This window comes from Caretta caretta, chromosome 1, assembly GCF_965140235.1.
Source record: "Caretta caretta isolate rCarCar2 chromosome 1, rCarCar1.hap1, whole genome shotgun sequence".
Classification (NCBI taxonomy): domain Eukaryota; kingdom Metazoa; phylum Chordata; order Testudines; family Cheloniidae; genus Caretta; species Caretta caretta.
In genome coordinates this window covers 121,297,031-121,441,209 of record NC_134206.1, presented here as the reverse complement: position 1 = coordinate 121,441,209, position 144,179 = coordinate 121,297,031, and the positions used below count along the sequence as shown (strand labels likewise).

At 40.9% G+C, this 144,179-nt stretch overlaps 1 protein-coding gene across 6 annotated transcripts; it reads left to right on the top strand.

The window, feature by feature from the left end:
- The first annotated feature begins 48,752 nt into the window (after window positions 1-48,752).
- UBE3A (ubiquitin protein ligase E3A) lies at window positions 48,753-143,536 on the top strand. Of its 6 annotated transcripts, none has more exons than XM_048858747.2 (14): window positions 48,753-49,091; window positions 72,142-72,209; window positions 81,374-81,520; window positions 82,230-82,283; window positions 86,901-86,945; window positions 112,499-112,809; window positions 120,859-122,114; window positions 129,940-130,084; window positions 135,625-135,830; window positions 137,870-138,034; window positions 139,100-139,255; window positions 139,350-139,423; window positions 141,392-141,535; window positions 141,865-143,536. In XM_048858747.2, the coding sequence occupies exons 4-14, from the start codon at window positions 82,264-82,266 to the stop codon at window positions 141,983-141,985; spliced, it is 2,643 nt and encodes an 880-aa protein (XP_048714704.1). In that variant the 5' UTR covers window positions 48,753-49,091; window positions 72,142-72,209; window positions 81,374-81,520; window positions 82,230-82,263; the 3' UTR covers window positions 141,986-143,536. The 6 variants fall into 6 exon arrangements, with proteins under 6 accessions (XP_048714704.1, XP_048714686.1, XP_048714714.1 ...); XM_048858729.2 differs by having other exon boundaries at window positions 82,169-82,283; XM_048858757.2 differs by lacking the exon at window positions 81,374-81,520.
- The last annotated feature ends 643 nt before the right edge of the window (window positions 143,537-144,179 follow it).

Below are 144,179 nucleotides of genomic sequence, written 5' to 3'. Positions count from 1 at the left end.
GATTGAATAGCAAGAGTTGGCAGTACTGTAGTTGACTCAGAAACGGAAGACTCTGATTTGGCCACAAGGCAAAGTTTCCCTACCAGAAGGGACATGGAAGCAAAAATTAACCTGCTGCCAAAGGGTAACCATTTCCAGGGAGAAAATCAAGGAGGCACCAATGGGGAAACTGAGTCAGCACTGCCTGAAAAGTAAGTGTCTGCTATTGTGAAATCTAGTGTATATGGCTTGCTTTTCAATATTATATAGAGTATGTTTCTCCTCTTCTTCTGCTCCAATCATTTGTTATCCACTTCTAAGCATGAGCTCTTGGTGAGAATATTATTGGGAGGCTACTCAAATTATATTTTTCTGATATGAAATACCTGTAATACTTTGTGTGAGGAGGCTGAATTATCTGTAAAATTCCATTACGTGTGGGTTTTTCAATATGTTTTGTTAGTGTTCCACTCTCTATTCATCGCACTAAAATGATGAATTCACATGTATGCTGTGATCACAACAGGTACTCTCCACTCTAGATTTCAAAGTTACTGTACTGCTAATGAGCACTCAAGTGGCTGGAGGGTTGAAGTAATGGTGCAGCACTACTGTTAAATGCATGAACACTCAACTCTGACTGAATCTTGAGACAGGTAACAACACAGCCATTCCTATACTAGCATTACATACTAGTAGCTTGACATGAGTCTTATGGTGACGCTTCCATTGTTCTGAGGGGTTTGAGTCTCTCAAATCTGTATAGTAAATAATGCCAAACTAATGTGAAAAGTACTGACTGAGAAATCTGCTCTCTAGCATATCCTGTGTAGATGTAAGCACCACAGGTACTGTTACTGTATCTGTACATGTCTAGTCTAGTACAAGTATTGCAGCACTTCCTCCAGGGCAGTAGCTCAAACTTTTTTACTGGTGACCCCTTTCACATAGCAAGCCTCTGAGTGCAGCCCCCCCTCTTATTAAATTTAAAACACTTTTTATATATTTAACACCATTATAAATGCTGGAAGCAAAGCTGGATTTGGGATGGAGGCTGACAGCTCGTGACCCCCCCCCCCAATATAATAACCTCATGACCCCCTGAGGAGTCCTGACCCCGAGGTTTGAGAATGCCTGCTCTAGGGTGTAATCTTCACAAATACTATATTCTATGATACATGGATTCTGGTGTGCAATCTCTCTCCTACAAGGAAAGTCACATTGTGCTAAACAGTTTCTGGCTCTACAAGGGATAAGATCGTAATAGAAACCTTGTTAAATGTTCGTGTTCTATGTTACAGGTGTTAGTGGATGGTGACAGCATCACATTATTAAACAGTTCTAAGCATCGTTCAAGGTTTAGTTTTGAGATATCAGTTTGCTAAATTTCATGGTAAACCACAGTAGGAAATTCATGCCAGAGTTTGGAGAGGTATTTGTCCCACTGTACGTGAGAAATGGAGCTAAAACAAGTTATAAAGCTCTTTAAAATTTGAATCATTATGTAAAACAACTTAAACCAAAACCTTTTTGGTTATCGCTCTTCTATTTTGCTGGACAACCCTTTGTAGTGGGGAGAAAAAAGATAGTGGTGTATGTCAGTTCCAAAATGTGAAGTCACTTTTCCTGTTTTTTTTTACTTACACACACACACACACACACACACACACACACACACACACACACACACACACGAAAAGAGATGGGATAGTAAAGGTGAGAGAAATACAGCTTCTGTTGGCGTTCTCAGGATTCCACGTGGCAGGTCAATCACAAATGGATGGTCTGGATTGGCAGGTCTGCAACAACAGCTGTTGTTCTGGGGTCCAAGTCATCTCCTGGTCTGGGATGTCATCTGGCTAATCTGGTCCATCTCCTTCATCAGTCTCTCTTAGGCTGGATAGAGCTGGTAAAGGAGAGGGCTGTCATATCATTGGGCTGATGCCATATGGTACAGTTGACCTCGGGATCAAATGAAAAGCCAAGAGACCAGACAGGAGAAAAATAGTGGGGTAGAAAGGAACACACAAGGGAAGGGGAGATAGAGCAGACTCTCATGTCTCTGGCTGGAGCCTCTGCTGTTGTGGTGGTGGTGGTGGCCTGGTATTCCCATGCTGATGTGTTGAGGTTTGGACTTCATGATGATGCAATGATTTTCAGGATCCACAGACAAAGTCCCTGCTTCCCTCTCCTCCATGAATCCCTCAATCAGTCCACATGTTCCTGCCCCTCAAATTCTCTTTTTAAGGGCCCCCAATTAGTCAATAGTCCACCTTTTTAGTATTGGGTTCACCAGTTAGACCTAACTCTAACATGCCAAGTTTGGTCTACTAACTTCCAGTCCCACACTCTTCTCATTTACCAGGTCTGGCCTCAGCACAGTCTGAGTTATAGGGGTAAAGACTTTTTGTTTAAACTAACTCCAGTGTGTTTCTCAATTTTACTGATCTTTATAAACAATTTAATGTAACAGGGTGAGTTGGACTCACCTTTTCCCATCAACATTTGTTAATACGGGTGATTGAACATTTTATATTCTTCCATGCAAAGAATAGCAGAAGTAGAAAATTAGCTAGTAAATTACAGACATAGCACACTGGGAATGTCTAACCTGCAGTTAGACACCTGCAGCTGACCCGTGACAGGTGATTCAGGCTCATGGAGCTTGGGCTAACAGGCTGTTTAATTGTGGTGTAGATGTTCAGGTTCATGCTGCAGCCTGAGCTCTGGCACCCTACTCCCTTGCAGGGTCCTAGAGTGAGGCTTCAGCTTGAGCCTGAATGTCTGCACTGCAATTAAACAGCCCCATGAGCCCAGGTCAGCTGATATGCGCCAGCCATAGGTGTTAAGTTTTCAGGCCTCTAAGGGTATGTCTACACTGAAATTAATTAGCTCTTAGCTTGCCTTTCTCCTCACAGCACTATTGCAAAAAGGGGAGTTGTTTTGGCTGGCTAAGCGAGACTCCTCTTAGACAGAAGGCAAAAGATAGAGAAGGAAAATGACACTTCTACAGGTCTATTAGCAAAAACCTAAAGTTTACATCCCAGAGACTATTCAAGATTTAGCCAAACCTGATGGGAGGTAGTGCTGTCATCTGGTTCCCTTCCTCTCTGGCCAGGGATGAATATGTCTTTCAGCTACATGGCTGGGAACCTCATCCTATTAAAACTAGCTAATCAAAATACACTCCTTTTGGAGATTTCAACTATAAACTCTTCTCCCATTTCCCAGTGCCAAATCTGAGTGCATTACAACTTGTGCACAGGGTCATAGCACCACTCAGGTCTGTCCTGGCCATACTTCTGTCGTGACAAGGGAGTAATCAGGACAAAACTGATTGAAGGTGAGGGGTCCCCTAACTTCCATAGTGCACAGGATCCTAACATTCTCTAATCCAGCCCTGCTTCTCTTAGCTTAAAAAAAAATTCTTCAATTCTATATTTTGGAACAATAGCACCTATTCACAGAAAAACAGCAACAGCAAAAGCAAGATACAATTTAAAATCTCTTCCAAAGAAGTAAGAACGAAGACCAACATGATTTGTTAACTAGCTATACATATGACTAAAATACACAAAGTATTCAATATCCAGCAGCACTACTGGTGATGAGTGACCAGTCATACAAACAAACAGGACACATTTAAGCAAGAAGATTGAATCTGAGAGACAAATTATACTGTCTTTATTTCAGCTGAAAGAGAACCCTAAGTAGAGAGAATACTGCCCCTCTTTCTTCTGTTTGTGACTATTTTTTTTCGAGGAGGAGAAGTCTTTGAACGAACAACCAGTCAATAGTAGTGACAGGATGTTTTGTATTTCTAGTGTATGAGAATACAGCTCTTGGTTAACTTCAAAGTTAATGAGTGAATTTGATTTATATTTGTGCAGTATAATTAAGTGCAGATAAGGGAAATTAATTAGCTCTTAGCTGGGAGGTTTTTTGATTATCATATGTTTTGGTAAATTTTCCCCAAAGAAAGCCAATGTGTATAAAAGAGGTAATATAGTTCCCTTTCATATCATAAATATTTGAATATAAGGAATTGCCTGTGTGTGGTATGATAACCTTGCCTTCCCCTCCACAAGGTAACTTTATTTAGCACATCCAAAATCATAGGCACACCTTCCTTTTTTTTTTTTTTTTTTAAACCAGTGCACTGCTTTCACTATCGGAGGAGTTAGCATGTTAGCTGGGGAAATAATAATACCATTGTTCCTTGTATGGGCAATTCATTGCAACCTTTATGGATTTTTATCACTTTTGCATATCTTAAATATTCAACAATACTCACCTTAAAAATATTACACTGACTTTGGATTTCTAATGGCTCTTCAGAACATTTTAAAACTTCATGGTCTCAGGAGGAAATTTCCTCCTTTTTTTAAAAAAAAAAAAAAAGACTGGTTCTGCAATATTCAGGGCTTCTCTTCTCTAGAACAAGAGATATATTAACCCTGGGTTCCTCCTTGGGTTCACCTCAAGTAGATAACGTGATAAGATACAACTTGTCCTTTCTGCACTAAGGTTTAAAACTTATCACACATGTTTAACTACTATGTTTATAAAATTTTATTCTTTTCAGTAAAAGCATCACAATGCAAAACAAAAACCAAAGTTGAACAAAATAAACTTAATTACCATCTGTAACATACAGCATACCATAACATTTAACAACCTTAACATTAAACTGTAAAATATATTGTGATTGTATGAGTACAATACCAGGTTTTCCAATATATCATAGAATATCAGGGTTGGAAGGGACCTCAGGAGGTCATCTAGTCCAACCCCCTACTCAAAGAAGGACCAATCCCCAACTAAATCATCCCAGCCAGGGCTTTGATAAGCCTGACCTTAAAAACTTCTAAGAAAGGAGATTCCACCACCTCCCTAGGTAACGCATTCCAGTGTTTCACCACCCTCCTAGTGAAAAACTTTTTCCTAATATCCAACCTAAATCTCCCCCACTGCAACTTGAGACCATTACTCCTTGTTCTGTCATCCGCTACCACTGAGAACAGTCTAGATCAATCCTCTTCAGCTACCTGAAAGGGGGTTCCAAAAGCAGCTATCAAATCCCCCCTCATTCTTCTCTTCCACAGACTAAACAATCCCAGTTCCCTCAGCCTCTCCTCATAAGTCATGTGTTCCAGTCCCCTAATCATTTTTGTTGCCCTTCGCTGGACTCTTTCCAATTTTTCCACATCCTTCTTGTCATGTGGGGCCCAAAACTGGACACAGTACTCCAGATGAGGCCTCACCAATGTCAAATAGAGGGGAACGATCACATCCCTCAATCTGCTGTCAATGCCCCTACTACACTTGCCAGCGTTCAGGGATGTAGCATTTGCTGTACCTGGCTGATCAGTTTCTTGGCTGCATTCTGACACCAGATGTTAAGTGAAGGAATACTGGCCAGGACCGGTAACAGTGCCAATATTACTGGCTTCAATATGCCTGTGATAATTCTCATGGTATGCTTACGCTGTGTGTCTATTAGTCTAGTGTGGCAGAGTTTTTAACCAAACTGGGACACAATATTTTCCAACTGAATAGCAGACAGTAGCTGGTTTCTGTTCTTGATCTCTTGCGCTACTTCCATAGGACTGGAGGGGACCTTGAGAGGTCATCTAATCCAGTCCCCTGCACTCATGGCAGGACAAAGCATTATCCAGACCATTCCTGACAAGTGTTTGTCTAACCTGCTCTTCAAAATCTCCAATGATGGAGATTCCACAACTTCCCCAGGCAATTTATTCCAGTGCTTAAGAAGTTTTTCCTAATGTCCAACCTAACCTTCCCTTGCTGCAATTTAAATTTAGTGAGATACTCTAGATCATACACTCACAAAAATACTATCCCGAGAAACACTGGTGTTGGATCATATGCCAGCCATTAACCATTCAAAAAGATGTTAAACTCAAGCTGGCTCTGAGCATGATGTAAGTGGAAGCATGTTGATACAGTTTGTGATGTACTTGGTTTCAGTCTCCATTCCTTGCCATATCACTGCTCACGTTCTCTTCATTTCTTTGGAGGTCACTGTCTGTGGCAGGGTCCGTCGGACAAAGTTCACTGAAATTGCCTGCATCCTCCGCTTACATCCAGTCATGTACTCAGTCCACCACTTAGCTCCTCACCAATCTTCCGCAACCTTGCCCCTATACTGGCCTTTCAGGCCAAGCAAATATCATCCATGTACATGAACCATCTGGAGATTGTGTTTGGTAGGTCATGTTGTGGTGATTGGGTCTACAAATTTACCCTAAATGTGAGCTCAACTTACTTTATAAACTTTCTCATTTTTTTTTAAAAAAAGTGTCACCATAACTCTAACCAATAAATGCTGTTGGCAGAGGAAGTGGGGAGTGCAAAAGGGAGACAGACTGAATTTAGTCCAAACAAAAAGGCCTACTGACATAATGCAAGGATTGTGTTAAGATCATGCCTGGTGAAAAAGAGGAAGTGGAAATTAGTGAACCAAAATTGGTATGTTGGAAATTAGACCTCGCTGCTGAACAAAATTGAGGGAATGGGCTAATCCTGAGAATTGGCCTGAGCAGACTATGCCGGAGGGAGGGAGGGAGCCAGATGACATTGCCAAGTCTGGTTAAATCCCAAATTACCACCTGGGTGTGAGATGTTTCTCACACGCCCCTCCAAGTGTCTCCTTTTTCTTCCCCACCTTATTTGTTTTCTTTGCTCTACCTCCTCTTTTGTTATCTGTCTAATAATAATCTGGTGTAGCCAGCCAAGACTGCATATTTTGCAACATTGCTGTGAAGGCAGTTAAATGCAATACATTAAACAGCTCGCTGCTGGTACAAGTTTGCAAGTCTTGGAGTAGTTAATAAGACCAAGTTCTGTGCTTGTTTTTCCAGCAGAAAGGTTGTAACTGAGAGTCAACACCAGAGACAGAGGCTTCATTTTTTTTACCTTGTTCTTGTCTTTCCCTATATGTGTGTCTCAATTCCATATGTAGGAAATGGAATCAGACTTTAACAGCAACAGCAGGTCCAACCCTTCTCAGCTAACTTATCTTTTCTTGAAAAGCAATGGTTATAACCATCTTTAACACCATCTAAAAGACTGTCAGGCAGGGGGGGTTAGTTCTTCCTGAAAACTCTTCAGCTAAAGGGAAAGAGAACAAGGAATGTTGTTAAAGTGCTAACTAAACCTGTCATTTTAACTGTTTTTTCTTTTCTTTGTTTTTAATAAAATGTTTAAAGGATTTTTAATGGGGTTTGCCATGGTACTAAGCAAGCTGAGATCTCTGTATACCAAATCACAAACATAATTCAAAGCTGTTGAATGTTCAACAGTCCATTCTTCTGGGATCTCTAGGTGCTGATATTATGGTGAAGAGCCACCTGAAAACATCAAGTCAGTTGCCATGACAACCTGTCTAGGAAGAACTCTTGACATCTTGTCCAGCATAAGATTGTGTCAAATGGTGTCATAAACTGTTGTAAGGTCAAAAAAAAAAAGACCGCTCTAGTTTTCTTTTTCTCTTTTATAAAATCAAATCAGTCAATGCTTTACAACTACGGGGAGGACAACGCAGGTGGGGGAGTACAAAAGCAGGGCAGTGGGGGGGAAGGGTGGAGAAAGAAGGGAAGGAGGTCTGGACTGGCCATTGGGTGTTCCCTAGTCAAATGTTTCTAAAATTAGAGCGGTGAAAAGTGACCCTAAGTCAGAGGTCAAAATACCATTATTTCATTCTGTACGCTGATTTACTTTTCCACCTCTACAAAATCACTTGCTTCGTGATCATGGCTGCTCTTGGGAACCATGAACACCGTGCTGACAAGGGACCAAAAATTTGCAGGTAAATATCCTGATGCATAATCTTATCCTAGTGTATCAGGCCCTCAGAAGAAAAAGCACTTGGTGTACCATGAACAGTACTGATAAAATTCAGTTGCATTGCTTTATTTTATATAATCCAGTCCCTCAAAGCCCAAAAATAGTGCACATAGATTGCCCTTGGGAACAAATGATCCAGCACAAACTTAATAAATTGTGGCACAACTACCTCTAGAGGTTGGATAGTTCCAGTCCAGAATAATCTACTTTAGACAGTGGCCAGCCTTGCAATAGGCTCATAAATAAACCTTCACTTAGAATAAGACAACAAATAGAAAATGCTGTTATCCAAGTCTTATTTGGATGGGACTAAATGTTTCATACGTATCTGAAGCTTTGTATTAGGGGATGGCTATTTGGTTTTATCTCTGGTTGACTTGATGATGAATGAGAAGAGGGCAATGTAGAAAATGCTAGTGCCAGCTAGGTTAATGCCATGTGTTGGTGAAAATATAGAACAAAAAATGACTTGCAAATGAGCATAATTACAAATTGGGGTCACAATGGGAGAAAACTGATAGCTATTCTGCTGATGTCTTATACTATCCAGTTAAGATGGTTGAAATAATGTCATTATTGGGTTTTGACTTTTTTCTAAAATACAAAAAAATCCCCAACTCCACTGGCCATAGGCAACACAAGCTATGCCCCACCCCTCTGAGTGTCTCCCTGGAGCGTCCAGCCCCTGTTCCTCTAGACACTCGCAGTATTCACAGATTCGTTGCTTCCAAGAAAAGAGCGCACCTCCTCTTACCCATTCCACCTCATAAAGTGATTTAACTTTAAAATTAGTCATTAAATATTCAAAACTACTGGAAAGATCTGGTGTGAATGAAACAGCAGTTAAAATTGGCATGAACAAAGATTGGATGAACATGGATATTATACCTAAAATTCTTAAATATTACCAGCATGTATGAGATTAATTCAGTCTCTTGACCTTATGTAAGCCTGGATCAGACATTTGAACTCAGAGTTACAGTCTGTGGCTTCTATCTCCAACTTAGTCTCAGAGGTTCCTAGAATATATGTGGCGTGTTTTTTTCACCTTTTGAATTGTTTGTTTTGAAGAGGCAGTTAATAGACTTCAAAAATCAGCCTTAAAAAGAATTATTGTAGGTATTTTCCAGTTTAACTCTGAGGATTACAATAAGGAAATGAACACTAATCTTGTAGAATGTGAATGAACCCTGGAGCTTTGGTTCATTGGGTCAGGATTGCTTATGCCATACTCTGAACTCCTCTTTCCCCATCTATCAAAGTATGATAACTTAAAATCCTCAGTAAAACTGACAAACTATGTAACAATATTAATATAGTTTTTCAAAACAGAACTTGCAAACACTTCTCCCAAACTTAATTACTACTCTTTAACTGGTGAAAGATAAAAACACACACACAATGTATGGACTAAGGCACACAAAGAGTACTTTTGTTGGAAAGCAATAGTGCAAATTATGGTCTGTTGTGCCAGCTGGGCACAGTGCATGGAAGGGGCAGTGCAGAGGCACACCCACCCCATTAAATGTTTTGGGGAGGAACTTGAGGTATAGTTGCCCAACACATAGGAGAGCTGATCTGTTGCTACACTCATTTATTGACATGCTCATGTGCATGGGATGGGTCCTGTTCCCTAAACTGATGCTAGGGTGGAGTTGGGGGAACAGGGCAATAACCTCACATATCGTCTTTGCCCGCTATTTAGGGTGCTGTTCACTCCTGTGGGTGTAAGGAAGGAGCTGACCCTTCATCTTCCTGAGTGCAGTCACTGCAACTGTTTTTAGCCCTTGCAGAGGGTGAGATGGAGGTCTCCAAAATGGGAACATGTAAAGACAAGGTTGAGTCTGCCACTAATGCAGACAGAAAACTCTGCAATAACATGATTCCAGACTGTCAGTGTAAGGTGGAGTACAGTGGGTATGAAACCTGCTTCATAGAATTCTCTTAACAAATTTCAGACTTTCTTCTGTGGATTCCATAGAAGAGAAAAGTTCCACTTTAAAAAAAAAATAAACTTCATGCTTGCATAGTTAATGCTTTTCCAGAGCACTACCAGTCTTCCACCCATGTGAGAAAATACCACCATGGCCTCTGTATGAAGATTCTTCTGAGTTTTCCTGAACTCTAGAACTTTCTCCCAAAAGCATCCACAGCTAAATCAGCAGAATTGCATCCACCAGCAGAATTTTTGAGTTGCAAAAAATGTTTGGATCGGGATCAAATTTCAGGTGCCCTTTAGAGAATTTCTTCTCCATTCATCCCCAAACGATACTTTTGAGTCTACTTAGCGCATGACTCAGCCTCCTCAGCTACACATGAGGCCAATGGTTTAATGATTCAACAAGCATAACCATCCTATCTCCATGAGGTCCCTGAATCCAACTTACAGCTCTACCAGGGTGTGTATATATTAGACTGTTTGCCTGTATTTGACCCCCTTTGTCATTATAATGTAAAACATACAACAATCATCTTGACTGGAGCTGCTTCTGTGAAATTCTAGAAAGAATGTATAGTGACTGTTCATCTGGGTGGTTTTACCATGTACGGGCCTAAAAGTTGTGGGTGCTCAGCACTACTCAGGCTGTTTCCAAAATAATTATTGCAGTACAGTCTATCTCTATTCAAAGGGGTATACATTGTATCTGAAGGAAGAAACTGGTGTGATCTGGAAAGGAAAAGGAAATAACATAAAGGTAAAGAGAGTGTTTAAAAAATAAAAAGAATGACCTTGGGGCTTAATAGAAAGCAGGGAAGCTTTGAAGAAGGTTTTTTCAGAGGTGGCATATGGTCATAAATTGCTAGGAAGTGCTACAGTGTTGATCTCGATTAAAGTCTTGCAGACTGTTGCTATATCAACGCAACGTAGAAGGTGATGGAGTGGCAGCTTGAGCCATGAGTGGGAAGGAAAGGTATTGTTTTTTTTATTATTCAAAGTGGATGTAGTGCTTGTCAAAAGTGCCACAATGACAAACCCGGAGACTCAGGTTCTTTCTTTATCTCTGGAACAGCGTGCCCTAAGCAGTGGCAGTAAACTTGTAATTCAACCTGTCCCACACATTGTGGGGAAACCCCTTCTAGGGCTGAGATGGTACTTAGGTCTCTATGTCCATTCAGTTCTTAATTATTGTTAACAAGAATGTCTGAATAGTCCTGGCAGGATTCAATGTTGCTAAATGTTGATTTCAGCTGAGACACACTGAAATCGATGGCCGGGGGGGGGGGGGGGGGGAGGAAGCAGTTGGTAACAGTGAGTGTAAGTGTAGCCCACACCTTTGCACCTGCAGGGATCTGGTGTTACTGGCCCTGTAGCAGCACCAAGAGCTCCCTGCAGCTCTGCTGTCATGGCCCTGCTCCCTCACCCCTATGGCAGAGGGTTTCAGAGGGCTCCCTGTACTGCTGCAGGTCCAGTGACAACCAATCCCTGCAGGAATGAGATGTGGGGAAGGCTGAAGTCCTGGCACAGAGGAGCAGAAACTCCCCCAGCCCCGACTGTGAGGAGGAGGACAAGCTGTGGCTACCACAAGACCATCCCACTGCCAAGTGGTTCTGGCCTCAGGCAAGAACCATTCAACAGCAAGGTGGCCTCCCTTGCAACCTGGGGCACGTCCTTATTTTTCCAGTCCTGACTGGGAGTCTCTGCTCTGCTGAGCCTAGACCACAGCAGCCAGCCTGCCCTCTCACTCTCAGTTCTTTGCGTGCCCCTCACTGACTGAAGTGAGGTCCTTTTTAAACCAGGTGCCCTGATTAGCGTGCCTGTCTTAATTGATTCCAGCAAGTTCCTGATTGTTCTGGAACCTCTCCTGTTATCTTTCCCAGGGAAAAGGGACCTGCTTAATCTGGGGCTAATATATCTGCCTTCTATCACTCTCCTGTAGCCATCTGGCCTGACCCTGTCACTATACATCTATATATATATACACACACAAACAGGCCTACAGTGTGAGGCATATAATACCCAAATAACCAGACAGGAAGACAGGTGTTTGCTAACTCCTAACAGACAGGAACATTTCTGAGGTATGTCACCTCCTGCCATAACTCCAAGATCTTACTACCTAATTTCCAGTATAAAAATATAACTCCTTAAATATTATGATAAATACATTTTGTAACATCTGTGATGACCTGTGGGCTATTGGCTCTCAGTAGAGACTTCACATGCTACCCTTCGGTGAACTATTATGCATATATCCAAGCTAGGGAATTCCTGTACACATCCCTAAGTACTTCCTGTGCTCTCTGCCAGTTGGCACCAAGAGGTCCCTGGATCAGCTTGAGTAATTATAGGCCTGTCAGCATGACCTCAATCCCAGGCGTAATAAAGGAATGTCTGGTACACGATGTGATTAAAGAAGAGTAATACAATTAATGGAAATCTGCATGGGTTTATGGGGAATAGATATTGTCAAACTACTTAGATCTGGAGGGGTGGGAGGTCTTGGGATTACATGTTTGGTTGAAAAAGGGAAATAGTATTGGTTATAGCACACATATTCTTCTGTAAGATGTTTGACTTGGTACCATATGACATTTTGATGAAGAAACTAAAATGAACAAATTCAACATGGCACACAATAAATGCATTAAAAACTGGCTAAGTGATAGGTCTCAAAATGTAATTGTAAACAGGTAATCATGACTGAGTGATTGTTTATTGACTTTAGCAAAGCTTTTGACACGGTCTCCCACAGTATTCTTGTCAGCAAGTTAAGGAAGTATGGGCTGGATGAATGCACTACAAGGTGGGTAGAAAGCTGGCTAGATTGTCGGGCTCAACGGGTAGTGATCAATGGCTCCATATCTAGTTGGCAGCCGGTATCAAGTGGAGTACCCCAAGGGTCGGTCCTGGGGCCGGTTTTGTTCAATATCTTCATAAATGATCTGGAGGATGGTGTGGATTGCACTCTCAGCAAATTTGCGGATGATACTAAACTGGGAGGAGTGGTAGATACGCTGGAGGGGAGGGATAGGATACATAAAGACCTAGACAAATTGGAGGATTGGGCCAAAAGAAATCTGATGAGGTTCAATAAGGATAAGTGCAGGGTCCTGCACTTAGGACGGAAGAACCCAATGCACAGCTACAGACTAGGGACCGAATGGCTAGGCAGCAGTTCTGCGGAAAAGGACCTAGGGGTGACAGTGGACGAGAAGCTGGATATGAGTCAGCAGTGTGCCCTTGTTGCCAAGAAGGCCAATGGCATTTTGGGATGTATAAGTAGGGGCATAGCGAGCAGATCGAGGGACGTGATCGTTCCCCTCTATTCGACATTGGTGAGGCCTCATCTGGAGTACTGTGTCCAGTTTTGGGCCCCACACTTCAAGAAGGATGTGGATAAATTGGAGAGAGTCCAGCGAAGGGCAACAAAAATGATTAGGGGTCTGGAACACATGAGTTATGAGGAGAGGCTGAGGGAGCTGGGATTGTTTAGCCTGCAGAAGAGAAGAATGAGGGGGGATTTGATAGCTGCTTTCAACTACCTGAAAGGGGGTTCCAAAGGGGATGGCTCTAGACTGTTCTCAATGGTAGCAGATGACAGAACGAGGAGTAATGGTCTCAAGTTGCAGTGGGGGAGGTTTAGATTGGATATTAGGAAAAACTTTTTCACTAAGAGGGTGGTGAAACACTGGAATGCGTTACCTAGGGAGGTGGTAGAATCTCCTTCCTTAGAGGTTTTTAAGGTCAGGCTTGACAAAGCCCTGGCTGGGATGATTTAACTGGGAATTGGTCCTGCTTTGAGCAGGGGGTTGGACTAGATGACCTTCTGGGGTCCCTTCCAACCCTGATATTCTATGATTCTATGATTCTATGAGTGGGTGTATTTCCAGTGGGATCCACAGGGATTGGGTTTTGGCCCTACACTCATTAATAGTTTTCAGTGACCTGGAAGAAAACAAAATCATTACTGACAATTTTCAGATGACACAAAGATTTGGGGAGGTCACTGAGGGAGAGCAATTTGGAACTCTTAATAAACTGGGTGCAAGTAAACTATCCATTACAATAGAGCCAAATGTAAATGTATACATCTAGGAACAAAACAGGCACCCTATATTTACAGAATGGGGGACTCGATCCTGGGAAGCAGTGGCTCTGAAAGAGACTTGGAGGTCGTGGTGGATAATCAGCTGAAAATGAGCTCCAAGCATAGGCACCCCGTGGGTGCTCCAGGGCTGGACCCACTGGGATAATCAGTTGTGGCAGCTGCAAATCAGCTCTCGCGCATGCGGAGCCCCACAAACCTTCAGCAGGCGACTGAATTAGCGGTTTCTAACCAACCAACTGTTGTGCGCCGCCGCCTATCAGCTGTTTTGGCAGGGAGCCAGCAGAGGAGCAGCATGTGGCTGCAGTTGGTAACCCAGCTCCCACGGCAGCTAAAAGTGGTCTGTTTCCAGGGCAGAGCAGGCTTTTACTCCTCCCTGAGCAAGAAGTTGATCTGGCTGTCCTGGAGGAGCTGGATCAGCTGCTCCTCTCTCCCCCTGGGCTGTGGGAGATGTAACTTCCCCATTGTGTGGGCTGCTGCTCCCAGGCTGGGAGCAGGAGCGCTGTCTGGATTGCTCTGTCCTCCCCGCCCGTTCACACACAGAGGGAGTCTTTAATGAGTTTCTCAATGCCCCCTCAGGCTGCGCGGCTGAGAACCCGTGGGAGTTAGAAATCCCCCAGCAGCAGTGATAGCAGCTCCTGGGCCAGAGGGGCACTCAAAGCACTTCATGTGGAATAGTTCCCACCCAGCTGATAGGATGAGACCCAGGAGAGTGCAGTTTCTGGCTAGCCTTGGTCGAGAGAAGGGACCTGGTGAGTGCTGACCTCAAGTCTCGTGCCACAAAGCTGATCGGTTTTATTTTCAATGTCACAGTCAGTGCTTCCCTGAGACATTTCAATTGCTCTTGATGGAAATCAGAGGAAGTATTATTGTACATACCTCTGCTTCTCAATCTTTTGTCTTGAAATGGTCAATGGATCTTGAGGACTTTTTTTTTTTTTTTATTAACAAATCTCCCGGAGTGCTCTTAATTCTACCTGGTTTGAGTAGCAGCCGTGTTAGTCTGTACTCACAAAAAGAAAAGGAGGACTTGTGGCACCTTAGAGACTAACCAATTTATTTGAGCATAAGCTTTCGTGAGCTACAGCTCACTTCATCGGATGCCACAAGTACTCCTTTTAATTCTACCTGGTTGTTACAGCCTTAGAACTGGTCTCTTTAGTAACTTCCTTAATATTTGAGTATGCCCTTGAAAATGACATTGTTTAGAGGACAAATTTTCTTTAAATTGTGTCATATTGTATTTTCATTAAGCCACAGTTAATCGTCCAGTTCAGTCACTGTAGATACATACTCAGGATTTCTTATTACATTGTAAAACTGAACTGTTTCCAGAGCTAAAACAGGCTTTTAGATCAGTCATTTGTAAATGCAAGTTCAATTTTTAAATTTGTTTTTATGTTTTGAATCTTTATACCTTTAATATCTTGAACTGGAGTGTGTTTTCATTTGTGCTGGAGACATATCAAATGCATTGTATAAATAGATTACAATGTTTTTAAGACTTTATTTCTAATTGCTGAGTAACTTAATAGGAAAAGAAAGCACACTGCCACTGGAAAAAGATGATAACATTTGTATCTACTGGAAATACACCCTCAGCCATCTTAGAGCTGATAGGAAACAAACAAAAGGAAGTATTTCTTCCCACAATACATAGTCAACCCATGGAACTCATTGCCAGGGGATGCTTTGAATTACAAAACCTTGATACCTCCATTGCCCGCATCATCACATAGGCATGAATAGATTTAGCCTAGGAGGCAGGGAAACATTCACCCCATTTGGAAGGGGGGACCTAGGGCACCGAAAGATGACGTGACTTTCCTAAGACTAAGTAGAGAGTCTGTGGCAGAGCAGAGAATCAAACTCAAAACACCTGAGCCCCAGTCCTGTGCTTTAACCAGTAGGCAACCTTTCCTACCCTGAGGAGGGGAACCACCTGTGTCACTTTGAGTGAGTGGGTGGAATCAGGTGCTAGACCGAGCCACCAGGAGGGGGGAGCAGAGAGAGGTAGAGTGGGGACAGGGCCTCGGGCAGTGTGGGGGTGGAGCCTCAGGAAGGGGCAGGGCCAGGTGGGGCACCCACTGGCAAAACCAAAAGTCAGCACCTAGGTTCCAAGTGCAGTAGTGTGGCCAAAAGAGCTAATGGGATCCTTAGATGCATAAACATGGGAGTCTCGAGTAGGAGTAGGGAGGTTACATTTGGCACTGGTGTCACCAGAACTAGAATATTATGTCCAGTTCTGGTGTCCACAATTCAAGGAGGATGTTGAAAAATTGTTGCGTGTATAGAGAAGAGCCATGAAAATTTAAAATTAAACTATTGGAAAACATGCTTTATAACAGGGGTGGCCAAACTTACTGACCCTCCAAGCCGTATATGATAATCTTCAGAAGATAAAGAGCCAGGGTGCATCTCCATGATCAGCTGTGCTGGTGAGCTCTTCACACTGATCAAACAGTAAATGAACATTCAAAAGTTCCTGGGGCTTTAACAGGGGAGTGGCTGTTTCCTGTGTACCTGGCTGACATGCAGTAGAGTTGAAAGTGCTCTCCAGAGCTATCACAGTGGAGCACTGTGGGACACCTTCTGGAGGCCAATTCATTCGAATTCCACAACGCATTGTCTACACTATCCCCATGTCGACCCATGGATGTCGAACCAAGCGCTACGCCTCTCGCGGAGGTGGAGTACAGAAGTCGACTTTACAGGCCACTTAGGTTGGCGGAAGGGACTTGGTAGTGTGTAGACGCAGACATTATTAGATTGACTTAACGTGGCTTATGTCGACCTAAGTTTGTAGTGCTGACCAGGCCTTAGATTCTCATATTTTCCTTGGTTGAAAAATGCACAAACCTCCTGCACGTCACAGGAATTTTATGTCCCCTCTCCCTCCCCGCACCAAAAAAGTGCTTGACTTTACTGAACTTGAATTTTTAAAAAATGAATAACTTTTGGTAAAAAAAAAAAAACATTTAATCCAGCTCTAGTATAGAGTCTGTGACTAGTCCTCTGAAGGACCACTGTGGTATTTCTACAGGGTTTTTTTAAGGAATACACTTTAGGAACAAGTCCAGTGGGCTAATTGAGTTAATCCTATCACTGCTATACTGTAAGATTACTGTGTATTGTCTATAGAACGTTCTGACTAGAGGCCAGGTTTCACTAAGGGCAAGTCTACACCACAAAAGTCGACCTAAGCTACAGTGATGTATAGCCACCACAGTAATGGAATCAGTTTTACACATCCACACGTGGATCAGCTCATGTCACTTACATTCCTGACACACATTATTTCTTTTGACTACTTATATAGTACAATTTTCAATGTATTTGGGAACAAATGCTGACATTTTACCATTAACTGCGCTAACTCCAACAAAGTAATCATTAATTTAATGCATTTGCTAATTACTTTTCAAAAGGTTAAAGGTCTTCTATTCTCTTCCTTCTTGAAGAAGAGCACATTCTCAGAGTTCTTTTGTTATCATAGAAGCCTATTAATATCCTTTATGTACCTGGAATGGAATTGCTATTCAAACTACAGTAGAACCTCAGAGTTAGGAATGGAGGTTGTTCATAACTCTGAAATGTTCGTGATGCTGAACAAAACATTATGGTTGTTCTTTCAAAAGTTTACAACTGAACTTTACCGTGCAGAAGAAAAATGCTGCTTGTAACCATCTTAATTTAGATGAAACAAGCTCAGAAATAGTTTCCTTACCTTGTAAAATGTTTTTTTTTTAAACTTCCCTTTATTTTTGTTTAGTAGTTTACGTTTAACACAGTACTGTACTGTTTTTTTGTGCGGGGTGGTTTTTTTTGTTTTTGGGGGTTTTTTGGTCTCTGCTGCTGCCAGGTGGCCTACTTTCAGTTCCAAATGAAGCGTGTGGTTAACCGGTCAGTTCATAACTCTGGTGTTTGGTGTTTGTAACTCTGAGGTTCTACTGTATTTCCATACTTCTCCATATACTGTTTGCAGTACATGCATGTACTACTTTTCTCTGTCCTGAATTTATGATGCACTATACTGTCAGCCATGAATGATGCAGTTATTCTTGTATTAACTTTGCTTAGAACTTTGCCAAAAGTTGAGGGTGTTACAGGTTTTTAAGCAATCGATTTTTCCTCTTTTGTGACCTCTTTTAAAGGACTGGATGAAATGCCAGTTACCTTGATCAGTCTAGTTATACACTCTACATGTCTGTCTGTTTTTTGGGTAGCAAATAGAAATGATCTTTGATTCAAACACTCATCTTCAGGTAGTTTTCCATTCTCTTGGAGATCTGGTCCCTTGTTCATTATCTGTTACAATTACTTTTGCAGATAACCAGATCATTCCCCCTTGATCCATGCACAAAGTGGACCCTCTGTATATGAGTAGTCCCTCTTCCATAAAGAAGGGCAGCTCAGCTGCTTCTGAGCATGGTTTTCCCCCCTCCCATTCTCAATGTGGTACAGTACCTGTGTTGAGGGAAGAAGTGGAGACAGGGTAGGATGGAAGAAGAATGGACAGGCTCAGGAATGGGAAGGGAGGAATGTACATCACTGCCCTTTGGGCACTTTGAAATTATTCAGAAAAGATAATGCAACTGAGGGCCACCTATTCATCCCTCGTGTGAATTTTTCCATGAAAAGCGCTGGTCTGGGCCAAGGACAATTGTGAAGAAGTTCATTAGTTCTTTGTAGAAGTAAGCAATATAGGTATTGGACAATGACCAGCCTGTAAAATAGTTGGGTAGGCCTCAAGTAGATACAGAAATATTGCACTGTCCAGTGGCATGCTGATGAGAGTAGTGTTAAGTGACCTGTGAGCTCACTCGTGGGTGTTGCAATATCCGGCTCAATGTATATGTGGGGCTTCTAAGGGACAGAAATGAGAAGACTCGGGCTGAAGTGCTGTACGTATTCTGATGATACTTGGCTCTGTGTGACCATTTCACTGTTTTCCTAAAGTTTGCCTGATACTGGAGCTTGGATTAAAAACTCAGTCTAGATAAGACTGAAGTGGTTCTGGTAGATAGAGGAGACGGTGGAAAAACTTGAGGAGATAGTGGAAGGGATATCTGCTCCTTCTGTTGAGAGAATATGCCATCTTTTGTGACTTGGATTTGCACTTTAGGGGTCTTGCCAAAAGAATATTTGCTATTTGGTTCTCCAGAAGTAGCAAAAATGGCTAAGACTGCTCTTTTTCATCTGTATCTGCCAGAGACTCTGCATATCTTCCTACTGGCTGTGGCAGCATTTTACCCTGTGCATAATAGAATTTTCGACTTAGTAGACAGCATAATTCATTTATTAAGAGTTGAGTGAGTATGTCACATCTCTAGAAAATGAACCAAGCTGGCCACCCATCAGCCTGGCTCTCTTTAAGCAGAAAAGAAGAGAAGGTGAAGCCATGACTTTGAAAACCAGAAGGAAAATATGAAGGAGAGATTGTAATGCACCAATTTGAAGAAAATGCTCATTGGTGATAGTAAAAGGAAGAAAGTTATTTTTTTAAATGAGAGTCTGTAGAAAATATTGAAATTAATCCCTGCATCTCAAATAAATAGAAAGATCCCATTTCAAACAGGAAACTGAAAAACAGAGCTGTTTTCTATACATCTCATTATCTGAATAATATCACATTAGACTTGGGGGGGTTATCCTGGATCTATTGAAGTTCATAGCAAACTCTTATTCATTTCAGTGGGATCATAAAATGACTTTATTTACAAAATCAAAAGCCAGACCAGTTTTATAACTTTATTTCACAAACCTAAAAAAAAAAAAGTCTTAGAAGAGACAAAAATAGGCTGCTTTTTTTTAAGTGTGTGTGCTTTCACTACTACCACTTCTGACTCAGTAGTGACACATGCATGTTCCTCCTAGTGAAGGCGTTTCGCCCGCAGTAACTTAGTGTTCTGAATGGGTATATTACAATGACACGTTATTGGTGTCACTGCTTTACTCTGAGCAAAAGGAGATCTTTACATTGCCATTATTGTAAAGGGGCCTTGTATAAATGAGGATCAGGCCCATAGTCTATTTATGGGAGTATGTCCGAGCCTTTGTATCATGCATCCATGAAAACTGCAAATACATATCAGTAATGCATAGAGAAACTGACCCACAAAAATCCTTTGAAGTCAAAGGGTGTCACTCAACTCAGACCAGACACAACAATTGGTTGTGCAAAGGAACAAGCTTTCTTACATGATCGTTGCCTACTCAGACTTCTCTGCTGAACCTGGCAAGGTATAAAGCAGATTCAAAACCAAAAATTAAATGAGACAAGTCAGATATCTTTAGTTCAAGAGCTTTCTGTTGTTTACCTGGCTCCCTGCCTACTCTTTGAGCTTGACTGTGCCCTTTAGATCTGCCATGAAAAGCTTGATGTGAAAGTTCAAACTCTTATCTCTCTCTACTGGTAGGAAACTCAAATCCCAGGATCCAAGAGAACTGTTGAAACAAAATAAAATGGAGGGAGAGAAAAACTGCTGAGTGTCAATGAGTGGACAAATAGGGTCAGGACTGGGCTGGACTAGTCTATATTAGTGAGAGGGAGAGCAGAAAAGGAAAGGCTGAAAGGAAATGCTAGGAATTTACATTCAGCCACAGTGCTGTTTTCAGAAGCATAAAAGAGCTAGACAGTCACCTAAGGAAATTAGAAGAATCCTCTTTATGCGGAAAGTAATTAGTATGGAACCCATTAGAACAGGCAACAGGTTGCAACCACCGTGGGAAACCCCCAAACTGAGGTAAACTGGCAAAGTCAGTGGAACTCTGCTGATTTACTTTATCTGCGAATGTGGCCCTCGGAGCATTCTGGTATGCGCTGATGACTACTTGTTGCTCTAGTCATAACATTCTCAGTGCTATCTTGTGCTTCTCCATCTCTTTGTTGTATCCACCTGTGTGTCTCTTCACGTGTGCACTGTTAGTTCTTTGGGGCAGGGACTGTCTTTTCGTTATGTGTGCACAGCACCTACCATAACGGGAGCTTGATCCCTGATTGTGGTGGGGGAGAGGGTTGAGGTACTACATACAAATAATAATCAGAGGAGATTCCAGCAAAAGTCACTCTCCTGTCTAACCTTAATTGACACACAGTTAGCTTAGGCAATAACAGTGCTTTCAGTGCAAGGCCAAAACTTTGTATAGATAAGCACCTTTTTTACAAGGTCCAGTCAGCTTTTAGAGAGAATTATACTGCACAGTTCACTTCTAGAGCCAGGATTTCATCTGCAGTTTCTCTGGCTATAACCTGCAAATATGTCTCAAACTTTCCCTTGCCATTTGCCACCGTTTGCAGGGCTGTGTATGTAAAGTATGCATGAAAGTTGCTAAGGCGTGAGCCCAGAAAAATACAAAGAACTTTCTTGTGGTGTGTTTAGTGTTACTATGCTATTTAAAAACAGAATAAACTATCATAATATTGTAACACATTTGTCGCCACTTGTATATATCCTAGTTGCCACTATACTTCACATCATGACCACTTGGAGCATCTTGATGCTAGCAGGGATAGAATTCAGAGCCTCCTTTTCAAAAAGCAAAGACCCTCTACTACTTGATCAGGTAGAGAATTGTCTTTAACACTTGGCAGTATAGGATCTATGGCACAGAGCTGTTCTGGTATGCAGTACGGGACAGTGGCGCATGCACACGCAGTGGCCAGTTCATTACAATTTTCTTAAAATAACCGGACTTTGTTTTCCACTTAAACAAAATTACCAACATTTGAAAATCAAAAGCATGAAAAATCAAACATCAGCAAGGCCTCTACCATCCTCCACTTCTGCGCACATAAAATTGCATGATCATATATTTGTTCACACACTTGACAAATTCTAATACCTGACATTCCCAGAATTTCTTCTGGGGGTTTCTGGACACCACACATCGGCATGACTCTCATCACCTTGAGAGAGGGTGCAGAATGGTTCCTTCGCTGTGCCATCCAAGAAGGTGGAGATTGGGTCATGACCCTGGACCCAGCACCAAGCCCCAGGAACCTCATCTCCCACTTCTTAGGGCACCACATGGAGCAGGAGCCCCTGCCTCCTGAAGACAGATGGGTTAGGGTCCTCCTGTCCAGAATCTGTCTCCCCTCCCCTCTGAGATAACAACCTTCTCCTGCTGCTAGCTCATGTAGTTAGTCCTGGTTTAAACACATTTTTGTACCCATATAAACAATTTCAGTTAAAGTGAGGTAAGTTTTTTAAATGTATTTATACCATTTAGTAATAAGCACAACCTTTGATGTGGATGCACTTATACTAGTATACTAGTAGAAAGGTGCCTTCCCATACAGAAATAAGCTGCACTGGTATAAATAAGCACATTCATACCTCTGCCCTGAGCCCACACTAGAGAAGTTGTGCCACTTTAACTATACCAGCATAGTCAAAGCAGCACAACTTTTGTGTGCAGAGAATGCATTTAGTCTTGTACTTCAGGTAGTAGCAGTCTGTGTTGCAGTGCCAGAGATTCAGATTTCAAATTTTGATGGTTATTCATGATGGGGAGGTTGTTACAATTGCACATAGTGGAATTTTAATTTAAACTTCTCTCCTTTTTAAAAAAAAAAAAAAAAAAAACTTAGGAAATGACATACAAAAACCCTCTAAGATCTTTGACCGGGGACCAGCTTTTTGTTATGTGTTTGTGCAGCACGTAGCACAATGGGCTCTTAGTCCATGACTGGAGCTCCATTTGTGTTATTTCAGTATGAATAAAAATGATATGTTAAAGTTATTTTGTTTGCAAAGTCAAGCACTTTAAGTCAGGAAATACAAGACTTATGGTTCCCATGAAACCTTAATTTTACCCCTTGAATAACTGCATTATGATACAGGTTTTAATCCACAAATCCCTGTATCTTTCAGTGCGTTGATTGGATGCACAAGGGGGTCAAATTAAAGTTGCACAGGCAACCGTAAATCTGGTCTTTCCTAATTTATGAGCCCTTGACTTGATGTGCTTGATGGAGCTTTGTAGGGTTTTCACTGGCCCCTTGGTTAAACTTCTGCAACCAAACTGAAGATATGGTTGCAATGAATTCTCTGCTGATGATGGAGTGTATCCACTCTTGTTAGCTATATCAGGCCAGACATTGTTTCTGCCTCTGAAACTTCAGAAGAGCAATTTTATTTTTTGCCTCTGGAATAAACCAGATTGCACCAGGTGTCAGGTATTTTCAATACATTTTTCCAGTGGAGGATCCTTTTGTTTATAGTCTTTCACTTCCTTCCCACATTTCAAATTACACAAATTGGACAAAGAAAAGGAGTACTTGTGGCACCTTAGAGACTAACCAATTTATTTGAGCATAAGCTTTCGTGAGCTACAGCTCACTTCATCGGATGCATACTGTGGAAACTGCAGAAGACATTATATACACAGAGACCATGAAACAATACCTCCTCCCATCCCACTCTCCTGCTGGTAATAGCTTATCTAAAGTGATCACTCTCCTTACAATGTGTATGATAATCAAGTTGGGCCATTTCCAGCACAAATCCAGGTTTTCTCACCCTCCGCCCCCCCCCCCCCCCCCCACAAACTCACTCTCCTGCTGGTAATAGCTTATCTAAAGTGACCACTCTCTTTACAATGTGTATGATAATCAAGTTGGGCCATTTCCAGCACAAATCCAGGTTTTCTCACCCTCCGCCCCCTCACACACAAACTCACTCTCCTGCTGGTAATAGCCCATCCAAAGTGACCACTCTCTTTACAATGTGTATGATAATCAGGATGGGCCATTTCCAGCACAAATCCAGGTTTTCTCACCCCCCACCCCCTCCTCCAAAAACCACACACACAAACTCACTCTCCTGCTGGTAATAGCTTATCCAAAGTGACCACTCTCCGGCCTAATAACATCAGCCACACTATCAGAGGCTCGTTCACCTGCACATCCACCAATGTGATATATGCCATCACGTGCCAGCAATGCCCCTCTGCCATGTACATTGGTCAAACTGGACAGTCTCTACATAAAAGAATAAATGGACACAAATCAGATGTCAAGAATTATAACATTCATAAACCAGTCGGAGAACACTTCAATCTCTCTGGTCACGCAATTACAGACATGAAGGTCGCTATCTTACAACAAAAAAACTTCAAATCCAGACTCCAGCGAGAAACTACTGAATTGGAATTCATTTGCAAATTGGATACTATTAATTCAGGCTTAAATAGAGACTGGGAGTGGCTAAGTCATTATGCAAGGTAGCCTATTTCCCCTTGTTTTTTCCTACCCCTCCCCCCAGACGTTCTGGTTAAACTTGGATTTATGCTGGAAATGGGCCACCTTGATAATCATACACATTGTAGGGAGAGTGGTCACTTTGGATGAGCTATTACCAGCAGGAGAGTGAGTTTGTGTGTGTGGTTTTTGGAGGTGGGGGGTGAGGAAACCTGGCTTTGTGCTGGAAATGGCCCACCTTGATTATCATACACATTGTAAAGAGAGTGGTCACTTTGGATGAGCTATTACCAGCAGGAGAGTGAGTTTGTGGGAGAGGGGGGGCGCGGAGGGTGAGAAAACCTGGATTTGTGCTGGGAATGCCCCAATTTGATTATCATACACATTGTAAGGAGAGTGATCACTTTAGATAAGCTATTACCAGCAGGAGAGTGGGATGGGAGGAGGTATTGTTTCATGGTCTCTGTGTATATAATGTCTTCTGTAGTTTCCACAGTATGCATCCGATGAAGTGAGCTGTAGCTCACGAAAGCTCATGCTCAAATAAATTGGCTAGTCTCTAAGGTGCCACAAGTCCTCCTTTTCTTTTTGCGAATACAGACTAACATGGCTGTTACTCTGAAACAAATTGGACAAGTTGTTGTACTATCAGTATACTATGTATAGTTTTCAGAAACAAGGTGTAACCTTGCCAGTAATAAGTGCAGATTAATGTGTTTCTTTACCACATTGATGGCTCCTTCCTTGGTTATAAGACAGTGTCTTGTTTATTTTATTAGTTTTTAACAGGCAAACAAATGAAAAGTTTCCCCATCCCTTCACTCCACCCCACACAGTCCTGAAATAAGGGTTTAAACACCAGCTAAGGTAAAAGGATCTTGTGAGCGCACCTTGTTGAAATACTGGCAGTACATCAATGCTGTCCTCTGATATAATACTCTTATATTCACACGATGACTTTCATCCAGCTGCATCCTAAAATACTTCTGTTAATTGATTTTTAAGAACTATAGGCCATATCCTCCTCCTTCCCATTTACACAAGTGCAAGCAGAATCAGGCTGGTTTACATGGAAGGAAGGCAGTAGTGTCGAAATGTCATCAATTCCCCACTCTCCTTCCACCAAATCAGTATGTGCCTCTCCATGCACACACCACCGGGTTGGAGCTCTGGCTTTGGGATGAGGGGGAGTGGCCAGCTGGCAGGCTGATTAAGTCAGTTGTCAGCGCACTATGCAATATCATTCCCCCAGACATTCCAAAGAACTTAAATTGGAAATTCCAGCTGGAACTTAATACTGAATTTTCCTGTATTAAGTCCTCCTCTTTTGGAGGAAAGGGGTAAATGCAGGCTGGAAGCCAGTGATAGTATGGTTATTTAAAAACCTGGCTATCACATGATAGGTTGCCCTAGACAGCAGTTGACGGGGACTGATCCTTTTTCTACATAGATGCCCTAAGATCCATGGAATTTTTACCACAAAACCTGAGACAACTGCATATTTATGTAGACCTCCTCCCCATCTGTGGGGTTGATGTCTTGAGAACTCTATGCAGTTCACCCCCACAGAGTTTCTCAAGTAACTTCTCCCACTCCTTCATCCCCCCCACCCACTGCAAGATTTCCCACAGAAAGGGACAATTTAATCATATTGTTCATGACTGAATTACAGGCAACTAAGCTACATTAACTGGGGCCTAATATGTGAAAACCAGGCCGTTGGCACTCTCCCAAATGTTTGCTAATTCTCTTCCTGAGAATTCTACTCACCTCAGTTGACCTACTCTTGCAATGTACCGTATGTGCTTTTGGTCTTGAGCCATATACCTAGGAACCATTTCTCATGCCACAGAAGATATTAGTTAACTAGATATTTTCATACCCTGAATAACATGCTAGTAAAGCTAAATTGAGGGGCCTAATGGTGCAAACCTTATTCGTGGGAGTAGCCCCACTGACTTCAGTGGACCTCCTGGTGTGAGTGAGTGCTTTCCAAAGTGAGTAAAGGTTGCACAATCAGACCATGAACTTAATACTTTTTAAAACAGCGTAGAGCAATTGCAACTCTGGGTTGCTGGGATGGGCACCAGAAATAAAAGGAAGGAGCTTGTCTTTCCTGTGTTTTCAATTACCCCGCTCTGGGCCCCAGGCAATATGAGGGAGGAATATGCCTGATTCAAATGCAGAGGGGAAAAGAGCAAGACTCGGTGGAAGGACCCAAGGGGGTGGGTTGACTAGATTGGGACAAGGAGCCTGGGAGGGGATGTGGTGGACACGTGACCGGGATTGGAAGCTGGGGGATAGAGAGATAACTGGGAGTTGGGAGGAAGGGGGAGACAAGGGACTGGGAACCAATGAGATGGGGGGAAGAATGTGGAGAGGGGAAGAGAGACAGATCAGATGAGGAGCAGGGGCTGAAATTAGGATTTGCTGGGAAGAAGAGTGGGGACAAAGAGCTGGGGATGGAGGGAACGGGAATGGTTGGGAAAGGAAAGTCTGACTGGGAGCAGGGAAGATAAGGCAGAAGGGATCAACAATTGCAAGGAACGAGCAGAGAAGTCTGTGCACACTAGAGAACACTATCTCCTCTGAAATCTCTGCTCCATCCTTCTGCCAGAATCTACTTTTTCATTTCACAAGACTTCCCCTTTTCAAGCCTTTTGGTTTATTTTATCTGTAATCAAAACACTCAACCACTCTCTAATCACAACAGGGGTTGCTGTATTTTGAAAAAGCACTGTGTTTGGGTGCTTAATAGTACTTGGCTTTGTGCCTTGTGTTTAATAACATACCCAGGCAAGCTTCCCCACTTCGTTAAAAGATTTAAAGATTAATGTTAAAGGGCATTCTACACAGACATCATAGAACCTTAAATTAAATTATAAGGCTGGAAAAAAGCCACTTGGGTCATCCAGTCTGAACCCCTTTAAAGTCCAGGAAAATGTACATTAGAAAGGTGTGAAGGAAATACTTCTCCTAATAATCATTGCCAGCTCAGGCTTCTCCACTGACGCTCTCAGGACAAATTTGAATTTTTACATATAATCTATATCATTGCCAGGAATAATTGATCTAAGATCATGTTTTCAAAAATGCTCAGTATTGGCCAAATTATTTTCCCACTGACACCAAATGGGAGTTTTGTTAGACCAACACCTTTGGAACTCCTATCCCAATCTCTTTTTGACTATCTGCAGTACTCCCAACTCAGCCATTGCTCTTAGTAGTCTGTTCCACTGCCCATTTGCTCTGATTATGTGAAAACCTTTTCCTAATTCTTCAATTAAATTATCCTTCCTTAACTTCATACTATTGTATCTACTCCATTACTCTTCTGAGAATCTGAATAAAGCCCTTCTTTGGTCACTTCTGTCACATTTGAGTAAGTATAGAACAATCAACTGTTATACCAATAAAATAAAAACCAGCAGGATCTTATTAAAGGGGGAAAGGCAAAATGCCACATTTATTTTGAATACAGAAAGAAAGCAGTTAGTTATAGCTATAACATTCCATTCAATTTCATATTTATTCACACATTCATTTATACACACACTCACACACAGGTTCTGCAAGGTTGTTATCATAGTTACCAGCCTTAGAGTTGCTCATGCCAAGCCACTGGCCAGGTGGCCTGGACATGAGGAGGGAGCAGGGCCTTGTCAGATGCTCATCTGATGCTCCTGGAAGTTGGTTTGCAGAATCAGACCCCAAAGTTCTCACTTTCTAGAGTCCATTTTAATAGGAATTTCTTCCTATGCCAATCTATGGGAATTACTTCATCATGCTGTTGCTGAGTCAATCAGCAGATGTCACATTCCTGACGGCACCGTGCTGCCAGATGTTCTTTGGTTCTCCCATCCTTGAGGCTGTTGGGTGGATTCCAGTCTGCCCTCCAGGGGTCCTCTGGTTATTTCCACTTGACGCCTTCTTCAGCTGATGGACACTGGATTCTTAGGCTGGCACCTCCCTGATCATTCAGTTATTATCCACACCAAGCATCCATCCACATACATCCTTTATCTCTATTTTAATCACAATTGTTAACAAAGCGAGATGAATACAACAAAAGGGCGGGGAGTCTCTGGGTGCTGTTTCCATTGTTACACTATGTTAAACTATGGGGAATCAAACTCATTTGTGATTTTAATACAGAACTTCTTTAATATGATCCAACACAACCACTATGATGTGTCATGAAAGGATGAGCAATCAAAGTTTTTCTCAAAGGAACAAGAGCCTCTGCTTGACAAATAAAGGGGAAAAATCAAGTGGAGTATCATAAATAATATTCACTAAATGGACTCCTTTTATCCAAATCAAGTGTAGATGGGGTGAAGAGCCCATCTTACATCTTATGGTGGATTCGACTCAAAGGTGTATAATCGGCTGTAAGTGTACTTTACTGAATCCTTTACTGGTCATCTCTGTAAACACTGAAGAACTCACAGGAGGAAGTAAAACAGGACATCCTCGCAGGATGTGCACTGACTACAGATGTCATGTGCTTTGTCTCCAGGAGACATACAGAGGGCCAAATAACACTAGGTCATGGATTCCTGGGATGAGATTAGCCATAGTGTTATCTTCATGAAACCAGAGCTCACTGTCAACACAACATCTATGACAGAGTAAAACGACATTGAAGTCTGGACCATTGATATGGACAACATCTCCATAACATCCATTTATAAGCCCCCGGGGAGAGGTTTGCCTTTATGAGCCCAGGAAACCTAGACCATGGCAAAGCACACATGATCACTGGTGACTTTAATAGCCACTGTGTCACATGGCGTTATAGCAAAAACTATGGGAATGGCGACTTGGTCGAGATGTGGGCTGAGGCATATCACCTAAGCCTGATCTATGGCTCAAAATTACCCAGGTCCTTTAACAGCTCCAGATGGAGGGGAAGCTATAATCCAGACCTCACCTTTGTTGACAGCAACATAGAAATTATGTGCAAAAGAGAAGACGAAAGGCAACAGAATGGGAAAGAATTAATCGAAGGAATAGACATGACCCACACTAATCAGAAAGCCTGGTTGACCCTTCACAAGCTGAATAATGATCCAAAAAAAGTAGAGCAACACCACAATATCATAGCTAAATCAGGTGGCACACTGGTTTCTGCTCAACAGGAAAGCTCTGAACAAGCAGCCTACAATACTAATTAGATGACAAACTCATCTGGAAGAAAATAATTTCAGTGCGCTGTTAGAGGGCTTATTCCTTCACTCTCCCACTTCCTGGTCCTTCTCGCATGAACAGAGAGCAACAATGCCCAAAGTCCGAAGGTGCAAACAATTCAATGTTTATTGGGGTGAATTTCCAGCAAGCTTAAATCCAAGTTCCTTTTTCCTTATTTTCGAATCCCAACTTACTTCCTGTTTGCCCCTAATTTATATAGTAATATTCTTAGCTATACCTTAACCAATTATTCTATTGAAATTTACCTAACCAATCCTAACATATTGTAACATGATTATCTAACCAATTATATCCCACCACCTTAATTAGTTTACACCCAGCAAAATTAATTATACAGCAGACAGAAACAATCACAGAACCAGAAAGAGACCATGAAAATAAAGAATAGCAAAGTGGGAACTATAATGACAAAACAATACAGAAGTGAGGATTTCACAACTACATCTATAAAGACATAAGGGTTTCCCAGCTGTGTCTATTGATAAGTGAGTTCTTACCAAACAGAAAACTATCAAACTAAATTTCCTTTTACATCTTCTAAGCTCTTCCCTTTCTCTGGAGGTGATAGATCGGATCACCTTTCTAACAGCCCCAGATTGACTAGTTTGTAATGTGAGGATGCGACCGGTCGCTTCCCAGCTTATGGCTGCCTCTGCTGCTTAGCCAAAGGCATTGGCCTAAGAACAGGGCCTCAGACTGTCACAGTGAGAGAAGGCCCTTACACAGCTTCTTTCTTGTATACCTCTATTACTAGCTAAATAATAAACATATATCTAAATTCTTAAAGTATAGGCCTTTACAGGCAGGCCTGCATATCTGTATCCTAACATGCACCATATACAATAGATGAATTAATTAATGCCAGAATAAGTCACTTAAAGAATAGCAAAGCAGCTGGACTCGACAACATACTCATGGAGCAGATTAAGAACTTTGGTCCTGCAACCAAATTATGGGCATTATGCCTTTTAAACAATTGGTCATCAACCCTTAGATTACCTAAATTATGGCAGTGACCCCTTATAATTGCTCTATTGAAGGCAGGGAAAGATGCCTCTGACCCAAAGAACGTCAGGTCAATATCACTTCTATGCCACCTTTATAAACTCTATGAATGTCTTATTCTCAGTCACCTCTCGCCTCATATCAAACAGCATCTAGTACCAGAACGAGCCAGATTTAGACCAAGAAAGTCCTGTATGGCCAAATACTAAATATCATCCAGCATGTAGAAGACGGATTAAGAGAGGGATGTGTGACAGGTTGGACCCCCCTTTTGGGGTGCCACCTGATATATTGGGGTCCCACTGAGCCTGCTAGTTCCACCAGCCTGGGCTCCCTCACCCTGTCCTTCTGCGTGCACGCACGCACACACACAGGTAGGGACACACCCAGCTGTAGAATCACACAGAGTCTGCAATCAGCTCTATGTGCAAAGATTCAGCTCAGGGAATTGTCCAGCACTCTGTTGCACACACCCTCTGAAGTGTAAACCCAAAATTTTATATTGTCTTGTACTGTATAGAGATCTACACAGCATAGAAATGAAAATTGTTCCCTTCCTCAATATGGAGGAAGACATGCACAGCTTTTAGTCTCTCTCCCCCACCTCCCCCCCACCCAGTTATGAATTGCACAAACTGGTTATAGAATAAACAAAAAGTGAGTTTATTAACTACAAAAGGTAGATTGTAAGTGATTATAAGAGATAGCAAACAGAATAAAGCAGATCACTGAGCAAATAAAACAAAACACATAAACTAAGCTTATTACATAAAAGAAATTTGCTACAAATAGTAATTTCTCACCCTAAATGTTGTTCTATGCAGGTTGCAGAGTTTCTTTAAGGTAAACTGCACTGCTTGCAGCTTAAATCTCCAGGTAAACCCTTCACAGGCTGACCTTTCTCACCTGGGCTCAGCCCCTTCCTCCCTCTCCCCCATCTTAGTTCCTTTGTTTCTTCAGGTGTTTTCAGCAGTCTTCCTTCTTGGGTGGGGAGGCAGTGGAAAAGAGCCAAGATTAACTCACCCCACGCCTTAAATAGGATTTACATATGGCGGGAATCCTTTGTTTCCTAGTATGACCCCCACCCCCTTCCAGTAGAAAAATAGTAGAAGTCCAAAATGATGTCCAGTAGCAGGTGACATGATCACCTGACCCTACAGTATTAAAGCAGCATCCCAAGAAACTTCTCAGGAAGGTAGGAGATTAACATCTTCAAAGTCCTATTGTCCTTCCTAATGGCCCATCCAGGCTGTTTGCATACTGTCTGGTGGGCATTCCCCAGGTGAAAACACAGTTGTAATTATTACATAGTCAATATTTCTAACTTCAGATACAGAAATGACACATGCATACAAATTGGATAATCACATTCAGTAAATCATAACCTTTCCAATGATATCTTGCATGACCCATCTTGCATAATACATACCTTAGTTATGCCATATTCATATCATAAGCATATCTCTATGAAGAATATGGGGTGTAGGATCACACGATGATAACTGCGGCATACGATACAATACAGTCAGCCATCAAAACTTGTTTGGCAAAGTCTATGATATGATGCATGACTGCCACCTAGTGCAGCTCATCCAATCACTTTGGAGACCAGACGTTTTTACATAAAACTGTGCAAGAAACAGAGCCGCTGGAGACAACAATGAAATAGCCTCCCACAGGGCAGTGTGCTGGCACCAACCCTCTTCAACATATATACCAATGACCAGCCCATACAGAGCAATATGAGGAGCTTCATAGACACCAATGATCTAAGCATCACGTCACAGGAGGACTTTGCCACTATCGAGAACAGATTGTGAGCAACCTCTCAACTTATTACAATAAGAACCAGCTTCACACCAACCCAACCAAGACACAGGTGACTGCTTTTCACCTATGCCATCGAGACGCCAAGCAGAAACTACATCACCTAGGATGGAAACCCACTGGCTAATCACCCAAATGCTGTCTACCTGGGGGTGACATTGGTCTGAACACTTTCCTTCAAAGCACATGTAGAGGAGACAAAAGGAAAAGTTTGTGCTTGCAACAACATCTTCCGAAAGTTGGTCACCTCCAAGTGGGGAATCAATCCAGCTACTCTGCAAACCACTGCTATTGCTGTGTGCTACTCCATAGCAGAGTATGCACGTCCAGTGTGGGAATGATCTGTCCATGCCAAGAAACTAGATCCAGTTCTAAATAACAGCTGTCATGTAATAATAGGATGTCTAAAGCCAAGACCAAAGGATAGCCTGTAATTACTGGCTGGCATTGAACTACCTGATATCAAGAGGAAGGTAGCAAGCCAGAGGGAAAAATCACAGCAGATGGAAGATCCAAGGCATCCATTATAGTCACACAGGAGTAAGCAAACGCCTTAAATCACTAAAGAGTTTTATCAGCATTGTTGTGGCTTTGGATACGAAAGCTGGCAAGGCACTACTGAGGCTTTGGAATGAAAGACTACGCGCAGTTGGATGCGCTGAAATAGATCTGGAACCCCAGGAGGATCTTTCCAGAGGGGTCAATACAAACTGGTCAACATGGCGATGTCTGAACCGCCTGCACACGCAAACTGGCAGATCAAAGACTATCATGATCAAATGGGGCTACTCTAATAACATGAATACATGCGAGTGCAGTGAAGTGAAGTGCAGACCATGGAGCACCTTCTCATTTGCCGAGACCTGTACAAAGAGGACCTTGCTGCAGTGACGGAAAGAGTCCTCGCTTGTGCACAGTTCTGCAAAAAAATCTAGTTTGTGACAAGGACATGAGAAGAAGAACTGAATCTTTGGTTGTTTCTGGGTGCTGAGACAGCAGTGGTAGCCAAGATTGTTTTTATCATCTATATTTGTTGAGGGGATTCAGGGCTTTTCTTTGAGATGTAGCCTTTGCCATAGTTATCCATAGGTAACTGCAGTGTGTTTATCTTGGAGGCAAAGACCACAGCTATTGCAGAATACAGATACTCACTTACTTGGGAAGTCTCTCACAGGGACCAGAGTATAATGATGCTCCATAGACTTCGCTAGCTTCTAATTCATTTTCCAGGTGCAAATCAAAAAGGTGGTTTTGATCTGTCAAGCCCTTTAAGATTTGGATCCGATGTATCTTAGAGGACATCACGTTCTTCATGTTTTAACCTCACAGCTCATCATCTGAGACATTCTAGCTAATGGCTTTCAAGTTTATATGTATGAAGTCTCAGTGGAGGGCCTTCAACTCAAACTCACTCCCTTGGTCTGATAAAGCCCAAATTTATTCAATGCTAGGATATGTTACATGGCTTATCTACTTAGCTAGACTTTTTCCATGAATCTGCATGGGGAAATTAGGTTTTCTGGGTGTTGTTTTGTTTGTTTGTTTTTGTGGGACAGTTTTGTTCATGCTTTTATTAGTTAATATTGGTTTGACTGCTATTCAATGTTGATATTTGTGTTGTTCATTGTAAATGCATCTGGTAGTTGTTTGGTGCATCATATAAATGGACAAATAAACAAGTAAATATTGACATTAACCCCACTGACCTAATGCCCACGTGGAAGTCCAAATTTCAACTGAATTTGAGATTGCTCCCATTCAGTAGGGAAAAAATGTAACTTTATTAGACATTATGATGAAACACTGCCTAGATACAAACTCTCCTTCATTATATTATACCAATGCAAGAAACCAAAGGAATCCTTATTTAGCATGAGTTCATTTAATAGCAGATGTGTAATCAAAAACTTCTATTCCCCAGATACAAACTGAACAAATTTGAATAATATTGGGATTGGTTACAGAAATATCATATTGTTGCCCCATCTTCTGACAAGAGTGTCAACATCTGGAAAGCAGTAGCAGGTTTTCAGGGCATTGGAGGTTGGTTTCCCAGTGGATGACAAATCAGTAATGTGGAATCTGGATATACACTATGTTTTAACTTGTTTTATGAACACAGATACACCAGTCCTGAAATGAGATGGTCAAATAGCATGCAGGGCAATCCATTCTTCCAGGAATGTCAGCCCAACCCCAATGCCTAGTCCCCAGTGAGCACCTTTTCTTGAAGAATTGACTTAATCAGAGACTAAAGCAGAGGGTAATTTCTCCTGCTGCTTGAACAGCTCCTTCTTTCTTGATACTGCATAACTCAACAGCTACATGCCATGTCTTCCCAAGTGTCAAAATTTGCTCATACCCTTAGTTTTCCAGTTTCTTTCACTTACTATATGTCTGCATTTCAAGTGGGGGTGTGATTCCCAGCTTGAGGAGACATACTAGCCACCGAGTACATACCCATCCAACACCCTAGACAGATATTCAGGATGGCTAACGCATCCTGCCGCTTACACCACCATGGCTGCATTCTATTTTTAGCATGCTAGCTCAATGAGAGCTAGCATAAGTATGTTTCCTTGAGCTGGGAATCACAGCTCGAAGCGTAGACATACCCTATGCGAAACAGAAATACCTGTTGATGCCTGCATAACAATATGTAGATCACCTGAGGTGCTTACCGAGGTTAGAGCCTAGATTAGACCAGAAATCCTTCCTTATTAACCCTAACCCAAAACTAAACAACGCTATGTGAATGACTAGTGAATTATTCTACTGGCCCACTAGACTATAGTACAATAATAACCTGTTGGGTTACCTAGACCACAACATGTTTTTAAGTAAATATTAGCAGCTATTGTTTATTAAATGCTCATTACTAGGGTAAAAATGGCCTCTGTTGTGTACACAGGCCCGCCAACAGCAATTCCGGGCCCCAGGGCCATCCCTGGCGGGGTGCAGGGCCCGGGGTGGAAGTGACAAATCCATCACTTCCGGGACTGACCATGCTGGCCAATCGCACCAGCCCATGGGGCCCCCCAAACACGGGGCCTGGAGCAGTCACGCACACCTAGGAGCCCTGTGGCCCCCACCTGGGCAATTTAAAAGAACCCAGGACTTGACAGCAGTTGCCAAGGGCCCCTGGGCCCTTTTAAACCGCCCGGGCCCCTGGGCAATCCCCCCACTCCCCGCATCGGCAGGCCTGCGTGTACATGCACTCTTCTAGAGCACTTAGTCTAATATAAATTTTCAAACCTATCCTTTTAAATGTTATGGTTCAGCCTGTTCGTTTGTTTTTCATATATAGAAGTGAATGCAAAATTTAAAAATAAAAAGCAAGGTAAAAACAAAAACATTCTTTGTAACTTACTGAGTGAAGAAAATAAAAATTTTAAAATGAGACAATACATAGGTCAAATCCAGCTCTCCATACCCCGTAGCACTACTTGCCTAAGAAGGAAAATTTGGCTCAGGATGTTGCTGCATATAACAGACTAAAGTTCTTATGATCTACATAAATAGTCTATAGTTAAACTGGTATGTTATATAGCACTTGCCATGGTAACGACACTTTTTCATTGAACAGCACAATAATGGTAATGTAGAACATATATGAAATGTCACAGGGCATCACTTACTGAGATGGTCTGTTCGCTTTTCCCTTGGTGTAAATAACACATGACTTCTGTGAAAAGGAAACAAAGGTTGTTTGCTTTGTGGTTTTTTTTAAATGACCAATGTTAATGATCTTTTGTTTCTTTTATGAAAATTCTAGATGAAGAATTGTTCCATTATCCCTTCCTAGCCACATAAACGTGAGTATTGTCAAAGTGGGACTGAGGTCAGATCAACAAGTGGGGTAAATCAGCATACCACAGATATGGCCCTAAGTGTTTAAAATAATATTAAAATTAGTTTTAAATGACCTTCATTGCACTGAGACATTCAGTTCAGTATTTCACAAATTGACCACAAATTCTGCCAATGAGTGTTCTTTCTGAAGAATAATTTAGACATGGTAGATACAGTATTCTGGATAAATATTTCCTATCTAGTAAGTAATTAACCCATATGGCTCACTTATAAATACTGAATCTATAAAAGTATTGTTGCCAACATTAAAAAGTAAATAGTATTACATATTACCCTAACACCTTGATTCCAGTTTTCACAAGTGATTACAAGCGCTTGTTATGTCAAGCAAATTTTAATTGAGAACTCTATATAATTGTAATAATGGTTTTGGGAAATTGGGAGCCTTGGCGAAGAAGTCAAACCAAAGCATTTTAATTCCATGGTAAAGATTTGTTTGTGTATACATCTCCTTTGGGTCCTGTAAGGAAAAAGCTAACTTTTTGTTTTCAGGAGAGTTATTTTTTCCAATTTCATGTTGAAGCGTATAACATTATCAGTGTAAACTGAATTAATCAGAATAATAACTGAAAATCAGGGAACATTTCATTTAGCAAAATAATAACATATTGAATACGGAAACACTAATTTAGATATTTTTGTTAATGAATGAACTGTACAAAAGTAAATATTGACCTGAAACAATGTATTGTCTCATTCCTCACCTATGACAAAAGAGAATCTTCAGCATCATCCAGTTGTTTTGTTTTTAATTTCAAGTGAGACAAGGTAGTTTATACTATGGAGTAGAAAACATCATTCTAAAATAGACCTGCATATTGTCAAATGGATTGATTCATAAAAATACATTTTTCTTGACCTTGACCCCAACAAGAAGCTCAATCAATGTTTACTTTTCACCTCCCTTCTTGTCATTACAAGCAGCAGCTTTTGGGTTCAGAATCATTCATATGTAGATTTACCAGTGCTTTGGCTGACCTTTTTCATTTTTGCAAGCATTTAATTGTCCTCTGCAAATAACAAAAATGCTAACTAAAAATTAAATCCACCACTAAGCTTCCATACAAAAACTGAAATTAAATGGCTGATCTCTGGCAATATAATATAGCTCAGTAAGATGTTCTTCCAATGCTGGTAACATATACATTGATTTTCAACATCTGTTTTAAAATAGTGAAGCTTCCAAATGAGGTGCTTGTTAAATCCCCAGCCACTTGTGCAGAAGCACTAGTCTATTATCTGGTGCCTCTCTTAACAGAAGTAAGGTCAACTCAACCTTTCAGGATTATGATACAATCCCAAGAGCATAGAATCACTTCTGGTCTGAGTCATATCAGTGCAAACATGGCAACAAAGTGCTTCATATTTCTGTCTGTAATTGCTAGGCTCTAGGGGGACTGAACATTTACTGGTCAAAATTGACTGTAAGTCACAATTAAGTTTTACCATATTTATTTGGGCCTGATTCTTATTTACACTAAGATCACTTTACAGTTTTCATTTTACATCTACTTAAAGGCCCCTTTACACTTCTAGAGCAGTGTAAAGTGGCTTTAGTGTTAATGAGGTTCAGTCTCATTTATTTCTAAGTACTGCAATGTAGGTTAGTAAAGAAGTTAGCCTGTAGGTTTACTGGTACTCTGGTCTTTAGCTTCCAACAATATATAAACAAAGCTAAATCAGTATAGATTTCACATTGATTTATAAAAACAGGCAAGAAAGTTTGGGATCTCTGAGGAAACAGAGATTGATTCTATGCATCTTTTGTAATTACAGCAACTGCGCATGAGTTCATTTCAGAACTGGACACCAAGTTGAACCGAGGTACATTTCCTGACTTTAGGAAAATGTGTGCTATAACACACTAGGCAATGGAAGGACAGTGAAAAAGGGTGTTAGAACTGTCTGCAGCGCTGGCATTCTGTGCTAATACATATCCTCACTGTACACTGCATGGGAGAGAAGGCTGAATAACAGTGAAGAATTTACAATTCAATTGCAAAGATGTCCAAAGAAAAATGTCTGGGTAGTCAGCCATGAGACTTAAACCTTGTCTACAGGGGAAGGATTTTGAAGATGCCATCACTAAAGGGGAAATATAGAAACATCTGTGCTCTGCTCTCTCAGGCAGTCTTGCTGAGATGAGGTTACTCTTGACAGGTCCAGGCCTGCTGCCAGAGAGAGGTGGGTGTGAACTACTTTCTCTGCCCTTCCTCCCAAATGTGCTGGTGTTATTATTTGTATTACAGTAAACCCTAGAGGCCATAACCAAGATCAGGGCCCCAGTGCGCTGGCACTGTACAGAAGCATAGTAAGGAATAGTCTCTTCTCAAGAACTCACTTCAACAAGACAGACAAAGGAAATACTGTTGTCTCCATTTTACAAATGAGGAACTGAAGCACCGAGAGGTGAAGCGACTTACTCTGGATCAAACAAAATCGGGAGTAAACCTGGGAATTGAACCCAAATCTCCCGAATTCCAATGCAGTGCCTTAACCAAAAGACCACTTGTGTCCCTTGGGCGGGGGTGGGGGATGGGGAATAGTTGTTTCTTAGGCTACGTCTGCACTACAGCCAGGATCGACGCTCTGAGAGCGATCCACCGGCTGTCGATTTAGCGGGTCTAGTGAAGACCCGCCAAATGGACAGCAGATCGCTCTCCAGTCGACCTCTGTACTCTACCCTTGACAAGAAGAGTAAAGTAAGTCGATGGGAGAGTTTCTCCCATCGACCCTCCGCGGTATAGACCCCACGGTAACTCGACCTAAGGTACGTCGACTCCAGCTACATTATTCACATAGCTGGAGTTGCGTAGCGTAGGTCGACTTACTGTGGTAGTGTAGACAAAGCCTTAGACTCGAGACACCTGCAAGAAATGCATACAGGAGACATTCCCTTCAATGAGACTTCAATTCTCCAAGATGGAACTGTAACGATGTTGGTTCTGGTGGGACCCAACTGAGAGTGCCAATTCAGGACAAATTGCTTTAAGCAGGCAGTTACAGCCCAAGGCTGGGGTTTCTATGCACACCAAGGCAAACCAAACCAGCCTGACAGAGAGGACTTTGGTTTTACCCCACTGGCTAACCACAAGTCACACAAGCAATTCCCTTAGACACTCCAGTTTCCCAGTATCACCACCAGTCCCACTCGTCATGGGGACAAATGGTTATGAAAACCAATACCCCAGGAAAAGAAAAATGGTTCTCTCGATCCCAAAGGACCATGCCCCAGACCCAGGTCAATATACAAATCAGATATTACCCACAAATCATGCTGTTGCCAATCCTTTAGAATCTAAAATCTAAAGGTTTATTCATAAAAGGAAAAAGATATAAATGAGAGCTAGAATTGGTTAAATGGAATCAATTACACACAGTAATGGCAAAGTTCTTGGTTCAGGCTTGCAGCAGTGACAGAATAAACTGCAGGTTCAAATCAAGTCTCTGGAATACATCCACAGCTGGGATGGGTCATTCAGTCTTTCGTTCAAAGCTTCAGTGTAGCAAAGTCCCTCCAGAGGTAAGAAGCAGGATTGAAGACCAGATGGAGGAGCTGCAGCAGCTTTTTATATTCTCTTGCCATGTGGTCTCTCTTTCTTTGTCCCAAAGACAAGCATTCCATCACATGGCCTGGAAAAACCTCAGAGTTCTGTCCATAGGCATGTCCCTGCATACCTTGCTGAGTCACAAAGCATGTCTGCCTTCTCTCAATGGGTCAGTTGTATAGCTGATGGTCCGTAAGAGGCCATCAAGCAGGCTAGGCAGAGCTGACACCAACTTGTCTGGGGTGTCACCCAGAAGCATAGCATAAGTTTGAAATACAGACAGTATAGAGCCAATATTCATAACTTTAACTACCAAAAGGATACACACGTATAGACAGCATAATCACAACCAGCAAACCATAAACTTGTCTTAGACACCTTATTTGACCCCCTTTATACAAGATTTGCTGCCACTGCAGGACCTTGGTTGCAACAATGATCTATACAGTCCCAGATTATATCAATAACGTCATAGGAACAAAGATACAAGTAGCTCAGCTACTGGGGTAAGGGTTGTGACACTTTCTCCTGACATCACTGTTTGCTGCTGTTTTATAAGTTTTCCCCTTTGCAGCAAGAACTTAAGCTAATTGGAGGCTTATGTGACTGAAGCAAACATGCAACTCAGTCATAGAGTCAGTACATTTTCTAGCAGATGCAAATATCTGCCTTGTGTGTTCCTAGGCTGTATCCCAGGGTTTGTACAACAAAAACTGTAGCAAGTTGGTGGAGCTTAATCTTTCTATTTGGTATACTACCATACCATCTTAAAGGTAAAATCCAAAATTGGTTCCCATATAAGAGCTTCATATGAGCAGCACAATCAAAGGGGTATCTGATCTGATTAAATGTGGGAGTCAGAGCAAAGCTACAGAAGCTACACTGGAAAAACAAAGTTAATTACAGTGGAAAATTGATAGGACATTAACTGTTTCAAATGGAATTAACCTGGTATTGGAAAAATCTGAACCTTGGGGCAAAATATAAATGCTTCATTGCATGTGAAATCATATATGGACCTTCTGCAAACAATGGGAACATGGGCTTCATCTCAGACTCTAACTAGCTTTGAAAAGTTAGCTGCACATTTCCTTATGTTATGGCTCCTTGCTTGGCCCACACTTGCTCCCTCTCAGATGGAAGACGAAGGGTGCAGTCCCCCTACTCTAAAGACTACTTTAGCATATACCCAAAGTGGAATAGCTTCAACAGAAGACATTGAAAAAGCCCCACAACAGGATATCCTTTAACTTAGTGGTTAGTGCATGCTTGTGAGAGGTGGGAGACCCCTGTTCAAATCCTTTCTATCCAGCAAGCAGAGGGGGAAATTGAACCTGGAGCTCCTACATTCCACATAACTGTGCTAATCAGTGAGCTAAAAGTTATAAAGTAGGCAGTACACTTCCTCCAGCTGATTTGTGTGGAGTGAAACAGGTGCCTAACTCCTCACAAGAAATGTTTTAGGTGTCTAAGCTACCTCACTCCAGGAGAGAGTTTCCTGGCTATAGATCACTAGCAGAGTTAGGTACCTACCTATAGCCTGGATTTAGGCATGTAATTCCATGAGAAGGGCAGGCCTAAAACACAGCCTTTTGTCAATATCTCCCACTGGCTTGCTTAGGTGGGTCCATGCCTAGTGTGCTGGCTTTTGGAGATCACATTCTAAGGGTATGTCTACACTATGAAATTAGGTCAAATTTATAGAAGTCGTTTTTTTAGAAATCGTTTTTATATATTCGAGTGTGTGTGTCCCCACAGAAAATGCTCTAAGTGCATTAACTCGGCGGAGTGCTTCCACAGTACCGAGGCAAGCGTCGACTTCTGGAGTGTTGCACTGTGGGTAGCTTTCCCGCAGTCTCTGCTGCCCATTGGAATTCTGGGTTGAGATCCCAATGCCTGATGGGGCTAAAACATTGTCGCAGGTGGTTCTGGGTACATATCGTCAGGCCCCCCGTTCTCTCCCTCCCTCCGTGAAAGCAGCAGCAGACAATCGTTTCGCACCTTTTTTCTTGAGTTACCTGTGCAGACGCCATACCACGGCAAGCATGGAGCCCACTCAGGTAACCGTCACCGTATGTCTCCTGGGTGCTGGCAGACGTGGTACTGCATTGCTACACAGCAGTATCAACCCATTGCCTTGTGGCAGCAGATGGTACAGTAGGACTGGTAGCCGTCATCGTCATGTCCGAGGTGTTCCTGGTCGCCTCTGTGAGGTCGATCAGGAGCGCCTGGGCAGACATGGGCGCAGGGACTAAATTTGGAGTGACTTGACCAGGTCATTCTCTTTAGTCCTGCAGTCAGTCCTATTGAACCATCTTATGGTGAGCAGGCAGGCGATACGGATTGCTAGCAGTCCTCCTGTACCATCTTCTGCCGAGCAGCCATGAGATGTGGATGGCTTGCAGTCCTTCTGCACTGTCTGCTGCCAGCCAAAGATGTAAAAGATAGATGGAGTGGATCAAAACAAGAAATAGACCAGATTTGTTTTGTACTCATTTGCAAACCCCCCCCCCCCCCATCTAGGGGAGTCATTCCTCTAGGTCACACTGCAGTCACTCACGGAGAAGGTGCAGCGAGGTAAATCTAGCCATGTATCAATCAGAGGCCAGACCAACCTGCTTGTTCCAATAAGAACAATTACTTAGGCGCACCATTTCTTATTGGAACCCTCCGTGAAGTCCTGCCTGAAATACTCATTGATGTAAAGCCACCCCCTTTGTTGATTTTAATTCCCTGTAAGCCAACCCTGTAAGCCATGTCGTCAGTCGCCCCTCCCTCCGTCAGAGCAACGGCAGACAATCCTTCCGCACCTTTTTTCTGTGCGGACGCCATACCAACGCAAGCATGGAGGCCGCTCAGCTCACTTTGGTGATTAGGAGCACATTAAACACCACACGCATTATCCAGCAGTATATGCAGCACCAGAATCTGGCAGAGCGATACTGGGCGAAGAGACAACATCAGCGCGGTCACGTGAGCTATCAGGAAATGGACACAGATTTCTCTGAAAGCATGGGCCCTGCCAATGCATGCATCATGGTGCTAATGGAGCAGGTTCATGCTGTGGAACGCCGATTCTGGGCTCGGGAAACAAGCACAGACTGGTGGGACCGCATAGTGTTGCAGGTCTGGGACGATTCCCAGTGGCTGCGAAACTTTCGCATGCGTAAGGGCACTTTCATGGAACTTTGTGACTTGCTTTCCCCTGCTCTGAAGCACATGAATACCAAGATGAGAGCAGCCCTCATAGTTGAGAAGCGAGTGGCGATAGCCCTGTGGAAGCTTGCAAAGCCAGACAGCTACCGGTCAGTTGGGAATCAATTTGGAGTGGTTTCAGAGTAACAGCCGTATTAGTCTGTATTCGCAAAAAGAAAAGGAGTACTTGTGGCACCTTAGAGACTAACCAATTTATTTGAGCATAAGCTTTCGTGAGCTACAGCTCACTTCATCAGATGCATACTGTGGAAAGCGTAGAAGATCCTTCTATACACACAAAGCATGAAAAAATACCTCCCCCCACCCCACTCTCCTGCTGGTAATAGCTTATCTAAAGTGATCACTCTCCTGAGAATGATATGTGCATAGTGGACGGCTTTGCTGCAATGGGATTCCCTAACTGTGGTGGGGCCATAGACGGAACCCATATCCCTATCTTGGCACCGGAGCACCAAGCCGGCGACTACATAAACCACAAGGGGTACTTTTCAATAGTGCTCCAAGCTCTGGTGGATCACAAGGGACGTTTCATCAACATTAACGTGGGATGGCCAGGAAAGGTACATGACACTCGCATCTTCAGGAACTCTGGTCTGTTTCAAAAGCTGCAGGAAGGGACTTTATTCCCAGACCAGAAAATAACTGTTGTGGATGTTGAAATGCCTATCGTTATCCTTGGGGACCCAGCCTACCCCTTAATGCCATGGCTCATGAAGCCGTACACAGGCAGCCTGGACAGTAGTCAGGAGCTGTTCAACTACAGGTTGAGCAAGTGCAGAATGGTGGTAGAATGTGCATTTGGACGTTTAAAGGCGCGCTGGCGCAGTTTACTGACTCACTTAGACCTCAGCGAAACCAATATTCCCACGGTTATTACTGCTTGCTGTGCGCTCCACAATATCTGTGAGAGTAAGGGGGAGACATTTATGGCGGGGTGGGAGGTTGAGGCAAATTGCCTGGCTGCTGGTTACGCGCAGCCAGACACCAGGGCAGTTAGAAGAGCACAGGAGGCCGTGGTACACATCAGAGAAGCTTTGAAAACCAGTTTCATGACTAACCAGGCTACGGTGTGAAAGTTCTGTTTGTTTCTCCTTGATGAAACCCCCCGCCCCTTGGTTCACTCTACTTCCCTGTAAGCTAACCACCCTCCCCTCCTCCCTTCGATCACCGCTTGCAGAGGCAATAAAGTCATTGTTGCTTCACATTCATGCATTCTTTATTCATTCATCACACAAATAGGGGGATGACTACCAAGGTAGCCCAGGAGGGGTGGTGGAGGAGGGAAGGAAAATGCCACACAGCACTTTAAAAGTTTACAACTTTAAAATGTATTGAATGCCAGCCTTCTTTTTTTGGGGCAATCCTCTGTGGTGGAGTGGCTGGTTGGCCGGAGGCCCCCCCACCGCATTCTTGGGCGTCTGGGTGTGGAGGCTATGGAACTTGGGGAGGAGGGCGGTTGGTTACACAGGGGCTGTAGCAGTGGTCTGTGCTCCTGCTGCCTTTCCTGCAGCTCAACCATATGCTGGAGCATATTAGTTTTATCCTCCAGCAGCCTCAGCATTGAGTCCTGCCTCCTCTCATCATGCTGCCACCACCTTTCAGCTTCAGCCTTCTCTTCAGCCCGCCACTTACTCTCTTCAGCCTGCCACCTCTCCTCCCGGTCATTTTGTGCTTTCCTGCACTCTGACATTATTTGCCTCCATGCATTCGTCTGTGCTCTGTCAGTGTGGGAGGACAGTATGAGCTCAGAGAACATTTCATCACGAGTGCGTTTTTTTTTCTTTCTAATCTTCACTAGCCTCTGGGAAGGAGAAGATCCTGTGATCATTGAAACACATGCAGCTGGTGGAGAAAAAAAAAAGGGACAGCGGTATTTAAAAAGACACATTTTATAAAACAGTGGCTACACTCTTTCAGGGTAAACCTTGCTGTTAACATTACATACATAGCACATGTGCTTTTGTTACAAGGTCACATTTTGCCTCCCCCCACCGCATGGCTACCCCCTCAACCCTCCTCCCTCCCCGTGGCTAACAGTGGGGAACATTTCTGTTCAGCGACAGGCAAACAGCCCAGCAGGAACAGGCACCTCTGAGTGTCCCCTGAAGAAAAGCACCCTATTTCAACCAGGAGACCATGAATGATATCTCACTCTCCTGAGGATAACACAGAAAGATAAAGAACGGATGTTGTTTGAACGCCAGCAAACATACACTGCAATGCTTTGTTCTACAATGATTCCCGAGTATGTGTTACTGGCCTGGAGTGGTAAAGTGTCCTACCATGGAGGATGCAATAAGGCTGCCCTCCCCAGAAACCTTTTGCAAAGGCTTTGGGAGTACAGCCAGGAGAGCCGCGAATGCCAGGGCAAATTAATCCTTTCACATGCTTGCTTTTAAACCATGTATAGTATTTTAAAAGGTACACTCACCGGAGGTCCCTTCTCCGCCTGCCAGGTCCAGGACGCAGCCTTGGGTGGGTTCGGGGGGTACTGGCTCCAGGTCCAGGGTGAGAAACAGTTCCTGGCTGTCGGGAAAACCGGTTTCTCCGCTTGCTTCCTGTGAGCTATCTACAACCTAATCATCATCATCATCTTCTTCGTCCCCAAAACCTGCTTCCATGTTGCCTCCATCTCCATTGAAGGAGTCAAACAACACGGCTGGGGTAGTGGTGGCTGAATCCCCTAAAATGGCATGCAGCTCATCATAGAAGCAGCATGTTAGGGGCTCTGACCCGGAGCGGCCGTTCGCCTCTCTGGTTTTCTGGTAGGCTTGCCTCAGCTCCTTAAGTTTCACGCTGCACTGCTTCAGGTCCCTGTTATGGCCTCTGTCCTTCACGCCCTGGGAGGTTTTGGCATTTCGAAAACGGAGTTCTGATAGCACGGATTCCTCTCCCCATACAGCGATCAGATCCCGTACCTCCCGTTCAGTCCATGCTGGAGCTCTTTTGCAATTCTGGGACTCCATCATGGTCACCTCTGCTGATGAGCTCTGCATGGTCACCTGCAGCTTGCCACGCTGGCCAAACAGGAAATGAGATTCAAAAGTTCGCGGTTCTTTTCCTGTCTACCTGGCCAGTGCATCTGAGTTGAGAGTGCTGTCCAGAGCGGTCACAATGGAGCACTCTGGGATAGCTCCCAGAGGCCAATACCGTCGAATTGTGTCCACAGTACCCCAAATTTGACCCAGCAAGGCCGATTTAAGCGCTAATCCACTTGTCGGGGTGGAGTAAGGAAATCGATTTTAAGAGCCCTTTAAGTCGAAAAAAAGGGCTTCATCGTGTGGACGGGTGCCGGTTTACATCGATTTAATGCTGCTAAATTCGACCTAAAGTCCTAGTGTAGACCACGGCTTAGATACCTGGTTCCCCGTGCGTTGTATAAAAGTCTAGGCACTTAACTCAGGTTTTGTGGCATTGCAGTGTTTCTAAGGGCCTAAAAGTTAGGAGTTGTGACACTCAGCATTGCAATGCTCAAGTCCCTTTGTGGATCTGGGCCTAAGACCCCAGGATTGCTTTCACTAAAGTCAGTGGCAAAACTCATAGCTCTATAGCTATGAACAAATACATTCAAACAGCCAGGAGCCAAAAAATGGAATGTTTATCCCTAAACTTAATACATTCAGATTACATCTAGTATAAGGTGATCACCGTTGTTATATGGAAATAAGGGAAAACCACACAAAAAATAAGAGACAATGCTTTATTTTGAGGGACATTTTAGGGACACAGCATTTTCCTTAGCATATCATGTATTTTTCTCTCAAGTATACCTTTCTACTGCCCTCAAGTAAATATGCAATGCAATTATCAGAAGCTTCAATTTAATGTTTAAAATAGTAGTTATAAGTTTTAACACATAAGAACGGCCATGCTAGCTCAGACTAATGGTCCATCTTAGCCCAGTATCCTGTCTTCCAGCAGTGGCCAGTGCCAGATGCTTCAGAGCAAAGAACAGAACAGGGCCATTATCAAATGATCCATCTGCAGACATGCCAAACCCGTGAAAAAAATGCAGAAATTGGACTTGGTTTTGGCTTAATTGTCTTGTGAGTTGCTTGTTGGCTAGTTTTTAGCTTCTTGCTTGTTTGGTTTGTAACTTGTTGCTTCTTTTTTTTTTGATCGGCTCCAGGTAAGCAGAGGTAAGAGGGGGGAAGAGTCAGGGGTGCATAGCAGGCCCACCACAGTCCCAGACTGCATGCCGGGGGGATCGAGTCACAGCGAGTGTTGGGGTTCTTAGGGATTGGCTTGTTTTGGCCTTGTTTAGAAATGGGATTAGCTTGATTTCTGGCTTATTGTGAAAGTCAGGGTGCTTATTTACCACCTGAAAGTTGGCAACTGTGTCCATCTCCTGTTGTCCAGTCCCAGCTTCTGGCAATCAGAGGCTTAGGTTATGTCTAGACAGCAAAGAAAAACTTGGGTTTGTCTGGAGGACCCCCTCAGAGTCCCAGAGCCCAGGCTCCAATCTGAGCCTGGAAGTCTAACATAGCAATGTAGGCCTGGTGTGGGTTTTTCTTTGCTGTGTTGACATACCATGAGGGACATCCAGACCATCTTGATTAATAGTCATTTATGGACCTATCCTCCATTAACTTATCTAATTTTTTTAACCCAGTTATACTTTTGGCCTTAACATCCCCTGGCAATGAGTTCCACAGGTTGACTGTGCTTTGTGTGAAGTACTTCCTTATGTTTATTTTAAACTTGCTGCCTATTAATTTCATTGGGTGACCCTTGGTTCTTGTGTTATGTGAAGGAGTAAATTACACTTCCCTATTCACTTTTTCCAAACTATTTGTGACTTTATAGACCTCTATCATATCCCCCCTTAGGCATCTGCTTTCCAAATTGAATGGTCCTAGTATTTTTAATCTATTATGACGTGGAAGTTGTTCCATTCCCCTAATCATTTATGTTGCCCTTTTTTGTACTTTTTCCAATTCCAATATATCTTTTTTGAGATGGAGCGACCAGAACTGCATGCAGTATCCAATGTGTGGGCGTACTGGGATTTATATAGTGGCATCGTATTTTCTGGCTTATCCATCCCTTTCCTAATGGCTCCTAACACCGTTAGCTTTTTAGACTGCTGCTGCACAGTGAGCAGATGTTTTCAGAGAAATAGATACACTTCAATATATCTTAAAATAAGGGACAAGAGATCACCTTAAGGATAAAATCAGTGAAAAAAGGTTTGGTTACTTAAAATGAGGTATGGGCCACCCTAATGTGGTACAACGAGGTTTAGAAGATATAAGAGATGTGGCCCACTGCTTCCCCCATCCATGGTAGCTTGTGTCAGTCAATCTGCACTGGGTTCAGGCTCCCTGGGCGCCTGCTATTTCCCTAGCTTGTCCACAATCCCCCCCTGGCTTTCCTACATTGAGGCCCACCCCCCACCACAGAACTTGAAATGCAGGGGACACAGAGGCCCTTCTGCGTGAGCTTTTCCACTCATTTCCCACAGCTGCAGACAATATTTGGCATTTCTGCTGTTGGCAGGTAATTAAGGTTCAGGGCTGGGCAGCCCTAATCCTGGCCTCCCCTAGCTTGGGAGGGCTGGACCGTGCAACCCTGTTACTGCCCCTTCGTGCAGCGTGTGCGTGTGACCTCCCCCCCGCCCCGGAGCGCTGACACAAGCCCATGGCTTTTACACCCCTCTCCGGACTGCGTGCGGGGGGAGGACGGGGGCGGGGCCTGGCTCGAGACCGAACCCTTGGGCTTGGCTGACTCCCCCGCCTTTCCCCGTCCTCTGCTGCCCAACTCCCCCCATGGTGACGGTGACTCCAGGGGCCGGGAGGGAACTGTCCGGCCCCAACATGGCCGCCAGCGCGCGCGGCCGCCTAACCGCTGCGTGCCGACGGCATCCGCGCCGGGACCCTCGGCTGCCTCCGCGCCCCGCCCATTGGGAAAGGTGGGACCTCTATGGTTCCGGGCGGAAAGTAGCGCGCCCTGCTCTCGAGCGCGGTGCATGCCGGGATACCCTGCTATGCCCGCGAGTCCTCCGAGGCTGCGCCGCGCCGATATTCGTGTTTCTCCCAAGATGGTGGCGCTGGGTTCGGGGTGAGAGAGGCGCAAAGCGGGCCCTGCCCACCTCCCCGACCGACCGCCGCCCTCGCCTGCACCCGCCGCCCTCCGGACCCCGCCGAGGCCGCAGCCCCGTCCCCTCGCCGCAGACCGGCCCGGCACAGGCAGCGGCGCCGCCTCCCCCGCCCCGAGAGCAGCGCGGGCCCCGCATGAGCCCGGGCGGCGGCGGCAGCAGCAGCAGCAGCGAGAGCGTCAGGGCCGCGCCGGGGAGCAGGCCGCAGCGCGCAGGTCCGTACGCGGGGGTTAGGGGGCGGCTCAGCCCGGCCCGGAGACAGGCGCCGACGGGCCCAGGCGCGGCCCGCCCGCCCGCCGGCGTGTCCCGACTGGGACGGTTTCGGTTTCGCCGCTGAGGTTTGCGGGCGGGGGCCTCCGGTGCCGGGGCGGGGATGGAGAGCGCGGGGCGGCTGCCCAGGTGCCCGGAGATGGGGGTCAGTGGTGATCTCCGAGGCAGCGGGCAGGTGCTGGTGGGGCCTCCGCTCTTTGCGGGGAGGTGCCCACGGGGCAAGGTACATGGTGTGAGCGGCCTCCTGTCTCTGGTGCACGCGGTGTGGGAGGTCTCGTTAACATGGGGCTACGGCTTTGAGAGAAGGGGGTGGAGAGGAAGCCTGACCAGTGCTTTGGGCATTCGCTGGGGAGACGTCAAGTCCCTGCTCTGTCACCAGCTTCCTGTGTGACCTTGGACACGTCACTTAGCCTCTCTAGGTAGGTCTACACGGCGTTTTAGAACCCACAGGAGCCAGCTTCCGAGTCCAGGGCAATGGGCTTGGGCTAGCAGGGCTCACTCCGGTGCTTTAAAAATAGTTGTGTAGACAGGGCTTTGAAGTTGTGGTGTGGGCCGGAGCTGGGGTTTTGAAACCCTGTCCTCCACCCTGAGCCACAACTTCAAAGCACTGTCTACACAGTTACTTTCAGAGCACTACCAGGAGCTGCGCTAACCTGAGTCTGTGAACCCGGGCCAAAAGGCTTGCTGCTGAGGGTTCCAAAAGACTTTATAGACTGTGCCTTAGTTCTTTAAAGTGCGGGTAATAGTACTTCCTTATCTCATACTGTGTTGAGAGTTACAAATATTAAAGATTAGGAGGTGTTCACATGCTACTGTGATGGGGGCCATATAAATGTGGTAGTCTATTCAAGGGGGCAAGCTGACTTGCTTGTGTAATATGTCATCCTGGTTGAAGAGTTGGACTTCCTGAGCTGTAAACAAGTTGCTCTTCAGTTCACTTTATTTAGTTAATGTTGATTGCAGGATTTTACTGCTTCTTGTGCCAGTATTTAGCATCAAAAAACAAATATATTGGCTGGAATGTGCTCCTTGGACTCTTTCTGATCATGTCTCAAGTTATATCATAAGTAGTATGTTCTGAAGTTGTACCAGTGGCTGAGGGAAATGCTGGAGCTGTGGAAATGTTTTTATTAAATTGATTAGTTGTAAGCATATGGAAACTATAAACACTATCTTGTTAGGGTTGTTACTGTTAAGGAAAGCTTTCCTTCACTTTCTGTGTAATATCCACACTGCCGCTGGGTTCTAAGCATCTTTGGGCGGGAAATGTGTTCTAGGCACCATTCTTGTGATCTGAGACTTGCAAGAAGGCCCTGTGTGTATGGACTTCTGTGGGACTCTTTACAGATGCAAGGGCCTGCAAGGATCAGTTTTCCAGATTCGAAGTCTTATTTGATGCAGGACATCAAACCTACTGTATCTGTGGCAAAAAGTCAGTTTTAGGGCAGAGACCTTGCTTTTTATTTTATTTTAATGAAAAGTGGCTAGCACATTTTGTGTGCTACCAGAACAAATAATTTAATACATCATGTATTAAAAGAGCACTGAAAAAGCAAAAAAGCTGGGAAACAGGTTTAAAGATACAGATTCTATCACTTTATAATACTATGAAAGTTAGTGTTTGTTAGTGTGTGTGAACTGTAACCATATTCATCTTGTAAATTAAATCTCTAAAATGTGTATTAAAATTAATTTGAATAACTTTCTCACATAACATCCATCATATTGACTTATCTGTATATTCAGATTTTGATTATTCCTAGTTTTGGTCACTTTTAGCTGCACATCTCAGTCAGAACAACTGTAATTTTGTGTCAACTGTTACAACATAAACCAGTCTTAGAACAAGTAGTTATCACAGTATTAGGTAATATATGGCACGATTTATCACACTGGAAGTTAAAAGAAGATCCTTGTTCTCTCTACTCTTGTGTTTTCCATCACTACAATATGAGTACTCCCAAGAATTTCAAAATAAATAAGAATGGCTGTACTGGGTCACACCAATGGTCATCTAGCCCAGTAGCCTGTCTTCTGCCAGCATCCAATGCCAGGTGCTACAGAGGGAGTCAACAGAATAGATAATCAAGTGGTCCATTCTGTGTTGCGTGTTCCCGGCTTCTGGCAAACAGAGGCTTGGGACACTTCAGAGCATGGTTTTGCATCCCTGCCCATTCTGGGCAATAGCCACTGATGGATCTACCCTCCGTGAACTTATCTAGTTCTTTCTTGAATCCTCTTTTAGTCTTAGGGCATGGCTACACTTGCAGATGTGGAGTGCTTTGAGTTAAACCAGCCTTCACGGAGCGCAGTAGGGAAATTGCTGCAGTCCATCCACACTGACAACTTCAAGCGCACTGGCGTGTGGCCACATTTGCGGCCCTTGCAGCGGCATTGGGAGCAGTGCATTATGGGCCGCTGTCCCAGTATGCAAGTGGCTGCAATGTGCTTTTCAAATGGGGAGGGTGGGGTGGAGTGTTAGAGGGAGTGTGATATGTGTATGTTTGGGGGGAGAGTGGATTTTTGGGAGGCTGAGAGCATGTCAGCATGCTGTCTTGTAAGTTCAGACAGCAGCAGAACCCCCCCTCCCCCCGGCCTCTCTCTCTAACAGCATTCCACACTAATGGCTTGCTTTGTCTCGGAGCAGATAAGCAGCCGGCTGTCAGAAACAGAGCTTTCAAAGGGCATTTCCGCATTCCTACAGCCGATTCCCAACAATGACAAGAGTGGCCACTTGACTTAAGGGGATTATGGGACGTTTCCAGAGGCTGATCAGAGCGCAGTAAAGCAACACCTCGTTCACACTGGCACCGCGGTGCTCCAGCGAGGGCGCAGCAAGCGTTATTCCACTCGCCGAGGTGGAGTACCAGCAGCGCTGTAGCCACAGAGTCAGAGCGCTCTATGTGCCTTGCCAGCGTGGACAGGTAGTGAACTAGTACTCCCGGGGCTCCTTTATTGCGCTGTAACTCACAAGTGTAGCCAAGCCCTTAGCCTTCACAACAACCTCTGGCAAAGAGTTCCACAGGTTGACCGTGCGTTATGTGAAGAAATACTTCCTTTTGTTTGTTTTAAACCTGTGCCTATTAATTTCATTTGGTGACCCCTAGTTCTTGTGTTATGAGAAGGAGTAAATAACACTTCCTTATTTACTTTCACCGCACCGGTCGTGTTTTTATAGACCTCTGTCGTATCCCCCCCTTAGTCGTCTCTTTTCCAAGCTGAAAACTCCCAGTCTTATTTATCTCTCCTCATATGGAAGCTGTTCCATACCACTAATTATTTTGTTGCCCTTTTCTGTACGTTTTCCAATTCCAATATATCTTTTTTGAGATGGGGTGACCAGATCTGCCCGCAGTATTCAAGAATACCATGCATTTATATTGAGGCAATATGATATTTTCTGTCTTATCTATCTGTCCCTTTCCCAGTGATTCCCAACATTGTTTGCTTTTTTGACTTTTACCAATATTTAAGTAAAAACATGAATCTTCATTCCTAGGCTTTAAGAGAAATAATTTGATTCACTTAGAATTTATTTTTGGTTTTGATTTTAGTGTGAGTGGGTTTTGTGCTCCTCCGTCTTTGAAAAAAGAAGTTATAGAGGGAAAGTTAGGTTGAAGAAATTTGTTTTGTATTTAGCTCTGAAAATGGTGAGGTTCATGGTCATTACCACCTTTTGTGGGAGTGAGTTCCATAGGATAAATCCAGCTCCTGTGAAAATTCCAGCTTCGTACCTCTCTTTCTTTTAAAAATTTACACAAGTTTATGTTTAAAACTCATTCTGCTTATTGCTGCTGTTGCTAAGAGGCAAGTGTCAGTGATGTTCCTTGTGATTGGCAGTTTTTGTGGATTTTAGTTAACTAATGGAAGAAAAACATTGGTAGGTAGTATTAAATTGGCCTTTTAAAAATATTTAAGGTTTGTCAAATACAAATTGACACAAATTGTCACATGACCTAACTTGTCCTGTTATAATGACTATTTTCAGAAGGCTAAAGAGCTGTCTGTTTTATATTATGTTGGGCTGAAACTTATTACAGAACTTGTTAGCTAAGATAGATGTTTCTTAAGTTAATTAAAACTACATTTTTAGCATGCAAAGTTTAAAAAAAATAGTAGTAGCACTTTGGTTGATTTCAGAAGCTATTTAGTAGAACTCTGACTTTAAAAAAAACAAAAACAAACAAAAAAAAACAATGCTCACTTTTTAAAAAGTTAGAAAGCATGATCATAATGCTATTGCAAGACCTTAATAGATTTATCAACACTGGGTTATCGTCTAAATTTTCCCACCATAACAACTCCCTGCTAGTGTTACTAGTGTAGACAAGCTGTTGGAGTTTCAACCACCATGTCAACTAAACCAATACAGTCCCATTGCATTTTCAGTTCATAGAACCCTGAAAAGTTGTGCATCTTGCATATGGCTCAATTTTTCCAGCTTCATTTTTTTGTTATAATAAAGGAGAGGTATTGATCATTTCTCTGCATCAGCAAAGTTTTCTTGCCTGTTATGTCCCACAGTGATACATTTCATGATGAATCACAACAGGCTTTGTGGGATGTGTAAAGAATTTAATAGCTTAATTTATACTTATTAATAACATGAATGCCCCATTTAACCAATATTCTGGATAGTTGAGATACTTGATATGCAGTTCTGTACAGTTTAAAGTCATTGCTTTTATTTTAACAATTTAAGTGTTGATGTACAGTGCATCATGACACTGTAGGTGGGATATTTTAGTGCTGTTTGCTTGTTTAGCATCTTCAATAATCCTTTGGACATGACACCTTCAATGCATTTTTATCAACCTCTGTTCTGTATTAAACTTCTACACTGCTGAAATGTAATGTTTTGAATGCATAAAAGTCAAGAAGTCTAGTTGATGAGGAACCACATCTCTTCTGCATTGCAAATATATTTTCTCATCTGTTTACTTATTTGTAAAATAGATGTAATATTTATCTAACTTATTAGGGTATTCTGAGATGTGATTAATTTATGTACATTATTTTGACATCCTGCTATTAAAGACAGTGTAAAGTATATAAATGTAAACTGTTTATGTAAAAGCATACACAAACTATAGCTTCACTTTTCTTCTCTCCCTCCCATCTGTCAAAAACATTATCAATGAAAATTGAGGAAGCTGAGTACTAATGGGATTGGGTCTGTAATAAATAAATGAGGTTCATAATGAGTTAACGTAAATTCTCATGAAGGAATAAGTCTTTCATCACCAGCTGGTAGGAGTAGGTCCATGTGTAGTTCCCTCCTAGTAGATGATTCATGTAAGTAGACAGGCAACATATTTCCGCATAGGGCCCATGGAAAACACGTACTTGTGCTTCTTTGGTGTGTGGTAGTCCTTGGTCATGCTTTCTGCTTTTGGCCTACATGTAATGAAACTGACTGCCTATGCACTAAGGGCCTGATTTTCAGAGGTGCTGGGCACCTGCATTTCCCATTTATGTTAATTGGACTTGCTGATGCTCAACAATTCTGAAAATCTTATCCTGAGTCTCTTGATTTTCTTTCCACCACCTCTCTACAGGCCCTCTGGGTTCAAAGGTGAATGGAAAGGGGTTCCATTGATCCTCTTTTTCTCTCCCTGCCTTTCATGGAGCAGGGATTTGGGATCTTCCATACACATACTTGGAACAGGAGAGTGCAGGAGAAGGTATGATGATATTCAAACTGGTTACTTTCACATAAATGGATTCTTTATAACAAAGGAGGCAGTGAAACATTTTTGTAGGGGGCTGAGTGTGGGAAAGTTTAGGTGTTTGATTTTCCTCATAGCTATGAAACTGGTCCACGCTTTTCTCCAGGGATACTTGTGCACGTAGTAGCTAGATCTCCTGAGGTGGATTTGGAGAGAACTGCCAATGCTTTACTGTATGTCTACACTGCAGTAAAACACCCATGGCTGGCCTCTGTCAGCTAATCCGCACTCACAGGTCTCAGGTTGCAAGGCTGTAAAATTGCACTATAGCCATTCAAGATCGAGCTGGAAGCTGGGTTCTGAGATTCCAGCCCAGTCCCAAACATTTACACTGCAATTTAATAGCACCGCAGCCTGGGCAGCTGCTGGGGCTTGCAGGGCTATGGGCCAGCTGCGAGTGTTTCATTGTAGCATAGAAATACCCTTAATGTTTTATGTCTCTTCTTGTGCAACAAGGGTTACCTCCTTGTGCTGTCATGGATGAGATGTTTCCCAGATCCTACCTCCTGATTCTGCAACAAGAAAGGAGAGGGAAGCATTAAACAAGGGCCACTCACTCTAACCTTAACAGGAATTCTCTTAAAATAAAATAAATAAATAAATCAGTGAAATTCTGGAGAAACAGGAATCTTGCATTCACAAAAGCTTGAGCAGGGAGTCAAAGGTAGTAAACAGGTGTCTGGTGTTGTGTAGGTAAGGGACTAAATGAAGTAGAAATAACTTTTTTGGAAGATGACAGTACTAGACATGGGAAGGATAGATTTGAAATAGAGGAAGCTTTCAGGTTCCTGAGACACTCAGTGGCATGGAAGCGGCATTGAAGGAAGCAAATGTGAGAAATGAACCCTGGTTGAGAATTAGTACATAAGAATTGCCATACTGGGTCAGACCAAAGGTCCATCTAGCCCAGTATCCTGTCTTTCAACAGTGACCAATGCTAGGTGCCCAAGAGGGAATGAACAGAACATGTAATCATCAAGTGATCCATCCCCTGTTGCCTACTCCCAGCTTCTGGCAAACAGGCTAGGGGTACCATTCATGCCCATCTTGGCTAATAGCCATTAATGGATCTGTCCTCCATGAATTTATCTAGTTATTTTTTTTTTGAATTATAGTCTTGGCCTTTACAACAGCCTTTGGCAAGGAGTTCCACAGGTTGACTGTGCGTTGTGTGAAAAAATACTTCCTTTTGTTTGTTTTAAACCTGCTGCCTATTAATTTCATTTGATGACCCCTAGTTCTTGTGTTATGAGGAGTGGAACACTTCCTTATTTTCTCCACACCGATCATAATTTTATTGACCTCTATCGTATCCCTCCTTTGTTGTCTCTCTTCCAAGCTGAAAATCTTATTAATCTCTCCTCATATGGCAGTTGTTCCATACCTCTAATCATTCTTGTTGCTCTTTTCTGTACCTTTTCCAATTCCAATATATCTTTCTTGAGATGGGGCAGCCACATTTGCAAGCAGTATTCAAAATGTGGGTGTACCATGGATTTATATAGAGGCAATATAATGTTTTCTGTCTTATTATCTATCCTTTTCTTAATGATTCCCAACATTCTGTTCACGTTTTTTGACTGCCGCTGCACATTGAGTGGATGTTTTCAGAGAACTATCCACAATGTCTGCAAGATCTCTTTCTTGAGTGGTAACAGCTAAAATAGACTCCATTTTATATGCATAGTTGGGATTATGTTTTCCATATGCATTACTTTGTATTTATGAACATTGAATTTCATCTGCCACTTTGTTGCCCAGTTGCCCAGTTTTGAGAGATCCTTTTGTAGCTCTTTGCAGTCTGCCTGGGACTTAACTATCTTGAGTAGTTTTGTATCATCTGCAAATTTTGCCACCTCACTGTTTACCCCTTCTTCCAGATCATTTATGAATTTGTTGAATAGGACTGGGCCCAGTACAGACCCCTAGAGGACACCACTGTTTACCTCTCTCCATTCTGAAAACTGACCATTGATTCCTACCCTTTGTTTCCTATCTTTAAGTAATGATCAAGACAGAAAGAACTTGGTCAGGGAGAGAGCAGTACTTAGATATGCTCATGTACCAAATTTACCGTCCTTTTTAGTCAATTTCACAGTCACAGGATTTAAAAAATCATAAATTTCATTATTTCAGCTATTTAAATCTGAAATTTCAAAGTGTTGTAATTGTAGAGTCCTGACCCAAGAAGGAGTTGTGTGTGCGGGGGTTGTGGTGGGTGGGGTTGTGGTACTGTAACTCTTACTTCTGTGGTGCTGCTGGTGATGGTGCTGCCTTCAGAGCAGGACAGCTGGAGAGTGGTGGCTGCTGGCAGGGAGCCCAGTTCTGAAGACAGCTGCAGCACAGAAGGGAGGATGGCAATATCATACCATGCCACCCTGACTTCTGCCCTGCTGCCTGCAGAGGTGGGCCATTGGCCAGCAGCCACCACTCTCCAGCCACCCAGCTCTGAATGCAGCAGCGCAAAAGTAAGGGTAGCATGGTATGATATTGCCACCCTTACTTCTGTGCTGCTGCTGTGGGGCACTGCCTTCCGAGCTGGGCATCTGGTCAACAGCCGCCGCTCTCCGACTGCCCAGTTCTGAAGGCAGCACAGAAGTAAGGGTGGCAATATCATACCATGCCACCCTTGCAACAGGCTTTCGGGTCAGGTACCCAAGTTGAGAGGTGCTGGTCTGCCCTGTGAAATTGGTATAGTATAGAGTAAAAGCACACAAAAGACCAGATTTCATGGGGGAGACCAGATTTCATGGTCATGAATTTGGTAGGGCCCTACTCATGTGTGAATTAATAGATCTGTAGATGCGAGAGTGTTAACTCATATTGGCAGGTGGGGAGAGGGTGACTTTCATGTGAAGAGGAGGAAGAACTATGTGGGGGATGGATTGTGGAGCAGGGAATAAAGGATAAAATGGCTTATTGATTAAACAATATAAATGAAATAGCGTAAGACAATAGATTCATTAGAATGAAGAACATTTTTTCCCGGGGTAGACTTAAAGGAAGTAGTGATCTGCTTCTCTTTGAGGCTCCCCTAAGACTTTCTCCCAAACTATCTATAAAAAGCATTTCATATCAACTGGAGGAAAAGGCCAGTTGATTCAATATAAATATCTTCTTTTTAACCATCAACCTTTTTTTTTTTTAATAAGTTGAGCCTGCTTCCCCTTATCAGTTTTACAAACCCCATGGTTTGTACCTCCTTCCACCTTTCCCACCCTCTTTGCAGAATAGTGGAGAATTTCAGAGGAAGAACTGCAAATGCTCAGCTGTGGAGCTATATTGGTGATGTCTTTAAATCCTCACTTCAGTGGCAGAGGCAAGAGGGGTGAGCCAACCGCTTCTTTGAAGCATCCTGCTCTTTTTTTACTTGGGCACGGGGTGGAGTCAGAGGGGGGCAGAAAATGTGTTCTAAGAGAAACTTCTGATACTCATCTGAACAGATAACTTGGATTTTCCTTGGTGGGTGAAAGAGGCTTTATAGTCTTGATACGTGCATTCGCTGTCGTTATAACTACATGGATTGTAAGGCCTGGTCTGCAGTTAAAATTTAGGTTGGTATAGCCACAGTGCTCTGGGATGTAAAAAATCCACATTCCAAGTGCCATAGCTGTGCCAACTTAACCCCCAATGTAGATGCAGCTAGGTTGATAGGTTCTGTCAACTTAGCTACTGTCACTCAGGGAGATGGCGTTCCTATCATAATGGAAGAAACTCTTCCATTGTGATAGGCTGCATCTACACTACAAGGTTATGCCAGCATAGCTACAGTGCTGCAGCTATGTCCCAACAGACACTGTAGCGTAGACGTGGCTTTAGACTTTTCAGCCAAACATATTGCAGCTTTCATCCAAGTCATTTTAAAAGTATTGCTACACGTTTACATACATTGTTAGCTCACTATTCTTACACTTTTTTTTCAAAATCCCACAAACCGACGCAGTCCTTCTTGCTGTCCACCATCTCTGAGAGAAGCATGGAGCCAGCACAGCTCTGCACTATTGTCATGAGTGTTACAAGCACAGGGCGCACAATCCTGGAGCATTTGCAGAGCCACAAGAAGAACCAAATTAATGGGGAACGGCCTTCCTTGGAGGATGGATGGCTGTGGGGCATAACAAGAACCAATTCTGGGTTGTTGGTGGCGTTCACAGAGCAGCTCTAGACAGTGGCGCACTGCTTCCGGGCCTGAGAAACAAACTCTGGTGGGATGGCATCAAATACAAGTTTGGGATGATGAGCAGTGGCTGCAGAACTTTTGGACACACAAGGCCACATTTCTTGATCTGTGCTGAGCTCATCCCAACCCACTAGCACAGAGACACCAAAATGAGAGCTACACGAACAGTGGAGAAGTGAGTGGTGATGGCACTGTGGAAACTTGCAACACCAGTTTGCTACTGGTCAGTCGGGAATCAGTTTGGAGTCGGGAAATGGACCGCAGGGGCAGTTTTGATGCAAGTTTTTCAGGGCCATTAATCGCCTCCAGCTATGCAAGACTGTGACTCTGGGTAATGCACAGGACCTAGTCGATGGATTTGCAGCAGCAGTGTTCCTGAACTGCAGTGGAGCGATAGACTGCGCACACATCCCTATTTTGCCACCAGGCCACCTCTCCACTGAGTACGTCAACAAAAAGGGCTATTTTTCCGTGGTTATGCAATCATTCATGGATCACTGGGGATTCCTCACCAGCATCAATGTGGGCTTGTTAGAGAAGAAACATGACCCATACATCTTTAAGAATATAGGACTGTTCAGAAACTACAAGCAGGGACTTTCTTTCCTGACCAGCAGATTACTGGCATTTCAACATTCCCACCCAGTGGTAGAGATCCTGGGGGGCCCAGCCTTCCCCTAGGTCACAAAGTCCAACTCCAGCCACCTTGACAGCACCAAGGAACCATTCAGCTACCAGCTCAGCAGATGCAGAATGACAGTTGAGTGTGCTTTTGGTCGTCTGAAGGGTCACTGACGTTGTTTACTCACAAGATTGGACCTCCAGTGAGAAAAATATCCCAACGATTAGAGCTGCCTTCTGTGTCCTGCATAATATATGTGAAACAAAGGGGGAAAGATTTTTCCACCGAGGTGGAGGTGGAGTGGCTGTCTGCTGAATTTTAACATCCAGGTAACAAGGGCTACTAGAAGAGCTCAACATGGACCTATACAGCTCAGGGAGGCTTTGAAAGATAGTGAGCCAGAGTAGTGTGTGGTGTTGTGGTATGCTCCACCTGGCCCTGCTCTTTTTGTAGCCTGGTAAGGATCGTGTGGTGACTGCTGTACATGTAGGAATATAAAGTTCCGTGCAACTATTTTGTTTTGCATGATCCTGCAAGTTGTGTGTCACTGTTGTTATGAACTGCCTTTCTGCCAGAGCAATTCAGTCGATTCAAGAGAAACTGGGTGGATTTTAACCATTTATTGAAAACTACAATAGAAGTAGGTAGACAGTCTCACTTCCTGCTGGGTGGTCCAGCGAGGCATACCGGCTGCAGGCAAATGCATCTTTTTTTTTTTTCCTGTTTAGAGTCTCATCACTACTCCACCACACAGAGAAGCTCTTAACACCCTCCTATATATCCTGAGTTATGCATGTGCCTTGTAATGGTTACGTGCAGGGTGGATTTGATTTAAATCATGATTTAAATCACTAGTCAGGAAGACTCTATTTAATCATGGATTTCTACATAAAAGTGCATTCTTGTTGGTTGGTATAACCTTCATACATATTCTTCACAACTCGGAGTTAGATGTAAATTTCATTTTTAGAAGGTACACAGTATACATTTTTAAAGTGATTTATTTTGAAAACTTTTCAGATTAGCTTTACAGCTATATTAGCAAATGAATGATTGGTTATTTCATTTACCAAAGGTAATGGAAGCAGATATTTATGAAGTCATTGGGAGGTGAACTATCTCCAGTTCAACAGGTTAATCATTAATATTTGGAGGATTTTCTTTCCATGCTGTATTAGGAGGAGAATATCACCAGTCAGACATTTAAATTGTTTTGTTTAACTAAAACAATAACATTATGTATTCTGGATTTTTTTTCTTCAACAGCAAACATATAATATTTTAACAAAATAAGCATATGAATTTTTGAATTTAGTTAAACATTCAAGTTTTTTAAAATCAGGTTTGTTTTTGTTGTTTGTTTTTTTAACTAAAATAGTTCTGCAGCTAACTCAGTCATCTTCACTTTCATTTTCCTGTTCGTTCATAATCTGGAAAAGAAAAACAAGCTTTCCTGCTTTTTCAGGTCCCAAACGATTTCTCAATTTGGAATGAATTAGTCCAAAGGGAGAAGATATTCTTTCTAGACCAGCAGAAGAAGATACTGCTGTTAAAAGTGAGATTAGCACTTCAACAGTCTCTGAATCCAAGTGCTTAAGTGACTTCCACCAGTTCACTGGTGTGACTTTCTTTAAAACACCATCAGCAAACATATATTTCTTGAATGGTTCACCCTTAGCTCAGCATGTGTTCAACATTTCTCTTAAGCCCAATGTCGAGAACTTTGGCAGTGACAGTGCCATCTCTTTTTTTCACGATTTTGTTCACAAACTGTCGTCAGATTAGGCCAGTTCTTGATACAGTGCTCAAAACAGTCCACTGCTGAGTTCCATTGCATGTCTTGTGGGAGAGTTAGTTTGGTTCCTCCCACTTTTTTCAGAGCAGTTGCTGCAAAGTGGTTGTTACGGAAGTATTTTGCCATTTCAACAACATTAGCGTTTATTTCTGGAACACTGAACTCTTTGGCTAGGAGGTGCATCAAATGAGCACTGCAACCGTATGTTATTAGGTTGGGACTCTCTTCTAAATAATTTCTACTCATCTTGGATACATTTGCAGCATTGTTTGTGACCAAGCTGCGTACTAAACATTTGAATTTTTTTTAAAAGTTTGTTATAGCTTTTACTGCTACTACTTGTAAGTATTCTGCTGTGTGCGCGTTTCCTGATGTATCAGTTGTTTCTGTAAGGAAGACATTCCCTTCTTCTATTGTCACACAAGCACATACAACGGGATCATTGTGAACATTGCTCTGCCCATCAGGACTCAGGTTAACAATTTTACCCTCTAGACCTTTTGCACACTGCTCAAATTCTCTTTCATACACTTTATCCTGCAATTTGCCTGTGACATCTGCTCTTTTGGGTGGATTCTATCCTGGTCTTAATGACTGAACCATGTTAATGAAGTGTGGGTTCTCAATCATACGGAAAGGGGAGTTTGTTGCATAAACAAACAGGGAAATTTTTTCATCAATTACCTTTTTGTAATCTGCTGGTTCTTATCACAAACTTATCTATTGTGCTTTCTGAATGATGGAGGGTTTTTTTTTCTTTTTGCGACAGGTAGTATACTGTGGCTATGTGACATACATGTTGTGACTGAAACACTATAATTGGCAGATAACTATGAAACTTCAATCCATTTTGTGAAAGTATCCACTTACCAAGAGGTATTTATTTCTCTTGGTAAGGGCCCAGTATAATCGACTTGCACCTTAATGTATGGACCATATAGCCTCTGGGTTTAAGGGAATCTTGCTTCTTCCCTGAGCTGCGTTGACAGAATCACACTGCAAGCAATTTCTGACATATTGGTCAATATCAAAACCACCAAGCTGTTTGCAATAGACATTCAGTTGAATGAGCAATGCTCTGGTGCCCCTCTTGATCACATGCAAGATACATGATGTCATTTTGTAAGTGTTTAGGCATTACTCACATCCGCTGGCTTTGTGGCTTTGCTATGAGTAGACCACCCCCTTCAGGTAGTATTCGAAGAGGAATTCCTCCCTCATCTTTTTTTAAAGAGAGATTTCATAGAGAGATTTTGTTCTGCATTTCAGCAAGACTGTATTTTCTGACTCTGGTGTTTGAGTTCTTGCTACAACACTTTGTTGTGGAGATTGCCAGCAGGGTACATTTAATGCTCCCTGTTTAGCTTCAAAATCAGCCTGATAGGACCCCCAGCAGAATGGAACATGCTTTTGATGAGCTTTTACTTTACCAATTAAAGTTTCATCTCTTCTGCTTTTTAAAAGGGTAACTGTATACAGATATAAATCAGTGAGTGGTACAGGTTTACCATCTGAACTACACATAGCATTTTCCTCCCATTCTGAAAGCCAGTCAACTAGAGCCATGCACACCCATTGAGAATCAGAACACAAGTACAGATCTTCTTCTAAGGAAACATTTTCCAAAACTCGCTTCACCCAATTCAGCTTACTGAGCCAAATGTATATTACATTTGCTTGCAATCACTGTCTAATTGACAGGATCTATAAGTGCAAAACCAGTGTAGGCTCTTCCATCAATGTGGTATGATCAACCATCTGTAAACCACACCTGAATACATTTTAGTTCAAAAAGCTTTCTCATCCCATTTGGAGCCTCAGAAAGATATTTCTTTCGAGTGCTCAGTTGAAGAAGTGGGCACTCATGAGGGTTCCCACCTACCAATAAACCTAAAGCAGTTTTAGATGGTCCAGGCAGGGTCTTTACCTGCAAATCTGAATCCATTAAAGCTAAAGTCCAGTGCGCCAGCCAAGAATTTGATACGTGTCCATCTTTAATTTGCCCAGAGAAAAGATATTTTAGAAGGGTGTGAAGAGTCCTAAGGACTGTGTGTTTAACTCTGTAAGAGATTCAAAATATTGAATGGCCCAATACACTGCTCAACTTGTTTTTTGCTTGCAGAAAATTTTTCTTCCACTCAGCTAGGAAGCAGGGAAGCATAGGTGATAAGTTTATCCTTGCCTAACTGAAGCTGCATTAACACAGCAGAAAGAGCTGTAGTTGAAGCTCCTACTTCAAAATAAAAGGTTTTTGTAGGTTAGGATGTGCTGGTGCAGCTATCTGGGCACTTTTTGATGTTAAGCCATGGACTGCTTGATGGTGTTTTAGACTTCCATTCCCAAATTTCTCCCTTCTTGAGAAGTCTATACAGCAGTTTAGCAATTTCAGCAAATGCTGGAATAAATTCCCTATTGAATTTTGCAAATGTCAGAAAGGATCTCAGCTCATGTTCAGAGTACTGGGAGGTCTAAGATACCTTGGACTTATTCCTGAAGGGGCTGTCTGCTATCAGGGCCAATTTCAGTTCCCAGGAAGGATACTTTATTCCTGCCTATCTGAACCTTAATTTTAACCCTGTCTCAGTCAGCAGTTTAAACAACCAAGTTAGGCCTTCTCTGTGTGCTTCCTCAGTTTCTGAGGCAACTAATATATTATCATCATGTACCAATACCTAATCAGTTTCTAAAAGAGGAGCCAGAAACTTGGTTATGGCTGCATGAAATAATGTGAGCGTTATTAAATCCATGAAGAAGTAGGGTTTGTGTAAACTGTTGACCTTTGTGCATGAAAGCAAACTTATATTGGCTTTCTGGGGCCACAAGGACAGACCAGAAGCCATTAGTTAAATCAAAAACAGAAAACTACTTCTTTCCGTCAGTTACTCGTTCTAATAGGTCTTGATAGGATGCTACCTGATAGGGCAACTTCAGGAATCCGTTGATTCAGTGCTTGATAAGCAATGGTTAACCTCTAGGAACCATCCAGTTTATGGACTAGCCAAAGAGGAGAATTATTTTTGTTAGTTGTGTGAACTAGTATCCTTTGGTCCACTAAGGACTTAATAATTTGAGTAACTGCCTTGTCTGCCTCCTGAGGGTATTTATGCTATTTTTCGGTGGAGGATCACTTCCCACAATTTGCACTTCTCCACTGAGCTTTCCACAGTCTTGTTTATGCGTAGCCCACAATTTATGGAATTGTCTTATTAATTGGTCCCATGGGAGGGTTCTACTTGAGGCACTGGGATGGCTTCATTGATGGTTCTCATGTAGTAAGTGCCTTCCATTCCTTCCCTTGAATCAGGATTAGTTTCTATTCCTTTTCTAATCCATGAAATGTGTGTCTTATAATCATGGGTGTCACTCCCAAGAATCCCAATATCATCTTCCAAATTTTGTTTGCCAAATTTTGTGTCGGTTTGCGCCCCAGATATTATTATTATTGGAATTTTACCTTTAAAAGGTATAAAGAGGGTTGACCAGTGTAGCTATCCAATTCATATCTCCTTGATTTTAAGGACCCAATGTGCACTTGGTTCTACAGGTAAGATACTGTTTGACACCCTGGTATCCACTAACATTTTGTATTGCCTATCATGATTTTAACATTGGGGCGCCCACAGGAATCCCAGGATAAGGAAACCCCCATGAGTTGCTGGAGCATGTTGTCCTATTGTGGACAGGGAGCACTAGGCTTCAGTCCTGGGACACCACCCAAGGTTCTATCTAAACAGGTACGGATTTAGAAAAAGTCTTTCCAGGTGCTATGTACTCATTTTTACAAAGTGTCATCATTAACTTCCAATATGGAATTCTTTCCTTGACATCTTCATACATACATACATACATATATAAAAAATTTATTTATTTTTAACGGTCCCTTAACTCGAAATAAGAAGGCCTCTTTTGATCTTTTCCTTTATCCCTGTTTATCTCTGAGGCCCTTTTCCTCTCCTTCCTTTCTCCCTTGAATGGTCACAACAGATCTTGTTTTTCCTTTTGTATTTAAATCCTGCCTAGCCGAGCTATCCTGCCATGCTCCATATGCATGCTTGGCAGCATTGAGGATTTTGCCTGGGGTATTGTTTGCATTGACCACCAAGGCAATCCTATTCCTAAAATCAGGATGGAATCCTACTATTAACATTTGTAGACCAGATTATCACAGTTGGCATCTGGGAAGATTAAATCATAACCTCCCCAAAATCCTGAACTTCAAAATCCTGAGGGCTCTTATTCTCCCTTTGTTTTGTATTCTACAAATTAGTTCCCCCTAAGAGTGTGGCACTAGATTATTTTTAGCTTCTCTTAATTGTGGTTTCTCATCTAGATGCTTACCTATAATCTCAGTGGGAATATCTGATTTGAGATTGGGTGTCAGTGAAACCGCAACCACTAAACAAAAATCTTGATTTGTCCATTCATTTATTTTAGCTTCTCTTTCCCAGTTTGGAAGCCAGCTCTTGTTACAGGTCCCATGGATGGAACAATGGCTCAAATTTGTTCAGGAAAAAGTGAAGTAGTCTCATTTACCACTTCTTCGCTGTCACCATTTTGATCGCCCCCCTCAGTGGGTCTCCACCTGACATGATGGCTTCTAGTGACAGGGACCATTGGATTAGGGAAATGGTTCTCAACCTATTTACCATTGTGGGCCGCATCCAGTACTACCTGTATGGCCCCAAGGATGTCACATGGGCCATAGCTGTGTGCTGATTGGCTAGGCTGAGAACCACTGAATTAGGCGAAGAGTCTTGTGGCATCTTTTAGACTAAAAGACGTATTGGAGCATGAGCTTTCCGACAAAGTGGGTATTCACCCATGAAAGCTCATGCTCCAATACGTCTGTTAGTCTATAAGGTGCCACAAGACTCTTAGTCTGGATCTGTAAAAGTGGCAAACACGGCTACCCCTCTGAAGCTTGACTGAATTAGGGTGACAATCTCTCTGATCTGGAACATCATGCCATAAATCACATTCATAATCATAATATGAGGGATATAAATCTCCCTCATTGTCATTCCTCTGAGGAGGAGGAGGAGGAGGACTCTGTTGCATGGGAACCTATAATGGAAGCCATCTTACCCCTACTTGCAACTGCATTTGTAATTTAGCAAAGGTTTGATTGCAGTGACCATGGGAGGCTGCCTGTTTCCATCCCTGGTTCTCCTGCAGTAAAACTCAAAGGACAGATGAAATGTTTTTAATTCTTTCTCTAATTCCCCTACTTTTTGCCCAAGTTGTTGGCATTTCTTGGACAGTGTCACATTTTCATTAATGATAGTTCCCATTGTCACTGAGGAGCTCAAAATGGAGGCTTGAGCAGCCTGCAGATTGCTCTAATGCTGAAGAGCATGCTGATGTCCCACCCATTGGACTTGTAAATCCTTCAAGGCTTTCTGGACCTGACTCAGCCTTTCATGGAATTCGGTGCTCACCTTCCAGCATCTTTGAATGAGGGTGTTTTTCCTAATGACACTTTTAGGCTTAGGTGCCTAAAATAAATTTGTTAATCTCTAAGGTGCCACAAGTACTCCTTTTCTTTTTGCGGATACAGACTAACACGGCTGCTACTCTGAAAAATATCTCTTGTATATTCCAGGCAGGAGTGCGTCTGTAGCATGTAGCCAGCATGATCAACAGGCCAATTGCACTCAGCTATGGACAGCTACTAGATATGCTCGCCCAGGCAGGCAGTGTAGACGTACACAGCTCGGTCAGTGTGAGCTGCCTTGCATCGACCTAACTTTGTAGAGTAGACCAGGCCTGAGTACACTTCACAGACCTGAAGAAGAGCTCCGTGTAAGCTCAAAGGCTTGTCTTTCTCTCCAACAGAAGTTGCTCCAATAAAAGATATTATTTCACACACCTAGTCTCTCTGTTTTCTTCTCAGTTATTTGGACCAGTTCCAAACAGCAATTTTTTTGGCAATGTCCATTATGATAGCCTGTACGACATCATTTTGTTTCTTATTATAGTAAAGATGTGTGTCATAGGAGTGCTGGTAAAAAACTAATCTTTGGGTTTTTGTTCCAGTCACATGACATGGGTCAGGGTTACGTAAGTCTAGACCCCTGTCACTTGCCAGGGGTTTGTGTCCGCTGAATTCAGGGCTTAGCTTACCTCACTACCACCCCTCCCCGTCTCCCCCCTTACTTGGACATTTTTAAAATAGAATGGAACAGGTAACCAAACCTAAAAGTGCCAGTTAGTAAAACACAGATAGAGTGTCTTAGGCTGGCGGTCATGTGGATGTCATGAACCACTTTGGTGGTTTATTCTGCTTCTTATTGGACAATAACTATGAACTCTGAAGCTCAGATGTTTCCTGATCATGTAGCTACACCTCTACCGCAATATAACGTGACCCGATACAGCACGGGTTCACATACTACATGGTAAAGTAGGCCTCTTCTCCCCCCTCCCCCACCCCAGGTCTGGGAGGCAGGAGCTATGGGGGGGCACTTTTGGGGGCCCTGCAGGCCCAGAGTGGCCTGGGTGATTAGTGGGGGGCCGGGAGCAGCCCACTCTGCTTCCCTCACCCTGGCTCCAGCTGTGTCGCTCGGGGGAGGGGCCTTGAAGGAAGGGATCCCCCCCTGTCCCCCACCGGCAGTGGCCGGAAGCAGAGCAGCCTGGCCCCAGCCTGCTCCACTCTGCCAACTCCCAGCCACGGCACTCCGCTTCCCGCCCCCGGTGAGTGTGGGGGGCGTCCTTTCCCCAACCTCCCCCAACTCACCGGTGGTGGGAAGCGGAGCGCCGGGACTGGGAGCTGGTGGAGTGGAGCGGGCTGGGGCCACGTTGCTCCGCCTCCCGCCACTGCCGGTGAGTGCTTGTCAGGGCAGGGCATTGAGGGGACAGGGAGCAGGGGGGTTGGGTAGGGGGTGGGGTCCTGGCAGTGATTAGGGATGGGGGGTCTCTGAAGGGGGCGGTCAGGGGACAAGGAGCAGGGGGGGCCAAAGCAAGTTCGATATAACACAGTTTCACATATAATGCTGTAAGATTTTTTGGCTCCCGCGGACCGCATTATATCGGGGGTAGAGGTGTACTTCTCAAAGATCTTCTACAGTGGCCTGTTCAGCTGCTGAGACAGATTCCATCTGCTGTTGGTGGTGGTGAATGTTGGAAGACAATGGGTCAGGGACAGCGAGTCAGGACACCTGGGTTCTGTTCCAGGCTCTGCCACAGTCTGTGTGACCTTAGGCAAATTGTCTTTGTCCCCACTTCTCCTGCTTTGTCTTTTCTTTTTAGATTGTAAATTCCGAGGGGCAGGAACTTTCTGTTTTGTACAATGCCTAACATGGTAGGGTCTCAGTCATAACTGGGCTATCTAGGAGTTACCCTCTTGTTACCCTCTTACTTTTAATTATGATCATAAATGTTCAGTGACTGGGTGAATTTACGGTACTTCTCTTAGTACATTGTTAGAATTCTGGATGCTCTCAGACAGAGAGGTATTCTCTTCCTTCGTTTCATCATGTGTGTTAACTTGATATGCATGGTATGGCTTTGCAGATTGCTGTTTATCTTTTCAGGTTGCCAGCCATTTTGTTAGATACCTGATATTCCTGTGTTGGTCACAGTATTGTTTAAATTCTTTAATGACTGATTTAGTAGCTTGTAATCCTCTTCGTGCTACTGCTGAAATGTCTCTGGACCTGCCACTTTTAGTGTGTGGAGAACTTTGCTTGTTTCGGATTCTCTGCAGTATCCCCTGCTTCCAGGAAAATTGTAAACATTGCAATCGCCTCCATTTATTCCTTTCCAGATTGAGCAATTCATGTGCTTTCATATGATGCATTTTTTTAAATTCATATTCTAACATAAAAAAATAATGTGGCACACTGTTTCTTGTAATTTTAATTTCCTAGTCCCAGTTGCATGCCATGGGTATCAGAGTAGTTGTCGGAAGTGTTCAGTAAAGTAGTAGCTTTGTTTCATGTGCCACACAAGCTACATGGTTGAATAAAGTTTTAAGACAAATTTTCATGTGGTTTGCATAGCTTAGAGGTCACAGTTCCACTTGTGAGTAACTAATCTTTTACTGGAATAGATGTGATGGCACCCAAGAATACAGAGTATATATATTACCAGAGAGAAATCATCTTTATTAAGTGAATCTGTGTGCTAACAATATTAAAGATTATGAAATAATTGCAGGTACTTATTGTTGCTTTTGCCGGGAACAGATCAGGAATGCTCTTCATAACTTCTCAGAACTTCTGTTAAGTTAGTAAGTAATCTAGCTAGAAATGCATTAGATTTCCTTTTGTTAAATGGCTGGTAAAATAGGTTGTGCTGAATGGAATGTATATTCCTGTTTTTGTGTCTTTTTGTAATTTAAGGTTTTGCCTAGAGGGATTCTCTATGTTTTGAATCTGATTACCCTGTAAGGTATTTACCATCCTGATTTTACAGAGCTGATTCTTTTTCTTTAATTAAAATTCTTCTTTGAAGATCCTGATTGCTTTTTCATTGTTCTTAAGATCCAAGGTTTGGGTCTGTGTTCACCTATGCAAATTGGTGAGGATTTTTGTCAAGCCTTCCCCAGGAAAGGGGGTGTAAGGCTTGGGGGGATATTTTGTGGGGAAGACATCTCCAAGTGGGCTCTTTCCCTGGTCTTTGTTTAACACGCTTGGTGGTGGCAGCATAGGGTTCAAGGACAAGGCAAATTTTGTACCTTGAAGTTTTAACCTAAGCTGGTAAGAATAAGCTTTAGGGGGTCTTTCATGCAGATCCCCACGTCTGTACCCTAGAGTTCAGAATGGGGAAGGGAAAAAATGGAAAAAAATCTGGTCTTGAAAAATTTGGCATGCAGTGTGAGACTAAGGATATGTCTACACTAGTACTTTTGGCAATATAATCTCTGTTGCTCAGGCGTGTGGGGGGGAAAAACCCTCTGACAGAAGCGCTGATGTGGACAACGCTATGTTAACAGGAGACTCTCTCCTGCCAACGTAGCTACCACCACTTCTTGAGGGTGGTTTAATTATGTTGATGGGAGAGGTCTCCCGTCTGTATAGAGTGGTTTACACAAGCGATCTTACAACTGCATCGTGCAGCTGTGCCACTGTAAGTTGGTTAGTGTAAACATAGCCTAAATAAACGCGGTTTACTTAGTGACAATTTACCAAGGAATGTGATGGATTTTCCATCCCTTGGCATCTTTAAATCAAGATTGGATGTTTTTCTGAATGATTTGCTCTAGCTGCACCAGAAGTTGTGGACTTGAGGCAGGAATTGCATGATGACATTCTGTGCCCTGTGTTGAAGGTTGGACTAGATGATCCTAATGGTTCCTTTCAAAGATGGTATTCTGTACTAAATTAATGATCTGACCATTTTTATCTATTGAACCACAGTAACACAGCTTTAAAAGACTCAGCATTAACTCTGAGTACCATATATACTCAATCATAAGCCTGTTCATTTATAAGCCTACCCCCACAAGATGGATAAGTACAAATTAAAAATTTTTATGACCCATTCATAAGACGACCCTATAATTCAGGAGTCAGCAAATTTTGGCTCCCGGGCCATAAGGATGAGCCGTTGGCGAGCCGAGATGGTTTGTTTACCTCGAGCATCCGCAGGCACAAAGTGTCCTGGCATGCTAGCTGCTTACCCTGAAGGGCCAGGACAGCAACTGGTGGGGACATATTTTGCGGGGGAGAAGCTGGGGATCAGGGGAGTAACCCCTGTGACCACCCCCCACATGACCCCACACTCTCCCCATCCCTTCCCACCTTATCTGGGGAGGGCCGGGCGACGCAGCAGCAGCCTACTCCGGCGGGCCGGGCCAGGCAGCGCAGCTGCTTCGGAGGCTCGGGAGAGAGCAGCGTGGCCAGAAGCGAAGCGACTCTGGCCCCGCCTCTTCCCTTCTGTCTTTGCTGCCTCTCCTTGCTCCCTCTGTTGGGGGGAGGGGCTGTGTCCCACCTCTCCCTCTCTATACCCGTTCATAAGCCGACCCCCTTCTCTGATGCTTCCCTTTTTTATTAAAAAAATTTGGCTTTTGAACAAGTATATACGATACGTTTTTTTTTGTCACCTATTCCCTCAAAAGTAAATTTCTAAATGAGTAGTTTAATTGCCACAAAAATAAAATAGAATAAAATAAGGTAGTATGCTAAGGCAGATTTTGTTGTCAGTTTTATGCTTGATTCTACTGATAGTTACAACTCCATAAAAAGGAATTCATTATAACATTCAAAGATTAAATGTTCAGCAAAAACACCAAAAAATGTGATTTTTTTTCTTCTTTTCTGCTGCTTTATGATGTGTAATGGCAGCCTTAAATTTTTTTTTGCAGTTATACATCTCAATCTCTCCAAAGGCTTTCCCAAGATCCTACATCAAAGAGAGGGAAATGGATATTTATATTAGATTATGTGGGTCTCTTGGGAAAGTCTTTTTACATCCTCAAGGAGAACAGAAAAAGGCATTTTTTTGTTTTGATTTTTCACAGTTTTTCTTAATGCTGCATATGTGTTTGTAAACATTGTATCTGTTTGTGAATTACACTCTGTTTGTTTTTGTGCACATAACATGTTTTTTGTTTGAGAACGTTCATCCAGTAAATGACACTAGTTTTTCGAGGCTGCTTTGTTTTGTTCCACGTTGGTTGAACTTGTTCGTCAGTGCAAAAACTGAAATGTGATGTTTTGTATTATAGGTCCAGAAACAGTGGAAATCCATTTCATAATTTGCAAGGACAAACTTCTGAAGCTGTGGAAAAATATGGTATGTCTGCTGTATTTTCATGTGTTGTACGTGCAACTTGTTGCCAACTGTCTCTTTAACAAAACTTGCCTATAAAAATGAGAATTATAACAAAAACTCCATTCAGGGGAAGTACTGAGACATATTCTTTTATTTTCAAACATTTAAGTTGTAATATCTCTTCCCTTATGATACCCAGTTCTGACAGTTGGCAGTCACTTGGCATTCAGGGATTCAGTAAATGAAGCACAAAATGATGTAGCCTTGATGAGCCCCCTCTAAAGTTGTTTCACAAACCTAACGTACTACTGTTACTATATATTTGTGCTTATGTGGATTGAATCAGAATTGAGACAACTTTTAATTTTGATCTAACTGCTGAACACATTTGCAGAATTTCTAGAAGTTTGAAACTTCAGTTGCTAATTTAAAAGTACAAAATAAGAGGTAGGACAGCATTCAGTGCAAAAGCTGATGTTAACATAGCTTTCAGTTTAGAAATTGAAATATCAGAAAATGCAGAAAGTAAGGTTCTAATAGTAATGTTAAAGTGGTTGTAGTGCACACTGTGTCTCTCTTGTTGATGCTTTTAACAGTGTGACCTAGAACTGAAAATATTCCACATGTGCAGTGTAGCAAAATTAATGTTTTAATTTTTAAACTTTTAAAATATCTTGCAACCTTTAAACTTTATGGGGTAAAAATATGGGTAAGAGAAGAAAAACCATAGTGTTCAAAACAGTTGCATAACTAGCTAGGTTTTCAAGTGTACTTTTGTGTAGATACAAAAAAATATAGCTGCAGAATTCTAAAATTTCCGAGTGTAGTGACCAGTAATTGACTGAAAACCTTTTAGACCTGCACATGCCCAAAGTGATGTTTTTAATCATTGTTACATTTTTTTCTAGTTTACTGAGTGACTGTCCATTAATAAAGACTAACGTTATGGAATTGGAATACTTAAGTTTTAAACTTCAGCCACTTTTGAATAGTATACAGAATGTTTTTTGAAACAGTTTAAATGTGGGAAGAGGTGGTGTTCCTAATTAAAGAACTGCTGAACGCATCGGGGGGGAGTTGCATAGGTTTTTGGGGTTTTTTTTGTTTTTTAAAAAGCAACCCCTCCAAAAAAGTTTGTTGTGCTAAAGTATTGGCCCAGAAGGAAAGAGGTTTTTAAAGAGTTACGAACAACGTAAAACTGTTGGGGGGGTGAGCTTTATAATGAAAATTGAGTTACAACCTTAGCTATAGATTTTGCTTTTGTGACGGATGTAACTCTTTGCAAGAGCTGTGATGTTTCCTTTTCATAATACAGTTGTTCTTGGGAGACTTTAGAAACTGGTCCTCTGCTCTGTCAAGCAGGTAGCAGCTAGTGACTGCTCAGTCATTTTTGTGCCCACAGCACCTCTGAGACCACCCACCTGCTTCTTGTTCTCCAAAAAATTGCTCCTCAATTGCAAAAAGTTTTGTGGATGGTAACAGCTCCTGTTGAAATCTAGGCCACTACTTTTATGCTGACTTTTCTCCTACTGGCCACTCTGCTCTGAATGATGTAACTATTTGTCATGGTTGGTTTTTTTTAACATAGTCCCTGAATGTGTACTAGACAGATTAGGCACTTTATAAAATAAGGGCACACTCCTTACCCCATTTTAGAACTTGCAATCTAATTTTAGGTGTGGGGAACACCAAGAAGGATGATGATTACAGGAACATAATCAAATGGTTATTCCGTTTTAGTATCTGCACATCTTAGTAGTTCCAGTAAGTGACGACGGGGAGGGTGTGAGAGAGAGAGCAAGCACAATCACATCCTGTAGGTAATATGGGGGAAGTTTTTGGTTTTTTTTGTTAAGAGCTGTCAGGGGATGGTGAGGATTGGTGAACAGACACTGGGAAGGTAATCTGCATAAGAAGCAACAAGAAAGAAGATAGGAGTGTGAGAAGGAAACTAATGAGGGGATCACAGGTGGAGAAGAGGCTTGATGGAACAAAAGGTCAAACGTGAAGGCTGAAGTGGAACTGTGTACTATCTTTGTTGCAAGGACAGGAACTTTAAATTTGATACATAGGGCAAGAGGGAGCCATTAGAAGAATTTAAAAGGGGGTGATGTGGTCTAACAGCTGATATGGAAGGTAGTTTCAGCAGCAGCTGTGGGTATCAAAGACTGGAAGGAATTTACAGTGATGGAGGTGATTGAGTTGTAAACAAGTTATTTTGCCATTGCAAAAGACGAAAAGGAATGGATTCTTTTTTATGATGGGGAGAAAGATGGAGCAAGATTTGGTTATGACCCAAGTGAGAGATGGAGTTCAAATGACTTCCAGATTTTATCACTTTATGATGGAGACTCATGTTGACAGTAATGAACAGAGGTAGAGGACAGTGTATAGGAGGAAAAATAAATGGCTTTTGTTCATGCTGAACCTAAGGTAAGAGCAACCTATCCAAAAGAAAACCTAGGAAAGAGTCTGAAATGCAAGGCTGGACATACCTCATGTAGAGAAATAAATGAGTCCTAAGGCTAGAGATAGCAGATGCAGGCAAAAGAGCATAAGAATGGCCACCCGGGGTCAGACCAGTGGTTCATCTAGCCCAGTGTCCTGTCTTTTGACAGAGGCCAGAGCCAGATTCTTCAGAGGGAATGAACAGAACATGGCAGTTATCTGTCCCTTATTGACCAAGCCTAGCTTCTGGCAGTCAGAGCTTTAGGGGGACACAGAGCATGTGATTGCATCCCTGATCATCTTGGCTAATAGCCGCTGATGGACCTATCCTCCATGAGCTTATCTAATTCTTTCTTGAACCCAGTTATAATTTTGACCTTCACAACATCTCCTGGCAATGAGTTCCACAGGTGGACTGTATATTAGCTACCTTCCAATCATCTGGTATAGAGGCTGATTTAAGCAATAGAAAACGTACCATAGTTAGTAGTTCTGCAGTTTCATATTTGAGTTCTTGCAGAACTCTTCGTTGAAACCATATGGTCCTGGTGACTTCTTATTGTTTAATTTATAAGTTTGTTCCAAAACCTCCTCTACTGACACCTAAATCTGAGACAGTTCCTCAGATTTGTCACCTAAAAAAGGTAGCTCAGGTGTAGGAATCTCCCTCATGTCCAGTGGAGTGAAGACTGATGCAAAGAATTTATTTAGCTTTTCTGAAATGGCCTTGTTTTCCTTGAATGCTCCTTTAGCACCTCGATGGTCCAGTGGCCCCACTAATTAGCAGGTTTCCTGCTTCTAATGTACTTAATTTTTTTATTGACTTATTTATTGCTGTTCTTTTTTTAGTCTTTTGCTAGTTGCTCTTCAAATTCTTTTTTGGCCTGCCTAATTATATTTTTACACTTGACATGCCAGATTTTCTGCTCCTTTCTATTTTCCTCACTAGCATTTGACTTCCAATTTTTAAAGGATGCCTTTTTACCTCTTACAGCTTCTTTTACTTTATCATTGTTGTTTGCCATAGTGGCACTTTTTTGATCCTCTTGCTATGTTTTTTTAATTTGGGTTATACGTTTAGTTTGAGCCTCTATTATGGTGTTTTTAAATAGTTTCCATGCATTTTGCAGGCATGTCGCTCTTGCGACTGTAACTTTTAATTTCCATTTAACTAGCTTCCTCATTTTTGTGTGGTTCCTCTTTCTGAAGTTAAATACCACTGGAGTGAGCTTCTTTAGCATTTTCCCTCCCACAAGGATGTTAAATTTAATTACGTTATGGTCACTATTAATGAGCAGTTCAACTATATTGACCTCATCCTGTCCATCACTGAATTTTGTAGAAGTGCCATCTCTCTAGCTTTACTCCGTCCTTTGGTGGTTTCTCTTTCTCCACACTCCTCTTTGCTGGAACACATTCACAGGGCTCTATGATTGCTTCTCTCTTGTTCCTCTACGCTATCCCTTTTGCTTTTAGGATCCCTTGTCAAAGGACCATGGCTATCTCATGGAAAACGAGTTTAAAAAGCCAGCTCCTGAGCAACCAGAGGGAGCTACCGAACAGGAGAAGCAAACAGGAGTTTTGTGGTGGTGTGTGAGAGCCAGATACGCCTTACTCTAAACTTCGGCAAATAACACCCCTCCTCTCCCCCAGAAAAGAACAAACAAACTAAAACCTCTACAAGAGTAAAAATAATGCATGCTGAAGTCCAGTGGCAGAACAGGGCTATCAAGTTTATTGCACTGAATGCACCACATACGATTAGCTTCTTTGTAGGCATATGGCATGTGTGTGCAGTTGTTGCAAGCAACTCATGGCCCTCAGAGACTAATATGGGCTCTTGAGATTGCAATGGCTGAACTGGAGGAGTGAAGGGAGACAGAAATACACAGATGAAACTTTCAGGGACACAGTAGCGCGGTGTCTCCGCCGGTCCCTCAGCCTCTGTGTTGTCGAGGAGGATGAAAGACTCAAAGGAGAATATCAAGCTGGAGGGGAGAAAAACAATCCCATAGTTGGGACCCTCCTTCCAGGTGGTATCCTCTCGCACTGAGGAGACCACTTCTTGGAAAGGGAACCCCAGTCACAAGGAAGAGCCAGGTAATAGTATTGAGGGATTTGATCAGTGGAAATATAGATAGAACCACATAGTGAATTCCCTGCTGGGTGCAAAGGTTGCAGATCTCTCAAAACATGTAGATAGACTTATGTGCAGTGCTGGGGAAGAGCCAGTGGTCGTGGTAAACGTAGGTACCCATGACGTAAGGAAAGGTAGGATAGAGGTCCTTGAGGCCAAATTTAGGCTGCTAGGTAAGAGATTAAAGTCCGGAACCTCCCTGGTAGCATTTTCTGAAATGCTTCCAGTTCCATGTGCAGGGACAGTTAGACAGGCAGAACAACAGGGTCTCAATGCGTGGATGAGATGGTCGTGTTAGGGGGAGGGATTTAGGTTTATTGGGAATGTTTTGAGAGGAGGAGGAGGAGCCTATACAGGAAGGATGGGCTCCACCTAAACCAAAACAGAACCAGACTGCTGGCATGTAAAATTAAAAAGGTCATAAGGGTATTTTTAAACTAAGGGCATGGGGAAAGCAGACAGGTACGGAGGGACACATGGTTCAGATAGAGACATCCCTTAGGAGAGGATTTATTAAAGGGGATACTCTATATCCTAATGAAGAGGAGAGGATAGAAGTTGATAAAGTACAGATAGGAACTGAAGAGAAACGGTCAAACAAGAGTCCCATTTAATCACATCACATGAAGGCAGACAACTAAATATTGAAAAATTTTATATGTGCTTGTATACAAATGCAAGAAGTCTAAATACTACGATGGGTGAACTTGAGCACCTGCTATTAAATGAGGATATTGATATAACTGACCTCACGAAAGTTGGTGGAACAATTATAACCAATGGGATAGGATAATACCAGAGTACAAAACACACAGGAATGAGAGTAAGTCCTACTGGAGTGGGAGTGGAACTATATGTGAAAAAAGGATAGTCAAATTTAGTAAAAAATCTTAAATGAATCAAACTACCACAGAATCTCTATGAATAGAAATTCCATACTTGAATAATAGGAGTATACCAGTAGTACTGTGCTACTGATCACCTGACCAGGATGGTTTTGATTGATTGTGAAATGCTCAGAGAGATTAAAGAAGCTATAAAAACAGAAAATCCAATAATAATGGGGGATTTTGACTATTTCCATACTGATTGGGTACATGTCACCTCAGGATGGGATGCAGAGAGAAAATTTTTAGACACTATTAATGACTGATTCTTGCAGCAGCTAGTTCCTGGAACCCACAAAGGTAGAGGCAATTTCTGAGTCTTAAATGGGACTCTGTATCTGATCCATGAGGTGAATATAGCTGAATCGTTCAGTAATAGCAACTATAATGTAATTAAATTTAACAACCTTGTAGGGGAAAAAATATCAAAGAAACCCACAACAGTAGTAGTTAACTTTCAAAAGGGGTATTACATAAAAATGAGGAAGCTTGTTAAATGGAAATTCAAAGGAATAGTCACAAGAGTGACATGCCTACAAGCTGCATGGAAACTATTTAAAAACATCGTAATAGAGGTTCAAACTAAATGCACTCCCCCTCCCACCCCCCCAAAAAAAAAGACAGTAAGAGGACCCAAAAATACTAACGTGGCTAAACTGCAGAGTAAAAGAGGCAGTTACATCCAAAAAGGCATCCTTTAAAAACTGGAAGTCAAATCCTAGTGAGGAAAATAGAATGGAGCATAAACTCTGAGAGGTCAAGTGTAAAAGTACTTTTAAGACCAATTATGCTACAGTTTATCTAGTTAATTTCTTTCTCACTTGGGCCAGGCACTGTTCCAAGCAGCTTTACAAAAATCAGGTGGCTGTCTTCACTGCTCTCCAGAAGATTTTTTTGACAGTTCTCTGTTTAGGCAATTGGTTCATCTTGTCCATATTTTGACCCTGGCAGCAAACATACATAATTTCTTTCTCATGGGCCTCTACCATGTTTGGAGGCAATAGTAAAAATACTCCAGAAAGGAAAGTTTTTTCTAACAGATAGAATGGTCAAACTGTCATTTCTAATTAGGGTTTTAAAGAAGCAAATTTCACCAACAAGAAAGTCTCACAACCTGTAGTTTGTCAGCCCTTATTCCTTAGGCCCAGTCCTGACTGAGACCACTTTACATCATCTTCTAGTAGGTAATGCTGTATGGAGAATCTGGAAGCAAAACTCGGTCCCTTTTCTGGGGAAAGCCTTGGTGGCTGAACAAGCAATGCACAAAAGCAAGCACCATTCTCCAGGAGCTAGACACTAACGCGCTGCAGACATAAGCCTGACAGAATCCTCAGGGCACACATAGAGACCCTCTCAGAATAAACTCTTTAACTATAGAAGGTGAAGAGTCTGCACAGAAAAGTATTGGGGCTCATAGCTGTTCAGCTAGCACTATGATGAGTAGCTCAAGTATGTCCCTATAAACACATACTATTCAGAATTGAACCCATGTCAATGGTGACCTATATGTAGTACTATGGCAAAGCCATAGTCTTGTCAGGAATCTGTTCTCTTCAGATGAGCAGAATGAAATCTGCTGTGTAACACACACTTCCATCTGCTGGGCACCAAAATACTTGGCCAAAATAGTTGAAGGGAGGGGCCTCTAAATCCATAAATCTTCATCAGGGTAACTGAGGAGAGGAGCTCACAGTGTGCATTTATCATCCCCAAGAATGTTTTTTTGGCATCCTGTCCACCTCACCACTTTAAAAGGAAGGAAAAAAGCCCAATTATTGTGAAAATGGTGAGTGTTGTTAGACCATCTGAATATTGCAGGGAAAAAACCTCCCCTTTCCTTTACTTTCCTTTGACCCCAGTCAGATAGCTTTTTCAATTAAGTAAGAAGTCCATTCCTGTTCCAGATGCCTCAAATTTGTAGCATGGCTCATGTCACACAGTTTATCCAAAATAACGATATTGGGTGTAGCCAAATTAGGTTCCATTCTTCTCTATCTATAGGCACTCCAATTAGGCTTAAGAGAAGGGGCTAGAATTCAGTTATTCATGGATTTATTTTTCATTTCTAAATGCATCCTTACAAACCTGCTTCACTGCACCCATGCAAAACTGAATAAAAACATGCAATTCCTGCTGCTTTCCCAAGAAGGAAAAAGGAAATTACATTGCTTCCAATTAGGGCTCCTTTTCTTCTCTAAAACAAATTGAGAAGATAGAAAATGGCACAAGACCGGTCTAAAGGTCATCATGCCCTAAAGGAATACTGTAAACTTTTCATCCTGTTTTGCATCACCATCGCTTGCTTGGATCACAGATATTTCATTCTGTGGACCACTAATGATCCATGGACAATAGTTTTAGAACCACTACCTTAAGGATTTATGTCTCTGCCATTGATGATCTTAGGGAAATGTGGCAGTCTATTTTGAGCTTTTGAACCTAGTGCCAGCTTCCTGGAAATGGTTATTTGCATTTAGATCCCCCTGTTTTCTACCATTAGGTCCCCAGTTACCTTGAGCCTTAATTTGATTTTGATAAGGTTACTTTTTAACATTCCTTCCTCACTCAGATGCTTTCAGAGGTGTTGCAGCCAGTAATCTAGATTGTTTTAGATTTCTCCTCTTTGTGGCCATTAGGTTTGCCAGAAGAAGAGGGATAATAACCCTTTCTGCAGTTCCAGAATAGATTTTTTTTTTTCATATTTCCAGTCACCTTTCCTATTTCCCTTTCATTCAACCCTCAATGTACAAAGGAAATGTCATTTCACTATTTTGATATTGGTATTAGTAATATTTGCACTTTGCCCTTCTCATCTGTTGATCTCAAACTGCATTACAAAGGTAGTAAGTATCATTACTGCGTTTTACAGGTGGAGAATTTGAAGCCCAATAGTGAAATGACTTGTCCTAGTGAGTCAGTGGCAGAGCTGGGAAACTTCAAAAAGTTTGAATCCTTGAAGGATCATAATGAGCTGTGGTATACTTCAGCGAAGAGAATTAGTGACTGTTGCTAATACTTGTCAACATCAGATCCCTTCTGCAAGGGTTCTTGTGACCTGTTCAGCTGAAAGTAGGGGGCTTTGCTGGGTGACATGTATCAAGCCTTCAATGCACTCCCTGTTTATTCACCAAATAATTGTGTGGTTTGGCCATTAGCAGATGTGGTAGTCAGCTGCAGAATGCTGAAGCCTTTTTTTTACCTCAGTAGGCCATGTACCTTTGTTCATATGTGTGTGTGAAGATAATGCTAGTTAGAGCCTTAAGGTCTGTATCGGTCAGGGAGAGAGCTCACTGAAGGAAACTTCCTAGCTATTGCACAGTCCTGGACTTGTGTCCACTGACTGTTAACTGATCACTATTTTTAGAAGAAACTAAAATCAATTTTTTTTTCACTCACTAAGTGTATAAGTAGCATATACACATGTTTAAACAAAAGGCAGTGCTTGTCTTGAATTAATCCTTCTGCACTAAGAGATCAACTTAGATAAATTTCTGCTTTTTAATTGCTTTTTGTGAGCTGACTCCATCACAGGATATAGGATCCACATTTTTTTCTATACTATACTCCCATCCAGTCCTGCTAGGAGTGTGGGAGTGGGATGGAGGAGGAGAGAATGGGGTGATTTTAAGTGTTGAGGATTGTCTTTTTAACCATTAATTTTAGTTTAGGACAGATAATAGAAATAGGTAAGAGACTAACTGGTTCCTTTTCAGACATGGAAGTAATCAGCTGGGGTGGTCCAAGGGCGCTTTGGGCACGAGTATTGCTGAGTTATCATTGGCTGCCACCTGCCTGACAGAGTAGAGGACCAACCCTACAATTTATGCCACTGGAGACACATCACAGGAAAAAATTGACAGGTAAAATAATTGTTTTTTAAATGTAAGGAGAAGACTAAACAATCTGTACTATAAATGGGGCTGACACTCTAACGAGATGTCCAAACACTGTAAAGTTTATTGCTCCTGTCAAATATCCGACCAGTTTCATGCACGGACTTCGATCATTCTGCTTATTTTTAGATGAAACACATAGCAAAAAATAAGCTATCTGGAAGTTCCTGGAAACCCAACAATCTTTCTAGAAACAAATTAAAATTGAGTTATATTAAGGAAACATAGTATCAAATATAGTATTATACTGAGAACTGAACTGTAATTCATGTTTATGTAATGTTTCCAAATCTTTGAATGTTCCTTATATTGAAATGAAGTATGTTCCATTGGTCAGTGAGGTTTGTGTGTGTGTTTTTACTGAACTAACAAACTTCAGGGTTAGTATTAAAGTTCATTTATATGGACCAGTACCATCTGTTATAGTGAATTAAAGTAGAAATCATAGCTGGTCTTGAATGGCCCTATAATTCTTTTTGGCAGCATAGCATTAAGTTTATCAGCTAAAACTATTTTTTAGCATCTGTAATTATTTTATCTTTGTGTTATGTTTATTCAGTGTACTGGCTGGAAATGTTAACTTTTAAGGAATTTTAACTGTTTTTATTTATTTAGAGTTGTTAAGCCTAGGCTTAGTCCAACTTAATGACTGGTGTGACAACCTGTTTTTAATCAGTGACTCAAAACTGTGATCACCCCGATGTCACCGAATGGCCACAACTTGTAAAAGGTAAACATAAAAAGATTTAATGGTATTTTTGTGAATTAACTAAATATTATCATTAGTGTAATACTTAATTTAAAGAATAGTTGATTCATATGACTTGAAGGTAATTGTATAAATGGAATACAAGTAGCCTTTGAAAGGACAGTGTGATGGTTAGTCGAGACCTAACATTTGACCTATACTTTTTCTTGTGTTAATATGAAAGTCCATGTAATTCTCCCCTATGCTGCCTGAAATGTCAGCATCCTAGGACTCATGTTCACCCTTCAACAGCAAACCACTGTATGCCAAAGATCTAAGAAAAGCATTGGTAAGAAGCAGATCACAATTTCAAGCCTCCAACTACTGTTATAACAGTATAAAAAATAATGAAAAATATCTTGCCAGCCTCTTATTAAAATATGCATTTAAGTAGTGAGTATTTGCTAAAAACATTAGTCCAGGAAACTTGATGATACTGAAATTCAGTAGACTTGCATACCTTTACTTTTCTCTCCTAGGGAGTTACAGTGGAGGTAAAAGGAGTGGCTTGCAGAATGGAGAAGTTGCTCCCAGTGTTGTTGGAAGTGAGCCATCATTTGAATTTGCTAGCTCATGCTGCAGTATTCAGATTAGTTGGTGTCTTGTGATCACTGTTTCTGCAATCTAATACAAGACTGAAAGTTGTAAGAGCATTTGGGGTCTTGTTAAAACTGTTATTGTAAAGTAACTTAACTCTTCTGTTCAGATTTTTAAACAAATGGTGTTGAAAGAAAACATTTCAGCATGTTTAAGTATAATGTAATTGTCTTCAGTATTTTACATTTTTAGAAAAGTAGTACTATATTTTGTTAATTTTTTGATATTAATAAATAGCTGCTCATCAAATTCGTGAACTTCCAGTCCTGTAATGATTGATTTCCCACACTGTTTTAATTAGTGTTATAAGCTTCGCTTGAAGTTTTTTAAACTTGACATGATTCTTACATCTTTTATTTTTTAAAAACATGTCCTGTCCTTTTTAATCTCTGATGTTTAATGAGAAAAATAATAATTAACTAAATCATATTGTAAACAGTACCGCTGGAAACCTAGGAAAAAATACTTATAGGGATTTTGCACTTTGTATCTACCGAAACGATTCTGTGAGCTCCTGTGCTTATTCTGAAGTTGCTTGATTTTTCCATAACCATAAAGGTCTCTATTACTTTAAAAATAAATAAACTGGTCAGCCTGTAGGACAGCTTGGGGTTGGGTGCCTACTCTCTAGTGATGTCACCTTTTGGAAGACCAGATGGGATGAATATAGATTATAGGGATATACTGGATATACTCTACAGCAAATTGGTGCCAAAGACTGGTACCTGTTTCCTTTTATTTTATTTTTGTTGCTGTTGTTTTCCTGGTGTCTCTGCTTTCTTCTGTTTCCCTTCTCACTTTGAATGTGTTGCTGCATTATGTTGTTGGAAACTGCTGCTGCTGATCTTCAATTCCCCTAATACCAGCAACTATTTTTTGCCTTCCCATTAGTTTATGAAAATGTAGAAGTGAATGGAACTGGCTCACTATAGTGTAGTGTGTGTAATTTCAATTTAAGTCAGCTAGCACATGGATATTGACAGTTTAATATTGCAGCTTTTAAGGTGACATCCAGAAAAGATCTTGAGACTCTTTTCTAGACAGCTGCTGGAGGTTCGATGTTACAAAGGAAACTTGCTTGTTCATTGGGAGTAGGAGACTAGAAAGTTGTATTTGTCTCATTGCTGGGCAGAAGTCATTTTGCTAGTCTTCTTTTTAAATGAATAGAGGGAAATTGACCCCCATAGCAAGCAAAATTGAACAGTAGCAGACTTAAAATGTTAAAAATCAGCTGGTGATAACAAATGACTTAAAGGGAGAAGATATTGAGGTAGAAGAAAGTAAACGTGCACATTGTCCATTCTTTCCAATGGTTCTGAATATTAAAATTCCAGCTTCAGCATAATTATAAATTTAGTTATATGGTTACCTGGTCAGAGTACATTTAGGACTGTGTATTAATATCAGTTTTTTAAAAAAGAAAAAAGCTCTGAAATTAAAGAGTTTCAGAATATTTCAGTATTTTTGCACCATCTATCACTGTATAGCACCCAAGTAATACAGTAAGTTTTTTAAAAATACAAAATACTTAAGTTACTTTTAAACGTCTGCAATACAATTTGGGCAGGGACCATGTTTTCATTGTGAGTTCAGTGTCTAGCAGAGTGGGGCTTCCTAGGCACTACTGTGATACAAATAATAAGTAATAGGTTGATGGAAATAAGTGAAGTACAGAAATCCACCAAGATATACGGTAAAGTATAAATGAAATCTAATAAGAAAATAAGACTGCCAGGGAGTAAGGGCCTGCAGCTGAGAACAGTCCTTATACCGGAAACGGTCTCCAGGAGCAAGACAGCAAGATAGTACCTTCGTTGAAATGATGGAGCATGAGTGAAGAAACTACCTCTCAGTTAGGCAGGCTACCAGAAATTCTCTGCTTCAAAGAGTCCACTTTCAGTTACATGTGGAATGACTATAGGTAGCCATATAATATAGCTATTAAAAGTATAGAGGTGTTATTCTGGTAAAGACTTAGAAATAACTAAGGCTCAAGCAACTATATTAAGATCCACTTCAGAGTGGAAAGGTCATACCGAGCATCTTAAGGTATGGCTACATTGCTATAAAAACCTGCAGCACTTAGTCTCAGAGCTGAGGTCAGCTGACTCAGGCTCACGAGGATCAGGCTGTGGGGCTATAAAATTGTATTAATGTAAAACATCCAACTTTTCTATTGGAAAAGATCAAACAATCTCTGCCCATTCCTCTTGATGCTGCAGTTCTCCCAGTCAGGTTCGCTTGTGTCTTGTTTGGACTGAGTTTTAGTCAGTGGCTTTCATGCAGGTTCTGATTTCAGTCAGATGCTAGGAGATGGACACTCCACAGATCTGGGTTTGACAAAAAGGAGGCAAAGTTAGTTATCATCTACACTGAATTAAGCTGCAATCCATTATGCCTTGTAATCCTTTCCACTGGCTTTTCCTTCATATTGAATATGAGGGGTAATGAGAATGATCCCTATGCTCTGTGTAAGAAAGTTTAGGGGTGGAAGAGCAAGCTTTATCCCCAGAGGAGACATTAAAGCATAGTTAATAGTATCAAAAGTTGCTAACAGAATAAAAATCAGTATGGAAACATTTGGTTTATCTTTAGCTATATGTGTACAATGCAAGTACATTAAACGCAGAATTAAAGCTATATAAAACAGTATTATAAAATTATTAAAATCAGTTGTAAATACATAAAAAAAAAAATTAGAGCAACTGGATGGGCTGACAGTTTTTTTTCCTTAAGTTTTCTGTAATGTGGCACATCACTGTGGTACATAAGGGCTGATACTTGTATTTGCAGTAGAGTGATTTGGCAGTACATATTTATTTCTTATATTTCATTTGCTTTATCATTTTTTATAGTTTTAGGTGAGCTTGCACACTATTCAAATATAAACTATTTTTGTAACTAAAAATTCACTTGTGTGTTTCATGTTAAAACTTTTCTTCAAAAAAAAAAAATCTCAGTTACTCAGGAACATTGTAATGAGAATTAGCTAAGCATTTAGGACTAAATCATATGGCTGCTAGGCTATATAATGCAATCACAGAGTCATCTTCTCATCTGGAAAAGGCTGATTCTCACCCTCCCAGGAGCAGCTGTGAGAGTTGATAATTCTCATAGCTGACACAATGATTTTGGTACTGGAGAATGATTTTAGCTGAGGCAGTTTCTCCCTTACTCCCACTGGGGTGGAAGTGACCTGAATGGGCTGGGCTGGCTTCACTATAACTAAGAAGAGGGTGATGACATGTGGGGGGCATGCTGGGAATGTTCACCTTCCGAAACATCAATCTATTTAAGCTGGGAAGGAAGAGCAGAAAAATACATGTAACCCACCCCTCTCCCCCCCCCACACACACACCGCCCCAGTCTCTCACCACCAACAGCTCTGCGGGATTACAGCAAGCCTAGGGCTGCAGTTCATGGACACAGCATTGTGAGGGAGAGGTGACTAGAATCTATTCTCAGCTACTTCAGGTGTTGGGTGCTTCACACTTTGTTTCTGTTGAACTTTTCTGTCTCTCTCGCTACACAAGGCTCAACCATGTGCAAGATCAGTCCATTTGGCACAGAGCTGTTTTTGTGGTGATAAAGGAACTTCAGTGCAACTTACTAATACAGAACTTGCTGTGACGATTTGGCCCATAGTTGACTGTGAAACCTGGAAGGGAAAATGACCAACAAAAATCTCTTATACTTTCCTATCCTATGAGCTTTGAAAACATTGCCTTTCTCACTAGAGAATCGTTCCTGTCTTAATCTTATTCTCAGCCTTTGTCATTACATATTTACATAAGCCATGTTTTCCCCCAGAGTTTAACTAAACTAATAAAAATGAATAAGCAAGTCATATTTCATTTGCTTGTTTATACTGTTTAACAGTAATATAAACATTATAGACGTAGCACTATAGATAACATTTCCTTTTCTGATTTTCCTCTCCAGCATGTTTTAGTCTCTTAGAATAAAGAATGATGCTTAACATTTCTTTTCTGCATCTTGCAGATCACCAGGAGAACCTCACTCTGAAAACATTGAAACTAGCCGAATGTAAGTATAGTAAGCAATAATTAGATGGGTTTTGTGTATTATGTTTAACGCTCCTCTGAGCTAAATGCAACAGCAGCTTTTTGCAAAAATAAATAAACCTTTAAGTGTACATTTAAAACAAACAAGAAAATCATTTGGCTGTCTCCTTGCAAAACCTGTGCACTGTTGTTGTAGGTGAGTTGGTCCCAGGATATTAGAGAGACAAAATGAGTGAGGTAATATCTTTACCTCTGTGTAGCTCAAAAGCTTGTCTCTCTCACCAGCAGAAGTTGGTCCAATAAAAAATACCTGTCCCACCTTGTCTCTGCAAGACCTATGTCCAATTTAGTATTTTTCTCCAAAAGAGTAGTATTTGGTTCTTAGTCTAGAAATGTAATTCTCACTGAAATAACATTTTTTTAGAAGTTTCATTTCGTACCAGCCAGCAGATGGTAGCATAATACAGTATCTGAAACTTACAACCCTGCGTTTAGACCTAATAGCATGTCAAATTGTACTCCTGAAGAAGAGCTCTATTGAGCTCAAAAGTTTCTCCTTCACCCAACAGGTGGTCCCATAAAAGGTGTTCTCTCACCCACTATGTTTCTCTAAATTATACTTAAGGCCCTACCAAATTCACAGCCATGAAAAACGTGTCACTGACTGAAATCTGGTCTTTTGGGTGCTTTTACCCTATACTATATAGATTTCACTGGAAGATACCAGTGTTCCTCAGATTGGAGGGCCTGACCCAAAAGGGAGTTGCACGGGGGTCATAAGGTTATTTTAAGGGGGGGAGGTTGCAATATTGCTACCCTTATTTCTGCACTGCCTTCAGAGTTGGGCAGCCGAAGAGAAGCGGCTGTTGGCCAGGGGCCAAGCTGTGAAGGCAGTAACCCACCAGCAGCAGCACAGAAGTAAGGGTGGCAATACCATAGCATGCCATCCTTCCTTCTGCACTGCTGCTGATGGTGACTCTGCCTTCAGAGCTGGGCTCCTGGCCAGCAGCTGCTGCTCAGCGACCACCCAGCTCTGAAGGCAGCACCACTGCCAGCAACAGTGCAGAAGTAACAATAGCAGTACCACAACCCCCCTCCCCGCCCATAACCTAGCTGCCCCTCCCCTACCAGCAACAGTGCAGAAATAACAGTAGCAGTACCACAACCCTCCTTCCTGCCAATAACCTTCCCCCTCTCCCCCCCGCGCCCCCCCCCCCCCCCCCCGCGCAACTCCTTTTGGGGTCAGGACCCCTACCGTTACAATGCTGTGAAATTTCAGATTTAAATAGCTGAAGTCATGAAATTTATGATTTTTTAAATCCTATAACCATGAAACTGACCAAAATGGACCATGAATTTGGTAGGGCCCTAATTATACTCCTAGAGTTTTAACATCTCATAGCACACATTTGAAAACAACTTGATTAGTCAGATACTTAGCAAAATAGAAAACATCAGGTTTTGTATATTGTTGGAAGTGGGTTGCAGAATAGAGAGAACGATCCTTGACCTGGTATGGAAACTTGTATAATGTAGTTTGTGCTTGTTTTCCATATTGATTATTGCAACTTGCAAGTTAGCTAATTTCCAAAGCAGCATTATAATTATAATTAGATGTGTTCCCTGTTTATAAGAGCTGAGTAGAATCCAGGGCTGCTGACTTTATTGGCCCTGATTATTTTCAGGTTAACTGGAAGCGTGCTCAAGTTATGCAGAAATGCTCATTCATACTTCAAAACGAAAAAGAGATTTGAAAAAAGGCTATAAAACTACTGAGAAGGAAATAAATTCTTTTGGACCTTCCTTTTCTACAGGTCAGCAAGGCACTTCTCAGCAAGGTTTCTTTAAATTCTCCTACAGTTGGGAAGAAAAACTCCAGAAGACAAAAAGAAACACACAAATATTGTAGATATAAGAGCCTAACTGACATATGAAGAGAGATGGTCCAAAAGAAGTTAATAGAGGAAGGATGACTCAGTGTTAGGGCAATAGTCTAGGAGTTAGGTTTAAATTCAATTCCTTCTCTGCCACAGACTTCCTATGTCATGCTGGACAGTCCCTCTGCTTCATATTGTCAGGATAAATGCATTCAAGACTGCAAGATGCTCAGCTGCTGTAAAATACCTATCAAGCGTAGGAAGAGAAATGAGTCAAAACTGTTTTCCTTTCAACAGTTTGGCAGCCCCATTTTTGTTTTTTTCTGTGATTTTTTTTCCTTTTAGAATTTGGAGCTGAAAGGAATGAGAATCTGAGGGTGCCATGTTTGTTTTACACACAGACTGAAAAAAATTTTGTTACATGAGTTAATGAGACAGTGATTGGAATCACTCTGATTATTCAGATCCCTGCACTTCGGCTAAAAATGATTGTTAGACACTCAGATTTTGAGGATCTGCATATTTTTGAGCAATAAGTATACAATGAATATGGATATTACACTTGCAGAAATGAAGAACCTGGAACTGCATAACTGAATAACCATATGGTTATTCATCACCGACTGCAGAATTTCTGCAGTCTGCCAGACACAGTTGCTCTTAATACACAAAATGGTACATTTTGTTTTAGTTATGCAGTTCCTGGCACTCTGATTCTGGATGTCTGATCTGCATAATCATTGTACGGTTAGAACAATAACTACAGTGTTCAGTCCATGTACTCCAGCTAGTAAAGTCTGTCAGCCAGTTAGAATGCAGAGATTGTCATAATCACTTTTCAGTTTTGCTAACTGCACTGTGAATATGCAGATTGATTTACTTTAGTTTACTGTGATTTCTCTACTCAGATCCTAGACTGTTAAAGCTGTGTGCCAGCATCATGGATAGCCAAATGCTTTTAATTCACTTGAGCTAAACCAGGAAAATGTACATTTTATATGTTTGATATTTTCGCCTCTTCATGTGACTGCCAAACATCAAGAATTGACATTTAAAAAAAAAAAAAACATTTTTGTGTCTCTTCCCTTGCATTTCCTCCTCCCCTTTCTCCAGTGAAACAGGGCTCTTGTCCCCATAATAACTTTTATTTATCCAAATGTTTTGGTTTCATTGGATTCCCACTTCTAGCTCCATACTTCATTGACTCATATTTGTCAAGTTTTTGTCATAAATGTGCTTTTCACAGACCTCATTCAAGTGCCTGGTTTGTCCCTGCTATCTTAGCTGAGTTGCCTCATCCTTTCCGCCCCCTTACTAGATTCACACAATATCCCTTTCTAATTTCCTCCTTTGATTAGTCTCACTTTCAAAGCTTGTTCCAGCTTAATTTGTGTGTGTGTGGGGGGGGGGGGTTTCCATTGATGCAGCAAGATCTTATTGCCTGCCTCATCAATATCTCCAGGCTGTTGTCCTGATTCTCACACTACATCAGATCTCCACTGATGCCTCTCGCCATCTTTCAAGACAGGTGTCCTGGTGTGTTGATGAGACATTTCATTTCTGTGGCCCCCTCTCTCTCTCTGCTTATTCTTTTCAGTGTCAAGACTTTGAAACGCTAGGGGTTTTGAGCCCTCCTGTTTCCATCACTACTTTTCTTGTGGTTGTGCTTAGTGCATAGTCATCTCTTTGATGCTGCATTTCTGTCATATTATCACTTGCGAAAGAAGGGAGGGAGGAAGACTCCAGCAGCTTCCAAAAATACACCCAAGCATATGTCCCTTACAGAGAGGCATGACTAGTACTTGTCTGGTCAAGGACTGGGTGGGCTTACATCATATCATCTGCTTTCAGATGTCGCCGTGTGCCTTCAATCCTGAGAGTGGCCAATAGCCATCCCAGTCTCTTCCAAAAATGCAAGTAAATCCAACACATAGCTCAACACTCTGGCCACGGCCTCTGAATCAAACACCCATATTTAATGCAAAGACTCTGCATTGGCATCAGTTCCTTCTTTGCAGGTCTAAAGAGGGGCTATATCTACAGCAATACTTCCACATCAGAGTCCTGCGTTTCACTGTCACCAGGCTGTACTAGAAATTCCACACAGCGCCCAGGCAACACATGCATTCAAAGAAAATTAGTACATAGAGGGAGCCACTGATTTCTTTGAAATGTCATGCTCTGTTCATCAGGAAAGCACGATTCAGCTTCCCAACTCAGAGCCATTACGGCCCTTGATAACTGGTAGCAACTTTAGTTATCCTCCACTAAGAGTGCCTATTGTTCTCCATGCTACAGCCACAGAAGCTTGAAGGTTATGTCAAGACTCTCTTCAGGACTGAGCTGCTTCAGCTGCCAGCCTAAAATGTGTTTGTGCCTAGGTTACTTGCAAAGCCACCGCCTTTATGAAGCATTGTTACCCAAAGTTGTCATCTGAGCAGGAATCCGTTACTGGATTATCTGTGTTACAGAGCCTGTTCCCCATTTAAGGGTGCTTAAACTTTGTTCCCCCCTCCCTGCAGTAGGTATTTTTTGTTTGGAAATATCTCTTTCCTCTCATTCTGGGACTGTCTCTGGCATTTAACCCTCAATTTCTCATTGTTGGAAGGTACCTTCCTTCCCTATTTTAAATCCATTGTTTCTGTTTTCATATTTCCATATTAGTCCTTGTTTTAGTTTGGAGACAGTCCTCAAGCCTTTGGGTTTCCAAGAGGGAGAGTTTAGTGGGATGAACATTTTTTGGAGAAAGTAAATTACTTACCTGCAGTTTTTGTTCTTTGAAAATGTATTGCATAATTTAACATCTTGCTGTGAAGTTGCAAGAATAAATTTACAGTGGAAAACTTCAAGTTTAAAATACAGGTGTACAAAAATAAATATGAATATACCTGGAACACCGTATGAAATATGCACATGAGTATAAAGCAAATTTACAATATATCATTGGTTTATCACTTACCAGTCCTGCTCCATATAGACTCTGGAGGGTTATGTAATTTATTATAGGTCAGTCTTTCTTTGTGTTTTTTTAAGTGTTTTTTTATTTAGGAGTTTCTGCCTCCTGCTTTCAAAAAGATCTGACTTTAGGACTATTAAAACCTGGCCCAGTATCCTCTCTGTATGGACACCAGTCTGTTGCAAATGTACCCAACTGCTGGGTCCCACATGCATCTTACGTCCCCTGGGTCTTGGCAGAGTCTAGTCACTGTTTTAGCTCTGGATCTGACAAGCATACTTCGAGACCTCTTGTCAGAGTCCTTCATTGGCATGGGAGACTCTTTTATACAGACTCCCCAGACCTTGAAACCTGTGCTTTATATCTCCATAGCACCCAGTTGCTTACATATGCTTTCCAAAGCTCTACCTAGGCTGTGGACAACTGGGCTTCTGCTTTAACTAACCCCTTTAGGGACAATATAGCAGGAAAGCAAGGATTGTAGGCTTAGCAAAGGTATTTCTTTAGCACAGAAACTCTACTCTTTAAAGTACTAAAGTTACAGATTTCTGAAAACAACAAAAAGTACCAAGGCACACCCTCCCCATGTCTGAGCTTTCCCTTTCGTGAGTCAGAGGTTGGTCACTGCTCAGGCTGAACAGAGCCCCTCTTGCCCTCTCTTCGGCAAGTCCTTATAGGTGGCGATGGTTGCTCCCACTACCCCTGGCCTTAAATAGCCTGTCTTCTTGCCATGTTCTCTACTGGAACTCTCCAACCCTCTGCCTCAATTGTGTATGCATCCCCTGTGGGCGCCCTCTGTGAAAAAACATTGTTCCATGGGAGTTGCCAGCAGCTTAGAGACCATCAAATCCAGTAGCTTGATGACTTTTCAGTGATAGTCTTTCAATGAGGTGGTGCAAACATCTCCTGGGCAGGGCTACTTTTTGGAATGCAATTCAGTAGACTTGCCTTGGGTAAGTGTAGAATACAAGTTCAACGCATAATACGAAATAGAGTCTATAATTTGATACAAATATATCCCACTTCGTCACAAGGACATAAGGGGCAATTTAGGCAGTTGGCTGAGGTGTTCAAAAAGAGCATGTTTTGGAGGCACGCAACATCTGTGCAGTTTCCCATGTGGCCTAGTGCTGCTGTAAGCTGACCTGGACATAATTCAATAGGATATATATTTTTAGAAAATAAGAATCACAGAAAAATTAGTCGTATATTTGTCTACATTATTTGTTTGCTTCAGGAGAATTCTAACCACCACCAACCCAATTCAGTTTTGAAACACCACATGAAAAACGTTTCTGAATTTACACTGGGGACAAGACTTTTTAACCTGGGAAAAAATCATGGAGGGTGAGGGATAGAGAGGATATAATACTTAATATTTTGTATATTTGGTATCAAGGCAATATACAGACTGACTAATCCTCACAAGCCTGTGAAGTTAATATGAAAAAGGGGATAATATTCACCTGTAGAGACAAAGTTGATGGTGATTTGATCAAGGCCACACAGCTAGTGGGGAAGTCAGGATTGGAGCTCAGGACTTTCCCGATTCTGTCTTGTGCTCATTCCTGCACACTTCACTAACTGAAGAGGGTGAGGAGGAAGAAAACAGAGGAAATGCTTGAAATTTTTTTAAATAACTGAACAGACCTTTCAGCAGTTTGAAGTCTATTTTGATTTTGTAATCTCTCAAAGTATCAATAAAAGTAAAAAAACTTCAGTATAATAACTTGAGGGTGCTTCATTTTCACTTAGTAATAAACTGAATCTTAGACAAATAAAAACTTCACCCTTCAACTGAGTTTATTCAGCGCAGTATACAAGCTCTTACTTCAGAAACAAAAAGCATCCTCGGGTTAGTTTATTAAAGCTGCATTTTCTTGCATGGCCTTTTCAGAAATGACTGATCTGAGAACTAAGGCACAGCCTTTTTTAAAGGTGGTACAGTCTATTTATACCTCCTACAATCCTGACTACTTTTCTCATGATCAATACAATCATTGTCTAGAAACTACATCTCCTATAATTTTTCACCTTATAAGCCATTAAGTGTATAAAATGCAAGAATTTGTAGGATTCAGTATTTCTGAAACTGACGAGGGATAACTGATACACAAATGCGATTTGGGATGAGCGGTGGTTTGGCTATATGGGGGTGTTAATGTAAATAATACAAATATGGAATTTGCTTCTGCATCCATTCTAGTTCTGTCATCATTATGCTAGCCAATTGGAGCAGGCAGACTGGAGACCAATGGCCATTAAGAACGTACCCAAAGTTTGTAAATTAAAACTCTAAAAGGGCAGGTTTCAGAGTGGTAGCCATGTTAGTTTGTATCAGAAAAAATGAGGAGTCCTTGTGGCACTTTAGAGACTAACAGATTTATTTGGGAATTTATTTGAGCTTATGCCGGAATAAATTTGTTAGTCTCTAAGGTGCTACAAGGACTCCTCGTTTTTTCTAAAAAGGCAGTAGCTGTGCTCCCAAATTGGCCTGTGCCCTTGTTGGCCCATGTTGTCTTGTGACTTTCACTATATTTCCATAGCATCATAAAATAAGGCATGAAGGGAGCATCAGATCATGCAGTCTGACCACCTGTATATCACAGGCCACCAGCTCCATTCAAAATCCACATATTAATCCAACAACCAATATTAGACCAAAGTATTACAGCTCACAGGGAGACTAAACTGCTATATGCCACAAGCAGAGAATAGCTGGACCAAGTTGCACCAATACCTGAGGCCCCTGCAATGTTACAGAATTGAGATGTGTCCAGATGATCTAGGCAAGTGGCATGCAGCCTATGCAGAAAAGGAAGTTGAAAAAAGCCCTGAGTTTGGGGGGAAATGCCTTCCCAACCTCATCTATGGCAGTCAGTTACACCCTGAGCATATGAGCAGAACCAGCCATCCAAGCACCTGAGAGAGAGAGAGAATACTCAGAGGATCAACCCACCCATCCATTGTCCAACTCCAGCTGCGGCCATCCTTGATGCTTCAGAGGAAGGAGACCAAAAAAAAAAAAAATACATAGAGAGGGGGGAAAAAATCCCTTTGTGACTGGCTGACACCCTGAAGCATGAGATTTAGGAACACAAGACATAAACCGGAAGGCCCCCATAGGGCTGCTGAGCCCAAACCTCTGTCGTCACAACCAACTCTTTCATATACTTCCATCCATAAATTTGTCCAGCTCTCTCTTAAAACTAATTACGTATTTGCTCCCACAACTCCTATTGGGAGGCTAACCTGTTCTTCCAGTCTCCTCTCATAAGATAGGCCCTCTATTCCCCTGATCATCCTAGTAGCTATTCTCTGCGCATGTTCCAGTTTGAATTAATTTTTCTTTAATATGGGTGACCAGAATTTTACACAGTATTACAAATGAGGCCTTACCAGTGCCTTGTACAATGGCATTAATACTTCTCTATCTCTACTGTAAATGCATAGCCTGATGCATCCTTGCATCACATTTGCCTTTTTTGCAGCTGCATCATACTGAAGAGCTAGTCATCCTGTGATCAACCAGCACATGCAGGTCTCTCTCATCTTGTGTCACTTCCAGCAAATGAGCCCTTAGCTTATAGCAGAAATTTTTATTATTTGACCCTAAGTACGTTGCCTTGCCCTTTGTACTGTTAAATTTCATCCCATTTCTGTTACTTCAAGATCACGTACTTTTTCCTACATAATCTTCTGATTCTCCTCTGTATTAACAATACCTTCCAACTTTGCATCATTAGTATGGCTGTCGATTTATTCCAGTTAACTCCCACGATTAACTCAAAAAAAATTAATCATGATTAATCGCAGTTTTAAACACTTTGTTAAACAATAGATTACCAATTGAAAGTTATTAAATATTTTTGGATGTTTCTACATTTTAATATACATTGATTTCAATTACAACACAGAATACAAAGTGTACAGTGCTTATTTTATATTTTTATTACAAATATTTGCACTGTAAAAATGATGAAAGAAATACTATTTTCGATTCACCTCATACAAGTATTGGAGTCAGAGTAACAGCCGTATTAATCTGTATTCGCAAAAAGAAAAGGAGTACTTGCGGCACCTTAGAGACTAACCAATTTATTTGAGCATAAGCTTTCGTGAGCTACAGCTCACTTCATCGGATGCATACTGTGGAAAGTGTAGAAGATCGTTTTATACACACAAAGCATGAAAAAATACCTCCCCCCACCCCACTCTCCTGCTGGTAATAGCTTATCTAAAGTGATCATTCTCCTTACAATGTGTACAATGTTTCATACACATTGTAAGGAGAGTAGTGATCACTTTAGATGAGCTATTACCAGCAGGAGAGTGGGGTGGGGGGAGGTATTTTTTCATGCTTTGTGTGTATAAAAAGATCTTCTACACTTCCCACAGTATGCATCCGATGAAGTGAGCTGTAGCTCATGAAAGCTTATGCTCAAATAAATTGGTTAGTCTCTAAGGTGCTGCAAGTACTTCTTTTCTTTTTAAGTATTGGAGTGCAATCTCTTTATCATGAAAGTGAAACTTTAAAATGGTAGATTTTTTTTGGTTACATAACTGCACTCAAAAACAAAACAGTGTAAAACTTTAGAGTCTACATGTCCACTCAGTCCTACTTCTTGTTCAGCCAATTGCTAAGATTAACGATTTTGTTTACATTTACGGGAGCTAATGCTGCCTGCTTCTTATTTACAGTGTCACCTGAGAGTGAGTATAGGCATTCAACTGCATGGCACTTTTGTAGCTAGCATTGCAAGGTATTTACGTGCCAAATGTGCTAAACATTCGTATGCCCCTTCATGCTTCAGCCACCATTCCATGCTGATGACACTAGTTAAAAAAATAATGCGGTAATTAAATTTGTGATTGAACTTCTTGGAGAACTGTATGTCTCTGGCTCTGTTTTACCCGCATTCTGCCATATATTTCATGTTGTACTAGTCTCGGAGGATGACTCAGCACATACTGTTTGTTTTAAGAATACTTTTGCTGCAGATTTGACAAAACTCAAAGAAGGTACCAATGTGAGATTTTTAAAGATAGCTACAGCATTTGATCCGAAGTGCCTTCCAAAATCTGAGAGGGATAAGGTGTGGCGCATGCTTTAAAAAGTCTTAAAAGAGCAACACTCCAATGTGAAAATTACAGAACTCAAACCACCAAAAAAGAAAATCAACCTTCTGTTGGTGGCTTCTGACTCAGATGATGAAAATGAACATGCGACGCTGGCTACAACAGTGCCATGCAGACACCTATTCTCACTTTCAGGTGACATTGTAAACAAGAAGTGGGCAGCATTATGGTCTGCAAATGTAAACAAAGTTGTTTGTCTAAGCGATTGGCTGAACAAGAACTAGGGCTGAGTGGACTTGTAGGCTCTGAAGTTTTACATTGTTTTGTTTTTGAATACAGTTATTTTTTGTTCATAATTCTACATTTGTAAGTTCAACTTTCATGATAGAGATTGCACTACAATACTTGTATTAGGTGAATTGAAAAATAGGATATCTTTTTTTACTGTGCAAATATTTGTAATAAAAAATAGTGAGCACTGTACACTTTGTATTTTGTGTTGTAATTGAAATCAATATATTTGAAAATGTAGAAAACATCCAAAATATTTAAATATTAAGTATTCTATTGTTTAACAGCGTGATTAATCGCAATTAATTTTTTTAATCGCTTAACAGCTATAATCATTAGAAAATTTTATTAGCGTACTCCTACTCTTTTTGTGCAAAGGTCATTAATAAAAATAGTGAATAAATCGGTCCTAAGACCTTCTCTGTAGTCCGATAGTTCCACCTTTCAGCACAGCCTGTTGCCTTATGCTCTTTAGCCGGTTCCTTACCATATAATTCTTGTACTTCATCTTCTCTAATTTAACTAATTTTCAATGTGATACCATGTCAAATGCTTTACAGAAGACCAAGTATATTAGATCTACTGCATTTCCCTTATCTAAAAAATGAGTTATCTTCTCAAAGAAGGATATAGGCTTAGTCTGGCATGAAGGTAAACATATGATGCACTACATCCCCTTTTCCACTTACCTCCAAGAGTTTAATTATTTCCTTCAAATTTTGTTCTAAAGCTTTGCATACTACTGAGATTTAACTAATGGTCTGTAATTCAGGATCACTTTTTTTTCCTTGGATCACAGTTCCCCCCTTTCTTAAATATTGTACAGCATTAGCTATTTTCCCATAATATGGGACTACCCACAAATAGATTTATTTAAAAATTCTTGTTATTGGACTAGTAATCTTACATGTCACTTCCTTCAGTATCCTGGGATGGAAATTATCCAGATCACAGTCAGTGCTTTAAGATTTTCTTCTACCTCAGATGTGGTCATTTCCATTTCTGTGTACTCGTTTCCATCAGTCATTCTGTCTTCATACTCATATTCTATATTATCATCCTTACTGAAAACCACGGCAAAGTATTTATTTAGTTTTTAGGCCATACCTACATTATTTTTAATCTCCTCCCCATTCACACTGCATAGCAGTCCAGCCTCATTCTTTCTTTCTTTCTTCTCTTTTTATTTATATAACTAAAAATCCTTGTTGTATTTATTTTAATTTCCTTGGCAGGAGCTAATTCAGATTGGCTTTTAATAGTTCTTGCTTTATTCCTACATTTTCTGACCTCTAAGATGTAGCTTTTGTTGCTGATCAAACCCTTCTTCCTTTAGGCTCTCTGCTTACTCCTAATAACCTTTTTGAGGTGGTTATTCATTTAGTTGGGTCTGGAGCCTTTTCTCTACCAAGTTTTTTCCCCTTGCTTGGGATGCAGATTGGAGATAGTTTTTGTACACTTGATTTAAAGAAATTCCAAGCTTCCTCCACATCTAATTCATAGTCTGTCCCGTTAAAATCAAAAACCATAGATGACAACCTGGTTTTGATTATCCTTTCCTTTAATTTAAACTGAATCAACTTGTGATCACTCAATCCAAGGTTATTTCTTATGACCAGCTTTTTTTATGATGTTCTCAAAGCTTACCAAAACCAAGTCTAAAGTTGCATCATCTCTTTTTGGTTCAGTGGCTACTTGGTGAAGAAAACTGTCATCTGTCACAGCTATGAATAACTGTGCCCTGTTGTTGTTTATAGCATTTATTCTCCAGTCTATATCCATGAAGTTAGTTTCCCATTATGACACAATTCCCAGTAGTATTTTTCTTTCTAATAATATTAAAGAAATCTCTATCCATAGCTGAGCCCAACCCTAGAGGTCTGTAGCAGACCCCTAACACTATCCCAATAGAACTTCTTTATAACCCTTCTCGGAAGTCACTTTGGCCCGAACAGATTTGTTTTGTCTGTAGTATCACTCCTTTCTTCTTCACAGTTTACTGCATCACTAATGTACAACACTATCCCACCACCTTTTATATTTCTCTTCCAAATAGCTAATACCTGAGTTTTAGTCATGAGCGCTTTTCCAGGATGTTTCTGTAAACCCTATAAGATCCATTTTGACCTTGAGTAGTTCAAGTTCCTGCATCTTATTGCCCAGACTCCTTGCATTTGGGTGCAGGTGTTCTCCGTTGTTTCCCTTGACCCTCGCCCATTAGTTTTCGAGCCAGATTAGCCTCCAACTAACTACTGTTGCGCCACAAGTACTCTTGGTTGTTTTTGTATCCCCTGCCTGACTATTGCTCCTATCTGTGGATGCACACTTTTTTCTCTTAGCTGTTCTTATTCTTACCTTCTCGTTTTCCTTTATTCCTTAGTATTTTTTCGTTTAGCTGATTTTCCTCCTCCTCAGTATTGAAGCCAGGCATGGACATTACATGAGTCTCTCTCAAAATCTTCTCCCCTCATTCCCTATCTTAAAACCCTTCTTATCAATCATTCCAGTCTCTATTCCAGAAGGCTAGTATCCCAGGTAAACAAGTGGAGTCCATCAGTTGAGAAGAGTCTTCTTTCTGTGAATGCCTTCCCATGGTCAATCATCCCAAAATCTTCCTCAGAGCACCAATTCTTGAGCCATCTGTTCATCTTCATTATCTTGCCGCATCTTCACACTCCTTTAGGGACTGAAGATCATTTCCACATCTTTAAGCATCTTTCCAAGCCTAGTGTAATTATCCTTGATCTAGTCCATTGGGAATTTAGTAAGGTCATTCATCCCGACATTCAACACAGTCGGTGGATTTTTTCCCCCCCACTCCCATCAGGATCCTTTTGAAATTCATGTTTACATCTTGTGTCCTTTCTCCTGACAGATAATGAACTCTTCTGTTTCTCTTAGGTCTAGTGACAGGCCCGTCAATTCTTCTTAGGATGGAGTCCCTGGTCACATAGAGACCTGTCTATTCCTGATGTTGGTATGAATCTCACATTCTTTTGCAGTCCCCTGTACATCATCTTCATTTTTCCTTGGGCTCCAGTCCTTGGCTAGCTCCATTCTCTCTTCTGCAAGGACTGACTTCCCTTCTTTTCTTCCTCGATATCCCGTCTGCCTGTTTCTTCTCCTCCTTCAACTCTATTTCACCTCCACTAGCTGGTCTTTTCCTCTGCCTTGTCTTCATGGTCACATTCTTCCATTGATCGCACTCCTCCTCTGGCAGTCTGACCTCCAGGTCCTTTTGTGGACACCTGACGAACAAATATTGAGGAGTTTGTGCCACCTCCTCTTTTGTTTTAAATCATCAAATCCCCATCTGAATTCTGTCATCTCCAGCTGCATCTCCAGTCCTTGAATCTTCTCTGCCATGAAGGCTCTATCAGGTAACAGTTTATGCATAAGTAGCTTCCATCAGAGGTACATACCACAGCTACCACATCTTTGTCTCCTCTCCTCCTTGGGGCACTTCTAGTGTGCTGCTTCAGTAGTTATCATCATCTTCACTTCGTAGACCCTACTTCTAGGGGGGGAAAAAAGAGGAGAAAAATGCCTGCCTCCAAACTCTCACATAAATTTCACTTTTAGCTGCTAGTTGTTCGTTTCAGCTACAGTTGTTTCCAGAAGTGCATTATAAAAATACTGCAGCTGAATCGGTGATTCAAAATTTTGTCTTGCAAGATCTCCTATTTCATTTATTTTTAATATAATAAAGGGCAAACAGTAATTCATGAATTAAAACATAAACATTTTAAATTATTTTTCTTTTGTTTTCTACATAGAAAACTGGCACTATTTGCCTTTTACTTCCATAATTTCCACATGATGCCCGTTGACATAGTTCACTTGTTGTGGATAATCTAACGCTGATTTTTTTTCATTGTGCTTGTTAGAGAAAGGAATTAGATAGTGATAATGCTGCCTTGGTACTTCGAGTTCCTACTGAATTAATTGGTATAGGAGATTGTAAACTTCAGTGAACATTAATGTATATGTTTTCCTCAAGGCATTAAATAGTGATGCTGCTCTGTACATAAAAGTATAAAAGTTAGCATGCGTGTAATCCTTTTTTAAAAAAAACACCATACTTTATACTGTTGTTGTGCTAAGTTATTACAAAATCTTATTATGCTTCATTCAAAAATGTGTGGTTATGTAAATTGAACACTTAAAGGTTGTGTTTTTGCACCAGTTAATAACCTAGGTTAACACCAGATAACAGAACTTTGGAATTTTACTTGTGAATTCTTTATTCAAAACAAAACAGTAGACAGAGATGTGGTTTTAAATTTCTTCTGAAGCTGGTAAAATGTTTATACATCTCTCATTTGCTTGGTTGCCTAGTTATGTATGTGTTGCGCTTACATGTTTCGCTTATTAACAATTTCTTGTGCAAGTATTGAGTTATTTGAGAAATGCAGATTCAAGTGCTATCATGTATTTAAAGTATATGCTCTCTTTTTATTATGGAGAAACTGTTCTTGAATTTTTCAATAAAACAAATAATCCCCCATAATCTATTCCACAATTTGCATACTAGCCTTGGGCATGCTAAATGCTATGATCTTGAAACCCAAATTATAGTACTGAACAGACAAACTTAAGAGGCTAGTTCCTAATAAAAATTAAAACGCCTCTGAACTTGTGGTTGTTTGTAATTGAATTGTGGCATATTTACAAAGGAATGTCTGTAAGCATTCTCCATTATTCTACAAAAACAGTCAGTGTAAGTTAAAGTTTAGTTAAAATAAAAACCAAGATTTGAGATATTTCTTTGTAATAGCTAAAAGCAAAATTATGTCTGTGATTTTGGGGAAATTTACACACATTTCTGGAAGAAACTAGACATACCAGAAAGAAAAAGAGTACTTTGGCACCTTAGAGACTAACCAATTTATTTGAGCATAAGCTTTCGTGAGCTACAGCTTACTTCATAGGATGCATACTGTGGAAAGTACAGAAGACGTTTTTATACACACAAACCATGAAAAAATGGGTGATGATCACTACAAAAGGTTTTCTCTCCCCCCACCCCACTCTCCTGCTGGTAATAGCTTATGTAAAGTGATCACTCTCCTTACAATGTGTATGATAATCAAGGTGGGCCATTTCCAGCACAAATCCAGGGGAGAGAAAACCTTTTTGTAGTGATCATCACCCATTTTTTCATGGTTTGTGTGTATAAAAACGTCTTTTGTACTTTCCACAGTATGCATCCGATGAAGTAAGCTGTAGCTCACGAAAGCTTATGCTCAAATCAATTGGTTAGTCTCTGAGGTGCCACAAGTACTCCTTTTCTTTTTGCGAATACAGACTAACACGGCTGTTACTTTGAAACTAGACATACCAGGAGGACACTGCCTATGAAATATTCTGTTTCATTCAAACAGTCTTCAGATGTGGGTATTAGTGTATAATACTTGTAAACTGAGGGGAGTCTGTATAGGATTTCTACTGTCCTGCTTGACTTAGGGCTTATCTATATGGGGAAATCTACTGGCATTATTATACCACTCTAGTTGTACTGGTATAATTCCTCGTGTGGATGCACGTTCTGGAATAAGAGAACCTCTTTCTCTGTTTAGTTTATGTCACTTCCACACGCTTTTTGCACTATTTTAACTCTATGGGTTTAGATATAGAAAAATAGTTAAAATAGAAATAGAAAAATAGAAGTATGTTTAAATTGGTACAAAAATAGTGTAGATCAGTCCTTAGTGTCAACATTAACAATTTCATTGCTGATCTATCTCCAGATAGATGGATTGCCCCTCCATCATTATCAGATTTTGTCATTATACTTGCAATAACCCTGTGAGATATGCAAGTATTAAAGACTAAAACCCTGTGTATACGACATATTCTTCTTTGAGTGATGGTCCAAATATGTATTCCACACATCTTAGCAGTGTCCGTTCACCTGCATGTGCGTGGTGCATTCCTTTCTGTTCCCAGCCAGGGGTATAATCGGTAGTGCAGGTCAGTGCCACTCTAGTTCCCTCTTATTGCTGAGTTAGAGCCCCTGTTCCTTCATGCTCTTAGTTTTGCTCTGAGAATGACCACTCCTTGTTCAATGTACATAGTTTTAGATAGTTGTATTTTGTCATTTTAGAGATAGCAAGTAAGTTCTTCCCCTCTTTGGGGGCCATCCTCACCCATGGGAACTATGCTCTGGATTCCAAGATTTAAAACTTTTTCTCCTGCCTGTGCTCACTCTCTATGAGTGATGAGCACCAGAGGTGCCTTTACTGCCTTGACAAGGCACATATCATGGCTCGCTGCTCCATCTGCAAGTTCTTCCCACCCCAAACCAAGGAAGCTCGAGAGCTTTGCCTCTGTAAGTACTTGATGGAGGAAGCCATGAGACCAGAAACCCTAGTACAACGTCTGTCTCCAGCGGTGAGCACCCCTGTGAACACTCCCCATGCCCTGGATCCATTGGTACCAAAGAGAAAGGTCAAGTCCTGACAGGAGAGTAAAAAAACACTCTCATGGGTGTAAGAGCAGATTCCCAATGCAGACTGCTCCTAAGCACAGCGTTTCCTCCCCGTGTGGCAGGTAAGGCCAGGTGCAAATGGAATCTGACCGTACCGATGACTGCTCTGGTAGGCAAGGATATCGCCCATCTTACCATTATCCCTGCGCCTCTTGGATAGGCCGGCCCCAAGGACACTACCTGGGCACTCCGGCATTTCCAGAGGCATACCACAGACTCCTTGACGCTCTGAGCCTTTCTTGTCAATGGAGGAGCTGATCCTTCCATAACCACAGTCTCCACTCCTCTCTAGACCCCCCCCCCACCGCCCACTCACTAATGTCATCCCCACTCCAGCAGATGAACCTCTCCTACTGCTGCCAGAGAAGCCCATCCCATTACAGCATTGCAACCCTCCGGTTCCAGTGGTCCACCTATTGCCAGATCCATCTGAGGAGTTCTTGGAGCCAGAGCCTCATTTTCTCCAATGTCCCACTGAAGTCTGGACTTGCAGCTCAGATTGCCCTACCCCCTAGCATATGATCCAGCAGCAGAGACCTGGTACCGGTACCTGCAGGGCCCACCACAGCCTAGGGACTTTCTTCTTGGCCAGACGGGGCACCCTGGGATTCCTGTCGCGGATGCCAGGCACCATTGCAGGCATCTTATTAACTGTCTCCTGTTCACCCAGCGGCACCACCCGTCTATGAGGAAGAGGCAGACATCAAACCGGTACCACCAGCTTCACCGGTCTCCGCTGCTGCTGCTTCATTGTCGGGCGAGGTGCTTATTTCTTTCCCTCTCTCTTCCCATGACCATCGCCAGTACCAGGACTTGCTCCAGAGGATAGCGGCAGACCTGGGGATTCTGTTGGAAGAGGTCCAGGACCCACAACATCAGTTCCTGGACATTCTCAAAACCTCGGATGGCTCTATCCGTTAATGAGGCCATTCTTCAACTGACGCAGGCAGTATGGCACACTCCTGACACCGAAGAGGGCATTTCTTGCCTGCTAATGGGGCAGATTTTCTCTTTACATTCCCACCTCCCCAGCTTTCTCACTGTCAGTGCAGCAGCAGAGCAGGCACACTAGTACCCACAGAAGTCTATTCCTCTGGGCAAGGCGGCAAAGAGGATGAATATGCTAGGCCAAAAAGTATATTCCTTGGTGGGACTACAGTTCCGGATTGCAAACTACCAGGATACGCTAGCTAAGTATGATTTTATAACTACAACAGGTTAGCAACATTCAAGGACAAGCTGCCACCGAACTAACAGCAGCAATTCCAGGCATTGGTGGACGAGAGGCGACTGGTGGCCAGGGTGGGCTTCCAGATCGCCGTGGACCTAGCTGACATGTCCTCTCAGTCTCTAGCAACAAGATTCGTTATGCACTAGGACTTGTGGCACCAATCATCCGGATTCCCCAGTGAGGTCTAAAGTACAATTGAGGACCTCCCTTTAGATGAGCACAAGATATTCCACAAGAAGACGAACAAATCCCTTCATTTGCTACTTTCCCTTAGTATATCCACTCCTGCCCCAAGACTCAAGCAACGGAGACAACCATTCTGAACCACCACCACACACTCCCTACCCAGCCTACTACCTATGCCTGTAGGAGGCGCCATGTAGGAAGCACCACTCACAACGGCCACACTTCCCCACCTCCACCACAACCCTTTTCCCAGCAGCAGCTGAAACCTCAGTTTTGACAATCAGTTCAAGACTCATGAATCTTCCCTGATGGCATCCGCAGCACCCTATATCATCTTTGGGAGCCATCTTGCCTTATTCACCTACAATTGGGACAAGATCACCATAGACAGTTGTGTATTGGAGATCATCCACCACGGATACTCCATAGAATTAGTCTCATTCCCACCTAAGCAACTCTTCCCCCGGAGACCCACCCCATCAATTCATTCTCCAACAAGAAGCAGACACTCTGCTGCTTCTCAAGGGGGCCATAGAGTTCTCCCACCTCAATACAAGGGCAGAGGCTTCTAGTCACCATACTTTCTCATCCTGAAGAAGGGTAGAGGACACCGCCCCATTCTAGATCTTTGGGTTTTATCAGAAAGAAAGTCCAAATTCTATATGGTAACACTGGCATCCATTTATTTCCTCCTTCCCACCGGGAGCCTGGTTCGCAGTTCTCGACATGAAGCACGCTTACTTACATGTGGATATTCTCCCAGCCCACCACAAGTTTCTTAGTTTTTGGGTAGGACACCAATACTACCAGTTTCTGGTCCTTCCATTCGGTATAGTGACCGCTCCATAGGTGTTCACAAAGGTCTTCAGTGTGGCAGCCTCCCAAATTTACCATCTCGGCTACTTGGTATATCCCTACCTCGATGACTGGCTGCTCATGGTGCTTTTGCACCAGGAAGTAATCTCCTAAATGATCAACTTATTGTCATTGCTAGGTATTTGTGTCAGAGGGAAAGTCAGTATTGATACCTACACAAACAATACACGTTATAGGTGTCTCTCAACTCCATAGAGGCAAGAGGCTTCCTCCCAGCGGAACACTTTGCAACACTGACATCCGTCCTTGCAGACCTACATCAGAGACTCTACACCACGTTCCAGCTTGCTCTCCTTGGCCATATGGCTGCTTGCACCTATGTGACACCGCACACACGTCTCCACATGCATTGCCTCCAGGCATGGCTCCTCTCCATCTACAGACCCAGCAGGGACAATATGCAGACTAGCATCATCGTTCCCTGGAGGGTGCTGGCCTCCCTCACATGATGGGCTGATCCTTTCAAGGTCATGATCAGCACCCCCTTCACACCTCCAGTACCACATATCACCGTCACAACGGATGGCTCCCTCACAGGTTGGGGAGCCCACCTGGACCACCACATGGCCCTGGGAGTATGGAAGCTGTGGGAGACCAGGATGCCCATAAGTGTGTTAGAGCTCCAGGCAGTCCTCTTAGCATGTCAGGCCTTTCTCCTGCTCATTCAATTCCTCCATATTCAGCTGCTCTCTGAGGAGAACGCGGCAGTGGTACACATCAGCAAGCAGCGTTGCTCTGAGCCCGTCCACCTTTGAAACTGGTGCATCGAAAACATTATAATGCTTCAAGCCACAAAGCTCCCAGACACCCAGAATCCTCTGGCCAACACTCTCAGGAGGACTCTCCACTTAAATCACAAGTGGGAGCTATACGACACCCCACTACGGTACCTCTTCAAGAACTGGGACACCCCTCAGTGGGATCTCTCTGCCACTCATGAGAGCCAGAAGCTGCCCCTCTATTGTTGCATTGGAGAAGTAGGGGGAAAACTGGAGTGCCGGCACTCTCTTCCTCCTCTGTACAGAACACCTCACTAAGCCTTTCCTCCCATTCCTCTTCTATGTAAGCTTTGCTGGGACGGAGCCACCATGATACTCGTAGCCCTATTCTGGCTCTGTCAGTTCTGGTTCATGGACCTTCTCTGACTCGCCACCTGCACACCGCTCTGCTTTCACACGCTCCTGAATCTATCTCACAAGATCAGGGGAGAATCCGGCATACGAGTCTGCGCCCTCTTCACCTCACAGCCTGGTATTTGGATGGGGGTAGAGCATAGTCCAGGCATGCTCCACTGCGATGCAGCAAATTCTTTCTCAGAGCAGGAGAGAATCCACCAGGGCATGCTACCGAGCTAAACGGAAACAATTTATGGTATAGGTGCACTATCTGTACCAGTCGTCCTACGCTACGTTCTTGCCCTAAAAACGTGAAGCCTAGCCCTCAACTCTATACAGGTGCACGTGGCAGTGCCTTTCTCCTCCCCTCTGCATGGCATGTCTGTGTTTACGCACTCCACCACCACTGTCTGCTTCATGAAGGATTTACTGAACGCTTTTCCTCCAGTACTGAAGCCCATACTCCCATGAGACTTTAATCTCATCTGCTGTGCCTTCACAAAGCCACCCTTTGAACCATTGGCTACATGCTCCCTCTCCCACCTCTCGATGCAAGTGACATTCCTGGTAGCCATAACCTCAGCCAGGCAGGTCAGTGAGCTAGCAGCGATAATGACAGATCCCCCGTGCCCCGCCCCCCAACCCCACACACACAGTTTTCCTACATCTCCACTCTAAGTTCTTCCCAAAGGTATTGTCAGAATTGCACCTAAGCCAGTGCATCCACCTACCTGTCTTCTGCCCCAAACCGCATGCCTCCCCCAGTGACGGTCCTGCACTCACTTTATCTGCCCGTGCACTGGCTTTCTACCTTCACAGGACTCGATCCTTTCACACATCACCAAAGCTGTTCGTGGCCATTGCCAAGCCAAGGGTCAAACCCTCTCCTCCCAACAAATCTCCAAATGGGTCTCCGGATTCATCTGTGTATGTTACAAGCAATCCAGCTTAACCCCACCTGGTAGTCACAGGTCACTGTCTGAGTGCGAGCTGCCACATTGGCCTATTGGCAGATGTGTACTGGCAAGACATCTGTTGTTCAGGCACCTGGTGCTCTGTCCACATGTTGATGATGCATTATGCTGTCACAGAAACAGCAGCTCAGGTAGTTCCACACGTGTCCAAATTGCCAAAATCTCCAGCTTCCCCATAACAAATTCTGTATATATTCAGTTATGCATTTTAATACTAAATTTTCAGCACATTGAAAATAATAAATTACGGGCAGCATCAAATATTAAATGAAATAGATTACATAATTACAATACTGAAGTGACTGATTCATTTCCATAGGGAATTCAGTAAAAGCCTCAGGGTTTATGTAACTGAAACTGTTGTGGAATCTTCAGTCTGCTGCAACATAGTGCAACAGAATTTAGGTCTAATTTTCCATAGGGTACACAAGGCTCTGGATAGGTGACAAACAAAACGAAAATGATTCTGAACAAGGAAGGTTAGACTAGTAAATGGAACAAACCTCTGGGTGTTATAAGCTGGTAGTAACCTAAGAGAAGCAATCAGCAGTTGGACAGGTGAACCTAGCTTCTGGAGTGACTTTTGGCCTCTGTCATAGTTGAGTTAGAGATGCACAGAGCAATTTCTGGCTTTTCTTTAGTTGAGCACTTTAATTATAAGTTCTCTTGTGATGTAAGTGTCCCTTTGTTTAAATAGTCACATTTCACCCCGATTGATCTTTATGCGGAAATGCCTTCCTGTCCTGTTTTGGTAGAATCAATTTTTACATTGATTCTGAAGCCTGACATTAAAATTGTGTGGGTGACATTCTACAGAAACATTTATGTAGTATATTTTGAAACCGGTAATATTCATGCATGATGCATTATATTCTGTTAACGCTTTTCTCTTTTTCATCATGATGAATATAGAAGCAAAGGACAACTGTCCCTAACAGCAGTGGTTTTCAACTTTTTTTTCATTTGCAAACCCCTAAAAAAATTTCAAATGGAAGTGCATATCCCTTTGGAAATCTTAGGTGTAGGACCCCAGGGGGAATACCATTGCCTTAGATTAAGATTCCTATTATAGATAGTGGCAGACCTCAGTCTTTATTTGTTTACCAAATATAGCAGTAATCTCAAATATGACGTGATAAAAATAAAATAATTTGCCATACTAAAATAGGTCTGGGTATATTAATAGTGTACCTAGGTTTCATAAGAGCGAAAGTGGAAGGGCTTGTGGTTTTGAAGAAGTCCTAGTTTACCTTCTAAAGAAGAGTGGCCTCTGTCACACATAAATGATCAACCTTGAATATGCCTACTTTGAATATTGCATGCAGTTCTGGTTACCCCATCTCAAAAAAGTTATACTAGAATTGGAAAAGATACAGAGAAGGGCAGTAAAAATTATTAGAGGTCTGGAACAGCTGCTATATGAGAAGTGAGACTAGGACTCCTTGGCTTAAAAAAGAGATGAGTAAGAGAGGATATGATAGAGGTCTATAAAATCATAAATGAAGTAGAGAAAATGAATAAGGAATTTTATTTACCCCTTCACATAACATAAGAACCAGGGTCACCCTATGAAATTAATAGGCAACAGGTTTAAAACAGTACAGGAAGTACTTCTTTACACAACACACAGTTAATTTGTGGAACTCGTTGCCATGGCACATTGTGAAGGCCAAAAGTATAACTGGCTTAAAAAAAAAATAATTAGATAAGTTCATGGAGCGATAGGTCAATCCATGGCTATTAGCCTAGAGGGTCAGGGACACAACCTCATGCTCTGAGGGTCCCTAAACCTCTGGCTGCCAGAAGTTGGGACTGGACAACAGGAGATGAATCACTCCAATAATTGCCCTGTTCTGTTCATTCCCTCTGAAGCATTTGGCATTGGCCATTGTTGGAAGACAAGATATTGGGCTACATGGACCATTATTGTGACCCGGTATGGCCATTCTTATGTTCTTAATTGATCCTTTCCTCTATGTTTAAATATAGAAGATACTAACCTACACTTAAGTCTAAATAGGCTGGATCTAAAAGCTCAGAATAGGGAGGATTTATACTATAACACCCAAAGAAGTACTAGCACTTTATAAAAAACAAAGATTACGCCAGAGATCTTGCTTTCTAAATTTAGACATGATTAAATAAGTGAGGATAACAATGCAGGGAATGGGTTAAGGAAGGCTAAATGTTACAGCAATAATATGATGTGGCTATTGTTGGACATCAGGGTTTTATGTAAAAAATTATCATCTTTTATGTATCTTGGAGAAAAAGTCTTAAAGGGGGTATGGGAGATGAAAGGAGTAGTGGTATGGACTTTATTTGGGTACATGTTCCATGATGGGAGGTGGTAAAAGTAATGCATTGTAGTAATCGCAAGAGAAGCAAACAAATGAGGTATCAAGGCAAGGCGTACACTTTCCTTAGTAAGCTAAAAGCAGCTTTAGTTTTAAAAGAACCACAGACACTATGAGAAACAAAGATTGGTTCTAATTTCATGTATATATATCCACTTCCAAACATCAAAATCTCCTACTTTTAACATTACAGTCTCCCAAATAAATGTATCTAAATTGTGGACCTGTTTTTACAGTTTTATATTTAAGGTTCGCAAAAGCGGGAGGAGTTGTTTGTAAAAAGTTGCTTTAATTTTGTAATGTGAGTGGATATGGGAGGCAGAAACTTTTGAACAAATCAGTGGCAGGTTTTCCAATGTTGATTTTTTTTTTTTTTGGGCTGGTAATTAAACATTTCTAATCTGCTTCTGGCTTATCTATCATCTGCAGTAGTTGACTTGATTTTGCTGGCACATTTCTCTTTTTATTTGTTCATTTAGGCTCTGTGTGATGTATCTGGGATGTCTTGTATATTCTCTTGGTTCTGGGCTCAAAATTGGGCATTCAGAAGATCAAGGCGACAAATTGTGAATACACTTGTGTTATAAAATGAAATATTTGAAAAGTCAGTCATCTTTGACTTGTACAGTACTTGTTAAGCCCTGAGTCCAATATTGTGTTTTCTCTACAAAAGTTGAAGAAAACATCTAAAAATTTGTGATAAAATGCACTTTATTCAGTTTTAAGTATTTGTCATCAGCTATTACATGGAGAAGCAGAATTTTGAACTCGGGACTTGATAGATTGATTAAAGGTTTATAGTTCGTAACCCGAATCTAAACATATTTTTTCATTTTCACCTGAATAATGTTTTATTTAAATCTTGTTGTTACACAAGTGTAAAACTGTAGGAAAGGATTATAATGTTTTACAGAACTATTCGAAGGCGTAAGTAGAATTAAATGGTAAAATATAAATAGAACCTTGCTCATTCACACTTTGTTGAAATGCAAACACGCCGTGGAAGTAGATGCTCAAGTTTTTAGTTCAGTGTAGAGCAGTGGAGTTCTCCAGCTGTTCTGGGTTCACAGCCAGTGCTGGTGACAACATATTTCCTCTGTAATCCTTGTATCTAGATGTATCTGTATCATTCATTGCCCAGTTACAGGATTTTTGTTACTGACAGTGCTAGGCTCAGATGAGATTCTTCTTTGCAGCTTGCTACTTCAAAAAGAAACCAGGGAGAAGGAGGCAGCTGTATCTTTGAAACAGTACATGGCACTAGGTTAGTATCTGTTTTAGAAAGTGCTGCACCACCAAATATAATTAGAGAAAAAAAAAAGAGAAGGGAAGATCTGGTGAAAGGCTAGTCAGGGGTTCAGTTGCCTTATCTGAGCCAGGGGAAAGTGTCATTTAGGCTTGAGCTCCTCTTTTATGGTATTTTCAGCAATGAGTATTAAGTAAATAAACATTGGACAGGGTTCCATTTTTGTTCCTGGAATGCTGTAAAAATGGAAATGTAATTTTTAAAGGATCTATATCTCGCTGGTTTCAATGGGAGTAGAAGATGCTCAGCACCTATAACAGGATCGGGTCCTAAATTAATCAAGGGGTGCTTTTCAGCTTGGACAGACTTAATGTCACTCTAGTATTTTTATAAAATAAAACAAACTTACAAGACTTTCAGATTGTGAGTGTCACACAAGTGCTTATGCGAGGTGTTGATAGGCCAACTAAGTGAAATGTTGCCCGTAACGGGACAGAACCCTAATTCTAGATTCGGAACATCAAGATCCTTAGCTTCAGTTAATTTATACCTCTGTTTTAACTGAGTGACTTAGTTTCCCCCAGCAGAATTTTCATACTAAACATAAGTATTACATTTGAATGTAGAACTGAGAATTTTTAGTCCTGGAGAAACATGGTTAAAAACCTGCTTTTCTTTCAGTTTACATATGACCTGAAACTAAATTGTGCGTTAAATATACTTTCTTTTGTCAAAATGAGAATCCTGCATTTTCAAAATCTCCTAATGCATATACTTTGATTCAGAAGTGTTTTATTTCAGTGTCTGACTAATCTCTGCTTTGATGATAATTTGAATGAGCTTTGTATGTGAAAGCCGTACTAATCCTTGTGCTTACTGTTTGAATGTTTGGTACAGGAAGCGAGCAGCTGCAAAACATCTAATAGAACGCTACTACCACCAGTTAACTGAGGGCTGTGGAAATGAAGCCTGCACGAATGAATTTTGTGCTTCCTGTCCAACTTTTCGCCGTATGGATAACAATGCAGCAGCCATTAAGGCCCTCGAGCTTTATAAGATTAATGCAAAACTCTGTGATCCTCATCCCTCCAAGAAAGGAACGAGCTCAGCTTACCTAGAAAACAATTCCAAAGGTGCCCATAACAACTCCTGTACTGACAGAAAAATGAACAAGAAGGAAATGCAAGGCCCAAGAGATGACTTTAAAGGTAAGGCATTCTAGAATCTTTATAAAATAAAAATTCCTAAAAATGGTGGTGGTGGAAGCTTGTAAATTTGTCTTTCTCATGTCCAGTATATAGATCTAAAATTACAACTCTAGGTATCATGTGTAAACAGTTATACAGTATTCTGGGGTGGAGGTAGATACTGTAATAAAAACTAGTGATTTGATTATTAGGATGTTCAGAATTGTTGGATAGCAAGTAGTGGTTATGAATATCTAACTACTGTTACATTGATATTGGTAGCTGGTATGGAGAAAGGGAAAGAAAACTGTACTAGAGTAGGCTAGATATTGTGGGAAATTGGTTGGAGATTTCTGGACAGAACGACAGGGTTATATGTGGAAGGAGAAGACACAGAATTCAAGGACTATGGATAAAATGCTGGAAAGGGAATCTAAGGCTCTCAGTGGAAGAGAGCTGCAAGTTTGATGTGGAGGGGAAAGAAGCCCGGTCATGGCTGTTGCTACATAATTATTTAAGTATTCAGTATTTGGGCTGCATTTTAGAATACGATTTTTACAAATATTGCAAATGGGCTGGATTCGTGTCCAGAATTGATTCCAAACTGGGTATTCATCACATTCCTGCTAAAATATATGGGTGGGTTAGGTTATTATGGAAACATTTTTTATTTTGTCTTAAAATTTCAAAAGTTAGTGTTGTCACATGCTAATGTAATGGATGCTTCAGTACTGCCAGTTTACTGCTCAGTCACATGACTCCTCAGTTGAATAGATTCTCAAGATTGCACCTTTCATTTTGGGCCCCTGAGTTCTGTGTTTGGGAACAGACAGGTAAAGGAGGAAAGGAACAGCGAAAGGGCCAGCTTGGTTTCCTGGTTTTCAAGCTTGGGTGAGGCAGAGCCAGTCAAAATAGTCTATTCTAGAGTCTGGGTTTGAATTGTACTTTCCTTTGGTACTAGGATGAGGAGGATTTATGGCCAAACTCCGGAAAACCAGCCAGCTCTTACAGTGTGGCTCTGTGCTGAGCCTGGTGATATTCCACACACATGCAAATCATTAACTTACAGATAAGATTGCTACAGTAAACATACATATTTGCTGGCTTAATGTCATAAATAAAAAGAAAAAAAACCCTAAGGATGTATAATGTTAATGGCTTGGTTGTAAACAGAAAAAATACCTGTCCTGTGGAAAGATCTTGTTTAGACCTACATCTATAAAAGCTAAAACGTGCTAAAACACATTCATTTGTAAGTTAGAGGTCTGAAAAAAATACAGCATCCCATAACTATCACTTTATACTCTTTTGAACACGTAAACAGTTAAGCCTATTTACTTCTGGCTTTCCAGGAAATTACATCTGAACTCTGAGTGACTTGTGTAACTTTGGTTATGACCAATACTTTACTTTCATCCCTAGCAAAGGCTGAAATCCCACATTAACTGAAAAACCCAAAGCCTTTAACTGTGGAGGTGCCCATCACATTTCCAAAATTAGTATTACTAGGGTACGGTTGCAACAGGTTGTGCAGACATGCAAGTTGGGTTTCACTAACAATTAACTAAAAGGAAGGTATAGCCTTTTTAGCAAGGATAAAGGGATGGATTGCACCTGTAGTGTACCATCCTGTTTGTTTGTATTACAATAACACCTAGAGGCCCCAGTCAAGATTGGGGACCATTTGTGTTAGGCACTATGTACAAGAATATAGTAAGAGATGGACCTGACCCCTAATATCTTACAGGGTTGGGGAAAGGGATCCAATATCTAAACAGCGTGATTGTCGCAAGTGTCATGTTCTGCATCTTTGTGGTGAGAGGGCATTCTGTCTAATCTATACCTTTAATCTTTCTATATTTTTAACAGGGTGTTTTTAGTTTCTCTACTTTTTCACAGCTATGTACATAGATTCTAGACAATGGTTTCCTTGGAACTCTGGAGGCAGACCAATCCTGTGAGTCACTGCTTCAGGGTAGGCCCCAACCATTGCAGAACCTGCCAGTATTGACCTGTCTCCATAGCTGCTTGGACCGACTGACCATCCTCTGCTGAGCGTTAGTGCCTAGAGGAAAAAAATTCTGAAGTCCATTTGAGGCTCCCAAATAGCTTTGGAACCAAAACTTACTTCTGAGGAATTTGAAATCCTGAATTACTGTGGTGGTCCTTCTGCAGCTGCAGTTGCTGGGGAAGCAGCAATCAAACTTTAAAATGCCAAGGAAAAGGGTAAGCAGCCTGCTATTACATTTGATTCGGAACAGCAATTTTGAAGTGACTAAATCCAAAAGCTCAACAGCTTCCCCAAAACAAAGCCCACCAAGTCCATTGTTAAACAACCATCTGGGTTTGCCTTAGCCGTCTGTGCTACTGACCACAAGCCCAACTGTGAGCTTTCCCCTAACTCAGGCCAGTCTCAAAAAGCTGCAGCCCCAATTCATAGAAGAAAGTGGGGGACCTTTGTTTCATTTGCTGTTAAGGAGAGAGACCATTTTCTTTTGGTTAAATCACTTCAGGAAGGGAGTCACATCAGCCTCTGTCTCTTCAGTCAGCTTGAGAGAAAGGAGCAACCCTCCAAGGAGTTAGCAGTGTTCGAAGAGCAAACAGGGCAGTATTTGTGGCAGTACTAGAGCTTCTGCTGACTTGTTGCCGAAAATTCTCTGTGGAGATGCTTTATGCTGCTACTGATCATGGCCTTAGCACCATACTTTTTCTGCTCATGGACAACTCTCTGGAAGAACAGAACATCTAGCACAGATGACAGAGTAGGAACAAACGGTTAGTTTTTAGCGAGGAAAAAGATTGGCAATGAGGTATCCCAAAGTTCCATGTTCTGTTGTTCTTTAACATATATACCTTCAAGGTCTGGAAAACAGGATGAATAATGAGGTGACAGAATTTGCAGATGGCTCACAATTGTGGAGGTTAAATGAGACAAATATCAGAAAGATGTAACAAGACTAGGTGAATGGGTAAATAGTCCAAATAAGTCACTGTTGAAAATGCAAAGTAATGTACTTTGGAAGAAATAACTTGAACTACTCATATTGCTGGGTCCTAAAAAGTGTGACCACACAGGAAAAATACCTGGGTGGTGGTATCAAGAGCTCAGTGCAAATCTCTATGCAATGTTTAATGATGCTCAAAAAAGCAAATGTGAAGATGTATAAAGTATGCGCTGAAAAATATTTCTAAAAACAATATAATGCCACTACATAAATTGATGGTGCACACTCATCTGGAATGCTGTATTCAGTTCTGATTACTCTCAAAAAAATGGCAGAATTAGGAGTCCAGAGATGAGTGACAAATAGTTAGAGGCCTGAAAAAGCTTCCATATAAAGAGATTGAAAAGATTGTTTGGTTTAGGGAAACTCCTAATAAGAGGGGACATGATAGAGCTAAAATAACGAATGGTACAAAAGTGATGGATCTGGTAATCTTATTTACCTTTTTCATAACACAAGAACATTCAATGAAATTGAAAGGCAACACACTTAATGATAGAAGGAACTATTAGAGACAGGATATTGGACTGATCTGGTATGGTAGTTCTTATGTTACAGGTAATGTTACCAGTATATAAATAGATCAGATGGACTGTGCTTATAAGGTATGAAACTATAAAACTTGTTTTAAGTGCCTAGAATGCAAGCTATTTGGTCAGAAACACGCATTAGATATGTTTTTTGGATGTTAACATAGAAGAATATGATACATATATTCTTGTTGGAAGTGGGTGAGATTTGAAATGCAGTATATTTCAACAATAATCACTGTCATAAAATGATCCATTTGTTATACACTACAGCTAATAACCTCTGTAATCCAGAGCCAGTGAATTTAGTACTTCATAAACCTGGTTTAGGAGACTTATCGTGGCACAGAACCGAAAATGTTTGAAATAGTTGACTATCACTTTCTTTTTATATCACAATTCGATTTCTATATGTATGCTGAAACAAACCTAAAGCATATCTGTAGTTAATAGAATTACTTTCTAGTGCATTCAGTACTACAGCTTTGTATTTTAGCAATAACATTTTAATGCAAATGAGTGGGGTCTGCTTTTTTCCACATGAACAAGAAGTTAAAGAGCTGAGTCCTTCCTCTATTTTCAGGAAGCTGTAACCTGTAACAAGTGACATGATCACATGACCTGCAGCATCAAAGCAGCATCCCAGGAAACTTGTCAGGAAGGTGGGAGATTAATATCTTCAAAGTCCTATTGTCCTTCCTGATGGCCCATCCAGGCTGATTGCATACTGTCTGGTGGGCATTCCCCAAGTATACACACAGTTGTAATTATGACATAGCCAATATTTCTAACTTCAGATACAGAAATGATACAGACATACAAATTGGATAATCACATTCAATAAATCATAAGCTTTCCAGTGATACCTCACATGACCCATCTTGCATAAAACATCTTAGTTATGCCATATTCATATCATAACATTTCTATGAAGAATATGGGGTGTAATGTCACAGATGTTAAACAGCAACTACTAAAATTAGACATTTTTAAATCAGCAGGTCTGGATAACTTGCACTCAAGAGTTTTACAAGTGCTGGCTGAGGACCTTGCTGAACCGTTAAAGTGTTTTTCACTAAGTCTGGGAACCCTGGGGCAGTTCCAGAAAAATGGATCAAAGCTAATGTTGTGCCAATAATTTAAAAGGGTAAACAGGTTGACCCAGGTAATGATAGGCCTGTCACTCTGATGTTTATCCTGAGCAAGATAATGGAGTGGCAGATAAAGGATTCAATTAATAAAGAATTAAAGAAGGGTAATGTAATTTATGCCAATCAACATGGGTTTATGGAAAATAAATCCTGTCAAACTAGCTTGATGTATCTTTTTGATGAGATTACAAGTTTGATTGATAAAGATAATGGTGTTGATGTAATATACTTAGATTACTGTAAAGCATTTGACTTGGTAGCACACAATATTTTGATTTTTTAAAAACAGAACAATATAAAATTAACATGGCACATATTAAATGGATTAAAACTTGCAAAGTGATAGGATGTTCCCAAAATGTAATTGTAAATGGGGAATCATCATCAATCGGATGGGTTTCTAGTAGGATCCCAGAGGGCTTCATTTTTTGCTATTTGCATTTTTTGCTCTCATGCTATTTGACTTTCTATCAGTGATCTGGAAGAGACCATAAAATCATCACTGGTAAAGCTTGCAGGAGACTTAATATTGGGAGAGTGGAATAATGAAGAGGACAGGTTACTGATACAGAGTGATCTGGGTTATTTGGTAAACTGACCATAAACAAATAATGTGTGTCTTAATACTGCTAAATGTAGGTTATAATTACGAAAAGGGGCACTCGGTCCTGGGAAGTAGTGATTCTGAAAAAGATTTAGAGGTCACGGTGGCTAATCAGCTGACGATGAATTCCAAGTGCAATACTGCAGCCAAAAGTGCTAATTCAATCATTGGATGTGTAAACGGGAATCTTGAGAAGGAATGGAGAGGTTATGTTACTTCTGTATTTGGCACTGATGCAACTGCTGCTGGAATACTGTGTCCAGTTCAGGCATCCACAATTCAAGAATGAAGTTGATTGACTGGAGATGGTTCAGAAATGAGCCATGAGGATTATTAAAGATTGGAAAACATGCCTTATAGTGATTGACTCAAGGAGCTCAATCTGTTTATTTTAACAAAGAAAATGTTAAGGGGCAATTATAGTCTATATAGTTGATTGTAGTCTATAAGTACCTACATGGGGAATAAATATTTGGTAATTGGCTCTTCAGTCTGGCAGACAAGAGAGTAACAATATTCAATGGCTAAAAATTGAAGCTAAACAAATTCAGACTGGAAATGGAGTGTAAATATTTAACAGGGAGGGTAATTAACCATTGGAACAGTTTACCAATGGTTGTGATGGTTTCCCCACCACTAGCAATTATAAATTGAGATTGGGTGTGTTTTTTTTAAAAAGATATTGTGACAGACTAGACAGATATAAGAGAGTAGTAGAAGGCAGGTATATCAGCTTCAGAATGAGCAGGTCCCTGTTCTCTGGATAGCCAAACAAAGGCTATGCCAGGCTAATCAAGACACTTGATGCCAATTAACCAGTAAAGGTTGTTAGGCTAATGCTGGCACCTGACCCCAATTAACAGGCAAAGAGTCAGTTAAGGCCATTAGGCTAATGGAGACAACTGGAACCAATCAAGGTCTGTCTCATACTGCTTAAAAGCTCTCTTTTCCAGTTCCCGCGGGGAAGCCCAGGTGAAAGGAGCTGGAGGAGAGGAAGCATTGCTGAATCCTGAGGTTAGGGTGAAGCTAGGAAAAAGGGGATCATGGGGAAGTGGCCTAGAGAATCAAAGTAGCTTCAATGGTGAAGGGAAAACCGCCAACAGCTGCTACTATTAGGGTCCCTGGGCTGGAACCTGGAGTAGAGGGCGGGCCCAGGTTCCCCCTTTCCCCCCGTGATTTACAGAGATCCGCTTGAGTGGGGAAGCAGACTTTGGTCCAGGCAGGAGGCCAAACTGCACCTTCTAAGCTCTCAGGAGCAACAGAGACTGTGGGTATTCCACCTTCCCACCTCCCATACTGGCCTGTGATGAAAGCAGCTCAATAACCTGTGACCTTTGCCGCTATACTGAGAAAGGGAGGTCATATTGAGGGCCTTAGAGAGCTTCTGAGGCCACTGAATCTGCCTGGAAGTGCGGGACCACCAATACAGGCTCAGAGCTTTGTCACAATATGTTCTAGTTCAAAAGTAATTATTTCAGGGAAGTTTTCTGGCCTGTGTTATACCAGAGGTCAGATTAGATGATCACTATGGTCCCATCTGACTTTTGGATCTATTAACCTTTTTACATTCGGATCCTATAAACATTTAGGCATGGTAGTAACTTCATGCGCATAGGTAATTCCACTGAAATCAATGAGATTGGTGTAGGTAAAGTAATTTATAAGTAACTTACAAACAACTTAGCTGTTTGCAAGATCAGGGCTTCTGAAGGAATGGAGAGAAAAGCAGCAACAATAAAGAGGAAAAAGGATAAATCTTAAAGAAACCTTTCAAAAATAAGATTTTTTTTCAAATCTATGAGAATGACAGTTTGGCACCCACTGAAACTACCTTTTTAAAAATCAACTTGTGTAGACTTGAATTAACATTAACAGATATTCTTAAGGTTGCCTACTAGAGTTTGTGCAATTAATAAAGTGGCCCAGCACATACAGAAGCAACCCCTTTGATTCGAGGCCAGTTATGTATGTCATATACATTGCAGCATGAATTTCTGAGATTGATATTGATTATGTATTTTTTTTGGAATGCTTTTCAGACGTTATGTTTCATATTCATGAGATTTTTTAAACTGTTTTAGAAATTACTACTATAAATGACTATATTATCCTTCATTTACTGTATCACAAAATCAACAATTGACTAGCACTCTTGTGAAGAATCTTTTTTTTAAAAGTTAACATTTCTTACGGTACCTTAACATAAATAGTTGCTACTGAGCAGTGACCCTTTTTTTTGTAATTTTCAGCTTTGTTACTTTAATGTGCATTTGATCAACAGATGTTTGTGTAAAAATTAATTTAAAACAGTGGTATCCTGTCCTATAACATCAAATGGAGGCAGTTTTACCAAGTACGTTGATGGGTTGGTCTTCATGGTTTAAAGTTTTTAATGTTTTACACATTTAAACATTTTACTGACTTTGTTTCCAGGCTATAATACCATTATATATTACCAAATGTATTTCATTTTTCCTGCAATTCTGTTGCAAATCTGTCTCATTATTGCAATTCACTCCTAGGTCACAGAGCTCCATAGAAGTAAGGAGTAAAAAAAACAGGGTAGGATAGATACTGTAAATAGATGAGTTTGTTTCTTCATGTTAATGAAATTACAAAGTAAATTTGTCTTAAACTCATTCAACATTGTCAGAGTAGGAGGTATTAGATGTGAGGTGGTGGTAAAAAAAAATGTTGTATATCATTGCAACTTCATAAAAAGTGAGTGTATTTACTGTATCAGGTAAATTTCAAGTGTGGTCTCTCTTTTAATTTTATAGATGTGACCTACCTAACAGAAGAGAAGGTAGATGAAATTCTTGAACTGTGTAGAGAGAAAGAGGACTATTCTCCTCTAATCCGTGTCATTGGGAGAGTGTTTTCTAGTGCTGAGGCATTGGTACAAAGTTTCCGAAAGGCCAAGCAGCACACCAAGGAAGAGCTGAAATCTCTTCAAGGAAAGGACGAAGATAAGGATGAAGATGAAAAAGAAAAAGCTGCCTGTTCCACTGCTGCGATGGAGGAAGATTCCGGAGCATCGTCGTCCTCTTCATCGAGAATAGGTGACAACACACAAGGAGATAACAACCTACAAAAATTAGGCCCTGACGAAGTATCTGTAGATATTGAAGCAGTCAGGCGGGTCTACAGTAGATTGCTTTCAAATGAAAAAATAGAAACTGCCTTTTTAAATGCACTTGTGTACTTGTCACCTAATGTAGAATGTGACTTGACTTACCATAATGTGTACTCTCGGGATCCTAACTATCTGAATTTGTTTGTAATTGTTATGGAGAATGGTAATCTTCATAGCCCTGAATATCTGGAAATGGCTCTGCCGTTGTTTTGCAAAGCAATGAGCAAGCTACCTCTAGCAGCTCAAGCAAAACTAGTCAGATTGTGGTCTAAATACAGTGCAGAGCAGATTCGGAGAATGATGGAAACATTTCAACAGCTTATCACCTACAAAGTCATAAGCAATGAGTTCAACAGTCGCAATCTAGTGAATGATGATGATGCCATTGTTGCTGCTTCAAAGTGCTTGAAAATGGTTTACTATGCAAATGTAGTCGGAGGGGATGTGGACACAGACCACAATGAAGAGGAAGATGAAGAGCCCCTCCCAGAATCCAGTGAATTAACTCTTCAAGAGCTTCTGGGTGAGGAAAGAAGAAATAAGAAAGGGCCTCGAGTGGACCCACTGGAAACTGAGCTTGGTGTAAAAACTATAGATTGCCGAAAACCACTTATCCCTTTTGAAGAATTTATTAATGAACCACTGAATGATGTTCTAGAAATGGACAAAGACTACACTTTCTTCAAAGTAGAAACAGAAAATAAATTCTCTTTTATGACATGTCCCTTTATATTGAATGCTGTTACCAAGAACCTGGGATTGTATTATGACAACAGAATCCGCATGTACAGTGAACGACGCATAACTGTGCTCTACAGTTTAGTTCAAGGACAGCAGTTGAACCCATATTTGCGACTCAAAGTGAGGCGTGATCACATCATAGATGATGCACTTGTCAGGGTAAGTCATGCAACAATGTAAAACTTAAATATGCTATGCTGTAATAGTAGCTAGAACCCTTCACTACCTCAAAAGCAAAAATGTACCTATTAGTTATTAGGGGTCTTCAAGGTGAAATGCATCGTACAAACTTAAGGTCCCATCCTGCACACGCTATTGAGGGTAGAGCATCATGGGACTACTTTGGATAGTAAGTATGACTCCTGATGTTTGCAGACTTTGAACCTAAACTGATAAACATCTTGTCCATTAGTAGTACAGTATTCAGTATTGAATGCAGCCCTTGCTACTGGACATTGGCATGCCAACTCTTTTCGTGTCTATAGAAGCTCCTTATTTTCCCATGAACAAACTTTCTTTAAATTATCCTTTTGGGCTGAAATGTTCTGTACTTGACCTTAATCCAAAGGTGAATTTTATTTTTCAGGAGGGAGTTTGAACAAAAGCCATTACATTGTTTTGAGTTCCACAAAAGAGAGAAGTTTCTATTTTATTTAAAAAAAAAAAAAAGTTTCGAATGCACACACAATGAGTAAAACTTACATTTTAAAAGACTCCTGTGGCTTCATCTAGGTATATTAGTAAACCACACCTTGTAGGGCAGAAGGAAGAGTGGCTTCGAGCACCTGAAAACTGCACCAGTAACCTGCTAATACATACTCTGATATGGCTTCTTAAATTAAAACTCCAGTATAAAAACAAAAATTGTTAGAACCACTTTTGAGCACAAAGGAAATAGTGGGTTATGCAAGGCATTCACTATGAAAAATAGTACATAGTAGATAAATAACATATAATGGAGAGAAGTTGTAAACATCTTCTTGTATGAATATAACAATTTAACTTTTTTTAAGGTTCACTCGTCTCAGACCACTTCTCCCCTTCCAAGTTTTTCTATGTGCTCAGCTACTGTTTACCTACAATTTCTGTTGCTAACAAACTACATTGGTGATACTAAATTTATTTAATTTATACTGTTACTGAAGAAACAGAATTGAGAGCCCTAAATGAGCTCCCAGTTCAATGTTGTGAGTACATTTTAACTTTCAAACAGCCTGGCTGCTTCTTGGGTGGTGATAAGTATGACCAAACTGGGAAGAGTCCTGCTTCAAGTACTAGCATGGAACTTGTGGAGGGAAAATGGCTTTTTTCCCTTTGAACTTATCTAACACATTCAGCACCTGAGAAACAGCCAGGTTGTTGTAAAGCTTAAGTTTACCCTGTGTACCAATCTTTTATCATTTGAGTAAGAATGTGCTTCGTGATTTCACTGCTTGTCTGGTTTATAGCTATAACCAAATATGTAGTGTTGTGTTTAACCTAATGGGATTATTGCATAAACTCCACATGGCTTCTAGATGCATAAATTGTGGGAGACAGCAGGAGGTAAAGTACACTTTTTCTGTTCATAATACTCTGAGAGGATGGGCTAAAACTAGATAACAGCCAATTTCAAAGGAGTATTCAATGTTGTAAATTCATGCAGGGAGGACTGATCAGGGCGGAAAAAAATATGCAAAAAAGCACTCAAGCCTTATCTACACTTACAGCGCAGCAGCGGCACTGTTACACCAGTGAAGGTAGTGAAGGCATTACCTACGCTGAAGGGAGAGCTTCTCCCATTGGTGTAGGTACTCCACCTCCCTGAGAGGCAGTAGCTGTCGACAGGAAAAGTTCTCCAGTCTACACTGGTGGTTGGGTTGATATAACTATGTCACTCAGCAGTGTGAATAAATCACAGCACTGAGCAATGTAGTTGTAACAACATGCATTGGTAGAGTAGACCAAACCTTAGAAGGAGATTGCTTATTGTGGAAGGAAATTAAAATCTTTTGACAAGAACAAAAGAACTGATGTCCCTGCCTACCAATGTTAATCTGAGGAACATGTGCATTTTGAACTGGCTCAGTTTTGATCACTTTCTAATAAACCTGATCTCAGTTAAGACAAGCGGAATTGAATTGTGGTGTGTGTTAGTGGGGACAAGAACTGCTGGCCATTCCTGGAAATAAAGACCTTATTTTCCACCATTAGGGAAGTGAAGCTTCACTTTCTTTGTTAGGCAAGCGAACTGTGGGTGCCCTCACCAACAGATGCAGTAAGGGATCCCATGTAAGCTGGTGTGGACATGAAGGAATCCATTAGACCTAACAAATACTGTGCAAGGATACAAAATGTGACCCTTTGGCCTGGCTCTTGTATAACAGCAAAGTGAGGGAAACTAGTTAGAACACTTCTCTCTTGTTACATTACAGTTTGAGATATGTATGGCACCAAATCGCAGTTTTTTCCTCTAACTGCTAGATAACACTGCTTTCCTACTCCAGGGTTTTTACCTTGGTCCATAACAAGGTAAAAACCCTGGAACAGGAAAGCAGTGTTATCTAGTAGTTAGAGGGAAAAACTGGGCTTTGGGGCACCTGGGTTCTCTGATATGCTTAGCCACCTCATTGTAAAGCATTTTGAGGCCTTTCGACAAAAAGCAATCACATAAACGCAAATTAAGTATTCCAGTTTTCATGCAAATATTTATAGGACCCTTCTTATTTCTCTGTCCTCACTGGTATTCAAAACAATTTGTAGTTAATATCCTTTACAAATTTTCCTGATCATAATGGAAGTTAAGTAAGACTAGGGGTGTAATTTTAAAAGGACTTGAATGATGTGGGCATCTAAGTCCCATTTTCAGAAGTGACTTAGGTGCATTCAAGCTTGAGTATCATTGAAAGTATTAGTAAATGGATTGTCAGGATCAGTTCTCCAATTTTAAAAGTAAAATTTTCAGATCTGATTAGATAAATAGTTACTTTGTTAAATACTTTTATACAGTGTTTAGTTCATGGGTGAGTTAATGCTGCTGTAAGAATGTTTTTAATACTTTGACTTTTATACATTTAAAATTGCAACTTTCATGTTAATTTATCTTGGAGTTTTTGCATATTATGAAACTATTTTATTGCTGTGAACATTAATTAAGCTGTCTGAGGAACAGTAAGTCATTACATACTCAGCAGTCAGTAAATGTACAGATCTAGGTAATTTCTTATTTATTAATTGTTTCATATGATTCACTCATGGAATAACTGCATTGTGAATAATTAGTCCCTTCAACCAGATGCCTCATTACATCAGCTGAGGCATGCAGTAATCATCCCCAAATGTATTGCTTATGATTTTATTAAAATTGAGTTAGGAGGAGTATGTCTGCTTAAGTACATATAATTAGTTACCTGAAAAAATCTCCTACATAATTTATTAATAAGTAGCATAAATAACTTTCAGTTGCACATTTGAAAAAACAGACTGCTAGTCACTCCGTGATCACACTGCTTGAGTACTGTCAAGTAGTATAAAAATAAAACTTTGCTGACCCACTATTGTATTTTAATATAATATTAAACTAGTAATTGAAATACTTCCTAGATAGCTGCTTTAATTTGCTTCTTGGTGGAAGGATGGAAAGGTGGTCGTGATTGTTGTTGATATACCTTTTATGTATAATTTTATTAAGGTTCCATTTCTTTGCTCAGTCTGTTTCCTTATACCTGTAGGGAAGCTGTTCCACTTTTTTTTCATCTGTTGGATTAGAATGGACTTGTTGAAACTGGCTTCCTTGTAATACATGCTATATATTTTAGTGTGTGGCTATAGTCTGAATAGTAACTGTTTTAAAAGAGTGAATCTTGCTGAACATAGTTACTCCCTGTGTGTCTTGAGGTCTTGTTAATTTTACTGTTTTTTATTCTTAACACCTCAAAGTCATTACAGCTATGAATGAGCAACCTTAATTCCTCTCCAGTTTATACTCCTTGAATGGAATAAGTTCCACTTGCAGAATCTTTATTGCCGATGGTCCCACACAAACCAAGAAAGAACTTCGCTTGACTGACTAATTCCAGGCTGAATTTGGAGGGCTGGCAGCTAAGAAAACTATCCTTATATGTAAATAGAGCTGATTTGCCTGGAGTCATTAGGGGATAACTATGAAAGTATGCAGTGACAGGGTCATTTCTGGAGTACAAGTGTCTGCACTTCATGCAAGTTATACTTAAGATGATTTATGCCACCAGACTCTGATACTACTTTTCCTTCAAACACTAGACCCACTGTGATTGTGCAGCTTCCTCCTTATGCTGGATGTGCTCCCACAATCATTAGGCAGAGATCACTGATACTCTGTTCCAAGATTCTGAATTTTCTTCTGACAAACCATGTTGAATTTTAAAAAAATCTAAAAGTAATAGTTATTAAAATAAAACTAATTTTAAACATACTTAATTTTCTGCTTCCAAAATTAAGGATTTGAATAATGTTATAGTGTTTCTATGTTGTGATAAAAAATACAGGCATAGTGTATAAATTGTCAGGTTTCAGAGTAGTAGCCGTGTTAGTCTGTATTCGCAAAAAGAAAAGGAGTACTTGTGGCACCTTCGAGACTAACCAATTTATTTGAGCATGAGCATTCGTGAGCTACAGCTCACTTCATTGGATGCATTCAGTGGAAAATTCAGTGGGTAGTACTAAAGCCAACCGTAAACAGAAACGGAGTAGGCGGGAGGACTCTTATCTACCCAAGGTGGAGATCTGTGACAGAACCTTCATTAACACAGTTGTGACTTTTTCAAAGTAATGAAATAGCCTCTCTGTAGTCCAGTGTTCTTAATATAATTTTATGAAAATCCTTGTGGCATACGCTTCATACTTAGTTTAAATATTTATTAATAATTGTATTGCAGTAGCATATGTGATCCCCGATCAGGACCCCTTGTACACACCAAAAAAAGATTTTCTTTTGTGAAAAGTTTACAGTCCTAAATTTGAACTGAAACACAAAAGGTAGATATAGTGTAGTTGTGGAGAGAACTAAAATAACTTTATGGTGTTTTGCTGCACTAGTACTGAAAAAAGATAGTATCTCTTTCAAGAATATTTTGATCCTTGAGACTAAATATGAATTAATTTTTACTGAAGATATGGGAAGCCAAATGGGCAGTCCTTTTCAGCTAAACCACAACTGTGTGTACCCTGGGGTCCTGTAAATTTGATATAAAATTTTATCATTCCCCATTTAGTTAGTTCCATTAACCTCTTTGCTTCACTTTTAGGACCCTTGAAGGCTTAGCTCTTCCTCCCTCCCCCTCTTGTATATGGTATGGAGCCATCAATACCCATCTTTGCTCTGCTAGTGATGCTTGCCTTCATTGCCAGTTAGTCAAATTATCTAGGAAACACCTACATACTTTCTCTCATGCTGCCCCTTTTGCATGAGAGGAATTCCTCATAAAAATCTACAAGGCCACTACATTATCCTCCTCCACATTCTACTCCTGGAGAAATTCTGCAGCACTGCACACATGCAGAATTCATGTCCCCTGCAGAGTTTTTTTTCTCTGCAGAAAATACATTCTGTCGGAGAGGAGCTGAAGTTACAATTTTTGCCCACCAAGGGCTGCTGTCGCACCAGAACAGAGGGCAGCTGGCTCAGCGGCCATAGTAGCCAGCAGCTGATAGCGAAGAGGAGAGGCTGCATTCCTCAGAGCGCCCTGTCTGTTAGGCCAGGTGAGGAGGCACAGGATACTGTGGGGACAGACAGAGCACGGTATCCAGGGGTCACACAGTCTGGGGTTCAGAAGGGCTTTTGGGGGGACAGACTGCGGAAGGGCTCAATGGGAGTGGGGGTGTAGGGACACCGGGAATGGGTGATGACTGAGTGGGGGTGCAGGGACACGTGGGGTTGGCGGAAGGTGGGTGCAGGAACACCTGGGGAAAGAGGCAGAGGTGTCTGACTGAATGGGAGAGGCTAGGGATCTGCATGGTGGCGGCTCCCCAACAATCCCTTCTTCCCACCAGCCCCCAAATAAATTGTTCCATACTTCTCCAACCCACACGCAACAACCCTCAAGGTTCACACCCAGGCTCCTTCCCAGCAGTTACTTTCCTCTCCCTCAGCTCCTCCATTAACCCTAACTTTTTCCCCAAGCCTTTGCACTACTTCTGAGGGGTACAGAAAATATGGTTCTATATTGTAGTTTAATTAATACTCAAAGTTCTGTATGAATCATAGTTTTGAATCTATTTGAACTAATGAATCTATTTGTCAAATACATTTCCTGAATCTTTTTTCTTGTCTGTATTGTTACGGACATACTTGTTGACAGGTATTTTGAAATAAATTACCAAAGTAATTTGAAACGTGTGATTATATTGTTGTTTTGACAAATAAATTTGCAGAATTTTAAAATATTGTGGACAGAATTTTTAACTTTTTGGTGCAGAATTCCCCCAGAACTAACATTCACCTCTTCTGTGATGCCTAGAAAACATTCGACAATGGCTAGGCAGTTCTTAAGCAGTGATCACAGTACACCTGTAATTTTCTCACTGTTACCTTGTCCTTCCCCCTGTCTTTATGTTGTATCCACCTGTTCTCTTGTTTTATATTTAAATTGTAAGTTTATGGGGACCGGGAAGGTAGTCTTAGGTATGTTTGGGGCAGGGTGGTTGGCAGCAGGGTGGGGAGGCCAGCACAGTTGGGCTAGGGCCTCTAGGCACTACTATAATGCAAATAATTTCAATAATAATTAAATTTAAGATTTTTTCCTATGGTTGATCAGCAAACTAAATGAATGGTATAATTTGGAATATCTGGGATTATAGGCAAGTATTTCTGGCATGGATTTTCTGTTGTGTGGCAATGCATACAACAAGAACAATTAAAGTAAGACTTTGTCTATGCTGAGGTTTTTTGTAACAGCATCGAGAACCTCAATATAGTTGCACTGATGCAAACTCCCTGTAAACAGATGTAAACATACTGCACAGGTGTAAAAAGTGATTTATGCAGGTGTGGAAACTGCACTAAGATGCACCACAACAAGCTATTGCTTACGTTCATGCATCTGCATAATGGTGTGCGTCCCCTGGTGCAAAAAAATCCAATGTAGGTAATCCAGAAGACTAAATATTTTTTGTTTTCTCATGCCAAAAGAGTACTCGTGGATAGACAGAAAAGTGACGCAATCCCATCAAAGATTCTTGTATAGAAATCACTGGACATTTCACAAAGAGTCAATTATAGGATTAATGAATTCACACATGCACTACTTTCATACATTAGTTTTGTTAAAGAAACTAAAGAAATTAGTACAAGAGATTTCTAAGGGTTCTTCGGTAGGTTGATGGGAGAAGCTGGTGAGCCTGATACTCTCAGTTCTTCCCTTTCTGGTTTTGCCTTTATTTTCCATTTTTTCAGTGTTCATGCAGCTAGGTATAGATATGGGAGACTGTTGAATATAATGATTCCTTTCACTGAAAACTGATATAAAGGGGGAAAGGTGTTAATAAGGACATTTGTTTAAATAATTATTTCACCAAACTTTTAATGTGAAGAACAATGAGTTACTCATATTCAAGCATTTAAATGATATTCAGTTGACCCTAATGGAAATCCCAATTTTTAATTATTCCGTTGATAAATTTTGTAGTTTATTTGTATTTTATTCTGTTTTCTATTTACACTGTCTTGTCTTATCTGTCTCAAAACCAAAAACTTTAATGAAAATACTGAAAATAAGAGACAGGGCACTAATGCATTTGTGCTATTGGTAAGATATGATAGTCCTCATTAGATACCTTTGCCCCCAAATTCGTGGCTTACAGAATGCACTTAGTCAGATTCTGGATTTTTATTACCTTCCCATATTTACACTTATGGGTGGCATCTGCCTGCCTTTCTGTTTCTCAGTTTTTCCTGTATTCGTTCTGTATTCATCATTTTTTCTAGTAAAATGGGTATACTAATGACATGTTTGTATTGACCCAATAGCTAGAGATGATTGCCATGGAAAATCCTGCAGACTTGAAGAAGCAGTTATACGTGGAATTTGAAGGAGAGCAAGGGGTAGACGAAGGAGGTGTTTCCAAAGAGTTTTTTCAACTGGTTGTGGAGGAAATTTTCAACCCTGATATTGGTATGCAATTTAATAACTCCCTCATCTCTATGAAGTTCATGCACACACAGTTTCTCCCCATATCTACTCCCTAATATAGGTACTCTCTTTCTGATGGTCCTCTGTATCCCTTTTGAGCGAAAAGGGCATCTGATTCAGGTTGGGATCCTGCATCTGACAGAGCCGCCATCCCAAGGACAACTGGAATGACTGAAATACCTTAATTGCCACAAGTGAAAGTTACCACGTACACATTTAGATCACTAACAAATAATGCAATATTTTTATTTTTACCCGCTTCTTAAAATTTGAATCTAAACCTTCTTTCGGCTTCCCCCTTGGCTTCAAGTTTTGCTTCTAGGGTTAGTAATCATATCTGAGGAGAAAAAAATGTGTCTTACCAAGTGTCCAAGGCAAACCTGTATAACGAGGTGAGGTTTTTTTTTCAAGTTTTCAAAATCTGGCAATATAAAAAAGGATTAACTTTATTCTCAAGTAGTGATGCTGATTTAAATTGTTGTGGAAAGTTTAGAAATACAGTCAAATGCAAATCAATTAAAAAGAAAAGCAGTAGTTTCTGTATTACACCTACTCCTGGGTTCCCCTACCGGTTTTTGTGGTTTAACAATCACATTTTCTTGAGGTGTGGTTTTTTTAAAATGTTTTTTCTGTCCTGTTCTCCCTTCACTCTCCACTGCTGTGTGAAAGAGCCACTCATATAAGAGAACTGACTATAGGGGATACAATGAAACCAACAATACACGGTTCTATGCCAAAAAAATAAAATGAACTTGAAAAAAGTCTGTCTAGTTTCTTAAAATTGTAACTTTTTTAAAAAATTCAGACTGGTATGATTTATCAAGTTGACATTCCCCTTTAAAATTGAATATAGCTGAAGGACATTGTTATGTAGGGATGAGGAGGAGGAAGAAATGTTAAAGGAATACTTGGGTCCAGTTTGTCCCCAAATTTAGTCTTTTTGAGAAAAGCTTTTACAAAACTTAAAAGATCCCTAGAGACTTTCCCAAAATCTTCTAAAAATTGTAATCAAAACAGTTTGTGCTGTAACAGGGGAATATTTGGGTAATCAATCACTGCATCATTGTGCTACACTGTAAGAACGTGAAAGTGAAATGGAATAGAAACAAACGTGAAATTGGCTAGTCTCCTTTCATTATTAAAGGTCAGAATAATGAAATGTATAGACAACATAAATAGAAAATAGAAGTTTTTTGAGTGTTTTTCAGTTTCACTCTTATAGTGCATAATGTAGGAGAGGAATTAAAATGATGTCTCCTTAACATACCAATTACAATTTGAACTGTTCGTATGTAACCACCTTTTTACACCTATTGTGCACAAAGTTTTTAAATTAAAACATGTCAGGAAGTCTTTCCGTATCTGATGCATTTCAGTGGACTTATTTCATGCCCTTTATGACCTATTTGGTGAAGAGAGATATCTGAGTGTTAAAAATCTTCCTCTGAAAGGATGTCTTGTTTCATTAAATTCACACTTTTGAAAAGTAAATAATTTGTTCTGAAATCCAACCTCCCCCCCATCCCATTTTAAATGGAAAAGGAGTCCCTGCCTTTTAGTTAGGCGTTTGTTTACACAATCAGCATTGAGGGGGTCAGCAACTAAACTGCCGGAAAACAAGCTTCCAGTGCCAGCAACAACCCTAAAGGAACTTCGAAAGAGATATCTCTAAGTTGTTACTAGCCAAGTCAGAAGGGCAGAGAGCACACTGCTGTTGGGGAACATTTGGGTTTGGCAGGCATCAGAGCTGGCAGTGAGATATCTAACTCTTGCCATTTTGTAGAGGTGTCAGCCTGGCCAGCCCGCCCGCCTCTAAGTGAAATGTATTTTCAATTAATTTGTCATATTCCATGTTGTACATACAATAAAACTATAGCAACCAAAAGGATCACATTCATATTGCATCACGTATACCTTAGACTGAAGATTTTCTCCGCTTTATCCCTTTTAGTGAAATCAGTGCGAGAAATTTGTAGGTTATTGGTTTTTATTTATCAAACATTTTAGAGAGATTTTCAAAGGCACAATGGGGAGTAACGGGGAAGTTAATGGGAATTAAGTGCGTTGTGCCTTTTAAAACCTTTAATGTGGTAACAAAAAACTTTTATGTATAACTCTGATACCTAGAAATTTTTGAGTTGGAATATTCTTTAATTTGATAGGAGCAATCAAAGTACATTTATTAAACTTCGAAGTCTTTATAGAATTTTGTAGTTTAATAAAGCACAAATTTCTGAAAGCTAGCAAAATCTGTTACTCTTTTAAAAAAATAATAATATTCAGCGCTATACCCGTTTTGTGCACTCTCCACATACAGTAGATATATACACACCTATATATACATATATATATGAGAAAGTGTCACACTTAATATAGCAAACTTCTGGTACCTTCTTAGTTTGTCCAGGACTCCAGGCAGCAGTTTTCTCTCAAACTCTGTGTGGTTTTTTGGCCTTGTGCATGTGACTCTGGATACTTTAAACCTTGCCTACTGTGGTTTATACATCTTAACCACTGATGTATACCAGGCTTCAGATATCTGCAGCCATAGGAACTTAATCATTGCAGATCGTAAAAGATTAAAATGGATGAAATTATCCAAACATCTCTTGCATAGGAAAAGTATATTATGAAGGTAGTACAGGAATTGTATAGGTCTTTGATTTGAATGGGAAACGTGATGATACATCCTTGTACTTTTGCAGTGCCTTCCACTGAAGAAACTCATCACACTTTACAAACACCAATTAGTTTAGCTTTAGCTTTAGGGCTCTCTGAGAGGTAGGTAGTATCTTTAATTTGTATATGATGAAACTGATGCAGAGAGACAGAAAATTATTTGATCAAGGTCCCAAAGGGAATCTGCCTTAGCACTGGTAATGGAACTCAGGTCTTGGATCTTCTTTAGTGAATGAGACAGGATGAGACTCATTCACTCTCCAAGCTGTGCACTGACAGCTTGACTACAATGGGATTTGAATCAGGCTCTGAATTACGAGGGGGGGGTCCTGTGGGAAAATATATACCTATGCTCAACCTGACAGAATTAAGGTTTGTTGCATGGTCTACCTTAATTTTGTAATTTCCTAATTCAGCTATTTTACTTTGTAACCTTACCATTCTTATTGTAGTTTTAGATATGGAATAAACATAAAATTCAGATAAATAGATTAGAAATGCACATTTATCCTCTGAGCATGGACATATAGTAGTGCTTGAGGTTTGAAATTGTATTCAACAGCATAGATGAGAGTTGGTAAGTATTTCCGTTAATTCCCTTTATTAAGAAATTTATACTGGATTTCTTTAGACTTGTTTCTGTGCTGAGTTTTCATTAGATTTAGACTAGACATGACTTGTTGGTGTTCAGAATACATATATATATATATATATAATGAGAAATGGTATGGCTTGATGAGATAAAAAATGTTTGCTTTCATAATGCAATTCTGAATATGTCCTTAAACAGGAAATACAACTAAATAATTTCAGATTTTTCTACTTGCTGTTGTTTTACATTTTTTTCCCACAGGTAACATGCATTATAGCATCACGGTTAGGTCATTATATGTGTAAGGTGTCGCTTCTGTGAATTTGAAGAACATCTGGATGTGTTTCAATGGGAGTGTAAGAAAAATCTCAAAAATATAATTTAGGGTGTTTGAAATCTTTGTACTCCAATAGGTGTCATAAAAATAAGCAAGTATTTATTAGGAAATTAGTATAGATGAGTTCTGTTATCTATTGCATATTAAATCTGTTTAAAAGTTAATTTAAAACAGCTGTGTAAAATTGAAATCATGAAGAAAGTGAAGGATGAGTAAAAATTATTATGCTTGTTATCAAAAATCATTATGGTAAAGGGGAAGCGAATAAGTAAATTTTTGTGCTGGGGTCTATGTTAATTATGACAAGACTGTTTTTAAAAGATATTGCAGTCTTCATCCTTTATGGTGGCTCTCATTGCTTGCCTTGTTTTGTTACAATCTTAATGTGTTTTCTGACTTAACTTTTACTTTTTGCATTATCTGTGATATCTTATGAATATGGATTCGGATAAACTAGAGTTCTAAATTATTCCCCCATCAGAACAGCAAACACTGCAAGAGTTGCTCATTATTCTATGTTTTTAACTTTTCATTCAATTTACAGAAAGTACATGCCACCATTTTTGCTGCAGTGGTAGTCTGGAAGACCACTTGGAAACTTCACTGAATTCAAAAAGCAGAATGTAGCCTCCCACTTTACTTAGTAATGTGTCTCATAGGGAACATATACTTGTGTTCCAAAAACTGCTTGGGGTTTCCAGTCCATTGCCTTGCTGTCTAAGGGCTTGTCTACACTTGAACGTTAATTTGGATTGAGGAGAGTCCACATATGGAGTTATTCCTGAATAGCTGTTCTGGAGTAATTCCACATATAGACAGTCCCTTAAAGACTGCTTCTCTCTCTATGCACCATTCCACTAGTTGAGATCTACTAAAATACTTTTATAACCCTAAATTCCTGCAGACAGGCCAACTTTTTTGAATGGGTCTCAATCCTGGATTTGGAATTCACTTACCCTGTTGGTCCAAGTGAGCTAGAATTTGTTGGCCTTCAGCTTTTGTCAGCAGGGGGTTGCTTGAGTGGGATACCTTATTTTGTGATTTGGGGAATGTAATGGGGTGCGCTAGGCCCAGAGGCTTCTGCTGGAGGCCTCTGGGTCCTACCATACCCCATCCCAGAGAGCAGCAGAAGAGAAGTCCTCCAAGCGGCCAGTCAGGGCCCAGCAGATTCGCATAAAAGGAACTGCAGGGCCAGAGTCAGTCAGTTGCTGCCTGGAACTGGAGGATTGAGTTGCTGGCAGGGACTGAGGGGGAGCAAGAAAGGCGTTCCTGGTTGGCTGCTGGGACTGAATAAGGACTGAGCCCAGTGAGGGCTGCAGGAAGACAGTTACTCCAGGGAGCAAACCCTGGGGTATGGCCCCATACCAGAGCTGGGACTATTTAAGGACTAAGCCCGTGGAGGCTACAGAGATATCAACAGAGGGGTACTGGGATAGGCACCAGTTGGACTGCATACCCTGGAAGGGGTCTGTTCTGTTTGACATACAGACTGTGTGAGAGAGTCAGCCGGGGGGGCTAAATTGTTGAAAACCTTCCTGAGAAACCATTGACAAGGGTCAACACAAATTGAGAGTCTGCAGGCACACATACTCAACCAGGAGGCACTCATGAGAGGTGGGTGCCATCCCATTGCAGGGAGACTTTGGGAGATTGGTTATAAATGTGTGGCTTTATAACTGACATACGTGTTTCTATAGGCTGTGAGCATCACATTTTATAAAACTGGAAAAATTAATTCATGCTATGAATATGTAATGTTTTTGGTAAATTATACAGTACTAAATTTAAAATGTAATTGTCCATGTATATCTGGTGCAGATGATTTAGAAGGTGGATTTTTAAACTTCATGTTTACTCTACATTTTTGTTGTTTTTCTAAATATAAAAGTAATCATTTAAATTCATTTCTTATAGGTATGTTCACATATGATGAGTCTACAAAACTGTTTTGGTTTAACCCATCCTCTTTTGAAACTGAGGGTCAGTTTACACTGATTGGCATAGTACTGGGTCTGGCTATTTACAATAACTGTATACTGGATGTACATTTTCCCATGGTTGTCTACAGGAAGCTAATGGGCAAAAAAGGAACTTTCCGTGATCTGGCAGATTCTCACCCTGTAAGTTCATTGTGTTCCTTGAATTTATTACTCCAGGTTGTGGAAAATTTATATTCATTTAATTAAGATTTGATTTCAACACAAGCTTACTGTCAGAATAGGTGAAAGTGAAATGCCCTGTCAGGTTAGTGGAAACGTTCTATGGTTATTTGTTAAAATGTGTGGATTGGTACATGATGCTACCAGTACATCTAATTTGGAGGAGTATGCATTGGCTAGCAATAGGATAGCTAATAGGTCTGGAGGTCAAATGATGTAGGTTCTGTTTCTGCCTCACTGCACGAATGTGAGCAAGTCACTTAACCTTCTATGCCACAACAACCAAGTCTGCAAAATGAGAATATTATTTACCAATCTTTTGTAAAACACTTTAAAAAATTCTGCTACGCTGTGGTAACTCTAAGTTTTTTAAAGTGAAAGGCAGTTGTGGCAGATGGAGATTATTCACAAATTCTTTAAGCAATTATGAGTTTTCTCACATGCTTTTTATTGTCTCACCTTAAAAACAATAGCGATAAAGGTGGGAGGAAAGGTTCTTTTGCTGATGGCTGTAAAATAGCAATAAGCCACAATAACTATTTGTGAGTAAACAGTTAACGCACATCTCACATATTTTGGTCCTGTGCCTTCAACCATCCAAAGAACACCAATAGCTTTTTAACAAGCAACCTAGTGTGCTTTAGTGCTGTTAGAATGATTTATTTAAATTAATTTGGGGGTAATTTTTCCATTTTTATTTGTAAGAGCTATGTAGTAAATCCTTCCACTATCGCAAATGTTTCAAAGAAAGAAAAGAGAAAATGAATAGGATAAAGGTGGTTATAAATGCCTTTTATTTTACTGTATCAGAAAAAATAGCTTAATTTTTTTATAGATTCCCTGGTCTGTTTAATTTGCTTCTCCTTCCAACAGTATGCCAAGTCAGGCCACTCTTTCAGCTGTAGTTTGAGGGCTTATAGCAACTTTAAACTCATTTTTTTATTGTAATAAGTAAATTGAGCTATTTCAGATTCCCAGTTTAGTTTTATTTTTAGTAACAAGTGAATTCAGAATTGTCAAGAGGCTACAAAATGTGGGGTGACCAGTCTCATTTTTGTGGGAAGAAAACGGGTGGATTTAAAAGTTCAGTTTACCTGTTACCTCCATTCCTTTTCCACAGTTGCCTTACTCTGCCATCCCTACTTTAATATCACCCTTCATAAACTCCATTAGACAGACCAAGATATTTAAATGCTGATTAAGAGTCTTAAAACTGTATAAAATTCAAAGTAGTCAGGCCACGTTAGATATTGTTGAGTACCACAGCCAGAATTCAGAGGGCAAGAAAGCCAGATCTTATTTAAAAGGCAGTGTTCCTAAATCAGTGATTACTAACATGGTACATTTGAAAGTGTTTGTGGAGCATAGGAGGAAGACAACTGGTGAGAGGATGAGGATTGCAGCTAAAACTTACAATAAGTTTATGGGGAAAGTTCACTATACTTTCTCCAATTAAAGAGCACTCACTTTCTCTGACCTTCAGTTTGCATCCTTGAGAGGCTCATACCTCTGTCCCCTAGTGGGAGTCCTTGAACAGCTACTGCCTGCACATCCCCTGCTGCTGCTGCTGGGAGGTATTCCTAGGCGGTTCCTCAGAGGTGCAGGGCTTATTACTGCTTTAGTGTAGGGACTCGGAGGGCTCCCTAAACCCCTTCAAACAACTTAAATTCATTTTTTAAAATTCCACTTATACTGCGCAATGTCTGACCCTAACTTGTGCTTATTTTTCAAAGACAGGGTCAAGTATTTAGCAACACGTCAACTTCCTCCTCTTCACATTATGTGCACAAACGTTTTCCTGTCACTTCTAGTGATTATGTCCCAATCATGAACAATTGGGATTTGGTACAAAGTTGTGACCTCACCCAAAAGATATAGCTGATCAATCCAAGCATGTTTTTTGACAATCCGTATCTAAAGCTGTACTCTGATTATCATTGGTGATAGAGTTGTAAAATAAAAGTCCCACTATATATCATCAAATGTTTTTATTTTATTAGGTTCTTTATCAGAGTTTAAGAGACTTGTTACAGTATGAGGGAAGTGTGGAAGATGATATGATGATAACTTTCCAAATATCTCATACGGATCTCTTCGGCAATCCAATGATGCATGATTTAAAGGAAAATGGAGATAAAATTCCTATTACAAATGAAAACAGAAAGGTAACTCACATGGCACTCTAACGGTGGAATGATCTTTGTTATTACTATGTATCTCAGAATTTCAGTCAATATTCTGTAGGCATGTAACTAAAACATTAATTTCAGCTAGAGATAAAGAAATAGTTAAATTTAAAATTCTAATAGTCCAACTGGGTTAAGAAGCAGAAGAAAACACTTCTGTAAAATTCTCTTGCATGTATGACTTTGAGAACACCAGTTGTATTATACGTTTTCTGTAACACATGTTTATGTATAACAAGTCAGAAATTTAAGACTCCTTTTTAATGTTTGCTGTTTACAAGCAACTATTAACCTAGATATCTATTCGGGATTCTGTTGTGTATATTCAGATTGCTGAGTAAACTGTTAATAAAACTAGTAAATTGAAATGTGCATACCAGACTTCACATTGTGTATCTCCCCAGATACATTTTGGACTCAGCATCTGAGCATCATCTTCTAAGAAAATGTGCCAGACCAAAAGATCATCTACTGTCTCCTTTAGTTGTAATTTGTTGCTGAATGGTCTTAGATTTCATACAAATTTAGACTACACAAAATTTTGATACACGTAGAAGTGAGCTTTTATCTTAGATTTTGAATCCTACCATTGTTTGTGATTGCTTAAACTTTATTTACTGCTTGCGGTGCCCTACCAGAGTCCTCCAGATTGGCGGATGTGTGCGTAGGAGAAAGAGAATTTTTCCTTGCTCATAAACTTGGTTTCTCAAATGAAGTTGTCCACCAACTGGGAGGAATCCACTTGGACTATTTTGTGTGTGCATGTGGATAATTTCTCTTGAAAAATTTCAGTACATGTAAAGTTAACACAATTGTCCAGTCATAGCTCAGCTGCCTCGGAGATTGATTGTAGGTGGGCCAAGTCCAGCAGTGCACTCTGGCTTGGTTCCAGTTATGAGAAAACCAATTATACAATGCCATGAAATACTTGCTTTCCCTATTTAAAACATTAGACCAAAATGTCTTGTAGGGTGTATCTTGTTTTTTGAAGGGTAGGATTTGGCTTTTAACTATTAAGTAAGTTTTGGGGCTGTTTTCTTACAGGAATTTGTCAATCTGTACGCGGACTACATTCTCAACAAATCAGTAGAAAAGCAGTTCAAAGCCTTTCGGAGAGGATTCCATATGGTGACCAATGAGTCTCCACTGAAATATTTATTTAGACCAGAGGAAATTGAATTACTTATTTGTGGAAGTAGGGTAAGAAATCTGGAATGTGCAACAAAACAAATTGCTGGTTTTCTTATCCCAAAGATACAATTATGGGTGGTGATAAAATGTCTTACATTTACAGAATCTAGACTTTCAAGCATTAGAAGAAACTACAGAATATGATGGTGGCTATAGCAGAGACTCTCTTATTATTAGGTAAGTTCTTTAACTTTTCAAGGGATATACAAGTAAACTGTATTTTACTAAATTCATGATGAAGAGGCACTATCTGTAATGTGAGGTTCATGTTTTTGAAGTACACACTGAAGTCCAACAAGAGCCAAGTATCATTTATTATTACTGAATTATGAGTATTTAATAAAGTCAGCAAATGATAAGATGTTTAACATGCTATTATAGAATAAACTCTTTAAACAAAGGAAAACTTATCAAAAGCTATTGAAGAAACTGAAGGGTAAAAAATGATGATTATTTTGCTCTTGATCTTTTTTACTCGTGTGCTTTCTTGTTGAGAGATGGAAGGGACTCATTAGATAATCCCCAACTGGCCAGGATTATTTCTAACACTATGCTACCTATTATTTGTCTAGTTTAGTAAAAAATGTGTCTCAGAAACGTTTAGGGCCTTTTCATCTCCGACCTGGATTATTCCCACATACAGGAAAGGAAATTCCACATCTTGTTGCTTGCAGAATTTCCAATTAATTCTTCTCTTAGTGTGAGAGAATCTGTAGGAGCCGTGCTGGTAAAGTTCCCCTGTAATTCACTAGTCAACCCTTCAGGGGAGAAGTTCCTTAGTACACAGCAGGGGTAGCAGGTAGATTAATATTCAAAGTCCTTTGGGGTTGCTCTTACGGGATTTATGCCACAGTTTGCTCAACCACATCCTTCTCACTCACAGAGCCCATGTTGCACAGAAGGGCTTGTCGGGTCAAAAGTGGAATAATGCTGTAGAGAGCTTTCCCATCTTCCTCTGGGAGAGGATGGTATAGTTCTTGTAATCTTCGGCTGTCTGCTTTCCCCTCCGGCCCATGGTTGTCTTTCTCTTCTAATCCTTCTCCAGTCTGTACATCATTCTAGTACTGAGGTTGCCAAATGTGAATGAAATATTGTGTGTGTAGTCTCTCTTATAAGTCTAGATATATTCAGATGATCTTCAAGACCATGAAATAAGAGATGGTGTTGTTTTTTCCTCAATGATGAATTATCCTAATAAGATTTTGTGATGGGTGGAAGTGTCATAATTTGTTCTGGTGGGCCATTAGTGAGTTCATTCATTATCACATATAATCCAAACAAAAGGCCTCCAAACCATGTTATTTGTCAAGAACGAGGATGTGCAAAATAGTGTGTTTACCATAGTTATGATTATAGAAAAATGTAGGGGCTCCAAAAACTGCTCAGATTATTTTATATATAATCAGGCTGACACATTTTTGATGAATTATTGTTTTTATTCCTCTAATTTTGTGGAAGCCACCTTTTATTTTCACCTCAGTTTTGATCTTAACACACAGCTGGTAACTGACACGTGACTTGAACTGTTTAGTCAGACAAATATTGATATGTTTGGTAATATGATAGGAAGAAGAGAGAAACAAGATTATCAGAGAATAGACAATGCTTTGCAATAAGAATAGTTGAAAAATATAGAAAATACAAACAGTATTGAAAAGAAATGGACAGCATCTGCAAATTATTTGCTAATTTTAGAATAGACTGAAACAGTCTTAAAAAGTTAACAGGTTAACCTTCAAGGATTTTGAAATACTTCAAATTGTGTGTGTAGTCTCTCTTATAAGTCTAGATATATTCAGATGATCTTCAAGACCATGAAATAAGAGATGGTGATGTTTTTTCCTCAATGATGAATTATCCTAATAAGATTAAAAATAGCTTCAAAACTTCCGCAGTTAGCAAATGTTTGAATGCAATCTTGTTCAACTCCTATATGCTCAGTTTGTATGCTGATTATTGTATCTGTGGTAGATGATCAAATATGGTGTCATATATGATAATGTGTCAGTTAACAGCTCCAAATTGCATAATTCTGGCAGTTGTGAAAGTTACATACAAGTAGGGGGAGGTCTTGTTTGTATCAAATATTCTTAACAATATTTTTCTCTTGCTTTCTCAACTGTGTTTTTAATCTCTTCTCAATAGGGAATTCTGGGAAATAGTCCATTCATTTACAGATGAGCAGAAAAGACTATTTTTGCAGTTTACAACAGGCACGGACAGAGCACCTGTGGGAGGACTTGGAAAATTAAAGATGATTATAGCCAAAAATGGCCCAGACACAGAGAGGTAAAATATTGACCTTTTATTTGGTAAAAATTTTATTTTGACTTCTTAAAAATTAAGACGAGTTCTGCAAAGTGAAAATACTAGCAGCCAAATCTTTACATTAAAGTTAAGTATCTCTTAAATTAGCATTTTAATAATATTTTATCGTGCTTTGACCTCAAGGTTACGTGAAAACAACAGGTATAAATTTTAAAGCAAAGCTGGAGTATTGTTTGTTCTTACCTATGGAAGCAGATGAAATAGCATGGTATTTCGAAAAGATGATGATACTTATATGTGTGCGTTTTGCATTCCGATGGCTGAATTCTTCCTTTTCTGTTTTTCCTCAGATTACCGACATCTCACACATGCTTTAATGTCCTTTTGCTTCCGGAATACTCAAGCAAAGAAAAACTTAAAGAGAGATTGTTGAAGGCCATCACATATGCCAAAGGATTTGGCATGCTGTAATAAATAAATCAGTCTAACAAAAGGGATTAAAATTGGTGGTGGTGATGTCCCTGTCCAAAAAAGGCCATAAGATAGTGAGCTACAGTAGTCACCTGTGTTTGTGCCTCCCTTCTTTACTGGGGACACTGGGCTGGAACAGCAGATTTCAGCTGCTTATATGAACAAATTCTTTATTTTTTCTTTTAGCGTGAAAGTATTACCTATTCTTTCACTTGTATGTACAGAGAGGTTTTCCTGAATATTTATTTTAAGGGTTAAATCACTTTTGCTTGTGTTTATTACTGCTTGAAGTTGAGCCTTTTTGAGTATTTACAAGAAAACAAACTGTACTCTCCCAAGGAAAATATTGCCATCATTTGTAGACCCTGTAACCTTCAAGTATGTGCTATATTTTTGTCCCTGTATCTAATCAAATCAGGAACTGTACTTTTTTGAAGAGTTTGCTTTTGAAACTTGAAGTCTTGGAAAACAGTGTGATGCAATTACTGCTGTTCTAGCCCCCAAAGAGTTTCTGTTCAAAATCTTAATCAATAAAGATGGAAGGGAGAACTTGGAATGTTAAACTGCAGCCTTGAGAACTTTACTTTAGTCACAGCACAACAATTAAAACTCATTTCACTATGTGTTGTCTTCACATGTCTTGTAATATATTGTGTTTTAAATTAGCAAAACATATTTCTTAGTCTCTGAAAGGGTAGGAGTTTTAGTTACATTGTTTAAAAAAAAAAGTTTACTGGGGAAAGTGCATTTTCAGCCAAACAGCTTTAGAGTAGAGAATGAAGTTTGTTGAAAAAAGGATAGGAAGTTGCTATATTATAAACAAAAAGCATGTGGAAGTGCACTTAAAATGAAGTTTTATTATTAATTGCCTATTACGTTGACATTTTAAATAGACAATCCAAAGTCTTCCCTACATGTTATGTCATCATCCTTATTTAATGAACTGTTGTTCCTTTATCAAGGCACATGATCAGTGTTGCAACATATCAAAAGGGATGGCTATTGTACCTTATATTTTTCATCTGACAACAGACAGCATTGAAAATGATTAAAACAAACTTTTAAGGCTTACTTTATATTGTTTATTCCCAACTGTTAAATATACTGTTGGAAAGGAAATACTAAGGTTACTTTCCTCTGCTACATAAAATATACAGTAGGTTTTGAATTTAAATCTACAAATCATATCAGAAGTAAATCCTTTACCTTTCGTAGTCTGTATATGTAATGTTAACTTCTGTTGCAATATAAAATAAAGGGATTATGCATTTTTAACTAAGACGACAGAATTGGCATATCTCGTTTTACTACAAGCAACAGCTGATGTGCAGAGCTGAGCTTGTGCCTTGACAATTGCTATAACTGACTACTACAGATCAAATCCATTTGATGATTTGTGTGAAATTGGCAGTAAAAGGCATAGTTTTGAAATCATTGGAGGGAGAAAAGATGTCTTTTCAGGATTATTTTAATAAATTCTTTCTAGTAATAGAAACAGACAACTGTTATGTAACTATAATGCTGAATAAAACAGTGACGTTTTTCACCATGGTTCAGTGAAAAAGAAGACAGTGATTTCCTTTCATAAATTAACATGGGGCATCATTAAACTATTTATTTTGAAACCTTTATTTAAAGTATATTGTATGCTGAGGATGAGACAAACCTTAAGCTCTCCAGAAATGACATAACTCAGTGTTGCCAAGCCTAAGTGTTCAAAAACCATGAGTGAGTCCGAAACCATCAAGATTGCCTTAAAAATTGATTTTTTTTTTTAAATGAGACTTGAAAAAATGGATTCTTTTTATCTGGTTTTTGAGGCTTTAGGGTGCACTTAGAATACATTTTCAAGATTTTCTCCACCACCATGTGGGCTAGAAACTTGTTGGGTTAAATGAAAGTTGGGAGTCTCACCTAATGTCTGCAGGAGTCAGAACTTTAAGAAAAAAAAAAAAATCATCTATTGCAAATCTCTCACTACAATGCTGCCTTACTGAGTCATTCGGGCTCCTTGCCATCTTCCTGTGCTTTAGATGGTGAGCATAGATGCTGCTTGTGATTGCCTTGAGGCACTTCGTAAGTATGAAAAGTTCTTGATACCACATGTTTATTCTAGAGCTGTTCAAACCATATCTCTCTAATGTGATTTGCCCAGGAAATGTTCTAAATGATATTTATGTCAAGTTTTCTCTGT

Coding starts and splice junctions, on each gene's coding strand:
- UBE3A (XM_048858757.2), top strand. CDS start 82,264: ATGGCCACAACTTGTAAAAG. Junction 122,115..129,939: donor TAGATGATGCACTTGTCAGG/GTAAGTCATGCA, acceptor TTGACCCAATAG/CTAGAGATGATTGCCATGGA. Junction 138,035..139,099: donor TTACAAATGAAAACAGAAAG/GTAACTCACATG, acceptor GTTTTCTTACAG/GAATTTGTCAATCTGTACGC.